Source organism: Abramis brama (genome assembly GCF_963993115.1).
Source record: "Abramis brama genome assembly, chromosome: 7".
In the NCBI taxonomy this organism is placed as follows: Eukaryota; Metazoa; Chordata; class Actinopteri; order Cypriniformes; family Leuciscidae; genus Abramis; species Abramis brama.
Genome location: NC_139969.1, coordinates 5,494,301 through 5,638,479, shown reverse-complemented (window position 1 = coordinate 5,638,479; position 144,179 = coordinate 5,494,301). Strand labels below are relative to the sequence as shown.

At 37.2% G+C, this 144,179-nt stretch overlaps 5 protein-coding genes across 8 annotated transcripts; 2 read left to right on the top strand and 3 right to left on the bottom strand.

Moving 5' to 3' along the window:
• Positions 1-11,142: 11,142 nt before the first annotated feature.
• LOC311087053 (uncharacterized protein) lies at positions 11,143-20,573 on the bottom strand. The gene is made up of 4 exons (XM_084120304.1): positions 20,441-20,573; positions 19,057-20,108; positions 17,684-17,873; positions 11,143-12,313 (listed from the first exon to the last, which is right to left on the bottom strand). The coding sequence occupies exons 2-4, from the start codon at positions 20,106-20,108 to the stop codon at positions 11,279-11,281; spliced, it is 2,277 nt and encodes a 758-aa protein (XP_083976430.1). The 5' UTR covers positions 20,441-20,573; the 3' UTR covers positions 11,143-11,278.
• Positions 12,610-15,013, bottom strand: xcr1b.2 (chemokine (C motif) receptor 1b, duplicate 2). The gene is made up of 2 exons (XM_084120362.1): positions 14,908-15,013; positions 12,610-14,751 (listed from the first exon to the last, which is right to left on the bottom strand). The coding sequence occupies exon 2, from the start codon at positions 14,749-14,751 to the stop codon at positions 13,660-13,662; it is 1,092 nt and encodes a 363-aa protein (XP_083976488.1). The 5' UTR covers positions 14,908-15,013; the 3' UTR covers positions 12,610-13,659.
• Positions 20,574-21,408: 835 nt separating the features above from the next.
• fyco1b (FYVE and coiled-coil domain autophagy adaptor 1b) lies at positions 21,409-48,389 on the top strand. Its single transcript, XM_084120359.1, has 18 exons — positions 21,409-21,672; positions 22,158-22,258; positions 23,967-24,073; positions 25,033-25,158; positions 30,213-30,319; positions 31,156-31,299; positions 33,372-33,465; positions 36,083-38,182; positions 38,258-38,350; positions 38,839-38,948; positions 39,062-39,229; positions 39,399-39,542; positions 40,198-40,391; positions 40,954-41,074; positions 41,417-41,518; positions 42,277-42,487; positions 43,752-43,861; positions 46,823-48,389. The coding sequence occupies exons 2-18, from the start codon at positions 22,207-22,209 to the stop codon at positions 46,899-46,901; spliced, it is 4,062 nt and encodes a 1,353-aa protein (XP_083976485.1). The 5' UTR covers positions 21,409-21,672; positions 22,158-22,206; the 3' UTR covers positions 46,902-48,389.
• Positions 48,390-81,570: 33,181 nt separating this feature from the next.
• On the top strand, positions 81,571-119,443 carry adcyap1r1a (adenylate cyclase activating polypeptide 1a (pituitary) receptor type I). 4 transcript variants are annotated; one of them, XM_084118743.1, is made up of 17 exons: positions 81,571-81,706; positions 81,928-82,137; positions 83,776-84,008; positions 86,257-86,360; positions 89,917-90,022; positions 99,623-99,730; positions 100,318-100,418; positions 101,134-101,231; positions 102,266-102,398; positions 106,959-107,112; positions 107,343-107,403; positions 109,036-109,105; positions 109,228-109,319; positions 110,317-110,400; positions 113,378-113,507; positions 114,525-114,566; positions 115,935-119,443. In XM_084118743.1, exons 4-17 carry the CDS (start codon positions 86,265-86,267, stop codon positions 116,136-116,138), a joined length of 1,479 nt encoding a protein of 492 aa, XP_083974869.1. In that variant the 5' UTR covers positions 81,571-81,706; positions 81,928-82,137; positions 83,776-84,008; positions 86,257-86,264; the 3' UTR covers positions 116,139-119,443. The 4 variants fall into 4 exon arrangements, with proteins under 4 accessions (XP_083974869.1, XP_083974868.1, XP_083974870.1 ...); XM_084118742.1 differs by having other exon boundaries at positions 115,922-119,443; XM_084118744.1 differs by lacking the exon at positions 110,317-110,400 and having other exon boundaries at positions 81,572-81,706; positions 115,922-119,443.
• Positions 119,444-119,577: 134 nt separating this feature from the next.
• ghrhra (growth hormone releasing hormone receptor a) lies at positions 119,578-139,355 on the bottom strand. Its single transcript, XM_084118746.1, has 13 exons — positions 139,221-139,355; positions 138,446-138,554; positions 134,625-134,732; positions 131,778-131,878; positions 131,167-131,264; positions 130,877-131,009; positions 129,298-129,451; positions 126,143-126,203; positions 125,844-125,913; positions 125,596-125,687; positions 123,889-124,018; positions 123,728-123,769; positions 119,578-122,755 (listed from the first exon to the last, which is right to left on the bottom strand). The coding sequence occupies exons 1-13, from the start codon at positions 139,263-139,265 to the stop codon at positions 122,600-122,602; spliced, it is 1,299 nt and encodes a 432-aa protein (XP_083974872.1). The 5' UTR covers positions 139,266-139,355; the 3' UTR covers positions 119,578-122,599.
• Between the last annotated feature and the right edge of the window lie 4,824 nt (positions 139,356-144,179).

The window sequence follows — 144,179 nt, the reverse complement described above, 5'->3', positions numbered from 1 at the left end:
AAAAACATCCAAAAACAGCATACACTCGATTTCCTCCATTGTCCTGTGTAAGTCACGGCAGTTCCCTGCGGCGTTGCTATGACGACCAGGTACTATTGTGGAGGTACTATCTGCAATGAAAAACGGAGCGAAAAGCGAGCCGAGCCGAGCTGAGTCGAGGCGAGGCGAGTCGAGTCGAGTCGAGCTGGTACTGGTAATGGAAAAGCGCCAATAGTGTAACAGCGCAGTGCACCAAAACTTGGACTAAACTAACCCTAACCCTAACCCTAACCCTTGGGATTATTTTAATAATATTTTACCATACTATTTCTCATCTTTCTCAGTTATTTTGCATTATTTCCAGATTCAATCATAGGCTCGTTCTTACGTAGTATAGAGGACATTCGCACATGCACACTCTTCAAAAACGACACTTTAAATCTCTTGACAAGCTAAAAGACTAAATTGCATTTGTATGTATTCTAAATAAAAGACACAGGTTGTACTGAATGTCATCTTGCTTATTTGGCTCAAGATAAGCATTTATTGAGTCCACATGTCATGCAAACAAGAACTGCTTCTAACTACAGGTCGAGAGCTGTCCTTCCGAACACACAACTTTGCAATGCTGTTTGCGAATGTTCGTTGGAACGATGGTTTCGGGAAACACTGACTCGTTGAACTATGCTGTTAACGATGGAACTTGCGACCATAGTTGGCTAACGATTCTTTTGGGAAATTCACCCCTGTTCGGTTGATGTCCCTGACAAACCTTCCATTTAGCAACTTGTTAGAAACCACCTTTATGTACAGACCCTTTCCAAAAAATTAGAATATCATGGAAAAGTTTATTTCCATAATTCCATTCAAAACGTTAAACTTTCATAGATTATAGATTCAGGGCCCACAACTTAAACGATTTCAAGTATTTAGTTGTTTATTTGTACATAATTTGGGCTTCCAGCTCATAAAACCCACGAAAACAGGATTTCAAAAAATTAGAATATTACATGAAATCACACAGTAATTACACAGTGATACCATGGTCATTGAACCAGGTTTTGGTTCTTTTGGCAGTGTGGGCAGGTGCAAATCCTGCTGGAAAATGAAGTCAGCATGAAGAGCTCTGAAAATGTCCTGGTAGACGGCTGCGTTGACTCTGGATTTAATAAAGCACAGTGGACCAAAGTCCTCTTTTCTGATGAGAGCAACTTTTGCATCTCATTTGGAAACCAAGGTCCCAGAGTCTGGAGGAAGAATGGAGAGGCACACAATCCAAGATGCTTGAAGTCCAGTGTGAAGTTTCCACAGTATGTGTTGGTTTGGGGAGCCATGTCATCGGCTGGTGTTGGTCCACTGTGCTGTCCACTCAACGCAGCCGTCTACCAGGACATTTCCAGAGCTCTTCATGCTGACTTCATTTTCCAGCAGGATTTGCACATGCCCACACTGCCAAAAGAACCAAAACCTGGTTCAGTGACCATGGTATCACTGTGTAATTACTGTGTGATTTCATTCTAATTTTTTGAAATCCTGTTTTCGTGGGTTTTATGAGCTGGAAGCCCAAATTATGTACAAATAAACAACTAAATACTTGAAATCGTTTAAGTTGTGGGCCCTGAATCTATAATCTATGGAAGTTTAACGTTTTGAATGAAATTATGGAAATAAATAAACTTTTCCATGATATTCTAAAGGGTCTGTAAATGCTATTAAAAAATCACCAGAGGGTATTACTGATGTATTTTATATTGTAGAATATTACCTGTGGAAATATCTTGAGCTTGTGTTCACCACAGACCTTATTTCAAGCATTTAACAAAAAAACAACAACAATTGACTTTGGTCAGTGGAACTAAAATGCTTACTGATTCCGGGTTTTGCCCTACAAAAATACGTCATCACTGCAGCACTCTATTACGAAGCGGAGGGCCCTTACGGAACAAAAATAAATGGGAATATAGGCTACTGCAAACTATAATGCGATATATTACATAATACATTTCCATATATGGGAAACTAGTGCTTATATTTTTTAATATACTGCAATATATGCATTGACCATGTATGGCTATATATTCATACATATAAAATATGTATAAATGAAGACAAAAATAACTTTACATGTAATATTCACAAAGTTTTATCCTTTATTGTATACATATATTGCACATACATGTTCCCAAATAAATGTGAATGTATGTTCACACATGTTTACACACACACACACACACACACACACACACACACACACACACACACATTCACGGGATGAGTTACAACAGATTTCTTGTTCCCAGCATGCTTTGCTTCTGACTGTTAAAGGAGAGCAAATGTTAAAATTAAGTGTTATTTAATGTGTTTTGCTCAATATTAATAGAGGGTGGTCTGTTAGTGTTTAATGTTCTATTATTTTGGAATTTTAAAGGTTTTCTGGTATGTCTGAGTTTTTGTGCTGAAGAGTAGAGTCTGTGGTTCGGTTGATGATTGGCCAAACACCATTAAGACTGTAATGTAAAGTAATGTCTGTGCACTCCTCAGCACAGTGATAGTCTCATGGCTGAATATTTTAGTAGGCTACATGCAGGTGTGCTTGTGCTTATAACTAGCTTGAATATATGAAACATTTATAGTGTAAATTATTATTTTTTTTAAAAAGAAACATATTACATTTTATATTTCTCTATAAATGTGTGTTTATGGTGCATGAGTAAATATATCTGCAATATATTACACATGCAGTACCATATCTGATCACATATACATCTATATATTATGAAGTGTATTACTGAATATAAAATTACAAACATTATGATATATTAGTAAATATTGTCACATATTTTTCAATATATGAAAGGCAATTCCTCATGTATTATTCAATATATTATAATATAATAACACAATAAATGATTCTGTATACTTTTAAATATACTGTTAAACCATTTCATATATTGATCATTCATATATATAATAGTATATATATAATACTATCAGACTCTGATGTTGAATGACAAAATAACCTTATAAAATTCATACACTATTCGGTTGAGTACATAGTGCATAAGTATAGTGTATAAATGCGTCATTTGGGACACTGAGTCATTTGATTTTAACTAACTTCCTTCAATTACAGTATAGGCCTCTGTGGGCTTTTTTCACCTGCTATATGTGTTCCAGGAGAAAATCGTAAGTCCAAACATTTCGAACAGTAAAAATGTGTGGTATATTTAATGTCCATAGCACAAATGGTGCAGGACGAGTTCTAAGTCCCGGAGCGTTAGGGGTTTGTTCAAATCCACCCTAAGTACGCCTCAGCAAGTGCTAATAAATTAGACGGTTCTGGTTATAATGAGGAAGAGATTAGTATAAAAATCCTTTAGAGAACAGATGTCTATCGGCTTCAATCAATGCCACACCTGGTTATTAAAATGCATCGTTTCATAAGCAAGACCTTTGAGTGAGCAGAGAATAATTCCTTTGATATTTAGAAGAGAAGAGTTTTGTTTTAGTAAGATGACTCTCTAATTCTCTGTTCTGGCAGTTAAATTAAAATCATGTAAATAAAGAGTTGTTGCTGTTACGCAGAACATCATAGGTGTAAAAAGAAAATCATGAAGAAATGAATATAGTAAACTTTAATCCTATATTCCATAGTTCTCCTCTCTGACCCGGTAGAGCTGTGCAGTGTGACTCATGTTTTTGGTTTGATCAAGGATGATTTGAACACTGTGTTTCACTCCAATCTGCTCTCAATTAACCCTGATGTCCTCCGAGGTTTGCCTGAGGCATATGCACCTCTTTCCCTCTCATTTACAAGAAGGACTCTCTATCTACACATTTATATTTGAAATCTATTTCTTATTGACTTTATTTGTTTTTAGAATTTTTATATTTAGTAAATATATAATAGTATAATAATATAATAATGTATTTTTTTGCATATGTATCTATATTTTTCTTATATATATATATATATATATATATATATATATGCAGAATATGAGAATAATATTTTTGTATATTATTTAGTAAATGTATAATAACTAATAATACATCTAATAATATAATAATGCATTTTTTTGCATATATCTAATATATATTGCATATTTTATATATATATATATATATATATATATATATATATATATATATATATATACCCTATATATGTATGAAGAGTTCAGATGCAAAAGCCTCTGTGCCATCTGAAAATTTCTTCTAGAATGATCATTTTTATCAAGCTCGTATATTTAAGTTCAGTAATTTCACTTAAATGGTAATTTTCATTGCCATTTAAGTGAAATTACTGAACTTAAATATACAAGCTTGATAAAAATGATCATTGAAGAAGAAAATTTCAGATGGCACTTAGAGGCTTTTGCATCTGAACTCTTCATATACATACTCCAGTGAACATCTCATCAAACTTCATAGTGGAACATGTTGTCACACTGTATGGGGTAAGTTGTCACAATGGGACCCTGCCATTAAATTTCATGCAGTAGTATAGGTCATGAAACATGAAGAAACATAAACACAGCAAAAATAGGCCATCAAACCCCTGTTTTGGCCAACAGATATTACAATGGATAAATTTGATAAAATTACCAATTTAATGTGATAGGGTCTAATATTGTGAAAAATAATATCAAGGAAGGAAGACAAAAATTTGCTGGTTATCTAAACTCCTGTCAGAAAACAAGGACATTAAAAGCCAGCAAAAGAAACGAAAAATCAAACCACATTAAATAAAGACAGGAGGAAAACAGGTAAGAAGAAGAAGGTCTAATGAGACTATTGAGCAGAAAACAACATCTGTTTGGCTCCTGGCTATAATCTGAGCACACATTTGCCAGAGAGGTACAGTATGGTAAAGGACCGCGTCTTTCAAGAAACTTGTAAACAGATGCAGTGAACAGGTTTGTCTTTTCTCAACTTTTCCGACGACGAGAAACTGTTTCCGTTCAAACTGAGAAGATTTCAAAGGTCTTTGAAGGAATTAACGTTATTTTGCACGCTATAGGTGAACAGCAGGTGCTTCTCCGTCTACCTGGAGCTCTGAAAACACAGAGCAACGTAAAATACGGTATAACTCATGCCATGTTATGAGCAAGACATCAGTCACATGGTCTCTTCTGAAACGTTGTCCATGTTTGGTGAAACAGCACGATCAAGGACATTTAGCGAGGCATGTCAGTGATATAAACAGACTGTCATTTTAACACTGCTGAAATGTCACAGCAGACGTGTTGTCAGACAGTGCTGGGCATGCACATATCATCGCATCATGGAGAGATACAAAAAATATACACTTGCGTTCAAAATTTGGGGGTCTGTGCATTTAAAAAAAAAAAAAAGTCTCATGCTCAGTCTGCTCACAAATTTATTTGGTCAAAAATACAGTGAAAACAGTAACATGATGACATTTAAAATGTTTTTTAATTAAATGTGTTTCCTAATTGAATATATGTTAAAATGCAATTTATTCCAGTGATTTAAAGGTGTATTTTCAGCATCATTACTCCAGTGTCACATGATCCTTTATAAATCATTATAATATGCTGATATGGAGAAACATTTACTATTATTATCAATGTTGAAAACAGTTGTGCTTCATATTTTTGTGGAAACTGTAGAGTTCTTTGAATTCTTTGATGAAGATAAAAAGTGTAAAAGAACAACATTTATTTTAAATCTTCAATATAAATGTCTTTACTGTCACTTTTGACCAATTTAATGTATCCTTGCTGAATAAAATTATTAAAATCTTTCAGCTGAACTTCGAAACAGTTTGTACAGAATATTATGGTTGAAGTTATGAGTGCCTGGTTTCACAGACAGGGTTTAGATTAAGCCAGGATTAAGCCTTAAGTAGATTTTATAAACGTGCCTTAGAAAAGAAAAAAACATGACTGGTGTGCATCTTGAGACAAAACAATGGCACTGATATACTTTAAGATATATCAGTGCAAGTTGCTTTCAGTTAAAACAGCTCAAACATGCATTTAGTCTGGGACTACAGGCCTTAAGCCTTGTCTGTGAAACCGGGCAATAATGTTCTGGCACAAAGACTTCATATGCATATTCAACTTGATTGAATTTGTGATAAATCACTCCAGAACCGAGCTAAGTCTGTGTCTTGTCTAGGGGAGCAATTGACTGGCGTCTGTTAGAGGATTGTGGTTTGGGAGTTTTATGGGATCAGGACAGAGACTGTGTGGGAATCTGAGTCGCACTGAATGAGATATATCAGGCTATTAGACAGATATCACACATCACGTTAGGTGTTATATTAAAGATACCTTGGAGTATATGTATCTGTGATATTCAGAACGCAGAGACGCATTCATATGAAATACTCTAATGAATAGCAAAGCAGAGAGCTGTCAATCATCCACTTGTCATCTGGGCTGGATGGTTTACTGGCAAATAATCTATACATTTATTCACTGTGAATTGAAATTATTCCAAGGGTCCGCAGCAGGGGGTCCACCAATTATTATTTTTTTCAGACTATTTTTCTTTTGTGAAAAAAAATAAAAAATGAAAACATACATTAAACAAAGATCAAATATTTAACTTTGACCAATTGTTATGTTAACAAGCTAAAGTTCTGCTAAATTATTAATGGCTTCTTTCACAATAAAATGTAAAGAACTTGCTCAAGTTCATCATCATGCATTTCAAAGCATGACTTCCTTTATTCTGTGGGACACAATGTCCAAGCTGCTCTTTTCTGATACAGTTAAAGTGAATACCATAGTAATATTTTAAGGCAAGATTTTCAGTGAATGTCTTTTGGCCTGTTTTTCATACAAACCCATATTTAGTGCACAAGTATTGGTAGCCTACTATTAATGGTGTTTTTTTATGTTGCTTTATGTCACTGGTGCTTTTCCTTTAATATTTCTGCTAAATTAATTATGAAAAAAAGAAGCGAGTCGTAATGGTATTGGACAAAATAACACTAATAAAAAGGGCATTTGAAGAATCATGTAATTCAAAGTGCCAATTGTCTCACTTGTTGACCTCTACTGCCACCTACTGGATACTAACATGAATGAACCATCCTGAACCTTAGTTTGCAACCCAGAGGGCTTACTAAAAACTTCTCATAAAGCTTTTTAATTTCTTTATCGTTTTTTCGTTTTTACTACACATCGGAAAATTATCCTTCTCAATATTATGCAATCACACTTGGTTTTTCATCTGCTTTTTTCTGTCTCTGTTCCTCATTCAGAAAATCTTTGACACATTACTGTCATATAAGCACTTCTCCAAACACAAACTCAAGCATGCACATATTACTGTAATAAAAAAAAAAAAAAAAAAAAAAAAACATATTACTGTAATACATGCAGGTCAATGACACTCTGTTCTATTTTTCAGATCTATTATCTTAAATTAAATAACACATTAGATTAATAAAGACAGCTACTTAAATACACATATGAAAAACATGTTTTCATCTGATAGTTTGGGGGGCTTAAAGGAAAAATGTGGTGTAACTATCCAGAAAAAAAAAGTTTGGTACAATAGGCTATTTTATGATAGCTTCTTTTAAAAATATGCAGTAAAGCCATTTTATTTGTGAATAACCAACATTCAGAAAGCCATTTTGTTACAGTAAAACCATAAAACAAGAAATTATATCACAAAGCAGACCATGTAGACCCTCGTGGCTGTGTGTCAAGTATATTTATAGATATTTTGACCGTTTTATGACATTTAAGGTTAATTCAAACTGTTAAATGTCCTGTATAAACCAAAATGAATACCATTTAGATTACATTTCTAAGAATTTGATCCATTCTTTTTAAAAATAGATTTATTAAGTTTTATTCATCTGTGACATTTAAGTAACACTTTCCAATATGATTTATAACATAAGTTAACTACATTAGTTAACATGAACTAACAATGAAAAATACTTCTAAGCATTTAATAATTTAATGTTAATTTCAAACATTTACTAATTACATTACTAATCCATTATTAAAATCTAAAATCTGTTAATATTATTTAATGGACTGTTTAATATTAACAGACAGTTGTATTTTAAGTCAAGTCAAGTCACCTTCATTTATATAGCGCTTTTAACAATATTGTTTCAAAGCAGCTTTACAGTGATAATAGGAAACAAGTCACAGAGATTGTTTAGGCTTTACAGAAGCTCTAGGATAAAGTTATTGTCCAGCTAAAGTTAGTTTTGATTGAGTCACTTCCATTGCAAAGATCATTAGTTATTAACTTAGGGGCCGCTTACAAGACACCGTTCTAACAGAAAACCCTTAACGTACTCCGGCTATGGCAAGCCGTTTGAACTTTTATTCATTTCCAAGATACTAATTCTTGATATCAACAATTAAATTTTTACTAGTTAAAATGATAGTTATTGATATCAGAAATTACATTTCCACTAGTAACAATGCTAATTCTTGATATCCACAATTACATTTTCACTATAGTTAAAATGCTAATTCTTGATATCAACAATTTAATTTCAACTAGTAAAAACTATAATTCTTGATATCTGTAATTGTATTTTCACTAGTGAAATGTCACCATAGGCTGCCATTCAAAATCCATTGCTGATATCAAGAATTGATTTCTTACTTTCCAATTTCACATATCAGAAATACAATTCTTATTAGTAAAAACCTTTATTTTTGATATCAATAATTCAATTGTCACTAGTTGAAATGTCTATTCTTGATATCAACAACTGAATTGCTACTAGTAACAATGTTCATTTTTGATATCAATAATGTGATTGTTACTAGTAAGAAAGCCATTTTAGATATCTGAAATAATATTGATATCAGAAATACATTTTCAGATATCAAAAATGAAAAAGTTTACTAGTAGCAATTCAATTGTTGATATCAAGAATAGACATTCGTAGGTCATCACATGTGGTCCGGATAACCGTATTGTAGGCTACCAATTGTTGAATTCAATTGTTGATATCAACATGTAAATTGTTGATATCAAAAATGTAATTGTTGATATCAAAAATGTAATTCTTGATATCAACAATTTAATTGTTGATATCTGTAATTGTATTTCAACAATTCATATCCTGGAAATGAATAAAAGTTAAAACGGCTTGCCATACTATGGCTGCTCATTCGCACATCAACAGTGCCTGGCGGCTCAAGAACGCAAACCTTGAAATAGATTTCAAGGTGCAAGCGTTGAAAATTCTTGAAAAAAAGTTATCTCTGTGTAAACTTCAAAAACGCGAACCTGTGAGAACACTGATGGCGTGCACATGCGTATTACGTATTTAGTCTATAGGTATGCACGTTTGAATATATGTGCGCAGGCGTGTAGTCTTTCTTTACAAATTGACCTCAACAAATTACTTGTCTGGCCTTAAAAATGTATAATGCAGAATTATTTATCGCTTCCGCATAGCCATGTGAACCGGAATTATTTTGACAATGTTTATCTTTGCAGAGTTAAAGAGAAGGGAAGGAGGCCTTCACAGGGGAGAGACTAGTTGACACTTCAGGACTGCGTTGACGTCGCGTCCAGGCGCAGGTCCTTCATCAGATCTGGATACGGCCTGGATCCTGCGGACTGCGGTAAACATCGGGATAAACAGAGAGACTAATATTAGCGTAGACGCCATTCTTCTTATGATGTAACGAGTACATCAGGATTTATGGGAAGTGTTCCCGGTTCCGGCTGACCTAAACTATGCAGCCTAACATTGAATTATAGAAGTCTATAATGTGTTATGTGTATGCTAGGTCAAAGAGATGTGTTTTTAGTCTAGATTTGAACTGACAGAGTGTGTCTGCTTCCCGGACAATGTTAGGAAGAATGTTCCAAAGTTTTGGTGCTAAATAGGAAAAGGATCTACCGCCAGCAGTCGATTTTGATATTCTAGGTATTATTAACTGGCCGGAATTTTGAGATTGCAATAGACGTGAAGGACTATTATGCGTTAAGAGCTCGCTCAAGAACTGCGGAGCTAAACCATTTAGTGCTTTGTAAGTAATCAGCAATATTTTAAAATGTATGCACTGTTTAATAGGGAGCCAATGCAGTGTTGACAGAACCGGGCTAATATGGTCATACTTCCTGGTTCTGGTAAGAACTCGAGCTGCTGCGTTTTGAACTAGCTGTAGTTTGTTTATTAAGCTTGCAGGGCAACCACCCAGTAGAGCATTACAATAATCTAACCTTGAGGTCATGAACGCATTAACTAATTGTTCCGCATTTGTCATTGAGAGCATATGACGTAATTTAGATAATATATTTAAGATGGAAAAATGCGGTTTTACAGATACTAGAAACATGACTTTCAAATGAAAGATTGGTATCAAAGAGCACACCCAGATTCCTAACCGACGACGAAGACTTGACAGAGCAACCTCTCTTGAGTAGGTACTTATCTTGAATAAGTAACTTAACGACCGCTAAAAAGGTACGTTCCATATGAATGTGTGTAGTATGAATGTAATCCGAACATACTACTTTCGCCATGTTGTCATTATCATGTGATCTACCAGCGTCAGTTACCTCGCTTCACTGTCATTCATAAATCCTCTCCTGTGGCCTCATGGGATAAAATTAATCTCTCCAGTAATAGGTCATCCGGGTACTTTTTGCCTACTCTTGAGTACTGTGAATTCAGACATACTTCTTTTGTCACATACTGTATTTCTAGCAGACTGAAATATATATATATATATATATATATATATTATATATATATATATATATATATATAAATTCATATATATATTATATATATATATATATATATATATATATATATATATATATATATATATATATATATATATATATATATATATAAATGGATTTAACCCATCAGCAGGATTTACAGCTTGCTGTCGTGGGGTTGAAGATTAAGTCTGACACTTTCTGCTTCCCCTAGTTTGTGTACATTATCACAGATGAAGTGGATTAGATGCAATATTTGTTAAATGCACACAAAATGTTTTCATGAAGCCACAGAAACACTTTTCATTCAGTACTTTATACTGCTTAATACAGTGCCTATGAGAATAAAGTTCAACATAAGTCTATAATATTTATAAGTGAGGTATATATATTTTTTTATCAGTTTTATTTTGATAAACATGACACAGTACAGCATTAAGATTACATAAAATGTGTTTTTACTGTTATACTGTTGATGGCATCGGCGCAGTCTCAAGTCGGACAAAATTTCGAAAAAGTCAGACCATGATGGGTCTGCACAGCGCCGCATGAAGTCAAACACACCTTATGATATCATGACACTTGACCCTTGATATGATCAGAGATGAAACTGCCCTGAGAAGCTGCTCTGATTGCTAAAGGTTTGAGTGCTGAACCTCTGTGAGAGCCGACGAAAGCTTCCGGCCCATGGCAGGTATCTCCTGAACTTCCTCCCTCCAAAGATGTGGACGAGCGGGTTCAGACAGCAGTGGGAATACGCTAGAATATGAGTGATACTGTAGATGTTCTCCCAAGCATTTTCCCACATCATCTGCCTGAATACAGCGACGCCTAAAGACCTCAAGGAGATGAGGAAGAGGAAGATGTTGTACGGCGCCCAGCAGATGAAGAATCCCACTGCGATGCTTAAGATGATACATAAAGCATGGTTTCTGTTTCTGATGCGGCTCTGATGGATGCTAAAACCCATCCGGGTGTAGCAGAACGCAATAACCAGGAATGGCAGCAGGAAAAAGAGAATAATCTGCGTGAAATATCCAAACAACTGAATAAAATCTGAGGTGTAAATGGGAATGCAGCAGAGTACGCCGTCAGGACTTTTGTCAGTATCAGAGAAGATCATTTCAGGCAGGCTGAAGCCCACCGAGATCAACCACACCACAGCAGACGAGGCGTGTGTGTACAGTCTGCTATTGCCGACAGATGAAGCGAACACCGGATGCACGACCGCCACATATCGATGGACAGTCATGATTGTGAGGAACATCATGTAACTGTAAAGGCCCAAGAAGATGCACCCGCTGAACAGCTTGCAGGCCAGTTTCCCAAAGATCCAGCCCCAGATGTGATTCGCGGTCCAGGGCACCAACGCGAAGGTGAAGATGAGGTCGGACGCTGTGAGATTAAGGAGCAAGCAGTCAGCAGAGCTGCTCAAAGCCACCTTCTTGAAGACCACCCAAAGCAAAAAGCTGTTTCCTGGCAGACTGATGCAGATGATGAGACTGTAGCAAATGGCGCTGATCATCGACAATGAAAAATTCTCTTCCTCTAATTTAATCAAAGGATAATCCACATATGAGTAGTTCATGTCATAATAATCGCTGAAATTGTTCAAAGTGTCTATATTCATTGTCTGTAAAAAATAAATAAACGTTTTACACGTTATGTATGTTTTACAAGAAAATACCACTTCAGTCTTTTCTACTAAATTCTGTTTAATTAATACAATATGTTACAATTTCTGAGTGAAAATTGTTTAAAAGACATTTTTTCATTATAGAATGACAGCAACACAGATTCAATAAAGTGAAAATATTATGTACAGAGAATCAGAGATCATATCAAAAACCATATAAAATGTTTACAATAAGTCTGGTCTGCCATTAATCTGATTATACTTATTTATTCTCTTATTTACTGTATGTCATGTTAATGCTGTGTTTTTTTTTTTTACATGAATCACAAAATTATACATTTAGAATATTTTTTTTACGTAATTCTTTTCCGTGCAATGACTATTAATAATGATCAAAAAGCACTATAAAGTGAACCTTTTACAGCTACTGTATATTCCAAATATTTTGAAGCCATGCAGAACAGAAAAAAGGATAAAATACAAAATTAGTACTTATACAAAACTATAGTTTGAGAAAACTGTAAAACAAGAAATACCTCGATTGTTGTGATGATTGTTCCTTCAAATATTTGGCTTGTCTGTCATACTGAAGAAAATATTTCATTTTGTGTGTTTCACCCTCCAGTCACATGAACATCCGGCCCACTCATTACCACCCAACTCATTAACATATATCCATCTTAAAGTAAATCCCTGAACACAGTAGGGATAACACAAATAATTTCCACCATCACTCTTTACAGTTCTAATACAGTGAAACAGTGCAAAAAGAAACATCCATACCGAGAGTTTTGCTCTTTCAAATATTATAAAATCTGAATTTAAAAAAAAAATGTAAAGAAACCTTTAAAATAAACATCCATACGAGTTTTGCTCTTTCAAATATTATAAAAAGATTATTTTATTAAAAAGTATATATATGTATGTGTGTGTGTGTGTGCGTGTATGTCTATATATTATATAAACACCGTTTGTTACATGTGATTAACTGTGATTAATCTATTTGACAGCACTAATTTAAAATGTCAAATTTGTAAAATATTTTTAAAATAAAAAATATATATTTTTTACACCTATGTAATTTTCCGGAAAAAAGCAAGATTTGTTTTAAATGAAACATAACTGAATGTACTAAAATGTTTCTCCAGGAATAAATAAATTCATATATAGGCTATATATTACAGTTTTCTTCATGATTATACTAAATTCAAAAATTTTGAATATTTTTTGAATATATCAATTTATATTTGTTACATCTATGAAGTCATTTTTAGGGGAAAAAGCAAGATTTGTTTTAAATGAAACTGAACGTACTAAAATGTTTCTCTGGGAATCTGCATTCTCTAATTTTCCAGTGTGTTGAGCTCTGTGGCGTTTGCTTTTCCGATGTCACAGTTTCCAGGAGCTCCTTCACGTGTGTACGGATGAATCCTGGAGTCGCTGGGATCCGTGGTTCCTCTGTGGAGCCCCGACTGCCTGAGTTCAGGAGAGCAGAACAAAAAGCTGGACAAGAGATTTCTGTACTTCCCTCTGAGAATATACAGCGCTGGGTTTACACAGCAGTGAGAAAACGCCATAATTCTGCAGACGACAAACGCAACATGCAGCTGGTAATGTTCGCAGGGATCAAATTCATAGATGGACATCAACACGATAACGATATGATACGGACCCCAGCATATAAAGAAAGCTATAACAATACACAGCACCAATATCACAGTCCGGTATTTCTGCTTGGTCGACGTTGACATGAGAGTTATAATGATTTTGGTATAACAGAAAACAATGAGGGCAAATGGTACGAGGAACAGCAGTACGAGTTGTGAATAATATCCCACATGATCATCATCCGTATGTGTGCTTTTACAAGTATAATTGACAGGGTCTTTTTCTGCCTTTGAGGCTAATGAATCTCTCAAGCAAGCAATCAAACTTATGATCCATGCACCAACACAGGCAACTTTTGAACATTTGAGCCTTCGACTCCGTGTTAGCCAAAAACTTCTCACCACCACGACAGCAAAACGGTCGAGGGTCATGGCCGTGAGAAGAATAAGACTTCCGTAGATTCCCACAAAATAGGCTCCAGTTATGATCTTGCAGGCGACATCACCAAAAATCCATTGATGAACAAACTCCACACACCAGAAAGGCAACGTAAGTGTGAACAGAAGATCGAAAAGTGCTAAACAGAACATGAAAAGGTTGGTGACCCTTTTCAAGCCTTCATAGCAAGTGAGTGCACACATGAGGAAGCCATTTCCAAGGATGCTTAGGCAGAAGATCGTGGCGTAGCAGACGGCTGTGGTCTTGTTATAGTCATCAACTTCGCACATTATGATTAACAGACCATCAGTCCAGTTATAGCCTGAATAAAAATCATCATAGCTGCTGGTTGAGTTGTTGCTGCTGCTGGTCGAGTTGTACGGTTCCATCTAGCAAGAATATAAATGAGCATTTCACAACACTGTGCAATTTTCCATTTCGATACATTTCAAATCAAACTATTATAGTCATGCACAATCAAAAAGCTCTGCAACTGTTTCTTGCATCTTCAGCATATCAAGAATGAAAGAACACAAAATGCCTACCTCAAGGTTTGTGTTTGCCCGGGTTGAATAACTTCTAAAGGAAAAATGTCTAAGTGACAACAGAGATCACACTTTTGTGTAGTCATTTCCTTTTGCTAATGCGTGCAGTTTCACAATGAATAAGTGTGTGGCTTGGCATTGAAGCACATCTTCTGGGAAGTGTAAAACACTCTTGATAGAGTGGTCTACAGATCCTAATACACTGTAAAAAAAAATCTTTTCAAAGTTGTGAATAAAACAACGATTATTGGAGTACGTTTTACTATTTTACTATTAAAGAAAATACTATTTCAGTTGTTAAAAATTTCACATTTAATTCATTGTGTGACATGCCATTTCTTTGTTTTTGTTTATTACTAGTAATTCCTGGGGGAAAATAGTTTTTACACCATTTTTCCCCCCATTTTATTTACACTGACATTTTTGCGAATTTAAGCGATTCCAGTTCCTTAATTCTTTTCCTTGAAGCATATAAATACTTGGGGGGGGGAAATGCAGTTGCATTGCCTCTTTTTACATTGAGATAATTTCAATAATATAATTTTTAAACAGTTCTTGCAAAAGGTAGGACTTTTAGTGACTTTTGCACAGTCTTTTAGTAAGCAGCATACGTGCTATCCAAAAACAAAATCAGTTTTTGTGTGTGTTTTTAGTAATTGTTGGTTCGGTGTGTTTGAGTGCTCATTGTTACAATTACACAGCAAAAGTTCAGTGACATTTTTATTTATGCATGGTAGAAAGCAAATACTGATATTGACATAATGATATGCAATAAATACAGGGCTGCCAACTTTTGAGTTTAGCTTGGAGTGATATTTTTTTTGTTTTGGTGGGGTATGCAAAACAAATATTGCATCACAATAAGTGTAATTGTGATTGTCAAAACATTTGGTAACTAAATAGACATTTAGTCTATTTAGACATTAGAGACTGGGCTATATCTTACCGTTTTATCAAGAAAAAAGCCAACTGAGGATCCCGTTTGAGCCCTAGAGCAGACCGGAGATTCCAGCGAACAGTATTTATATCGTTTTTACCTTTTGTACACAGCTACGTCCAAGTGATCTGAGGGCGCGGGCGCTTCCTAGTGTGTGCAGACTGGAGATCTCTCCATTTGTTGAAAGCCTTCCCGATGTTGACTCTCGTCTTATTCCGACGCCTGTGGCACTAGACAAAAGTTTTCTTTTCTTTGTCTTACGTGGAGTTTGCGTTGGGGTTTGGAATGAACTACAAGCCGGTCTCTTTGAATCCATCTTTTACTTTTGTCGAAAGTTGACTAAAGTTTTGTCGCTCGAGTTGTCTTCGCTGATACGGAGAATGGCGGCGAATACACAAACCTGCCAGACACATAGACAGTATATGAAGGCCAATGTGTGCTTCTTTTACCGATATATTTACCTTATAAGCACCTACAAATGATGGCCGTGAATAAAATATAATATTCAGAAGTAAACAGTGTAGCTGACTTAATGTTTAGCTGATAGAGTGTTTATGTCAGAATGTTTATTTTTAAACCACAACCCTCTAATGTCAGAATGTTTATTTTTAAACCACAACCCTCTAATGTCAGAATGTTTATTTTTAAACCAAAACCCTCTAATGTCAGAATGTTTATTTTTAAACCACAACCTTCTAAGTGCTTCTTTTACCTATATATTTACCGATATCTTTAGCATTTCTAATCCAAACAACGTCAAACTTGGCGCTGCACTTACTCGTGCCCGTAGCGAGACACCTGTTAAGTTTGAAATCCATCAGACTAAAGCCCAATTTATACTTCTGCGTCAAACTTACGCCGTAGCTACGTCGTAGGCTGTGTGTAGCGCGCGTACCCTTCGGCGTACCCTGACGTGCACCTCTCCAAAAATGTAACAACGCGTCAACTCTACGCGGACGCAAGCGCTGTGATTGGTCTGCTAGGACCGCTCCCTCGGGTTTCACATGCTCCCTCTGCGCGTGTGAACGCGGACAACGACGCAGAAGTATAAATGAAAACCAACGCGTTGCCTACAGCGTAGAGGCTCCGGCGTAGGTCCGACGCAGAAGTATAAATCAGCCTTAACGGTTCGAGAGATATGCGAATAACAGACACACACACACACAGACAGACATACTGACAGACAGACAGACGTTTCTGTAATTTATAGATAGATATTTATATAAATATTTGGTGGAAAATGCAATTACATTGTGTCTTTTACATTAAGATAATTTCGATAAAATAAACAGGACTAGAGCTAATTAAACATAACTTACATACACACTAATTTCACTAATAATGTTTAAAAATACCATTGACAAAATGCATATACTGTACTATACTGTACACATACTGTATCTTTAAGACATTGTCACTAGTGACTTATTACTTGTCGGTTTTGTTGGTATACAGGTGCCTATACATTATCTTTCCATTACCAGGGCTATTCTCTATCAGATAAGATACAAGAACATGCTTCAGGGCACGTTTACACGACAACGATGTACTAAAAATGGAAATGTTTTTCCTTTGCGTTTTTTTGCATACAGACGACAATGTTGTCAAAACAATCCAAGTTCACACGGGTTCACGAAAAACGTTTTATGCATGCCAGGCCAGTAGATGGCAATGTCACTTTGTAAAGAAACACTACGCGCCTATAGACTGAACACGTAATATGCACGTGCATGACATCACCGTTTTCACAAATTCACGTTTTATCATTTTCAAAAACGTACACTTAGAAATCCGTTTTTGAAAGTTTTCGTTTTTATTTTAACGTCCTTGTTAGCTTGCCCGCCTCCCACACCAGAGACTCTGGTTTGAATCCCGCTCAGAGTGAGTTGAGTCGGACTGGTAACACTTAGTCACATTGCTTTGCTGCTTTGTCACCCCCGAAGCAGCTGCATCTGCTTTTCGACCAGTGGCAAAAGCCCCCTCCAAGCAAAGTTTACAATCGTCATTTGTTTTTTCCTGGACATATAACCTAAACGTATACCAGGGGACCACACTGAATCAGCTAACCACATATGACTGCTACTGTCAAAGCTGTGGTGAACTGAACCATAGATCACATAACTGCTGAATGTATGAGAAACAGTGTTGTCAGGTCAAATTAATTTTTATTCTTTGTGACTGAACATTATACACAGAAAAAGCCCATGGACATTCTGCAGTGAAATATGCACATGCTTTCAAACGAAATTCACCTTATAAAGAACAGTATTAAACAATACACGACAATGTTAATCAAGTTAAGCATTATCTGCAGATGTATCAATTCATGAACTTAATTACAGAATAATTTGATTAAATGATTTATTTCATTATTATAATATAAATCTTATTGGGGAAATATTTCATTTTTCAAAGTCACTCGCAGAAAATACCCAAAGAAACCCGAGTATGAGGCCACAGCTAACATGCAAGCATTTTACATTACATTAATGTAGTTACAAAACAGAACTCATGCTATAATTGCATCATTATAAGATCATGTATAGGGTTAGGTTAGTTAGGGTAAAATATGTTACCCACTCTGTAAAAAAGTGGCAGAGGATGTGGTTGGGTGCAGTTTATTTATGGCTCATAAATGACATTTGTGACAGAAGTGCATGCAGGAAACTGTTTAATGCACAAGTTTTCAAAAACATGAATAAATCAGAACTCTACTGAAGGGGAAATGATAAAGATTCACTCAGTTTGAGTTTGCAGAAGTTGTAAAAGTCTAAAAATGCAGAAATTGCATACGTTGTGCAATTTCTTTTTTTTAAATTGCTTATTGTTGTTAGTAAAACTATTTAAAGTTAATAAATCGATTTAGGAAAATGTGAATTATGTGAAACACATGCATAATGACAAATGCAGTTATGATCACAGCTAACATGTTTACTATATACACTCCATATTAGTTCATCATTTGTTGCATCAAATGAATGTATAAAAGAAAGCAAACATATAATGCAAATTAATTTAACACAGTAAACATACTCTTGTAAAATTGCATCTGATTTAGAGTGCTTTTTTACATGCAATTTTAATCAGTTGTAACATTTTTAAAGGTTTGTTCAATTACAGTACAGACACTTTATATTGCATTAATTTTGTTGCTGAAAATCAGTTGTAAACTCATTGTTTTGGAGCTATTTTTAAGCATACATGGCTAATACATTGATATTTCTTCGCCATTGGAGTAAATAAGCCTGCTGTGTCGATTCTGAGACTCACTGTTCTTCTTACGGAAAGTCCATAACATTTTCTTCAAGTGGTTTCTGAATTTTATCCCCATAAAAACATAAAACACAGGATTCAGGCAGCAGTGTGAGAAAGCCACCATGCGAGAAATGTACATCCAATAGTCGACAGATTTGCTGACCTCACACTCATTAAAAGGAGAGATTCCCCATGAAATCAGAGAGTCCAGAAATATGGCCACGTTGTACGGCCCCCATCCCAAGAAAAAAAACACCACTATGAAGAGGATGAGCTGCACTGTCTTCTTACGAGTGTGAGATGTCGGTCGAAGCAGCCGTGTCAGGATCACAGTGTAGCAAAAAGCAATGATCACAAATGCGACAACAAAAAATAAATTTTGCAAGTAAACAGTTTGAAGCTTCCAGTTGATTTCACCGACGAAATCACAAAGCTGCACTGGCGTTGTTTCATGAGAGCTGTCCACAACGGAGTTGAACATGGCTTGTGGGATGGCAGCGCAAAAACTGGTGATCCAGATGACAATTGACGTGGCGTAGCAGTGCAGGCTCTTCCTACACATGACCACCGACATGGGGTGAACCACGGCCACGTATCGGTGGACAGTCAAAACTGTCAGGAAGATGATGCTGCTGTAATACCCAGTGTAGAACACGTAGTTAATTGCTTTGCAAGCAGGATCTCCGAGAGTCCAGCCATACATGTAGTAGTAGGCCCAGAACGGCAGGCCAAAGGTGAAAATCAGATCAGAGAGAGCCAGATTCAACAGGAATGTGTTGGTGAGGGATTTCAGATTTTCATACTTCACAAGGACGTACAGGACCAATGTGTTTCCCACACAGCTGAACAGAACAATGATGATAAAAAAGATTGGTGTGACGGTTCTTCCAAATTGGTCAACTTTTGTCTTGTTACAGATTTCGTCTCCTGGGATTCCATTGAAATCAGTATAATTGTAATCATAAAAATATGTTTCAGGCTGACTTTCATTTATCGATGGGGCTGCCATCTTGATGCAAGTAAAAAAGAAAAGAAAAAAAAGCGATATTTAGGTTAATACAAAAATAAGGTGATGATAGACCCTCTGAAAGGAGTAAAACATGGACCTGAAGAATAAAGAAATCTTTTGTTTTTCTTGTCTGTTTCACAACTGAAATTTGTGTAGATAAAGATAGGCCACTAATGTAAAATTTAAAAGGTTGAAATATAGTGTAACTGATCACAATAAGTCAAAAATGAATTAACCGTTTTGAGAAATAATTAATGATTGCATTGATAATTATTGCAAATGTTCATTAACATGCACTTCAGAAATATGGAGAGATGAGTTATATCACTTACCGTAATTCTACAGAGAAAACTTTAATGGAAACAGGCGAAGGCAGTCTGAGCGAGTGTAGTTAAGTAACCTAAAAACTATGAAACTTTCTAAATAGGCAGTATATTTGTTCCTATTAGAGTATCAGTAACGAGTTCAACCCACCCAATAAATGATGCTCAGATCCCCCATCCTCCACCTCAACAGGCCAATGCCCTATTTTCTGTTCCTTTTCATTTGCAAGATGGACTTGAATCAAGAAAGATGAATCAAAAGAAATCAAATTGAGTTGACCAATAGGCCTATATATTAAATATTATATATCAGATTATGTTGAACACAGACTTTGCTACGAATTAAATGACTTTTGCTACCATCTCTTTTTACGAAGCACCTGCTAATAGAGGACTGATAAAACTAACAGTTAATGGTTGGTTTTAATCTTTCAATCTGTGTTAAATGTATCTGGTCATACAGTAACACTCATATTGTAACATATTTGTTAACACCTGAGTTTGTTTGTGTTTATGATGATGCGTGATCATCATATAGTCTCAGCCTCAGACGTCACGCCCACGGAACGTTGGCTAAACGTCTGATGCATATGGTACACTTAACTGGAAACACTTCAGGAATGTCGAAGTCGTCATCTGATTGGTTGAATTTTATCGGATTTCCGGGGGGCGCGAGTGTCGCGTTTATTTTCGGTCAGCCGGGAAACAAAGCGCAGACGTGTGATTGCGGAAGAAAAACTGTTGTGTTTACATGAGTGACAATGACCATTTATCAAGATCAGCTAAACGCAGGATTCTCAAAAGTACACGTGCACGAACAGATCAATGACTTACTGCTTGTTTTCTTCTCCTTCTTTGATTTTCTATCCTGACTGACTTGTTGCACGCCGGTCTGTTGTTGTGGGGACATTTCCACGCCCGAAACGTGACGCTGAACGAAACGAACTGTAATTGGTTGTTTGACATGTCGGTCAAACGGCCTTATGGGCGGGCCTTGGCCAAAGAAAGCTGCTATGAATTCCAGACCTTCAGCCGTCAGTCTGAAGGTCTGGCTACGCGAGACTAATCATCATATGACTACTCGTTTTTTATCGTGCAACCAAACATAGTGCGCTGGACAAATGTGCGCCTCTGATTGGATCAACGCGCTGTCAGTCAATCTAAGGAGCCGTCCCCTGTAGTGGCAGCAGGGTTGTATCTACTGTAAACACTCAATGAGGAAGATCATCTTTCTGTTTTAAGTATGTCTTTATTTACGTCTATTTATCATTATTTACATCGGTTTATCGTATATACATATATTTATCCTGACGATGAACTGTGCTAGTAGAAAAATGACCAAAACGATATAAGTTAACGTTACGCTGTTCAGAAGTTGTAAAGTTCAGCAGGTGCGTTAGTCTCCTCAGTTTCATGTAAATATTAAAAATAATTTTAGTTTTTTAATCATGGTAATCATAATATATTATCTAAGGGTTTGTGAATTTATGGAAGTTCTCCACGTTTAAAAACAAATGTAAAACTGTCTTAATAAACCTGCATAACTCACGAATAGGCTACATTAATTATTCTATTGCTCTTCTTTTATGTTATGATATAAAGTAAAAGTATCATAACATTTATGTTTTTTATGACATCGTATACTATCATAAACAGTTTGAGATTTACTGTTTTATTGTTGTCTTTATTCTTTTAGTACAACCCTGTTTTTTCTTTGGTTTTACAGGCATAATGTTGACTTTATGAACCATCCACACTAACATATTCAGTCCACCATGAGTACAGTTGGAGAAAATCAGCTGCAGAGAATAATCAGAGATCTGCATGGTAAAATCTATGTCTCTGTCACTCCCTCACACCCTCAGTGTGATTTATTGCATGTGCTCACAGTCATGTGAACTGAGTGTCTTGACACTGTGATTGGACAAGAAATGATAAAGCTTATACACCACATTATTTCCCCACATACCCTGTATTCTCATATGTATTCAGCAAGCATGTTACCTGCATGTGCAGTGTTTAGATTATAATCTGTGAAATTTGGTTCATTGGTGTTTATTTATTAATATAATGTTTCTCATTGCTGTGAGGTGCAATTAATTGTTCAAGGTCTCACCATAATGGAAAGCCTAAAAATATCAAGAAAATATAATAAGTGGTAACTCATGGAAATCCTGATATGTGACCCTGGACCACAAAACCAGTCACATGGGTCAACTTTTTGAAACTGAGATTTATACATCATCTGAAAACTGAATAAATAAGCTTTTCATTGATGTATGGTTTGTTAGGATAGGACAATATGTGGCCGAGATACAACTATTTGAACATCTGGAATCTGAGGGTGCAAAAAAATCGAAACATTGAGAAAATCTCCTTTAAAGTTGGCCATTTATGTTCGCGATTGTGCTGCATTCACTCACAAAAATAAATGTTTTATATATTTACGGTCGGAAATTTACAAAATATCTTCATGGAACATGATCTTTACTTAATAGCCTAATGATTTTTAGCATAAAAGAAAAATCAATAATTTTGACCGATACAATGTACTGTTGGCTATTGCCACAAATATACCCGTGCGACATGTGACTGGTTTTGTGATCCGGGGTCACATATGTTACTGAAATTTGGAACTAGTTTTACTTAACTCAAACATCATGCAGTCTCTTATAAAATGGAACAAACAATCAGGGCTTGACATTAACTTTTTTGCTCACCAGCTACTGTGGCTATTGGTTTTTCAAAGTTATAGCCACTCAGCATTTTCACTGGCCACAATTTTGATGTCAATATCATGTGGAAAAACTGCAATATAGATATTTTTAATAGTATATCATATTATTGGGCAGCAGGTATATTAGGCTACTGTCACTTTAAGACTTGACACACTGATCCATTATATAGTTACACATGCGTTTGATACTGTTAACATGTTTAAGTTCACTTTAAACATAACTGACTTTGGTAAATACTCAACAAGACCGGCATTTTGACATTATTTTGTGTGTGTTTGACTGTTTAAGCGCAATAAGCAGCAAAAAAGAACTCGGTTTAGTACTGAGAGGCAGCTTTATGTGCACGCACTGTGGGTGTGAGCACAAAATCTGCTAGAATGAGTAAAATTATGTGCAAAATGCGCTTTCCCACGCCGAAGTTCAAGCGCTTAACATCAACAATATTCATTCGGAGAAAAATGAAACGAGTGAGTGAGGAGAGGCGGGTTTGAGTTTCACTCGCTCTCGGAGAGATGAGAGAGCGAGAAAGAGCAGCCGGTATCGTCTATCTATTCTGCGGATAATTAGTGTTGGAAGCATTTCAGATATTTCAGTATCGATGTGTATTGAAAAATCAATATTTTTGACAAAAATGTATGTATTATATAAAATGTTCAACCCGCCAAGGTGTCTAGTAGGAGTCTGAAATGCACCTGCATTTGGCGGTATTAATGTCAAAGTCTTGATAACAATATATATAACTTTAATTTTTTTGTTTATGTAACTTCATTTGAATGTAAATTGCACTTCACCTGCAGATGCAGTTTCTGAGTTGAGCAAAGAACATTGTGACACTGGAGAGCCCATCACCGATGACAGTTCCAGTCTTCACAAGTTCTGCTATAAACTGGAGTACCTACTGCAAGTATGGCACAGTTTTTAAAGTTGTTTTACATTTAATGCTTGAGAGATTTCTTTGTTCATCATGAAGTTAAAATTAGGGCCGCATGGAATCTGCACCTACAAAATTCAGCAGAAATTTCCACATCAAAATCCACACAAGTTCTACACATCTCTGTCGCATCTATGTTCATTGATTGGATTTAAATATTATCTACCAATAATATTGGAAGACCTTCAGCTCTGTATTTATTTTTTTACCATATTTAAATAAGGATCTGATAATTTCATCCATACTCCTTTTCTCCCTATTATGAGTCAGAGGAGACAATTAAATTGACTGATTGATTAATTTTATAGCATTATTTAAAAAAAATAATTAGTTAAATTAATAAAATTTGAATTCATGTTCAATTAATTCTCAATTATATACTGTTATAGTATTTAATGTTTTGAATTATTTTATTTTTTATATTTTTATTTTAGATAAAGTTAAAGTTTTAGTAATTTTCTTACGCGCTTTTGTCATTTTTATTATGTTTTTTTTATCCTTTCCCCCCCAGTTTTAGTAATTATAGTTTTCAGTTATTTGCCAAAGCAGCATTTCTCATTTTTTGTTTATGTTTTTAATGTAATATGTATATTTTATTTCAGCTTTATTTCACTTACTGAAAACAAATTTGAATCGTTACGGTTTTAGGTTTAGTTAAGATAATAATTTATATCCATTCCACAGATTTTCGCCCTCAATCAGTGCAGGAAGTGTGGAACAAGTTTGCAGATTCTGGTGGAACTAGTTTTAACTTGAGCAAAAGTGGAATGCCATGTAGAATGCCAGTTGTTGCACCTAAACAAGATTATTGTAGATCTTAACATGACGTTCTATGGTGACCTGAAAGATTGGTGATCTCCGCATTCATATTTAACCAAAAGTCGCGTTTAGAGTGATTGCTTTGAGATTAACCTGTTGACCGTTTTGTCCAGTTTGACCAGAAAGAGAGGACCACATTTCTGGGCAGCAGGAAAGACTACTGGGACTATTTCTGTGACTGCTTGGCCAAGATTAAAGGAGCTAATGACGGCATTCGCTTTGTCAAATCAATCCCTGAGGTAATCCACTGCACGAGCCCAAAGCTCTGCAGGAAAACACATCTCTTCAGCCAGTGCGTGTTTGGCTCCAGCACATTTTCTCATTTCTCTTTCACAGTTTCATGTCACTGTTTTTCTGATATTTTATATACATTTTTTTTTATATCCACCTCTCTGGAGGGTTTCAAGAAGGAAGCAGTGACACTCGGCCTCAGGTTGGTCATGTGCTCTTAGGTGTTCGACTAGCAGTAGAGGCTCTCGCAAAGATTATTGTTCTGTTCATTTACCAAAGAATTTTACATTATACACATAGGCAGGTGATTTTTAGTGCTGTTTGTTAAGGCATTCATAACTATTACTTTGGGTTAGAAAAAACCCCCACTAAGCTTAAGTATTAAACTTTGGCACACAACTCATCAACTCCTTAAATCATGCAGCTTGCTGTGGAGAGGTTAGCTATTACTTTTTAAGGGATCAGACTTAATTTTTGATCAGGACAAAATTTAGGTGGAAAAATCATTGATGGAGGGACCTGAGCCTTATCTTGGGACCAGAATATTATTAATATTTTGACCAATTTTGGATCTAAGCAGCAATTACCGTGGCTCCAGTATGCAACCACTAGTACACCCTAGAAACCACTTAGCAACATCCTAGCAATCTCCCACAACATACACTGACACTTACATACACAGTTGTATATGTATTGTATTCTCACACTCATTCCTGTACCATTTTTTCAGAGTAGGCTTTAGTGAGATGTTATCATTCTCTTTGTGTACTGTTCCCAAGAGAATCATTTTAAGACACTAACCTGTTTTACTCACAGTTTAAAATTGAATAGATTATTAGGACATTTTCCTTTTTTTTCCGCCTTTGAAGAACAACTTTCACTAATACATACAACAATTCCTTTGCCACTGAAATGCAGGTTTATGTGAGTCGTGAATCCAGAACAAATCCAGAAATCGAGCATCAGCTGTAACGTTTCCATCTGGTGTCCTTATGCTCTTTGGTCACCCACTGTAATCCTCCATCTGTTCTCCTGCCCATACTGTACCAGAGACAGACATTGTTTGGCATGTTAATACAATGGCATATTTCCATACTATTCATACAATAATTTCAGTTTGGAGTGTGTGTACTACACACATTTTCTGTATACATAGAATACCCAGAGGTCCTATTACTACATTTGCCAAATTGTGCAGAATACAACCAGAGCACACTGCACGGATAGTGTATCCCACTATGCAGTGCACTCAGCTTGACCTTTCATTTTTAGTGTGCCAGACCAGCAGGAAGCAATATTGAACATGATATCTTGACTATTTGACTGCCAAAAGTTTTGTTTTATTTGTTAATGCTAAAAAGGAATAAGAAATGCAAAATAATTAATTTTAATATGTGACCCTGGATCACAAAACACATGTTTTGTCGCACAAAACACCTGGTCACATGTCGCACGGGTATATTTGTGGCAATAGCCAACAGTACATTGTATGGGTCAAAATTATCGCTTTTTCTTTTATGCCAAAAATCATTAGGATTTTAAGTAAAGATCATGTTCCATGAAGATATTTTGTAAATTTCCTACCATAAATATATAAAACATTTATTTTTGTGAGTGAATGCAGCACAATCGCGAACATAAATGGAGATGTTTCGTTTGAGAGATTCGTTTGAGAGATTTGGAACAATGTTTCGTTTTTTTGCACCCTCAGATTCCAGATTTTCAAATAGTTGTATCTCGGCCAAATATTGTCATATCCTAACAAACCATACATCAATGGAAAGCAGTTATTCAGTTGATGTATGAATCTCAATTTCAAAAAAGTGACCCATGTGACCCAGGGTCACATATTATGCATTTTAAAGTGCCCCTATTATGTCATTTTAAAGGTTCCTAATTTTGTTTTGGAGATCACCTACAACTGGGTTACATGCATCAAATGTCAAAAAACACTCATCATTTTCTCATAATATACAGTGCACATCACCACATTTTTCATTGATTCTCAAACGACTCGTCGGATGAATCAGTCTCTCTAAATCCCTCCTTTACGTGAGCCTACTCTGCTCTGATTGGCCAGATGGCTAAGTTTTAAAATTTAAATGCAAAAGAAAAGGCATTAGAGTCGGCTGTTTTTGTCAATTTTAAGTTTTAATTTAAAATGTTTGCGATTTTAATATAAGTACATGGTTAAATATTTTACCACTTGCTTGTGCAAATTAATATATAAATCCAGAGGTGGACGAAGTACACAACTTCCTTACTTGAGTGAAAGTACAGATACTACTGGTCAAATATTACTCCGTTACAAGTAAAAGTTGTAAAGACCTATTTTTACTTAAGTAAAAGTACAGAAGTACTCATTTTTAAAAGTACTTAAGTATCAAAAGTAAAAAGTAAATGTCAATGCATTATTTTATTATTGTTGCATTGTTGTATGTAATACTTAAAGTACTGTATGCCTCTGAGTCTATGCCTGCCTTCCCTCATATCAATATCAAATTTATTTCTAGAACACAGTTCCAGTCGTGGGATTGAATGTGAGATTGAATAAGTGCACTCAATAACGTCCACAATGGTTTCAGACACCCAAATGGCTGTTCCCTCAAATTGCCCTATTTAAAGTTTTTTGGCTTTTAGTATGAATATGTTAGCCTTACTGTTATCTATAAGCTAGTGTGCTCCAAAAAAGTGACAAAATTCGCATTTAGAAAACCAAACCCAACGTTGAAAACGAAAATCAGGTTTATGTCAGAATCCAATGTCAGATTGACGTTGATCTCCAACGTTGGACAGACGTTGTATTGTGGTTGAAAATGAAAATCAGGTTGACGTCAGAAACCAACATCAGTCGGGTTCTGACGTCAACCCGACTTTTATTTTCAATCAATATCCAACGTCAATCTGACGTTGGGTTCTGATGTCAATCAAATGCAGGGTTCTGACGTCAACCCAACTTTCATTTTCAACCAAAATGCAACCCCTGCAACCAAAATCATCCACTGACTGACATCACTACTTTCTACTCAAGGACCTTGACAGAATTGTAGTGGAGTAAAAAGTACGATATTTGCCTTTCAAATGTAGTGAAGTTAAAGTAAAAAGTTTCCATAAAAAATAATACTCAAGTAAAGTACAGATACTCAAAAAGTGTACTTAAGTACAGTACTCAAGTAAATGTACTTTGTTACTGTCCACCTCTGTATAAATCTATATAGAAGTAGCCTAATGCATTGAATAATACATTGTTTAAATTGTTTAAAAGTGAATACGTCTATTATAGAGTATATGTGTACAAAGAGAATCGCAGTGCTGACAGCACTATTTTATTTTTTTAAATAAAAGTTGCTGATAACTTCTGGATTTGAAATAAAAATAGTTAGTATGTGTTTGTGGTACAGCCGTGGATCAGTTATGCAATGCAAACGCAGCATGTGAAAGCCCTATAGCGCGTGCTACTCCTGCACCGCACACGGAGTATGTGTGAAACGGGCGTTAACCTCTGCTTTCTCATCTTACACATCACACTCCACTGTTATGGTGGCCATTTCAGTAGATTTACTCTCAACATTGTTGTGGAAACACAATAAGCATGGAAACTAAAATATGGTATTATGGCAGATTTCTTATCTAGTGACGTGTAACCGCTACGCTGTGGGATTCGAATTCCTGACGACTCGTTTAGGCAGTTCAGAGTTGATTCTTTCCTTTGGGAGACAATATATAATTTGCAGAACTTTTACATTCACAAACAGCCATATTACACACTGCATGAAAGGGAATATTCAAAAAAACATAATAGGGGCACTTAAAAGTGGCCCTATTATGCCATATTAAAGGTTCTTAATTTTGCTTTGGAGGTCTCGTACAACAGGTTTACATGCATCTATGAATTTATTGTTATATTTAATTTTCTCATAATATACATTGCACATCACCTCATTTCTCAGACAATCTGAAATCTTCATTTGAAGACTCAACTCTAAACCCCTCCTTTCCGCAAGCCTACTCTGGTCTGATTGGTCAGACGTCCCAGTCTGTTGTGATTGGTGTACCACTTACAGCGGGTGTCGGAAAAGGAATGCCTGTTACCATATTTAAATTTCAACTCTGGATCATCCTTAGCACTTGTATACATAGTGATACGAACAGTAACGATGGCGTTTTTTTCATATCCTCATCCTTTGGAAGTGCATGCAAAGTGGATTTGCAGCGCTGAAAACAGCATCTTCTCGACATGTAGACAACACACACCAAACTCTACAGTGTTTGAGGGCGGGTCAAAGTAGACGTTGGCAGCGGGCAATGAAGACCTGTGTTGGGGATAATGCATTACAAGTAACACGAGTTACAAAATCATTACTTTTTTCAAGTAACTAACTAGTAAAGTAAAACATTACTAATAAATTTCATGCAGAATATCAGTTACTTTTTCAAATACGTAATGCAAGTTACTTTGTTTTCCCAATTATTGACAGACACCTCTTCTGTCCCCATGTTGAGAGAAATTGAGAGAACATGATGGATATTGTAGTTGTCTCCAACCCTGCTCATTGAGGGCTATCATTTTGTTTTTTAAGCAGATAATCTGTACACTGACCGTTGAACTAATATTGTTTCTTTTCAAAACTCAAATGTTTGTCAGGCGTTGTTACACTGTAAAAAAATATTTTTCTGAGTTAAATTAAATAAAGTTTATTGGAGTTTTTTTGATACGAAAATACAATTTCAGACTTTTTATTTAATAGTTTCACATTTAGTGCAATGTAATCTTTGTAATTATTTATTTTATTTCTGAGTGAAAATTGTTTCTACACCACATTTGTTTTTGGCGTAACTCTTTTGTGATGTTCATGTGTGTTGTGTTGTTTTTCAGCATGTCCCATTCCATTATCATAAGGATCTTTTGGTTTTTGAAGGTGTTGTGTTGTGGTCAGACCAAACTTGTGTAATCTATATATAGTTAACATGAACAGATTTCATTCTCAGGTCTCTGTGATTTTAAAACGTGTATCTTTTTTATCAAATGCAATGTCTATGTGTTTATTTTGTGTGAATTTAGCTGAAGACGTCATTGGGGAAAGGACGGGCTTTCATCCGCTACTGTCTGGTGCACCAAAGGCTGGCAGACACTCTTCAGCAATGTCTTATGAACTACAAAATCACATGGTAATGTGTTCACCAATAATTTGACCATCTTAATGGGAACTTCTGTGAATCTTGGGGTGTAAAACCCCAACATAACACAGACAAGTATTAAAAATATATATAAATCACAATACAAACATTTAAAAAAACATCAGGAACATGATAATTTAAATATGTTTACATTATAAAGTGCAAACAGAATGCAAAAAATTATATTAATAATTCTTGATAATATCAGTATTATGCCTGAGACTTGTTTTTGAAATATTATGAGATCAAACTTGTAAACAACCCTTTGTGTGCAAAGTTTAACCACACTCGACTCTCTAAAGTGTGGTGAAGAATTCACACGAACATAATGCGTATGTATGAAACCAGAAACTAGCTCTACTAACCAACTTTAAAAGGTTTAGGCTTCAGCAAATTAGTCTACAATAAATTACATGTAATATTTATTTTGCGTATAACACAACATGGTCATGTGAATAAAGAATGTTGATGCATTAGTGCATATATTAATGCATTAATAAAAAAATCAGTCATCACCATTATCACAGTTTTTGCAAAGCTGTTTTTTGGCATAACAGAAGTGCTGACGCTTTCACACATTAATTTCTCTTCCTCCACCCGCTTTCATTTCTCTTTTAAAACTTCTTGTCTTAAAGTAGCATACTTGCATGTAATGTCAGCGATTTTTATTGTAATACTGAACACAGGATATGATGCACAAAGGCCTGTGTTTGTGTTATAAAAGCAAAATTAAATTCACTGAAATGCAGTGTAACATCTCTTAGAAACAAACATTCTGAGAACTTCAGTTTTGTTTATGATTGGTCACTGATTTTTGTTTATTGCAGTGAGTGGTATTATGAACGCAGTCCCTTCCTGAAGTCCCATCTGAACATCGATATCATCAACCACCTGTATGAACTCAATGAGGTCCATTTTGATGTAGCATCCCGAGGTCATGATCTCGACTCTGACTGGCCTACCTTTGCTAGGTAATTCATAAAGTTTCAATCTATGTATATCACAATAGTAATGTACAAGTATTGACTTTAATTTAATCTATTGATTTTTCTATTAATTGAACAATCTGTTTTTAATAGCATCATTACAGTATGTAAGCATTTTATTAAAGAAAATTCGCTTTCACATACAAAAAAACAACAACATATAATCCAAATACTTTTTTTCAGTATTTGCATCTGAATTAGGCATCAGGAAAGTAGTACACAAAAGGGCATTGCCTACAATGACTTTGTAACTTTATCTAAGCTCTACATAAATGTGTACTTTTTTAACCTGTTAAGCTGCAACCCCACTTTTGAAAAATCCCCAGAAATGACATACCTAAACTGAAACAGATACAGTTCATGAACCCTTTGTACTAAAAGCACAAGTATGGTCTCATTTGAAAGCTGACACCTGGCAGTTTATTGTAAATGTAGAATTAATTATTGTCATAATGAAAAAAATTGTTATAAATAGCTTCAAAGTTTTGTAAAGTTATTAGAAATTAATTTTTATGAAACATCCTCATGAAAATAAAATTGAAGTTGACACTGGAGCAATCTAGAAATGCACTACAGCTAAAGCCACATGTCTAAACATTTTATGTTTAAAATCTGAAGATAATAAGTCCAAAACTCTGTATTTAGTTAAATGTTTTTCAAGACCATGTCAAATTACTTTATTTTGATTTGACTCTAAAATGCAACTGATGTTTCATGTCATCTTCTAAGCATATATCCAGTATATTGTCTCTATTGTTTTGTAGTGCAAACGAGCCCCATTCAGTCTCAGTCTCCCCCTGCACACATTCACACCTCTCCAGCCTGGTTATGGCTCTAAATATGCATTTCTTTTGTCTGCATTATAGTTACTAACGACTGGCTACTCACAGGCTATTCATAGGGTTTCAGTCCCTAATTTCTTTTCTCAAAGTTCACCTCACATTTTAAACTGTATCAAATGCATTTTTTGAATAAAGAAACATTTCAGTAAGCGTTCAAAAAATCATAAAAGTATAACTTCTAGGTGGCAGCCTGGCAGGTGCACCTAGGGCTAGCTAGCATGTTAGCTTAGCACACCATCAATACACGACAATTTATGAGATTAAAACCATGTTTGTGTTCCAAACTTACTTTATAACGCAAGTAGAGTATTTTAAATAATCTTCTGTGATCTAATTTGGCTTCAGATAAAAAAATCAGACAGAAAATATACTATTGGATAGTGTTCTGCACAATGATTCTATATAGATTAGCATTACATTATAAATATAATCTATTATTATGGAAATACCTGGCATGGCTTGAAAAACACAGGTAACTCAAATATCATAGCAAACATGTTTATTGTCTTCAAAACGTCTGTATCTGCATGTTACAGCGCGATCTCTTGTTAGCTTTGTGTGTATCAGTGACGCCGAATGTCACATGATTATGGCACTTCTTCATGTGTTCTATATATGGACTAATACTGTGCACAGGGCGGCGAGGGCGCCCTCAGGCTATTGGTATGAATTGAAAACACAGTAGTATCAGAGTATGCAAGCGCTCATAATGATTACATCGACGCATTTGGGTATAAATTCAATAAATATTATTCCTGTCTATAGAAATCTGATGTAAACCTATGAGAATATATCAATATTTCTCCAAATCTGCACATTTTTGAGCTAAAGCCCTGAAGGACGTTGTTTTGTGTATCGCTGTCATGACGACAGCACAGGAGTTTTTTATGAATGAAAGCGGCTGACACGCATAATTCATATCAAAGGTATCGACTCATTTTTTCATTTCATAACTCCTGACACAAATTAAGAAATAACTGTCGCTATAAGTTTCTCAGAATACAATAGTTGTCAAATACTGAAACTTGAGTATTATATATTTTTAATGATGTATAGTTTGTCAAGGTATAACATTAAATCTGATAGTAACTTTGAACTATATATAAAAAAAAACCGCTTCAGTGCGCCCGCGCACTGGCAACGGTTAACAGGTTGTAATTCAAATGAGCAATACAAATTGCATGCTTATTATGTTTTTTTTTTTTACACATACAGAAAGACTTTGGGATCAGCTCTCTCATCTGGCCATGTGTGGAAACCACCCAGTCGCTGCTCTAGTGTTAACAGTCTGGTCAGCAGTTACTCACAGGTTTGCTAACACATTAGAAACAGCATTAAAATGATCAGTTCTGTTCATATTCTCACAATCTTTGGATACATGTTGTCAGATGAATTCATTAATTTATTCATTTCATGTTGGGGAGCTGTTCTTTTAAAAGCAATCTGCTGTAATATTGAGTCCCCCCCCCCCCCCCAAAAAAAAACTAACAAAAACAAACAAACAAACAACCTCAAAACAAACAAACGAAAAAAAAAAACTTTTATTTTCATACAGTCAGGTCCATAAATATTGGGACATTGACACAATTCGAATCTTTTTGGCTCTATACACCACCACAATGGATTTAAAATGAAACGACCAAGATGTGCTTTAACTGCAGACTTTCAGCTTTAATTTGAGGGTATTTACATCCAAATCAGGTGAACGGTGTAGGAATTACAACAGTTTGTATATGTGCCACCCACTTTTTAAGGGACCAAAAGTAATGGGACAGATTAACAATCATAAATCAAACTTTTACTTTTTAATACTTGGTTGCAAATCCTTTGCAGTCAATTACAGCCTGAAGTCTGGAACGCATAGACATCACCAGTTGCTGGGTTTCATCCCTGGTGATGCTCTGCCAGGCCTCTACTGCAACTGTCTTCAGTTCCTGCTTGTTCTTGGGGCATTTTCCCTTCAGTTTTGTCTTCAGCAAGTGAAATGCATGCTCAATCGGATTCAGGTCAGGTGATTGACTTGGCCATTGCATAACATTCCACTTCCTTACCTTAAAAAACTCTTTGGTTGCTTTCACAGTATGCTTCGGGTCATTGTCCATCTGCACTGTGAAGCGCCGTCCAATGAGTTCTGAAGCATTTGGTCACAACATGCTTTTCTTCACAACATTTGGCCAGATCAAGAACACTCTCCAGGAGGTAGGTGTATGTGTGTCAAAGTCAAAAATCAAGAGAAGACTTCACCAGAGTGAATACAGAGGGTTCACCACAAGATGTAAACCACTGGTGAGCCTCAAAAACAGGAAGGCCAGATAAGAGTTTGCCAAACAACATCTAAAAAAGCCTTCACAGTTCTGGAACAACATCCTATGGACAGATGAGACAAAGATCAACTTGTACCAGAGTGATGGGAAGAGAAGAGTATGGAGAAGGAAAGGAACTGCTCATGATCCAAAGCATACCACCTCATCAGTGAAGTATGGTGGTGGTAGTGTCATGGCGTGGGCATGTATGGCTGCCAATGGAACTGGTTCTCTTGTATTTATTGATGATGTGACTGCTGACAAAAGCAGCAGGATGAATTCTGAATTGTTTCGGGCAATATTATCTGCTCATATTCAGCCAAATGCTTCAGAACTCATTGGACGGCGCTTCACAGTGCAGATGGACAATGACCCGAAGCATACTGCGAAAGCAACCAAAGAGTTTTTTAAGGTAAAGAAGTGGAATGTTATGCAATGGCCAAGTCAATCACCTGACCTGAATCCGACTGAGCATGCATTTCACTTGCTGAAGACAAAACTGAAGGGAAAATGCCCCAAGAACAAGCAGGAACTGAAGACAGTTGCAGTAGAGGCCTGGCAGAGCATCACCAGGGATGAAACCCAGCAACTGGTGATGTCTATGCGTTCCAGACTTCAGGCTGTAATTGACTGCAAAGGATTTGCAACCAAGTATTAAAAAGTAAAAGTTTGATTTATGATTGTTAATCTGTCCCATTACTTTTGGTCCCTTAAAAAGTGGGTGGCACATATACAAACTGTTGTAATTCCTACACCGTTCACCTGATTTGGATGTAAATACCCTCAAATTAAAGCTGAAAGTCTGCAGTTAAAGCACATCTTCGTTTCATTTCAAATCCATTGTGGTGGTGTATAGAGCCAAAAAGATTAGAATTGTGTTGATGTCCCAATATTTATGGACCTGACTGTATTTTCAATATATTTATTGGTAACTATTAGTTAATGAGCAAAACATTTGTTACAGCTGTTCATTGTTAGTTCATGCTGGCTCAGGTCTGTTAAATAATATTTACGGATATGACTTTTGTTTTTAATTATGTAATAGTAAATTTAGAAATTAACATCAACTAAGATTAGTCTACTAAATGTTTTAAATGTATTTTTAATTGATGTTATGTTAACTGATGTTGGTAACTAATTTTTACAAATGGAACTTTATTGTACATTTTTACCATTTTTTTATTTCAGTTTTGTAATTTTTGTAAGTTTTTCTACTTAATTTTTTAACAATAATAACATTGCATATGTAGTCACATCATAGGCATACATGACTACAATATGGAAAAGGGAGAGGTTTTTAAGTGTGTCTCTTAGTAATTCAATTAAAAAATTGAAAAGAGAGCTGGTACTTACTCTAAAAAGTACCTTTGCTATAATGCAATCAGCACTCAGTTCTTCAAGAACGTAATCTTATTATGTAAAACACATTACATGAATCATGCCACGATGAACGCTGTTCATCTTAAATTTGATGTCTATTTTTAATTTTGGATTCAATACCACAATACCAGTAATTTAGTGTCTTTCATTATCAACAATGGTCTAGTTTGAGTGGTTGCACTTTATTTTTCACTGTTGTCGTTAGTCACTGTTGATTTAATTAAAAATGTTCCCCTCATGCAGCAAGCTCAGGACTTTCTTCCAGGCCAAGAATTTGGCTCCAATCTGCTAGGTGATCTGGGTGAGTTGGGCGAGCTGTCTTGTAGCCCTTCTGAGGACCTGCGCATTGAGCTTGACCAATCAGAGTTGAAACAACAAGAGCTCCAGGAGAAGGTCCATCAGCTCACCAGTGAGGCAGCTGATCTGAAAGCCGTGCTCAGTGACCTACAGGAACAACTGTTGGCTAAAGGACCTAATCAAGAGAAAGAAGGAGAACAGTCCTTAGGGGAGGCTCTCCACACCACCACACAGGAGCTAGAGTCTCTACAGACATCAGAACGCAAGCTAGAAGCTAAGCTGAGCATTGCAGAGAACAGGAACATGGAGTTGCTGTCAAAGCTTGACGGAGCTCTGAGCGAAAAAGGACAGCAGGCCGCCAACTACTGCGACTCAGCCTGGAAGATCCAAGAGCTCCTGACCAAGCTAAAGGAGGCTGAAGAAGAGCGGATTGAGTCTAAACGAGAGAGCGAAGACCAGGCTAGACTAGCTGAACGACTTGCCCAGGATCTGACGCTTCAGAAAGAGAAAGTAGAGGAGATGGAAGGCAAACTGGACACATGTAGAGTCTCCGCCGACAAAGAACGAACAACTGCAAAGCAACAGGCTGATGAGCTGCAGGTGACCATTAACCACCTTCAGGGAGCTCTATCTCTGAAGGAGCGGGAAACTGGGAACCTCCAAACACAGCTTCAGGATGTGCAAAGGGCATTTGAGGCCCAGGAGAGTCAACTGGAGGAGCACAAGAAAAGGATGCAAGATGAGTTACAACATAAAAGTGTGCTTGAAGACAAACTAAATACAAAGATGAATGAGTTATCCACCAGTACCCAGAAGATTCGGCAACTGGAGAATCACAACCAGCGGTTGACTGCAGAGAGTCAGAGCTTTCAAGGGCAAGCCAAGAAACTGGAAGAGTACAAGACCCAGTGCACAAGTTTAATGGAGATCAATGCCAAGCTGATCCAGACTGTGAAAAGAAACGAGGACAGCAGCAAAGAGCTGGCACAAACCAAGACCGCTCTAGAGAGAGAACTGATCACTGCACAGGCCTTCGAGAGGCAACTGATAAGCAGACTGGAGTCAGCTGGACTGACTGTAGAGAACCAAAATCTGGAGAAGTGCATACTTAACGGCCAGGCGAACAATGAGGAAACCGAAATTGAACAACTTGGGGAGAAGAGTATATCAAGGCTGGAAAGATTAGATGACAGTGCTGCAGTCCCACAGGAGAACAAGATAACATCTTCTAGACAACTACTGGAGGCCATTGAATCCTCAAGAACTGAAAATGGAGAATCCACTTCCAGGTTGGCTCTGGCTGAGGCCCAACTTGAACTCAACATGAAGGAGGTTTCCAGACTTCAGGAGGAGGTCATGGAGCTCCGGGCACAGCTATTGGTAAGCTCAGAGGAGAGGATGAAGATCCAGGCTCTGCAAGAAGTGACAGAAGCCTCCAGAGAAGACCTCCGTGCTCAGACGGAGCAACTTAAGTCCCAGGTGGAAGAGCTAAACCGTAGGCATGTGGATGAACTGCTACGCTGCCATGAAAGAGAGGACGCTCTGGTAAAAGAGAGGGATATGGAGGCCAAGGTACGGTCAGAAATCCAAACGAACATTACTGCCATGAGGGAAGAGCTTCACTTGTTGAAAAAGCAGAACAGCACTCTTGTACTTGAGAACGAAGAGGCTCGTGAGGCCTTACATAGGGCCAACACTGAGACAGCAGAGCTCGGGGTTCACGTTTGCATGCTGAAGGGCCAGAATGAGGAGGCTCAGTTGCGATGGGAAGAATTTTCTACCAAACTGCAGGAGGTACAGATGGAGGCACAAGAGGAGGTGGAAACTCTAAGTGATTCGATGGAGGCCATGAGTAACGATAATGCAAGACTCCAAGAGCAGCTAAAGCAGACAGAGGGACTCCCAGAAGCCACGCAGAAGTTGCAGGAGAGACTTGAACAGGTGGAGGAAGAAGCCAAAAGCCTCCAAGAGATCCGGCAGAGGGAAGTGGACACACTGAGGTCTCAGTTGAGCGATGAGGCTGCGCACCATCAAAGTCAAATACAGGTAACTGAAGTAAACAATGCTTATGGGTTTTGGATTTGTTGTATTGAACAACTGTTTATAAATGTCTTTCTGAAGGGTCTGAACGAGGAACTGGATGCACTAAGGAAGAGGTTGGAAAACGAAGTTGAGAAAGTCTCAAGTCTTGAGTCCAAAGTGTTGGAGCTTGAGGTATTATAATCTTATTAGATGGCTGTTGAGGCCATTTCCCATTACTTGGCATTTCACTACATAGAGTAATTGACAAACCTGTGAATGAATCAAGTGAATCCTATATTAATGCACTGGATAGTTTGCTGTAGTCTTGGCTGTCCACACAGAACATACTTTTGCTTTCCACTGCGCTTAATTGAGCAAAGGCTTGAGCATTTAAAGCTGCAGATGACATAACTTCAGTGTGTGCTTATAATAAACGAAACATTATTATGCTTTGAAGTGGATGCTAATATAATTATAATTTAGTTATCTTTATAGTTATCATTATCATATCATATCATATAGTGTGAATGGGCCTTTAGGCTATCATAATGCTATTGAAATTATTTCATGTAAAGTATTCAGCATGTGACTGAATTATTACTCTGAATTATTTTGATCAGAAGACTTACATTTTGGAAAATAAACAGGTTTTTGCTTCCATGTGTGTTTTTGTTTGAAAGTCTGTCAACAATCAGATGATCGAAACGAAAAATGCCCTCGTTGATGATTCTGAAACAAAAATTAATCAGAAAGAGGAACAGATAAAAAACCTCCGACTGGACTTATCAAGGTAAGAGATTTCTGTACTGCTTTTCAGGTAGACCATACATTAAAAATTTAAGCACATAACACAAAAAAACAAAAAACAAGATTTGATAAAGGCCTGATCCTTGTTTTTGTCAGAGCTGAGAAGGAACTGACACTTGCTCAGCAGTCCTGTCATGAACTGGGTGTGAACTTAAGCAGAAGTGCAATGGAGAAGCAAGACATTGAACTGAAGATGTCTGCTGAGATCGATGACCTTTATCGTACCAAAAAGAACCTGGAAGAGAGACTTATTGAGCTCATAAGGTGACTTAGACAGTTAGCCTACCTACTAATGTTTTTTTCTGCTCACATTTATCTAACCCATCAGGAGATATGTTACCTACAACCCCAAAACTGCACTTAAAAATCCCTTTATTGTATCTGCTAAAATTGTTGCAAGCTGTTCTTCATAGAACTTTGGCACCCCCTGTAGGGAGAAAGATGCTTTATGGCAGAAGTCAGATGCACTGGAGTTTGAACAGAAACTGAGAGCTGAGGAACAGACAGACAGAGACGTCACATACTGCCTGAGCTGCCACAATAACTTCGGCTGGATGCTGCACAGACACAACTGCAGGTCAGGGGTGAAACTTTTAGAGGAAACAAGCATTTTGTTATCTGTTATAAAAGTCATGTCCTTGCATTCAAATCAGCTAGATGCAATGGAATAAAGATGCAATGGATTGTCTGCATGTTAAGTCATGACATAATGAATAGAAACTTCAAAATAACAGCATTTATTTGAAATATAATTTTTTTAAAGGGATACTCCACTTTAAAATGAAAATTCTGTCATCATATACTCACCCTCATGTTGTTTCAATTCTTTATGAATTTCTTTCTTCTGCTGAACAGAAAGTAAGATATTTAGAAGAATGTCAGTAACCAGACAGTTTCTGGTCTCATTGACTTCCATAGTAGGAAAAAAATATACTATGGAAGTCAATGAGACCAGAAACTGTCTGGTTGCTGATATTCTTCTAAATATCTTACTTTCTGTTCAGCAGAAGAAAGAAATTCATAAAGGACTGAAACAACATGAGGGTGAGTATATGATGACAGAATTTTCATTTTAAAGTGGGGTATCCCTTTAACATTATAAATATCTTCACTTTTGTCAATTTCGAGAAATTTAATGCATCCTTGCTAATAAAAGTATTAATTTTTATTATAAAATCATTCTGACCTTTTGAAAGGTGGTGTATGTTTGAGTTTTCTATATTTTTTGGCAGGCTATGTGGGCGCCCATTCTGTTACTACTGCTGCAATTATGCTGTGAGTGTCCAAGGCGGTGTTAAGGAGCGCTGTTGTAAGGACTGCTTCACTCAGCACAATCCTGGACAAGAGCGCCACCCAAAGGAAAATTTGGGTGGTCTTTTCCGCTCAATGTCAAGCCCAACCCGAACCAGCACACCTAGAGTCCCTGGTGAGATGTTATAGAGCTCAAAACTGACATTCTGATGTGACTTCATATTCCAAGTGTTCTGGGGGTATACAATAAGGTTTGGTAAAAAAAACAACCAAAATCCTGACCTTGGCCGTTGTTCTTCTGTGCACTGCTATGGTATGTGCGTGTTTGTAAGACTCTAATTAGTGCCGCAGTTCACTCTGACTCACCTAGAAAAAGCACACTAGTTCTAGAAATCAAGATAGTTAGGGTGAACTATCCCTTTAAAGCAGGGTTTCTCAAACTCGGTCCTGGAGGACCACTGTCCTGCACAGTTTAGCTCCAACCCTGATCAAACACACCTAGCTATGAGTTTCTAGTGATCCTGAAGACATTGATTAGCTTGCTCGGGTGTGTTTGATCATGGTTGGAGATAAACTGTGCAGGACAGTCGCCCTCCAGGACCGAGTTTGAGAAACCCTGCTTTAAAGGATGAATGAAAACCTATTCTAGTAGACCCCAAAAACAAAATCAAGACTTTATAAAAGGGCATAATGGGTCCCCTTTAATTCTGCGTGTAATGTGACTGTTGTCCTCACAGGGGCACTGAAGTCCCCTCGGCCAGATGACGCATTGTATGACATCATCACAGAAGAGGAGGTGAACTGTATCCATGACAGCGACTCATACTACACTGCACTGTCACCAGAGACACAACAGCTGTGAGACACACACACACACACACCTGTCTTGTTAGCACAGATTATCTGCACTAAACACAACACTCTGAATTTGTGCTGAAGTAACAAACAAAATTAAATTTGCTCCTGCTGAGCTGAACTCAGTTTCATTATTGGACTTATTTATCAGAGCAAATTTGACATGAACACATGGCGCCTGCCAGTGTATCTTAATGCACTGCTAAGTAAACTACATGATATTGAAACTTTCTGGCTTTGTTTTAATTTCATTTGTATCACTTGGTATGATATGTGCACTTTTTTATTCTGTGATTAAATAAGTGTATGACAGGAAATTAAATGTAAGTTCATATATGTTTTCAGAAGCAGAAGCAGCAGTGACATCGCCAGCACAGAAGATTCAGACGAGCTGATTGGCTCTGTTCAGGATGCCGAGATCTGCCTGCTGAAATCTGGAGAGATGACGTGAGTGAGACACACAATTCTTATGATGGATCCTGATTTTTTAAAATTAATTATTAAATTAATTTTAAAAAATCTAAATTATTGTTATTAATATTATTACACTTACAAAAAATAAATCTATTATTGCAATGTTTATTTATTCCCATGACCAGCGATGTTGATCACATTGTTTTCCCTTTAAATTCTTGACCTATTACTTAAATGGAAAAAGTAATTACTTCTTATGTATAGTTAGTAAGGTAGTTGTTAAGTTTAGGTATTGGGTTGGGTTAAGGGATGTAGTAGAATATGGTCATGCAGAATAAGGCATTAATATGTGCTTCATAAGTACTAATAAACTGCCAATATCCTACTTATATGCATGCTAATAAGCAACTAGATAATAAGGATCTTAATTGGATCCTAAAGTGTTTCCCAAATTAGTTTACTGAAATATAGAAAAAAAATGATGTATTATTTATAGTAAGTTGTAAAGTATTTATTGACCTGCCTTTAATTTATGCTGATTTTAAATAAATTAAAAATATATTATGCATTTTTAATTTATGTATATTCATTTTGCATATTATTATAGTAATACGAATCTAATAAAAAAACTCAAAAGGAAAACTTTCAGATGCATTACGTTAATGAGAATTTAATGGAGAAATGTGCATATTTGTCATGAAAATAAATAATGTCAAATTGAATCTAGTATTGCAATATTCATTAATTTCCTTGACCAGCAACGGTGACATCAGTGATGTTGTGTTTCACAGGCTGTCTGTGCCGTTCAGTGTAAAGGACGTGAATCAGTTTGGCGATATGTCCAGAGAACTCTTCATCAAGTCCAGCTGTTACAGTGTCATTCTCATAACCGCTGCACATCCGGGTGCTACGATCAGCTGGGTCTTCTCCTCTGAACCCAAGAGCATCGCCTTCAGCGTGGTGTACAGAGTGAACACGGATACGCCTCTAGAAGAGGCCAAGGTAATGTACTGATTAGAAATGTAGCTTGTTTATGTTTTAAAGGGGTGGTTGATTATGATTTCACTTTTTTAACTTTAGTTAGTGTGTAATGTTGCTGTTTGAGCTTAAACAACATCTGCAAAGTTACGAAGCTCAAAGTTCAAAGCAAAGGGAGATATTTGCTTTTAAAGAAATCGTTTTTTAAGGACTACAACAAACGGCTGGTAGAGACTACACGACATTCCACCCGGGTTAGTGACATCACTAACCCTAAAATTTACATAAACCCCGCCCCCAGGAACGCGATTTATAGATTATCATGACAGAATATGCTAATCAATGACTAGAAGATAACTACACATAAGCTAAATAAATTCATTAACTAACTATTCAGAAATGTCCTGTTGCATTCTACATGTTGTCACTTCTTCTTGAGTCTCTCCATCTTTGTCTGAATCCGGTTTGAACATAAACATTGACATTTTCAGTGCATGTCTGTGTGAGGTAAAGGACACAAGCTCTTGAAGCTCCGCCCCCTGTGCCGGGAGCAGCAGCTCATTTGCATTTAAAGGGACAGACACAAAACCGGTGCGTTTTTGCTCACCCTCAAAAAGTGACAACTTTAACATGCTATATAAAAATATCTGCGGGGTATTTTGATCTAAAACTTCACATACACACTCTGGGGACATCAAAGACTTATTTTACATCTTGTGAAAAGGGCATTATACCACCCCTTTAACTATGTATATTTATACCAATTAATGTCTTTTATAATATATATAGTCCCATGATAATGCTATGTGTGAACAAAGCTGTTACTTTTAACAGTTCCACTGCTCTAATATAAGATGTTGTCATGGAGTTTGAGCTAGTTCTGTAGAAGCTGATGCAATTACTCTACTGTACATCATTTACCATTTTAACAAACTAGTGTTATATACAAGTTTTCCAGCAGAACACATTAACAATAATCTCTGGACAGTAACAGCAGACTTTAACAGTATTTTCCCAGTGGTGTGTGAAGCAGTTGCAATAAATATATACGATGTCGAAAGCCGTTGCTTGCGTGAATAACAGATGTGGTACCTTAACTGGAGAAGTTAATTCAGCAATTTTAGAGCAAATTAAAATGAACATGGCTATATCTGTCAAACACACATTGCACTGAGTGTTGACAAAAAGAGACCACAGCACTTCTCTCCTGTGGCGATGACATCTGGACAGCTTTAGAAATCTTAGTGTAATAATGAATGGATCCTAAAACCTGGTTCTTCCTTTTCAGGTTCTGATCCCTCTGACGAGATGTAACTCTCATAAGGAAACAATTCAGGGTCAGTTGAAGGTCAGGAACACTGGAGAATACACCCTTATCTTCGACAACTCCTTCTCCAGGTTCGTACTGAGATCAGTTAATTTCTCTTCTGTCGTTCTCTCTTAGTGCGTTTTCACATCTGGCTTGTTTCGGAACCTGGTGCGTTTTCTCTCTTAGTTCGGTTTGTTTAGGCATACAGGGCAATCACGCTTGGATCTGCACCAAAACAATCGCTCCGAAATTGGCTGAACGAGGTGGTCTCGGCCTGGTTAAAAATGAAGTCTGGACCAACAAACCATGCGGTATCATAATTCATAACGGGAAATGTGTTATATCAAAAGCAGCAGTGTCTGACTCTGTGAGTGAGCATATTAGTTATCGCAGTTGAACACCAAAGAGTTAGCCTGGATGCCAGCCGAACTTAGCCCCGCCCACAACATTTGAGGTTGAGAAGTTCGGTCTGGACTTGATCCGTTGTGGAGCAACTATGCTCGAACCAGAGCTGTTCGGACCAATCAGTTTGTCAGGGCGGGCTTTATACGATGATGGACAGATGATCAACAGTAACGTAATCATCCACATCACCAAAGACCGCTTGGGTTGAATTCGTTTACAACAAAGATGACCACCGCTGGAGAATTGAGATGTGTAGATTCCGCCATCGTATCTGTTATAGAAGATATCGACAGCGCATTCATTTTAAAAGAGGAACAGAGAACTGCGATCAAGGCATTTGTCGATCGGAAAGATGAATGAAGAACATACGTCACTTACTCCGTTGCTCTGATTGGTTGTAGGTCTATCCAATTAAGTGCAGTGGCATTTTCTTTCCTGGTTCGGTTGAAACACGCCCCTTAATCACAGCTCAGTGGAGCAGTATCAGACTCATATTCTGACTAGAAACTGAGTATGACGACGTCAGGCTACCAAAGAGTGTCTCTTCATCTTAAAATGTTGTGTAATTGCTCTCCTCCATGCATTGCAAGAATGCTGTTCTGATGAATCCTTGATTCCCGCTCTAACTGCATTATAATTTATAAACTGATATTAATACATATATATACAAGAGTTGGACAATGAAAATTAAACACTGGCCAATATAGTGTTGGAGGTTTCATGCTTATATATGCATGGCCTGGTGGCCAATCTTCACTGATTTTACATTCCATCAGTAAGAGCCGAATGTGACTGTTGAATTTGCAGAGGATTAGCACAGCTATACATAAAATATGCAATCCACACAACATAATGGGAGACATATCAGAGCTCAAAAGAGGACAAAATGTTGGTGCGGTTCTCGCTACAGGAAGTCTTTTTGATGTATCGAGAGCCATGGTATCCAGGTTAATGTTGTCATACCACCACGCAAGATGAACCACATCAAACAGGAGTAACTGTCTACAAAAGAGGAAGCTGTCTGAAAGGGATGTTCAGGTGCTAACCTGGATTGTATCTGAAAAAACCCCCAGAAACCACAGCTGCAGCCTCACTGCAGAATAAAATGTGCACCTCGACTCTCCTGGCTGTTTCCACCAGAAATGTTCATCAGGAGCTCCACAGAGTTAATATTCATGGTTGGGCTGCTATAGCCAAACCCATGGTCACTCATGCCAATGCCAAATGTCGGTTTAAATGGGGCCAACACTGCAAATCTTGGGCTGTGGACAATGTGAAACATTCTCTGATGAGTCCACCTTCACAATCTTTCCCACATCCGTGAGAGTTATGGTGTGGAGAAGCTCCAAAGAGAGTCAACACCACTGTTGCATGCCTGCAGTGAAGCACAGGAGTGGATCAGTGATGGTTTGGGCTGCAGTATCATTCCCCACTGTGCTTTACGGACACGTCACTTCCAAGAACTACCGAACCATTCTGGAGGACCATGTGCACCTAATGGTTCAAGCATTGTAACCTGAAGAGGGCGCCGTGTATCAGCGTGATAATACACCAATACACACAGCAAGACTTGACAGAATGGATTGATGAATATGAAAGTGATGTTAAACATCTCTCTTGGCCTGCACAGTCACCAGATCTAAAATGTTTTGAACCACTGTGGGGTATTTTGGTAGTCTGGCTATCACCAGACCAAGCTCAATCTTTTAAGATCAACGGGCATAGTTAAAATGACTCTGTACGCAACTGGATAGTCCTTCAACCAATCAGACCAACGATCCAGGTGACGTACTTTGCAGCGAAAACTCCAGACAGGAAACGTGTCAACAAACGTGTTGGTTTGGAGCATTGATCCGCAGTTTGAAGAAGCAGCAATGGCACTGATCGATTTTTGCAGGTTGTGCAAAAAAACAACAACATGAAAGTGAGTGATATTCACACCCACTCGAGCGATTTGTTTGCTAAACTAAAGAAGCCATTGTGCATCGTCGAGAGGTTAAAAGGAATTGGATTGGATTAAACCCGACAATAGCGTGCCAGGTGGATAAGCCTGTTTGTGATTGGCCTCCGCAAATTTGTAACGGAAGCAGGATTGAAGAATGTACAGGTTTCCAGCCTGAGCTGCAGGGTGAAATCAATTCGCCGGCAGATCGGGCTGTTTATCCAGTCTAGTATTTTGGAGGAGCAAGTAAGAAAAAGTTTGCCTCCACCAGCATCTCATAGTGACCCGGCCACTGTTCTGAAAGAAGAATGGCTCAAAATCCCTCTGGCCACTGTGAAGGACTTGTATCTGTCATTCCCAAGACAAATTGATGCTGTATTGGCCCGCAAAAGGAGGCCCTACACCATACTTATAGATATATATCATTTATCAGTTAAAGTGGGAATGACGGCAGCATTTGACAATACATTTTAAGGGATGACGCAGAGGAACGTAAACAGGTGAATGCTGACCAATAAGAGGACAGTTTTACTCGCATGTGATTTGCATAAACACATTTTGATACTCATCGAAATATTGCCTTGTGAAAACGAACCAAACCAAGAAAAAAATGCAATATTGTAACAAATTAAGCCCCTGTTTCAGAACAAAGCAAACTATCTACAAGTCTGACGACATGTTTTGTTGTTCTTCCTGTTTGCAGGTTCGTCTCAAAGAAGGTCCTGTACAAACTGAGTATAGAGAAGCCAGAGGAAGCCAATGGAAGTGATTGTTCTTCATAAGAGAACAAATCACGCACACTATTCCGTCTGTGCCAGGTCAAGGGACTGCTTGTCGAGGATTATGTCTATTCATCAAGCCAAACATGGTGCATGATGCTGCTTTCACAATCACATGAAGGAAATACGAAAATAGACTTCACAAGGAAATGAAGCACATATAAGGATTTTATTTATCATTTTCCCCCTTAAATTCTTGTCCTATTAATAATGGAAAAATCTATTTTCTAAAAATCTAATTCAAAAACCACATCCCTCTTATGAATGCTTTTAACATACTTTTGGCTAACTTTAATAGCCAGAATGGCACAATATCTCTGACATAGTTATCAATAAATCTAAAGGGAATGGATGGCAAAAAAATCTGAAATGCAGTGAAATATAGAGAGCTGTGTGGTCAGTAGTAAAATAGATGAAGGTTGAAGGATAGGAGATGATGCACTACAGAAGACCTTTATTATTGTTTTGTAATTAAATTAGTGAATGTAGATATGCTGAAAATGCTTATACAACATCAGGTTTCTCACATACGCCTGTCTTGTTTCTTTAACATTCTGTGTTAACTCTTTACAACAAGTTTTCATTTATTAACAATAATTAAATGCATTAACTGACATGAACTAACAGTGATTTTTACAGCATTATTACCCTTTGTTAATGTCAGTTAATAACATTTTTAATGTTCATTTTAGTTCACAGTGCATTAACTAATGCTAAAAACTTTTGATTTTAAAAATGCATTTGTAAATGTTTAGATTAACATTAACTAAGAATAATAAATGCTGTAGAAGTACTGTTCATTGATAGTTCATGTTAACTAATGTAGTTAACTAATGTTAACTACTGAAGCCTTATTGTAAAGTTTTACCCATTCTTTTATACCATCTGTCTAATATCAATATAAGTCTAACACAGATGGTAAATATGGAGGAATTTGTGTCTATAGATTGGAAACTAATATATTTTCTTGTGAGATTAGTATATCTCACATTCTGGGCATCATGGGCTTTTTTTAAAGCTTTATAAGTCAACTAAGACTTCTATGCAGACATAAAATCTGTATTCTGAAAGGACGCGCACACTGTAATAAGAGGCAACTCCAGTTCCTGGCAGTCTTGTTTATTATCAACCAAAAAAATGCATTTCCATTCAGCTGACGCCAGGCAAAAATGTATAAGCAATACACTGACTGTTTTTTTATTTTATTTGCATAAATAAGATTTTTTGGCAGCCACACAGTGCAATAACTCAAGATGATGAATATTGTAAATGGCACTTTTTGTGATATCTAAATTTTAATAAGAAGCATTGATACTTTAATAAAAAGCATCAACACTGTTGCACTTTCTGAATGTGTTTTAGAGGCTGATGACGGTGCTTGATCAGAGGACTGTAAGCATATCAGAGTGACTAGCAGTCATTTTTTACTGTAAAGAGCTGTGATATAATAGTAGTGAAATTGAGCTTTTGAAATAAAACTACCTGATGGCATGACTCTCCTTTTTTTACCCCCCCCCCCCCCACCCCACCCCACCCCCAACTTTATATCTACAGGTATAAATGTTTTTTCCCCCTTAGGCCCACAATTGATATCTAATTGTTTAAATTGAGTTTGCGATATATAAGACATGCTGTCAATTTCCATAGAAATTACTATTGAAGCTTGTTCCTATGGAAGCTTGTTTCCGCCATGGAATAAAACAATTTAAAAGATAATTGCAACTTTTTATCTCATAATTCTGAAGTTTTTTCTCACAGTTGCGAGTTTACTTCTTGCAAGTCATACTTTTTTTCCCCTCATCATTGCATGATAAAAACTCGCAATTGCGAGAAATAGACTCGCAATTCTGACTTTTTTTTCTTACTTTATCTCACAATTCTGACTTTATAACCAATTGCTACTTTATATCACGCAATTCTGAGAAGAAAAGTAGAAATTGTTAGATGTAAACTTGCGCGAGAAAAAAAGTATGTTTCATTCCTTCCATATGTTTCCGCCATAGAATAAAAAAAAAAAAGTAATTGTGACTTAATTGTGTCAAACTTTTAATTAGTCACAATTTTTACACACGAGTTTAAATTTTGCAATTCTCGCATTTTTTTTTCTCATTTGCGTGATAAACTCGCAATTGCGAGTTATAAAGTCAGAATTGTGAGATATAAACTCTTTATAGAGTCTTTCTTTTTCATAAAAATTTGACTCGGAATTGCGAGTTTATAACAATTCTGAGAAGTATTGCGAGATAAATGCAAAAAAGTTGTAATTGTGAGTTATAAAGTCAGAACTACTAGTGTATATCTAGCAATTCTGACTTTGTGGCTCGCAATTGTGAATTTATATCATGCAATTCTGAAAAAAATAAAGTCAGAATTGTGAAATAAAAAATGATCGAGCTTCCATCAATTAGTCTTAATTAATTAATTCAGCTCTATTTCAATTTATTTTATTATATTTGCTTTAATTTAACTTAGCAATAACAAAACTGCGTATGACAGTGTATAATTTGTGTTGTATAGATCAAAACACATAAGCCTTTTTAAATAACGTGTAAATAATGCACTCTCATGGCATTGCCATCTGCTCCAGCAATATTTGTATGTTCTTCACTGTGATAAGCTCATTCTCTATGCATGTTTCCATAAGGATATTGATTATTCCCTGCCAGGGCTGCATCCAGTCTTGCTCAGATGCCGGTTGCCCGTGGTTACGGCAGAGCGCCGTTGATCTCACCGTGAAGTCCATCTGAACACAGCGTGTTTGTGGTGCAGAGTCCAGATCATTTCCCAAGGTTAATGAACCCATTGTAAATCAGATCACATCCTGTGACCAGCCTGCAATGATCAGAGATTTACACACATACAGGCAGAGAGAGAGAGAGAGAGAGAGGGAGAGCTGGAGGAGGGTGTGTAGAAAAATGTGAGTTGAATATCAATGTGCATCTCACACACACATACATACACAAAAGAAACTACATATTCAGGATTTGGGGAAACAGATGTGATCATTTAAGAGTCGACCTTTAAAAAACACATACTGTTTTTTTAACAAGTAATCTGAATTGAGAATAGATTTCTACCATACTTTTGCAGTATTTAGTAATATGTAACATTTATTCACGTGTGAATCAATGTTGAATTGTTACATTTTTACAAATCGATTCAGTGACAATCTCACATCATTGTTTTGATGTCTTTTCGTACAGATCTTCAGCTTTGATTTAATAAGTATTTTGTTAACCATTTTACAGTCAGTAAATTTAGCATTAAGCTTTATTTTGTTATTTTAACAAAAACTGACAGTAATAAATTCAAAGTTCTGTCATGGATCTCTAGGTATTGGTACTTATCTCAATCTGCTTGCAATCCCATTATTCTCTATAGGGCAAAGCTGATTGGTTCCTGCTGTATCAGTAGCCAATGCGCTCGCTGCTTAACCTTCAAATACTGGTCAGCATTGTCTATAGCAGTGCAGCGCGCTTTCAGAAACCCTCCACCTTCCCCAGCTCCACCTGTATAGATCTGCTACAGGTAATTCATGGATGCTTTTTTGTACAGCAGCAGAATGTCTTACTTGCTCACAGCAGTGTGTTGTGTATGTATTGGCAGTAGCAAGTCACGTGCTTCACACAAAGACCAACATGTTAACATCATCATATTCATTACCATGCCAAACACTCAGAGAGTTGTCATGACAGAACTACATTTCAGTGTTGAAGGTCGGAAGAAATTTAGATAGAATATTTAGATAGATAATTTAGATAAAATAGAATTTTGCATAGAATAGCAGTGTGCTCTGTACCCCAAAAGCAATTCACTTAACTTAATACTAATGATCACTATAGTGTGTATTCAACTTCACACTTGGAGTTCGGTTCGCTTGGTTCGTTTGGTCTGGTCTCCCAGACAGAACATCCAAAACGAGGCTGTGTGCTGGGCTAAATGCACTCTCTGTATGTGCGTAGCTACATATGATGGTATTTTGACCAGCTAAGAACTCGTGAAGAGCTTATAAAATGTGTAAAGGAGTCAAAACAGTGACAGGAATCCCTCCGTCACACACACAAGGAAGATCTGCTGCTAGGAGATCTTCAATGGGTAACATTGTGACTGTGACGAGAAAAAAAAGGAATGCTTGAGCATTCTGTCCTTTTTAGGGTCACATCTTGTGACATCATGTCCCGTTTTTTGGTTAGTTTACATGTCTTTGGTCCATGTTGTGTTCATATTTCTTTTGAACCGCACCAGAGTTCACTTGGAAGCGGATCAAGACCCATCTTTCAGCGGTCTCGGTCTTCTTGTTTGGTTCAGATGGCAGCGTTCACACTTAATGAACCGCACTAACAGAGCAATCGCACCAGGGTTCGTTTTAATCGAACAAAACATGCCAAGTTTGAACACACCCATAGTTTTGGGCACATTTTGCATCACAGGCAGTGCACTTTCAGTCCTATCCATCTGTGTTTCCTGGCTCGGAATCGAATACTAGCATACTGCACAATACACTACTGTATTTGCATACCTTTTTTTTTTTTATGGAATGCTATACATCGACAAATGTTTCAGTAGTACACTGAAAAAAAATTTTTTTTGCTGCTTGTTCAAATTGCTTAATTAAAATGACACAATTGCTATACATTTTGTCCTTAATTTGATTGTGTTCATTCTGCTTAAATTTATGTAAAATGTAAGTTTACTTACTCCGTTTGTGTTGGATTACATGAATGATTTGATTTGTTTAACTGAAACTGGGCGGTGCTTATAGTTCCCAGCATGCTTTGCATATGGCTGAATTAAGAGAGAATAAATGTTGAAATTAAGTGTTATTTTATGTTTGTTTGTTTGTTTTTTTGAGAAAATGAGAAAAGGGGGAGACTCAATAGTGTGTAATTGTGTTTAGTGTTCAATTATATTGGAATTATTATAACCGTTTAAATTACAGTGGGTCACCATTGTGGAGAAGAGTGGAGCATTTGCTAAGGCTGTGGACTGATTCTACAATATTTTACTGCTCTGGTAGAAGGAAGCATGTAAATCTTAGCATTTGATATGTTAATAAGTGCTATTGTTAACCAATAGCTAATTTATGAACTCAATCGTGTGACATTAGACAAATAAAGTCTTATTAATGAAAATATGTATTTGAATACTTGAAAACAATCATATTAGGGAGCCTTTTAATATTCACTTCGAGACTACCTAATTGGGTCATTTAAAATGACTTCATTCCATTATGTTTAAGTTACATGAACAAATTATGTTTGTTTAACTTAATTGATTCATGTGGAACCGATGTACACAATTAAATCATGTAAAACCAACACACTGCTTTTTTCAGTGTATACTATGTTGTCATATGATTCCACTGTGCTGCGTTAATTAGGCCCTGTGTGAGTGCTGGCCAGCTATCTTGAAAATAAATACAGCGCATTTTTTTTTTTTTTTAATTTTGAGTAATGTATCTTTTGACAGTCCAATCAAATAATGAGTCAAGAAAGATTTACGCCAGAAATAGAAGGCAGAGCACAGTGCATTATGGGATATAGTATTTTATGAAGTGTTATACTGCAGAAATCGTACTACTAGTTTTGTACTATGCTATTCCGAGTTAGCTATAATGTTTTTCCAGTCATATCCATCCTATATTCAGTGTAACAGTAACAGCCTCTTAAGAAAAAGGACACTGTTTTTGAGCCCTCGTTGGCTAACTGAAGTGTCCATTTCATATCAGGCTCTGTAAGGGTGCCATAAATCTTTGCTCGTTCTCCTCTCGTGTCCAGTACAGGGATGGGAAGAAAATGTGGCCAATGATCATGGCTCTGATATGTAATTAAAGGCCCACTGAGGTGCATTGAAACATGCAGCATTATCCATTTCTTGAAAAATTATTCATTTACAATTCCTTTTTCATGTCAAAACCGAAACGTTTTATTAGTCAGGGTGTGTTGCTGTATGTGGTGCTGAGCACTAGGTGGCAGCCTGACACATCATTACTGCTAATGCAACAAATCACACCATGAACGGCACTGATTTGATTTATTATATCAGATTTTTGAAAACTGCATTCATAAAAACTGTGAAATGTATGCGAAACATGACTTGACAGAGAATTAACGAATGTCTAAGCTGGCTGTAAGAAAACACCCTGAAAATATCCAGACGACAGAATTATTTTGGAATATGAATTTTTCTTATTATACTCTCGTGTAATTATATTTAACCAAACTACCCATCAGATTTATCCTCAGCTTTACGGTATGTATAGTGTTGCACTTGCAAGGTGGACTAAATGAAATGTCGTGTAAACAGCACTCATTTTCTTCAGAAAATATAGAATGTTGTTAAAGCTCCAGTGTCATGCATCATGATTTCCTTCATGCATAACAAACAGTGTTCTTAATAACCTCTACAACAGGACGGGTGATGAGCAATAGGCATAATTCATAAAATGTAAATACGGGCCATAGTGATGTGTGGCCTCTGGAATCTGTTTATGTTCCAGTGTGTGAATTTTATTAGCATAATGAACAACCACAGAGCGCTTTTATTCTCCTGAGCACTGTGAGTACACTTATTCAGATTCTCCCCTGCTAATGTGCCAGTGTTGCTAATCAATATCAAAGTGTATTTGTGTGTGTGATATCAAAGTGTGTGTGTGTGTGTGTGTGTGTGTGTGAGAGAGAGAGAGAGCGTGAGAGAGAGAGGTAGGCTAACAGATGCATTTGTGTCCTGTTTTTCCCAGTATTGCTTGGTGTCAAGCACAGTTTCATCAGAGCGGTTTCTTTAGTCCTCAGAGGCCTTTCATCACAAACTTCTGCCTGTCAGGTAGCATCCGAGACCTTGTTCCTCACAGCTCTCCTTGCGTAATTCTCTACTCTTCCATTTTTTAAGTTTCCTTCACTAATTATCTCATTCTTTACCAGTTGTGCATATCAATTAAGCAATTTTTTTTGTGGATAAAAAAAAAGAAAAAAAAGGGAGTAGCATTTACCATGCATACAAAACTCATCAGCAAGATGTCGCCAGGGTGTAGCTATGTGGTTGCTACGGTGATTTTTTTGCAGGTTGCTGAGGGTGTGTTTCTGGTCCACTGTGATATTCTCTAGATTTCTGCTGTTTTATTGAAAGTCAGATGAAAATAGTATGTATAATCTCTAAGAGAAGTAATAATACACATCTCAACCAGAGTATGGGAAATGGTAATAGTTATGCTTGCCTTAAGGCTAGTCCACACTTAAATCTAATCAGATCCCACAGAGACCGCAACAGAGACCACAAACATGGTGATAAAAATAATTGAACAGTTTTGTCCATATAGTGTGTGGTAGGGCTGCACGATATTGGGAAAAACTGACATTGCAATGTTTTGCATATTTGTGCATCTGAATAGAAAATAATAAACAAATTACAAGCATATAAATACAACAAAGATACAAATTAAATAAGCAGTGCTTTGTTTTTCAGGTAAATCTAACAGTGTTCAGGTACAGAAATGGAAAAATCAAATATTAGCATTAGTAAAACAACACTGTATTTACTGTATAAATGTAATCGGATCCAATATAATGAAACTCATCCGTTTCCTTTCTCTGTTTACAACACATAACCGACTGTGTTTATGAGGATACTCGCCGAGACAGGCTTTTTGACTTAATTTTGCGTGCACATGTCCGTTCAGGCTCAAGAGAAAAACTGAACTGGTGTTCACATGCTGTCTGTGTGGATCTGGTGCAGAAAACATTGCGTGAGTTCCAGTCTTCTTGCACTGTATACGCTAAACTGACAGGACTTAAAAGCACATGCAAATGATCAGTGACATTCACTCTATGGTTAAACTTTGCAAATAATTTGCATACACATGCGTTCTGATCCAGGGAGTCGCTGGACCGTTTGGATCAACTTGACATTGCACATCCTGGGATGTGACTATTGCGGATGCGCATATCGCGATATCAATGCTAAAACGTTATATCGTGCAGCCCTAGTCTGTGGAGTGCCGCGATGTGACCAAGACAGTACAGAGCAGATTCCATTCACAAACAACCAGAGTCTCGACTGTGAACATAGGAAATCTCGCAAAAACGTGACTGTAGAGTAAACAAACGTATGGCGAACAACAGACAAGAAGAAATGGTGCTTTTTACAGAAAATTTGCAGGGAAAAAAGGAAAAAGGTTTGGATTAAGTCCTGTTATTTCCATTTGACAGTCAGAGGGCGCGTGCGTTTGTCCTTGGTGCCCACCCCCCAACCCCCCAACCGCCAACCCAACCCCACCACCCAACAACAGGATTTCTGATCATAAATATTCAACATGTTGCATACACGATTTGAGATCGGTTTGGCCCCGAGCAGATTCAGTCTCTCTTAACACACCGCACACCACAGGAAAATCTGATAAGATCATCTGTAGAACCATCAGGATAATCAGGACTTTACCTAGGATTGTTGGAAGGGGAGAAATGGCCCCAAAATCGGCCGATTATCTTGTAGTGTGTGTTTGTCAAGTCAAGTCACCTGTATTTATATAGCGCTTTTTACCATACAGATTGTATCAAAGCAGCTTCACAGTGATAACATGAAAATAATACGACAAAGTTTGTTTCTAGAAGAAAATTGCGTCATCGTCCACCTTAAATAAGGCAGATCAATAATATTGTTGAATATTAAATGTCCCCAACTAAGCAAGCCAAAAGCCAAGGCAACAGTGGCAAGGAAGCAAAACTCCATCAGTGACAGAAGAATAAAACCTTGGGAGAAAACATGCTCAGTCTGGGCCAGTTCTCCTCTGGCCAACGAGTGAACATTTTTTTTTTTTTTTGTGATCATGTTTCCTGCCAGGACTTCCAGAGTTTGAAAAGGTGTCTCTGAGACATATTTCTGCTTGAATGATGGATCAATGGATAGACCTCATGAGGAGAACATGTCTTCACGTACACTCTGAGAACGCTTCCAGTGGAAAAGCACACTTAAATATCCCAAATGATTTGTTACGAGTCTTAGTTGAATGAGATAGAATATTTGATTGTCTCCTGTTAAAATGTTATTAGTTCATTAATTGAGTCATTTATTTATTGCACTTCTCTTTTTCCTTTTTTTTCATTCTCAGCTCATTTAGCTTTCCAATTGATAGCCTTTTTATCTCTTGTTTCCATGACAACGTGCTATAGCTCAACCTCTCAACAAAATGCCTAAATATGAGCAGTGTTTGAGAGACGGCCCTTTTAGTCCATTTGTGTTGCAGTAGAAGGCATGAACAGCATGATTAAGAAATATAAATATTGACTCAGAACACCCAACGACTTTAGATAGAGGCTACAAAGACAGTGCACTCATAAATATGTGTGCGTAGATTCCACATTCGCCCGCCATCTTGGAACAGTCAGCATGTCGTCACTCACAGTAAGAATAAATTATGTCAAAACATTGTGCAGCTTCTGGTTGTGAATCTGCCGAGATTTAAATTCCAGAAGAAATGTGACTCTTGAATGAACTTGCTCTCGGACCGGTGTTTTGACCGTTCCAATATGGCGGACGGCTTATGTAGGCTATAGCGGTTTCATGACAAATTGGGTCCTCCCTTGAAATTGGGTCTCCACAAAATGTCAGTTAATGATTATCCTAAGTATATACGAATTATATTAATTTAAAATATGCATAGCTTACTATGTAATGTGTGATAAAACAAATTAGTGCATAATAAAACCATTTTAACAGAATTTCTTACACTTGGTTAACTGTTAATTAATAAATAATAATAATAATGTCTATTAAGTGAATAATTGAACATCATTTGTTTTATTTATAACTGAAATATTTGGACATTTAACACTTAATTTAACACAATTACATTAAAGATGAATGGGTCTCATTCATGAAACATTCGTAAATATTCGAGTAAATATGTGAGTGATTTGCGCGTAAAGAGACCTTCCCGAAAACTCTTCTCCTGATTCACAAATACTTCGTAAACGTCAGATGTGATAGTGAAATGTGTGTGTGTGTTAATGAATTCCAATCAGTCGTAAATGGGACGCGCGTGCACGCTCATTCTCAATTACCATAAATCCCGCCCATTAAATCCGACTGACAACTATATATGGGCATCATATTATGACACCAAACGAAGGATTTCAACATGTCTTCTCAAAAGCGAATGAAAAAGAGAAATTTCTCAGATGCAGAAATTGAAGTTTTATTATCAGAAGTTCATTCAAAACGCCACATTTTATTTTCAAGCGTACATAGTGGCGTATTCCTAAAAAAAAGGAAGCTTGGCAGCATATTACAGATGCAGTTAATGGAGCTTCATCTGTTAATCGAACAGTCCCAGAAGTGAAAAGAAAATGGTTCGACATGAAGCTTGACTGCAACACTTGTGACTTGCGGACTTGTGTTCCGTTTGCAGATGCTATTACTGGCTCTCATAATAAAAGTAAAAATAAAAACCGTATGTAGCCTAATTACTATATATAATATTTTTTCAAAATGCTGTGTAAATACTGTATGTACCCGATTAAGGTGAATTAAAATGCAGCCTTATTAATGAGCAAAACGTTCGGATGTTAAACGCACTATTTACGCGTGGCTGGGAGCAGGTGTAGATTTCTTTCGTACCAACTAACATTTGGAAAATACGAACATTTTAATGAATCCGAAAATTTACGCCAGAACCACTTTACACACGATTTACACAAAAATTCGTTCTGCTCGTGTTTCATGAATGAGACCCGTGAGTAAATCCAGGTATAAGTGCAAATGCGTGTATAAACTAAGCTATCAGGCTAATCGGGTATCTGTATGCTATGCTAGAACATAAGCTAACTAATACAGACATAAATGGTAATTATAATGTAGTTGAAACAGCATTAATCATAACATGATTTTAGGAATTGTAATCAGGTGCTATTAAAGGAGAGTAGGCCTACCTATTAAAAGCAATTTGAACCAATGGGATCGCTTGGGGTCCTAATGGAGACCCGACTTCTAATGGAGAACCAATTTGTCACTACAGCGGCCCATAGAAACAGCTGCTAATGAGGCATATATGTATATCGATGGGTGCACTCATATTACTTATGAATGTAAAGGGCGGAATAAGGCGGAATAAGTCCCGCCTTCTAAATAAAAGAGCCAATCTCCAATTGTTGCCGCAGGTTGTTTTTTAAGTCCATGGATTTAAGTGACCAAATATGTAAATATGGCCACTGAATGAACAGACTTTACTTGCAAGGGACATTGGAACAACCTAGCAACAACATAGTAACACAGTAAAACTGCTCAGAACAGAACAACTGGCGTAACAAGCCTAGGAATTATGAATATATATATAAAACATCTCTTTGTTGTATTATTGCAATATAAGTATTGATTAGTATAATTTATTTGGTTGCACTTGAAGAGATTTAACACGTAAAATATACTATAACAGAGAGAGACCATGAGTCTTCATGGCCAAAGACAAAGCGATAAATTAGATTTGCTTGCATGCAGAGGTTGTGGCCCACTGCGTGTACTGCCATGTCGCAGGTTATTCTGACACATGGCCATGACAGTACGCATGATATCATGTGTCACTTCACAGATGAGATGTTCTCACAGGCCAGAAGGACTTGATTTAGGTGGAATTTTAATCAGGTCATGCGTAGGCTGGTGTACTTGCATGCGGATCCTTCAGACGGCCGTGATTACGACCATCACTGAGGGGTTTTTTTTCCAAGCGCAGAATAAATGGCTCTGTAATTACAATATATCGCTGCAGGCACTGGGACGGACATGCTCTCCAGCTCAGGTTTCCATGGATACTCCGTCTGTTCTGGAACCTTTATAATGCGAGTCATTGACTTCCATTAGACAGCCGAGCATCAGCCAACGAGAGCATGCTTTAACAGAGAGAATATACCTGTCTGCCTTCTTGTTACGTACACAACTGGGCATCCAAGTATACATCGCCACATAGTGCCAATCATGAAGCCAATCTTCATCAACAGCCTTCGTTGAACATCTAAATAGATTAAATTCTTTAAAGGAAGTAGAACACTTGATAAAAAAAGCACCACAGAGATCATTGCTTGATATACTGTGCAAAGTCTTTGGCACGTTAGCATATTTCACCCCCAAAAATAGTTTTAAGCCAGTTATTTACATATTTTGCTGTAGTTTGTCAGTAGGAAATGTCGGTTTACATTTCCAAACATTCCTTTTGCCATTAATTGTAATAATCCAGTGAGATTTTTGTGTGCACAAGGAGTCTGACAACAGCCGGTATGACGATCTGATCTCACCATCATCGAGACTGTCTGGGATTACATGAAGAAACAGAGATAGACTAAATCCAGAAGAACTGCGGCAACGTCTCCAATACACTTTGTGAAAATACTAACGTGCCTAAGACTTTTGCACAGTACTGGATCTCATGATCAACAGTAAACACCAGCCATATTATACAGCATCTTATTTTCTAAAACACACTCTTCTCAGCTAACAGGGAATGTTCTTAAAACTTCAGCTAATGTTCTCGCAAGGTTCTCTCAAAGTTATGAACAAACATTCTTCCGGTAATGATAACAGTGCAACAGTGCCCGTCCACTTTTTCAGCAGTGCACAGGCACTGCTTTAATGAAAAAGCTTTAAAGAAGGCTTTTTTGAAATCCCTGTTTCAAAAAATCTTCGTTAAAGCTTTATAAGCCATGAACCAAGACAATCACGAGCCACGAGGTGAATCATTGTATTACACACTTTGATTTGAAGCAAAAAATACAAGGGTTCAAGACTGTATACTTCACGGCTTTAGTGATAAAAAAAACTACAATCCCATGAAGCATTGCGAACAGCATAATCGAATTAAAAACCGAGAAATATAAAAACTATGCATTCAAAAATGTTGATTATATACTGAATATATAAACAAAATATTTTAAGTTTATTGCAAAATATGCATATATATTAAAAATATATTTAGATTATTAAAAAATATTTAGAGAGCGTAGGGTGACCGACTCGATTACATCATCCGCAGTGCTTCATGGGATTGGGCGGAGCTAAAGAGATCTTTTGGTGCTTGTTTCGACTCTCTGATTGGTGGAATCTTCTGTATAAGTTCATGGGTAGTGTAGTTTTCACAAAAAGACTTTTGCGAGAGAAAGTTTTTGTTTCCCTGAGAAACTTTGCGTTTGCATTAATTTAGCATGACATTACTAATGTCTGACTGCTATATTTCATAGGCTACATTTTGTATAGATTTTTTTTGTTTTGTTAAGAAACTTTTGCATTGAGTTTGGCTTCCTCATGTGTCCCATTTTTGTTGTGTCCCTTTGAGCCATGGGTTCTAACAGCAGTGAACACATACGTTGCAAAAATGTAATTATATAGTATGTTCCAGTGAATGAAAAATTTAAATATATTTAATTTGTTTTCCCTGTCTGTTGCAAGAGTTAACAGTCACATGACATTTACAGCTCAAATGACTGACTTGCATGTTTCTGGAACTGAATTCCCATGAAGCAAAGAGAGAAGCATCCAGCCAGTTCGCATAATTCTGAATGTGCCACCCAAGCAACTACCTTTGAGATGAATGAGAATTCTAACAAATAGTTATTTCCATGTATATTGGATTTACTTGAATTATGCTCACAAAAAGGTCATGTAATACCAATATGGCATATACTATATGAAATGCTGCATATTGCATACTGCTTCACATACTATTTTTAATGGTATTTTTTTTAAAATGTACCAGTATGTAGTGCTTCCATTCTGAACATTTTAATGAGTCTAACTTTGACATCTCGCCTCTGCACTCCTACGTTCAGTTAGTGGAACAGGTGCATCACTCCCCACCTGCTCTCAGTAGAGTTAAAATATCTAATTGAGAAATTACAGTAGACATTAACCCTGATAATTACTGGGATTTAAACCTTGCAGATGGGGCACACATTATAATCATTTAATTTGTCTGACATACTGACTTAAAAGGAAAGCCATTTTACTTTCTCTGAACACTGTCGCCAGTTTTAATAAGCTTTGATGCATCAGATATTGAATGCTGCTGTTTGATATTGCATGACTTTGTGTTAGATTGTCAAAACAGGCAAAGTGGCTGAACTTTCTCAAAGGGTTTCCTTCTCGATCTGTGCTGAAGACTTTAAAAGAAAAGATGTGGTTGGATCTCACAGTGCTGAGATTGAAACAAAAGTGGGTTAAATTGGTAAGTAGTCAATTTAAACTGATGCACAGAAGTCAGATTGTTTCAAAGCAGCCTCACAGTAATAAACAGGAAAATAACAGAATCAATGACGCAAACTTTATCAAATATAAGACAAATTCAAATTCTGCTGTTAAGACAATAGTGTCATTATTAAGATCAGTGTTGGTTCGGTTCAGTTCAATATCTGTCAAGTTCATCAATTATGAAGCTCAATTTAGATATAAGAAGCTCTACAGAAGACAACAGACTTCATTCAGCTCAAGTCAGTTCAGTGTTGATTCAATTCAGTTCAGTGACAATTACAAAATGAATCAATTCTCAAACAAATTCGATTCAGCTATAAAGCAGCTCGACAGAAGGCAATAGTATCGTCATCCACCTCAATTCAGTTCAAGTTTTGTTCTCATCCGATATTGTGAGTGCAGTCAAATCAATAATATTGCTGAATATTAAGGCAGTGTCCGAAATCGCCCCCTATACCCTTAAATTAAGAGGACAGCCATTTGTAGTGATGTCCGAAACCATAGTGGACATTATTGAGTGCACTCCTTCAATCCCATAATGCACCCCAATAACAAGTGTTCAAACAATATTCGCTCAACCAGAGGTTGTCTTGTTATTGGGAGATGAGAGGGTCCGTGGCTCTGCCATTGGAGAAAGCGTAACGGCTAACTTGGATCACGTGTGAGATCAGATTGCAGCCATGACGTCATATAATTTCGTTCAGAGTTGTGCGACAGGCAATCACTGTTTGTGGATAAGCATAGAAATGAATGAGAAGTGCCGTAAACTGAACCTGTCGCGCAATTGTACCTGACTTCTCTATTAAAACTGCATTTTTTTATTTTTTTGTGTGTAAACTTTAAAAATAGATCGATCCAAACCGAATGTTTAAGAGCAAACATGTTGAAGATTAGCTAATGGGCTGTTGATTCATTAAATGATAAGCCGTTTTCCCACAAAAGCAGTTTATTCAGTGTAGTGAATCCATTGAATTCCATATAAATAAAATAAAAGACCTCTGGTCTCCTTCCCTGCGCACCGCAGCGTTAGTGTTACGCTTTTTTCAGTTAAGGTTGCAGGCTTGCCTTCCAATGGCTTTGGCTCAAAGGCTAGAGAATTCCCATGATGCACTGTGAGAGTCGCATGCCAAATGAATACATCCATTCATTTTCCAAACCACTGGTCCAATGTGGCTACAGCGTAATATCATACAGGTATAAATTCCTTTTAACTTGATTATTAAATTGTTTAATTAAGGTTTATACATGCTAGTTTCCATGACAGAGTTCAAGATAAATCGTTTCATCAACCCTTCCTACACACTCAATGTCCGAATTCACTCACTCGTTTTCATTCACTCCCTCAAGTGGACTGTCTTAGTGGACTAATGTAGGGAATAGTGAATTTCGATTTCGGAATTGTAATTGTAATTGTGATGCTTTCTGTAGGACTTTTTATTGAAGAATAGATTGTCTGTAAAGCCACTGCTGGGATTCGTCTGGGAATCTAACAGGACCGAGAGTGTTCTCACGCAGACAGGTGTGTTTTGGATGAAGGGTCATTGAATCTCTCTTCACACTTTTCCGGAGTGAAGGGTCCTCACACAGATCTCACGCTCTCGGCAGGAGCACGACTCCCGCTGATCTCTGCCAGTCATCATTACTGTATGCCTGAATCTGACCGCTGAGGACAAAAGAGTTTATACAGCGGAACAAACGAACTCTAAGCAGAGAGAACACCGTGCCCTCTTTATCGTTGGTTTTCAGTGATATCTCAGTTTTTTGTTTGACATGTCACTCACAGCTCATGTTTTACAGCTGCAGAGCTCTTTTTGAACTTTCTCTTTTGGGTGCTTTCACGGTTACTGTTGCTTTGTTCTCATGGTTATTTTGGGTCATGTCTGTTGATGTGACGTGTGCAACATCTCCGAGAAGAAAGGTTCTATGCAAGGAACTGTGTTCTTATGCAATCATTTCACATAGAGAACTTTTTTGGCATATAGATGTTTTCTATGGTGGCAAGTTTGCACAGGCAAGAAACACATTCATTAAATGTAAAAATCTAGTTTGTTTCTCTCATGAGAAGATGGCATGTAATGTTTAGTTACAACCTTTATTTTTCTGTAAAATAGATATGATTCGTTTTAAAGTGTGTTGTATTGCTTCATGAACAATCAAGAAAAACCCACATTCAAATTATGAAGCAGAAAGTATTTTAAAAAGTAAAATGAATTATTTATTTATGTGTTCTGTCCACATATTATAATAAATAAATATTAAAAGACACATTCATATTAATATTAAATAAATATTAAAAGAGAAAATAAATACAATTTAAATAAGTAATTGTTAAAATAAAAGATATCAACAGAGCTAAGGCCTCATTAATTTATTTCTTTAATGTATTTGTATTCTTTATTTTATATGATTCATAAATAATTAAAATTTTATATTTTGACATTATAAATACTGTGTAACATGCAATTTGTAAAAACAATGCATGAGATGTTAACATGAAAAGTGTCAAAATATTATAAACCTTTATTTTTAAATTATTTCTTTATTAACTACAATATTCTGCTCGCATATTATAATTATAAAAGTAATTCTAAAATTAAATATTTAAAACATGAACATGTGTGAGGTATGTGTGTGTAAGTGAGTGTGTATTTGTGTGTGTATATATATATATATATATTTTTTATTTTTTATTATTTATTTATTTAAATTTCTTTATGCACATAATAGCAAACTACATATGTGTATTAGTTTTATCATAGTGGATCATGAAGTCATGAACTGTCTGTGCTGGAGGGGTTCGTCTGATCTGCATGAAGCTCTTTGGGTTTTTATCTGATGAATAGAGGATCTGGTCATAGTTACCATGGAAATTGTAACCATGAGACCTTTGTGATCTGTTGCTGAGACACAGAGGGCAGGTACAACTTATTTTGGTCAAGTGATGGCCGAAGAACAGTGAAGTGTTGACAGCTGGATGTGAAAACCCACATGAATCCATATTTTGCCTGTAGATTACGACTTCTTGTTCCTTCCTCGCCTGCACAAACAGATGGTTTTTATCTGAAATGACAAATATCTGAGTTTGATTGGCTGACAGAATGAGGCTGGGATGCGTGTGTGTTTGTAATTACTGTGATGTTTCTAACTACAAACACACATGATCCTAGATGCAGGAAATGATCTTGCTGTTTGAAAAAGGGTACAGTTATAGCATTTACTTTATTCAAAGAATAGTGTCCATATTGTACTTCTCCTGTGCCATATACTTCAAGCCTTCTGAAGTCAGACAATAGTGAACAGAGACATCAGGTTATTTAAGTTATTTAAAAATGGACATGAAACGTGAGAACCAGTGGCATCTGACCTCACAGTTACATCTGTCTCTGGAATGCAGTGAATTTGGAACAACAATGATGAATTTACTGTCTTAAATTGGGACTCAAGATTCAGGAGCTGACCGGGCCAAAATAACAAACAAAACTTTACTTTCCTAATCTCTAAACAAAAATAAATCAAACATTAAAGGGCCCCTATTATGGATTTTTGAAAATGACCTTTCATGTAGTGTGTAACAGCTCTAAGCGAATGAAAACATCCTGCAAAGTTTTAAATCTGAAAGTGCACCGTATATAAAGTTATTGTCTTTCAAAAGTAAGAGTCGACTCTGAGTCAATTAAATGAATCGTTTTTCAAACGAGTCATAAGCCGTTTCGTTGTGACGTCAGACGAAACATTAGCATATTGCCCTCCCACTTATTGCGTGCGCAGACAGCAGGGAAAACTTGAACCTCAAACCAGCAGCTGATTCCTGTGGATACTGGAGAGCATCATGTCGAGAAGAAGCTGTGCTCTACAATGTGAAGGTAAAGCCAGTTTTTTTCACTGCTCAAGGACGAGCATGTGAAGAATCAGTGGTTAAAATTCATCTTTACCATGATATCACAGCAGTATAATCCTAAACTTTTGCTGTGTTCCCTTCATTTCACTGAAGACTGCTTCTCAAATCTCAGAGTTCAATGCAGGATTCACAAAACGCTTGCTCTTGAAAGATGGTGTTCAAAATACTTAGTTTTGAGTTTTATATTGTGTAGGTCTCCTGCTAACTGGCTAACTCACGTTATCACTATCTTACTGAAATACTTCTGCTAATCAGTTGTGGGCCACGATTACCTATAACTGTGTCTATTAATGCAGATTATCTGTCTTTCTCACTACTTTGAGGAAAGATTTGTTTTACCAACGTTTATGTTACATCAGATCATTCACTCTAGAGCTCGGCTAATGTATGCACTGTTATTGATACAGTTTCCACGTGTTCACCGCAATATATTAGAAAAATACTCTGTAAATAAATTAGTACAAGTAAAATAATCGGTTTGTTGATGGACATGCACTTTGGTAATGCTGATGGTGAGGAATTACAGTTGCAACATCTCATAATATACCTCAAACTGAGTAGTGTATCACTGAGAAACACTGAGTCCGCTCGAGTCGTCCTTGCGATGGAGGTTCGGGTTGAATAACAGTTAACAGTTATGGTAAAATCAACGTTCATTACAGTGTACAGGACAAGTAGAGCTGACGTTGTTATGGCAATGGGCGGTTTTGTTTTCAACACGCTGTACACGGTAGGCCAATCACAACAGACTGAGCTGTCTGGCCAATCAGAGCAGAGTATATCGCGGAAAGGAGGGATTTAGAGAGATTGATTCATTTGATGAGTCGTTTGAGAGTCATGGAAAATGTGATGATGTGCAAATGTATATTATGAGGAAATTGAGTTTTTTTTTACCTTTGATGCATGTAAACATGTTGTAGGAGACTCCACAACAACATTAGGAAACTTTGAAATGGCATAATAGGGGCACTTTAACTCCCTAACCAAAACAGAGATCAAACTGTTTACGAAAAGTTGATTAAAGTTTCCCACTTCCTCAATTCATACTATATTTACAAATCTATTTACAAAGCCAAACAAAATTGAAAGGGCAATCCAAAACCAGTATCAGAAAACAGGCAAAGGGGTCAAAAGCCCTATTCACGCGGGATTAGTATTATCTGGGGACCTCGTGTGATTTAGAAATTACTCCCCCCCACATCTGAATTTCGTATGGCGCATTCGCACGGGATAAGCGAAGCCTGTGACTTTACATGAATTTACTGACTTATCTCACGGATATGATGTCAATAGGCTATTGCTTGGAAATGTCTTGTCGTTATTATAGGTCTAGCTGTATGATATATCATAAACAGAAGAATGTTCCTATCGCATGCTGTTATACATGTCATTCATCTCCATCTAATCATGGTTTCAGCTTTCTCTTTCTGCAAATTGTATAGTTGTATGGTGTATAGCGATATGACACTCAAACGCAGCCTCCATTTGTCGCGAAAGATGGATAAAAAAGCGCACAGGAAACAAAAACCTTGAAAAAATTATAAACGACCCCGCCAAATCACAGAGATGCCGATTCGCACGGGACTAATATTATCACAGGACCTCGGTGTTCGTCGAAATATGGTAGGTCATTTGCGGGGGAATTTTTACTTTACAAATTACAGACATGGCCGATTCGCACGGGATTAAGATCACAGACAACCTCCGCAATCATTACAAATGACTAGAGGTCACCAGTAATACTTATCCCGTGTGAATAGGGCTAAATACACCAACACAGTTCCTCAGATGCAAGCAATTTTCACTTAAAACAAACAAGCAATAATAATTTCACAGTCTCTAATGCTCTACACACATTCAAACTCTCTTAACACACACAAACTCTGCAGTATACTCTCTCTCTGCTCAGAACACATGACTCCAGAGGAAGTTAAGATGTGCTTTTTAAAGTTCTGTGCACCAATCTGGCCATAGCATCAATCAGCCCAGGAACCAATCAGACGACATTCCTAGACAGACTTGGGATGCGTCCGAAATCACATACTCTCTTAAATGCGTGCTTTTTTAATATAATTACTTATTGACCACTAAAAAAGTATGTTCTGTATAATATGCATGTGTGGAGTATGAATGTAATCCGGATGAACTGCATGTACTTTGTTGTCATTATCATGTGACTACCAGCTTCAGTCACTGCCATTCATAAATCCTCTCCTGTGGCCTCATGGGATAGTAAAGTGTCCATCATATCACACTTCAGAATCTCTCCAGAAGTAGTAGGTCTTCTGGGTACATTTTGCCTACTTTTTTTATGAGTACAGTGAATTCGGACATACTACTTTTGTCACTTTTGTTTTTTGCCTACTGTATAGTAGGGAAGTATACAATTTCGGATGTAGCCTTACACTCACAAAACAACATAAATATAACAAAACAAACCATAGGGTAACAATCACTGATATAACAAGTGTAATGCACATGAAAACATGAAATCAGTGATATTGTTGTATTATTTCAGTTGCATGGATCCAGTTTGCAGTCCTCCAGGGAAATGTGGGATTAAACGGAAGGAGACCTGAGGTGGCAGTCGGGTCATATTCTGGAAGGAGCTTGTCATGGTATTGTACAGTTACATAAATAATGCATAATAACTCAGAAGACAATCTGTGCAAGGGCTACATGCTTTTTTGCTGCTGACAGACTGTAGACAGACTATTTCCAACATTATCTGAATAGTGACAAGCTGGTTTACTCAACAAAGCAGTCTTTCTGATTTCATTGTGCGTTGCATCGTCAATGTATTTTCCAATTGAGCAATGTTCTCTCTCTCTCTCTCTCTCTCTCTCTCTCTCTCTCTCTCTCATGCTAAGAATCCTCAGGAAATGACAGGGTACACGCAGAACACCCACTTGACTCCAAACTGTTCCCGGCAACACTGTACATCACACTGTTTTTTTTTGGACAGTGTTTCTCACAATCATAACCATAAAACGGATGCGCTTATCATGTGACTTGTGCGTTTGAGTGCAGCGTAACCATGACAACCTCAAGACATGCTGCATGGTTTAATCCATGCTTTTATCAATTCCGATATTAGGTGGTGAACGTGAAATATCTGAGGAAAAATGTGAGAATAATAATAATAATAATAATAATTTGTTACATTTATATAGCGCTTTTCTGGGTCCTCAAAGCGCTTCACATATGGACGGAGGAATCTCCTCAACCACCACCAATGTGCAGCATCGCCCTGGATGATGCGACGGCAGCCATATGGTCCCAGAACGCCCACCACACACCAGCATACTGGTGGAGAGGAGACAGTGATGGAGACAATCAGTATATGGGGATTATTAGGAGGCCATGATGATGGACAGGGGCCAATGGGCAAATTTGGCCAGGATGCCGGGGTTACACCCCTACTCTTTTTCGATGGTATTTTTAATGACCACAGAGAGTCAGGACCTCGGTTTAACGTGTCATCTGAAGGAAACATCTGGACGATAAGCATGATTGTGAAATGAAGCAGAGTTCTTAAACTCCCTTTAAACTTTCCCCCCATTTACAACAGGAAAGCCACAGCAAAATAACACTATTGTTGAAAAGTCTGGGGTCCATAAGATATTTTTTTAAAGACATTAATACTTCTATTCAGCAAGGATGCATTCAATTGAACAATAATAATGACATATATAATGTTGCAAAATATTTCTATTTTTTCATAAAATCATAAAAATATGAAGCAGCGCAACTGTTTTCTGCATTGATAATAATCAGAAATATTTCTCGAGCAGCATATCATCATTTTAGAATGATTTCTGAAGGATCATGTGACACTGAAGACTGGAGTAATGATGATGAAAATTCAGCTTTTCATCACTGGAATAAATTATATTTTAAAATATATTAATATAGAAAACAGTTAGATTAAATTGTAATATTATTTCACAATAATAATGCTGATCGTAGAAATGCAGAAGAGATTTCTTTCAAAAATATAAAACAAAAAAATCCTTTTGAATGGTATATATCAGGATGATACTGCACCAGTCCTCCTCTTCATTGTTTTGCATGTGTGTGTGTGATCACGTCACACTCTGCAAGCGATAAACACAGCATTCATTTAGAACTATTAACTTTTCATTGGCTATTAACCATAGTGAAATCCTCCAAGAGGTTAATAATGTGGAATCTCATATTTGTTGTGAGAATGGATTCAATTACTACCATATGAATTCAGGCCTTTGATGAACATGAACCCAAAGCCACAAGTGACTAAAACTTGGATCCAGACGGTAAAGCTGGAAATCTGACCATTTCTGAGGAACTCTGCCAGACCACATTTGTCATGGGAGACAACCAGCAGCGGCTTGATTTTTTGTGCTATTTTGTAAATAGTTGTTCACATGAGAACAACTAATGACATGTCTGATGTTTTTGAGGTCCAGTATTAAAGGGACCATGCATTTTCCAAAAAAATTGTTTTACATCAAAAGACAATGTGTGACTATTGCTGTATGGAATTGTATGGTAAAGTCCATATTTAGTCTCTCATAGAGTCTCCTAATCATCTCAGCTGGATGCCAAATACTCTTCCCACACAAAACATCTTGCTTCACCCACTTTTTTTTTTTTTTTTTTTTTTTGACAGGAGTATTTTCTTCTTGAAAGACTGGACATAATGTTCCAAAGGAAAAATAAAACTGCATTTGCAATCCATTTGACTGAAGTAATGGGACATTTCCGAGTGAAACAAGATAAATCAAGGAGGCACAAATGTAGAGCTGGACCAGGATTTCCGTTGTCCGGTAATTACCGGACATTGGCCGGAAAAAAAGAAAGAATGTCCGACAAAATTAAATCTCTCCGGTCAAATTGTCTGATTAAAATTGCCTTATAATCCCGCCCCCCTAACACAATCTGAATTTGAGAATAAGCCTAAAATGTATAAAGCAAAAATACACCGACCTTTGGCTATGTTAAAAAAGGAACAGGCTCTACCGTTTGAAAGTTATTAAACATTATTACATGGCTTGGTTGAATTCCAATGTGGAATGCGGTCTGTTATTTCTTGATATCAGACGCTGCGAAGCACTAACGGCGCCAGGATTTTGATTGTAGGTGGGCCTCCAGAAAACTGGATGGGCCAGTTAAAATAAGCCAAAAAATAAAAAAATAAAATAAAAACGGGTTCCCCTTCATCTCCGTTTCAGCGCTTTTCTGGGCACTGAGGACAGTGACTCAGTAGCCTACCTGAATTTAATGCGTAAAAAAAAAAAAAAAAAAAAAAAAAAAAACTTAAACAGGATTTTTTTTTTGTTGCTTTTTTAATACAATTACAATTTCATTCAATTTATTGTTTAATACAATTATAGGCCTATTATTTTTAGTTTATTAACAGCAACAACAGCTGTAAAGATGAAGTTGACGATCGCCATCTCCTTATGAATGAGAAATGCACATCATGGATTACATAATCAGAGAGTAGCCTATTTCTTTTCGTTTTAAATTGTTAAAAATACATTTCAAGCTTTCTTAAGATATATTTCATGTCTGTGAGGCCTACGCTGAGTTTCGTTAAATTAGGATGAGATGCGCTCCCATTCACGAGCAATGCAAGTGACCGCGCGGGCGCCTGCATGATTAGGCCAATCGTCTGCTATATTTGCTGCTTATTTATTAAATACAGGCAATTGGTTGATAAAAAAATTATTAAAATTAAGATACAATTTATACAAAACGAAATTCACTTCAAAAAAGTCTTTCTACAAAACCAAACTTAATTAAGTGGTCAAAATCATGTCTGACCCACTCCATGTCTCTCAATATTGCGCATCCTGGTTCACTTTTCATAATCAACATAAATTAAAAAATAACATTATAATATTTTAACAAATATTAAACTAAATGAGCTTATTTAATGGCTACAACACGTATAGTAGACCTAGACTCTCTATTTGTACAAATTGCTGCACATTCTTTTTATTCAGAATTTTGCACACATAAGTTGAAAGGCATTTGTTTGTGCATGCATAGCAAAACATATCTGCAACATTTATCAAGTTCACTGATAATTATGCGCGCATTTATTAATTATTATCTTAATGAATAATGAAACAAGGACGAACCATATAGATTGCGTTGTTTGTTTAGAATGAAATGGATCGCAAATAGATCCGAATGAAGAAACGTACAAAACCATAGTAGAAAATGGGTCTCGAGTGTTCCTGCAGAGAGGGGGTTCTCGCTGCAGAATCGGATCAAGACGAAGCAGCGAAGTCGCCTAACAAGGTTACGCGGCTTATGCGCATTGCAGGTTTTGGAGAGACACTGGGAAGTTCGCTTGAGTAAAAACAATAGGCTTCAGATATTCTATGTGGGGAAGGGGGATTGGTTTGTTAAACTATGAATGTGAAACCATAGTAAAAACGTCCAATCGGACGTTCATGTTTTTTTCCGTTTTTTTATTTGAAAGTTAGGCTAATAAACATGTTGCATTCGGCCTGATTATGTCATTTTTTAAGTTACATAGCCTTCCTCCAGTTTTCCTCAACTTGACTAATTAAGAGGCGATATTTGACCGGCATATCATCAAAATGTCCGGAAAACGAAACCTCGCCGGTCACTTTGACCGGCACCATTTTTTTCTAGCGGAAACTCTGAGCTGGACTTATTCATAAAGACATGATTGTATGGTGAAAAATGTCGATAGTTTGAGAGGGAGGGGTTGAAAAATAAGAGGAATTGGTGACAATCAGCCAAACATACTCACATTAGACCCAATTGACTTTCAACACTAAAACATTTTTCAAAATATCTTCTTTTGTGTTCCACAGAGGAAAGACAGTCAGACACCTTCGATTGGAATGACATGAGGGTGAGTAAATGACAGAAATTATCCTTTTAAGTGTCAGATTATTATTTTATTATACCTATGAACCTCATTGTGCATTGTGCATCTACTTATATATATATATATATATATATATATATATATATATATATATATATATATATATATATATATATAAAAGTTTGTTGTTCTTTGGAGTCACTTTCATACTTGTAATCACTCAGAAAAGCTGTTGAAAAGTTGAATGCACTACCTTTATTTGCACTCATTGGAGATGAGTCTCGATTTCTGCTGTGATGTTCAGATGGTCAGGTCAGAGTTTGGCGTAAACACCATAAAAACATGGATCCACCCTGTCTTGTATCAGCGGTTCAGGCTGCTGCTGGTGTAATGGTGTGAGGGATATTTTCTTGGCACATTTAGTACCAATTGAGCATCGATTAAACACCACAGCCTACCGGAGTATTGTGGCTGACCATGTCCACAGTGTACCATCTTCTGATGGCTACTTCCAGCAGAATAACACGCCATGTCACAAAGCCTAAATCCTCTGAAACTGGTTTCTTGAACATGACAATAAGTTCACTAAACTCAAACGCCCCCCACAGTCTCCAGATCTCAGTCCAATACAGCTCATTTAGGATGTGGTGGAACGGGAGAATCGCATCATGGATGAGCAGCCGATGAATCTGCAGTAACTGTGTGATGCTCTCATGTCTATATGACCAGAATCTCTGAGGAATGTTTCCAGCACCTTGTTGAATCTCTGCCACGAAGTATAGGACTTAGACTAGCAAGATGTTACCTAATAAAGTTAGTATATATATGTCAAAGTGTCAGCACACCCTGCTGACACTTTGTCGTGAAGCGATTTGTTCTTTGAAGCACAGAAAAGAGTGAAAACACAATGACACGCGTCAATCAAATGCCTATGTATGTCACTCGTTTTAGGCATGCTGTAATTATATGAGAAAAGCTTTTCACAAAGTTATTCTTTCACACACGAGTCGGCTTGCGCTGGCAGACGACTGCAGAACAAGTCTGTCAAAGACAAATGGAACAAAATTAAACTTTTGCTGTGAAATTGCTGTGAGCCTGAATTGCAAAAAGATTTCTTAGCCTGGACTTGAGGGAAGCTTTGCCCTGACGTGTGTCATCCGCTCCAAACCCTATAAAGAGAGCGACCTCGCCGTCTACATAGGCAGCTGCCTTCTGAAGCAGTGTTCTCAGTGCACTGTACTAAAATGTCATTTATAGTCAGCAACTTGTGCAGCAAGGTACTCTTTATAAGTTAAGTCTGATGTTGGCATTTCGCTAAGACCAAATTAATAGACTAGCCTACATAACACAAATATTGAGTGAAATTAGAACTATTTGTATTTATTCCATTAAGACTAATATTTAGTCGCTTTACAAAACATGTTTATATTTGTCAATATGCACACATACTTTTAACAGCCTTTTGACTTCTCGGCATTAAAGAAGAAATTTGCATTAGCTAATTTTCTTTAATTCTTTCCTTTTTCAGATCAACTACTGTCAGGACAGAGCAACAACTTTGAAGAGAACTTTGCTGGGTTAGTTCAAATTTGTTAAACTATATGTTTATAGAGTTAGATCCCTGAACATACATCTGGTTTAATGGCACAGAAACTGAACACAAGAACACATGCTATTCTGTATAACCGCACACTTGCCGTTTCTTTGGATTTGCATCCAGTACGTTTCTGACTTAAGTAACCACATATTTAGTAAAAACAGTATCTTGACTCTGAACAGAGATCTGGTACAATGTTTTCAATGTTAGCGTTCAAGTTAATTCATTTAAAAGCTAAGTCACGCCACTGTTCAATAAGATTTTTTGTTTCTGATAAAAGTCTAAGACTAACTTATTTAATAAAAAATACAGTAAAAACTGTAATATTATAGGAAACAGTTTTCTATGTGAATAGATTTTAAAATGTAATTTATTCCTGTCATGCAAAGCTGAATTTTCAGCATCATTACTCCAGTCTTCAGTGTCACATGATCCTTCAGAAATCATTCTAATATGCTGATTTGCTGCTCAAGAAAAAAAAAAATCTGATTATTTTCAATGCGAAAACAGCTGTGCTGCTTAAATTTTGGTGAAAACCGTGATGCATTTTTTTCAGGATTCTTCAAATAGAAAGTTTAAAAGAACAGAATTTATTTGAAATATCATTTTTTTTGTAAAATTATTGCTGAATAAAATTGATTCCTTCAACAAAAAAAAGAAATACTCACCCAAAACTTTTGCACAGTAGTGTCCCTCAACCATGTGTATTTAACTTTCAACTCTTAAAGATAAAGCTGTATTGTGTTTTTACATTGGCAAACTTTATTGCAGTGAAGGTTTTGCGCCTGGCATCATCTCACGCGTGTGAGCGCCAGTGCTCTCCTCCTCTTAATGAGAGTGGATGCTGATGGCCGTTATGGAGTGCTTCCGTTCTCCTCCCCGCAGTGCGCTCTTCACAGGGGGCCGCAGGAGTTCAGCGCTCAACCCTTCAAGCATCTATCGGCTCTGCGTCACCACCAAATCACCATGGCGATAGCGGGCGCTGAGGGCCCTGAATGAGGCACCAGCTCTGTTTGAGACGTCTGCTGGGCCGCGAGGATGGGGATCATTTGCGCAGTGGAACAACACAGGGAAAGTAGACATAAAAACCCCCTTCAATTTAAAATTCCTTCTAAATAATTAGAACGCTGTTTTTGATGCTTTATAAAGTGCTCTGATGTTGAAGGACATCTGATTCTGGCGAGCTCTTCAATTATGAGAAGTCTCTCCTGCTGATATATTGCTGGAAATTGAGTGTTTTGTATTTTTTTCCTCCTTTTTACCATGGAAACTTCTGGCAGCTATTGATTTTGAGCTGTCTTTGGAGCACAGTGTGATATAAAAATAACACTTTCCACAATTATGCCATATTATATAGCCTACTGTATATAACACAGCACTCTTCTTCTCTGCGTGAATGTGTGCATATGTTGACCTTTAGAATCTCTGCAGATATTCTTCAGTTTTTGTGAGTTAGTGTTCTCCCCGTCACCTCATTTCAGACAGTATAAATGATGGTGAACAGATCCCTGTAGGACAGTGGGTTGGAGGGGTGAAAGCCCCTGCAGTGAGCTCTGAATGCACTGTCATCTCCGGCGCTGTGTATCATTGCACACGCGGTCAGCGGTCAGCGGTCATGCGGCCGGGGTGAAAGCATTTGGCTTTTGTTATTCTGCTGATTACTAGAGAAAAACCTGGTGTCTGGTTTAAATACTTACAGGGAGATCTGACAGACATAACTGAAGAAAAAACTAAAAACTTTTGGAAATTTAATGGAATAGTTCCCAAAAAAAAATGTCATTATTTACTCATCCTCGTGCCGTTCCAAATCCAAATGCTCTTTTTTTCCGGGTATTTTCATTTTCAATGAACTATAATCTGTTACCACTCCTTTAAGCTGTTAACAGACTGCCAAACTTGAGATGTTTCCCAGAGGAATATTTTATTGCTCAAAGGTTTCTCTTTTAATTTCAGGAGATTTACTGGATATGTTAAAGGGTTAGTTCATCCAAAAATGAAAATTCTGTCATTGAGTGCGTTTACATGCATGTTCTTAACCCGATTATTAATAAGCTGACACTGCACATGATCATGTAAACGTGTTCACCCGATTTCAAAGCACTCGCATCACTTCATAAAATTGAGGTTAAACCACAATGGAGTCACATGGATTACTTTAATGATGTCTTTACTACCTTTCTGGGGCTTGAAAGTGGTAGTTGCGTAGCTGTCAATGGAGGGACAGAAAGCTCTCAGATATTATTAAAAAGATCTTCATTTGTGTTTGGAAGACGAAAGTCTTACGGGTTTGGAACGACATGAGGGTGAGAAATTAATGACAGAATTTTCATTTTGGGTTGAACTCACCCTTTAACGTGGTCTCAGATGTTTCTCCTAAAATGTGTTTGGTTGAATAAAAATAGACACAAATTGATATAGAGTAATATAATAGTAAGATTATAGATCTATAAAATGTGTATAGCAGCTCAGATAATTTGTTTAGATCCATGTTGAGATATTTTTATTGCTGACTTTTCTTACAATCTAGAGTAATGTTTTTCAACTGGTTTTGTTTCAGGATGTGACCTGTTTTTTGTTTTGTTTTTAACCACAAAAACTTCTAGACACATCTGAAATAACAGTCCGGAAACTACAACAAAGGTCTATGTTTGCTTTCTATTGAGTCTAATAAACTAAACAGCTGTCTAGAAGGAACAATTTAGATACCTAAGATTTAATTTGTGATTTTTCTTTCCTGCAGGTCTCTTATGCTCAACAGGGGTGCGTTATTTTCTATTGAAAACAATAGAATACTAATCATCGGAATCCATGAAGGCGATTTTAAAAAGATGGGTTATTAGCAACTTCTTGAAACTGGCTAATGTGGGAGCATTTCTAACAGCAAGAGGAAGTGCTTTCCATAACCTGGGTGCAGCGACAGAGAAAGCTCTCTCCCCCATAGATTTTAATCTACACGGAGGCTGCTGAAGAGTAAGAGAATCAGCAGAACGAAGGGAACGAGAAGGCATGTACAGTCACATTTATTTATATAGCTCTTTTTACAATACTTGCTTGTTTCAAAGCAGCTTTACAGAGATAAACAGGAAAATAATGCAACAAAGTTTGTTTTAAGAAGAAAATAGTGGCACAGTCCAGCTTAAGTAACTTCAGTGATGTTTCATTTTTGTTGTAAAAAACCGTGATGCCATCGTCCAGCTCAGTTCTTGTATAATAGTGTCAATGCATGCAGATCAACATTATTGTTGAATATTAAATTACATGTTAAATTTAATGTCCCTGACTAAGCAAGCTAAAAGCCAATGGCAACAAAGGCGAAAAAGGCAACAGTGGCAAGGAACCAAAACTCCATCAGGTGACAGAATGGAGAAAAAAAACCTTGGGAGAAACCAGGCTCAGTCGGGGGGCCAGTTCTCCTCTGGCCAATGAACAAACAGTGTATGATTATGATTCAGGCAGCATTATAGGTCTGAAGTCAGATTGGATTGGAACAAGCAGAATATTATCCAGTTCCATCTGGTTGAAGATCGGAGTCATCACGCCGGTATGGAGACGAGTTTGTTGAGGATCAGTGCCGATGGCTGTCGTGTCAATGAGGCCTTCACAGTGGAGAGTCTAGTTGACACGTTGCATTGTGGTCGTGTCTAGGCGCAGGTCCACCATCTGGTTTGGATCCGGCCTGGATCCGGCTGACTACATCATGCGTTGTGGTCGTGTCTAAGTTCAGGTCCACCATCTGATCTGGATACGGCCCGGATCCGGCTGACTACATCATGCGTTGTGGTTGTGTCTAGGCGCAGGTCCACCATCTGGTCTGGAAACGGCCCGGATCCAGCTGACTACATCATGCGTTATGGTCGTGTCTAAGCGCAGGTCCACCATCTGATCTGGATACGGCCCGGATCTGGCTGACTACATCATGCGTTGTGGTCGTGTCTAGGCGCAGGTCCACCATCTGATCTGGATACGGCCCGGATCCGGCTGACTACATCATGCGTTGTGGTTGTGTCTAGGCGCAGGTCCTCCATCTGGTCTGGATATGGCCCGGATCCAGCTGATTACAGTAAACCTCGGAATAAGAAGAAAGACTAACATTAACGTAGATGCCATTCTTCTTATGATGTAACGAGTACATCTGGTGTTATAGGAAGTGTTCCTGGTCCCGGCTGACCTAATTTATGCAGCCTAATAATCATTTAACTGATTTGAATAATAGGAATGCATAATTTTCTATGTGTATGCCAGGTTAAAGAGATGTGTTTTTAGTCTAGATTTAAACTGACAGAGTGTGTCTGCTTCCCAGACAATGTTAGGAAGACTGTTCCAGAGTATTGGTGCTAAATAGGAAAAGGATCTACCGCCAGCAGTCGATTTTGATATTCTAGGTATTATCAGCTGGCCAGGATTTTGAGATCGCAGTAGACGTGAAGGACTATAATGCGTTAAAGGCACACTGTGTAGAAATTGTGTTTTTGTCAAACAGCGACCCCTAGAGTCGCTGTGGAATACTTGCACTGTCGTAAATACCCCTCCACCCCCCACCTCCCACCCTGTACACCGGTACCTGCGTCGGGCATGGAACAGGCACAGATAGACTCCGAAGACATGATTATTGCAATTTATCATAATAGTTTGCAAATTGTGCTCGTTTACACTAGTTACAACCTCTACGTTTGGCTTATTTATGTCCTGATAATTATGTGAGATATTGAAAACTGTTCTCATGATAATCGCAAGAATCAACGTCAACAGCGTCATCTGATATCCCTCAGGACTACATGATAAATACACCTCACAACACCTGAGTTCAGCTGGCAAACTAGTTCGTGAGGCAAGCTAGACAATAAAACATAACGCAAAAAACACGTAAGAGAAACGAGTGTTTGTTAGCAAGTCTGTTAACAGCTCTGATAATCGAAAGCTAGCTAGACATATGTGGAAATTATTGGACTGGTCTAATTATCAGCAATGGATGAATGAACAGCATGTAGAAAAATGACATAGCCTACTACAAGCAAGCGCAACAACATACAACATAGAATGCAAACAAGTTTACAAATAAGAGGTTTATTTACTGGCCACTTCATGCGTTTTCTTAGATCGGATAGCTATCTGATTTATCAAAACGATTACATTTACACCTGGTCACATAAATGTGTTTTTGCAAAACGGATATAAATCCGATCTTCAATTCCCCCGCTATATGTAGATTTAATGGAGTGCACGTCACCGAAAGCAACAGATATGAGCTGCATTTTATTGATCATCAGCTAAAATTTCAAAATCAAAGACCACAATAAGAGAGAAGCGGCAACAGCCCTGGTAAGATCATTTCATTTCTTTACTTTTAATGATGATGTTTGTGTGTTAAGCGTCTGCGACTTACTTTCACTTTGATTTGCGATAGTTTGCACGTTGTCTTGATGAATTTGCTCAGTTGCTCATCTGCGGTGATGCGTGTTCCAGTGGCGTCGTCATATCTGGCTATAACATATAGCCTATAACACGCTCTCATGCATTTAAATTTTTATTTTTTTTTGCATTTTTGGGAGGAGTACAATTTACATCTGTGGTTTCAACAACCAGATGCATTTACACTTGTCCAGTTTCGTCTGGAATGCTGCTCAGACCTCCTCCTGAAGTGGTTTGAGCGATCGGATTCAAATCCGTCTCGAATGCGTTTCGGAGGGCATTTACACCTGGTCTTTTCACAATCAGATAGCTATCCAATCTGAGAAAACGCATGAAGTGGCCAGGTGTAAACAGCCCCCATGACAAAAACATACGCACGAAAGCCGAAAACAAACGCTGGTTGGCCTCTCACGTCCAAATTTGAGGAAGTGGTGGGGGAAGTGACGTATGCCGTAAAGCAGTCGAATTTTGTAGTTCTTTTTGTGCTCGGGTTACTGCCCGAACCCCGAAGTTACGTAGTGCCAGTAAAAGCGATACAGACCCCGTCAGGCTATGGCAGACGTGTCATTCAACCTATTGTAAGTCGATGTACCATCATAAGGGTCTTGGAAATATATTATGAAGGTTGAAAAGCTGCATAGTGTTCCTTTAAGAGCTCGCTCAAGTACTGGGGAGCTAAACCATTTAGTGCTTTGTAAGTAATCAGCAATATTTTAAAATTTATACGATGTTTAACAGGGAGCCAATGCAGTGCTGACAGAACCGGGCTAATATGCACTTCCTGGTTCTGGTAAGAACTCGAGTTTATTAATTATAAACTAAGTCACAACTTAAAATTAGTCACTTAGTCACAGATACAGTATAATAAGGGGCTATTCCATGCATACTGTAGCTCTGTATGTTAGTGTAAGAGTTTTAAAAGTGATACGCGACTGAAAAGGAAGCCAATGCAAATTATAATAAAGCATGCCTGTGATGTGCTGATGTGATGGTGTGTAAGAATACGTGCAGCTGAATTCTGAATATACTGCAGCCAGGTAAATCAACTAATAGTGCATTACAATAATCAATCCTGGAAGTAACAAATGCGTGATTAAGCCTCAGCATCAGGCAGAGTGAGATAAGGCCTAATTCTAGCAATGTTTCTGATGATGGAAAGCAGATTTAATATGTGAGTCTAATGTCAGATTAGTGTCAAAAATCACACCAAGGTTATATCTTGAGTAGATTGCAATACGACACTATCATCCATAATCAAGTTAAAACTGTTCCCTTTAGAATAGCTGCTGGTTTGCCAATGAGTAGAACCTCTGTCTTGGAACAATTCAATTTTAAAAAATTATGGTGCATCCACATTTTTATGTCCTGCACACTCTCCGAGAGATTTGCAGAAGTGACAGTAATTTCCGATTGCCAGGAGCTAATGTAAATATGGGTATCATCACCATAAAAGCGGTAACCCTAAGCCATATTATTTCCCAATGATTTGCCCCAAAGGAAGCATATAAATGCTAAACAATATAGGGCCCAAGACAGATCCCTAAAGAACACCATAGCCAATTCCAGTTTCAGATTTGTTGTTTCCCAAAGACAACAAACTGGGAACGATCAGTAAGGGTAAGGTATAGATTTCAACCATTTCCACAGTACCAGTGATTTAACAGGATAGAATGGCACACTGTGTCAAATGCTGCACTCAGATCTAACGAGACCAAGATGGTAGAGGCTCCAGAGTCGGCTTGAGACAAGCAAGTAATTTATAACTCAAACCAAGGCTGTCTCTATCTGTGTCCCTTTCTAAATCCAGACTGAAAAGGTTCGAAAGGCTTGTTGCATAACAAGTGGGATGGAGTTGTCACAATGACATGTTCCAACCTTAGCAAGAAAGGGTAGATAGACCTGTAATTTGATAGGTCAGACTTATCACATCCAGACTTTGTAATAGCGGCAACCAAATGTTCAAAATGAGGGGATGACAGACACCTCTTAAGAACAGATGTTGGGATTAGGTCGAGAGTACATGTAGATGTATTTATTGCCATCACTAATTTCAAAATACAATCAATAGTGACTATTTTAAAGCTACAGAATGCGGTTTCAGGGAAAACTCAGTGGATATATCAGAAATTGCAGACCAAGGGACCGAACTGATAGACTTATGAATGCTCTCAATTTTTTCCAGAAAGAAACTAAGAAACGTGTTACACTCCTGCATATAGGAACAAATTGATGGCTTAATTGGTGTAAGAATAGTGTTCTATAAGCGACGATTCTATAATAAGCGACGAGAATACTTTTTGTGTGCAACCCCCCCAACCCCCAAAAAATAACTACTTAATTCAACCATCTCTTCTCTTCCATGTCATTCTCCTAAGCTGTTGACGTAGTGTAACAGTGCAGCGCTTCTGGGTTGTACGTCAGAACGTAGGCACACTATTGGCCAACGCTGGTCATGTGTGTGATGCGTGTGATGCTGGCCAATAGTGAGCCTACGTTCTGACGTACAACCCAGAAGTGCTGCGCTGTTACACTACGTGAACTCACTCACAGGCCCACACAGAAGAAAATGAGTAGTTGAATAAAGTCGTTATTTATTTATTTATTTTTTTCGCACAAAAAGTATTCTCGTCGCTTGATAAACTTAAGGTCGAGTCACTGTAGTCACTTGGACTATTTTAACAATGTCTTTACTAACTTTTCTGGGATGGCAGATATCAATTACCTAGCAGCCTATGGAGGAGTGAGCCAGCTCTCAGATTTCATCAAAAATATCTTAATCTGTGTTCCGAAGATGAACGAAAGTCTTACGGGGTTGGAACAACATGAGGGTGAGTAATTACTGACAGAATTTTGGCAACATTACTAACGATGGATGAGTAGTACTTTGTTCTTGCCGCTTTAAGTGCTTCAGTGTATATTTATAACATTGCAAATGTCTTTATGCCACTGTTGATCAGTTGAATGCATCATCACTGAATAAAGTATTAATTTCTTAATAAAAAATGAAAAAAATACCTCAAACTTTTCAATGCTGAATGTTTTTTTCCAGAGTGAGAGACAACAGCACAGCTAGACAGAACTTAAAGAAGACAACACTCTCTCATGACTGATCAGAGACGGTGAAGCCCGGCCGGACCGCTGTGATCTGCTCCGCTTCTCTCCACATGATGGATTCCTGCTTGTCCAGATCGTACAGCTTCTTTATTCTTGGCCTCAATGGTGGAACAAATTCCAGCTCATACATCAACCATTTCCAAAAGTAACCTCAACTCTTCTATAACTAGACCTCACAGAAACACACACCAGAAAACATGCACTGCTAACGTATTATGTACAGTAGACCAGTGTTTTGGTATAAAAGCATACAAACAGACTATTCTAGTTACATTTACAGTGTTCTTACACTGAACTGTGCAAACTAATTTTAACTTGTCACAAGACAGTATAAAATGATTTTTACTTCCACTGAGGCATCAATCATCTGTGTTGAATGACGGTTCACTGGTTGTGTGTAATGGCGAGTGATGGTACTGTATGGGATCTTCAATGATGATTAATGATAGTGATGAATAATGGTGTGTGAGTTTGAATTATGTTTTGTGATGGTTAGTTTTGATAAGTGTTTACTGATTGTTGAATAATGTTAGTGCTGGTTATAGATGGTTCAGTGATGGGGAATGATGGTGTGTGATGATTTATCAATATCAGTGATTTTCAGTGTTCAATGGCAAATAATGATGAATAATGGTTGGACTGATCAATGGAGAGCAAACCACAATTAGAAACTTGCAAAACAGCCTATAAAAAGATGAAATTTTGGTGCAAAATTGATGAATGATTGTTTAATAATACAAGTGAAGTTCAGTGTTGGAGAGGAATATCAGTGATGATAAGCAATTGTAGGATTGTTCACTTCTTCTTAATGGATAATGGTCTTCAATGAAACTGCATTGAATGTGCATTAAGCTGATTGGTCAAAAACTGTGAAGCGGTCACTGTTGGTGATTAATAATTAATAATGATGAGTGATTGTTTATTAATTTAAGTGATGTTAAGTGTTGGAGAGTGATGATGAAGGCTGGTTGGATCGATCACTAATGGATTATAAGCATGACTAGAAATTGACAAAACACATGGAAGAAAAGAAACTGCATAATGCCAATTAGTGTAAAAATTGTGAAGTGATCAGTGTTAATGAATGATGGTGAGTGATGGTTCATTTATATAAATGATGTTCAGTGTTTGAGAACAATATCAGTGATGATGAATAATAATTGTTTAATTAATGGGATATATAAACAACAGTTATAAACCCACAAAACAAAGAAATACAAGAAAATACATTCATCATGCATCATGCAGGTTAGTGAATAATTGTGAAGCGTTCACTCTTGGTGAATGATGGTTCGAATAATGATGAATAAAAGTGAGTGATGGCTTATTTATATAAATGATGTTCAATATTGGAAAGCAATATTAGTGATGATGAATAATGGTATGAATGATCACAATCACTAAAAACCTTGATTCACTGTTGGTGAATGAGGGTAGGCCTAAATAATGGTGAGTGATGGTTTATTTATAAAAATGATGTTCAGTGTTGGAGAGCGATATTAGCAATGATAAACAATAATTGTTCACTAGTTAGTGGATTATAATGATGTTCAGTCTTGGAGAGCAATCTTAGAGATTTTGACTAGTCAGTGGTAGGATTATTCACTAGTTAATGGATGCCACAATTAGAAATGCACAAAACAAAGACAAGAAAATGCATTGAATGCATAATGTTAATTATTGAAAAATTGTGATGTGTTGACTGTTGGTGAATGATGGTTCAGTGATGATGGATAATAGTGTGTGATGGTTTAATAATGTGAGTGATGCTGGTGTTTCTCAGTGCAGGTGACTGTCAGCAGTGAGGGAATCACCGAGCACACACACACACACACACACACACGCGAGCTCTCTTCAGTCTCACGATCCTCTAGTGCTCTACAGACCTTCATTACTTCAGTCTGTCGATGTGAGACGCGGATGACAAAGTTGCAATCGCAGGTGCACGAAGCGAACCGTCCATTTGCAGCCGTTATACAGAAGAAGGAGGATTACATCGCGTGCCATTCTGTGATGGTGAGTTTGCGCTTCTTCGCGTTTCTTCAGTCATTGATCGCTGTCTAATGCTTCTGCGATACATTGAGTGTGGGCGACCTCCGTTCACAATAATACACGATTATCAACGACATATTTCTCATTCGGTTCACGCGTTTTCTATAGACGGATTGATCATGAATAAACGATAAGTGAATATTCAGGGACCGCAGAGATTATTAGGCTTTGCTTTGTTTGATATATGTTCAGTTATGTAATTTAAAGATGATTTCTGTAATGCACCGATTCATCAACATCATCACTTTAAAATGATGCATTTCAGTGTATCCAAAACATGATTGACGCAAATCGTTGCATTTTTTTTTTTATAAACTAATGGGTGAATCTCACGAGCTTGTCCAGAACATTTTACAATTCACATCGCAATTAAAATATAAAATAAAAACGTTTTTTTTTTATTCCAACTGTGACCTTATTTTAATGACAATTCATCACATTTTAATTGACTGTAATGCAGAACATATTTATATATTATTTAAACAGTAAATTGTTGATACATTGAGGCTCTATTTGTTGTGCTACCTTTAACATAGCCTACTGATCTAAATAAAAAAACTATGCAGACAGGATGATTTCATTACTCTATTACAGTAATGAGAATCTAATGAGAACCACCATTAAGAATAATGAGAATTACATTCAAACTCAGAAGTAAAACCTAACTGACAACAAAGGGAGTAAAAATGTATTATAGTGTAATGAAAATAATTCAAATATCTTAAAGTGTGATATACAGTATATTCAATAGCATTATGCATTTTTTTCTTTTGGGGTGAAATATGATCTAAACAGCAATACACTGATATGCACCTCATGAACCAAACTCATGTGCGTCAAATGTTGCCAGTGTCGTTTAAAGCAAAGCGCCAGTGTAAAGCCAATAATCAAACAATTCTGATGGATTCTCTCATGCATCATCAGTAAATCAATCCAGATTTCTGCAGTGAATATGAAGGCACGCAGTGAGTCACAGCACACGTTAATGCTGCCTTCACATCCATGCAAAACACTGTATACTCCCTTTCAAACGATTGCCTCAGAACGAATCAAATTTTCAAAAAGTGCATGTATTGACCTCTATTTTATCCAGCATCCTTACACACATTTGACCTTGTAAAGGTTTGACATTATGAACCATATGAAGAACATATGAAGCACTCTGTGTTGGTCTGGTGCTGAAAATGTGATGCTTTTCTCTTTGTGTTACAGTGTTTTTGTGTAGTGGAAAAGATGCCTCACCATTAATAGGCTACAGCAATACAGTAGATCACAATAGCATTAGCGTTATAAAAATATACAAGAACATACAATGTTAAATGACCGTCGTTGTTATCGCCAGATGCTGTTTTGCCTTTGCTTCAAGACACAGAGCCCATTCAAAACAGAGCCGTGTTCAGCCCTGTGCTTCTCATTATGATGGTTATCAGAGCCTCAGTGTGTTTTGCATCCATATATATTAAAAAAACCCTTCTGTTTGATTGACACTCTGTCTTTCTCTCCTTGAAGTGCCTGTTTGCGTCCCATAGGGTTACAAAAATAGCATATAAAGACTGAATTTGCAAGGAAAAGATGTAAATTTCCTACAAAAGGAGAGCTCAGTGAATGTAAAGCATTCACATTCAACCAGAACAAACCTTCAGAGGTTCGGTGTGAAATCAGATTATTTTGCTCTTAAATCACTGGTGTCATAGAATTCTTGTTCTTCTGATCATGCAAGAAAGGAGTTCTTCGGCCGCATGTAATTGAATCTGTGGTCGTTCTGTGTGTTTTATTCGCTGTGATTCATCCATTTATTCATTTTTTGAGGGAACTAATAAAGATGAGTAAGACAGCGGGGGCTCGGAGACCGCTCACTATCCTCGCACAGGTCTCGTCTTAAGGGTTTTTATACCTCCTTAGATTCGCTGTGGATCAGTAAATCTGGTCGACACACATTTCCCGTAAACCCCTCCCTCCCCATCGTTCCTGCGCACTTCAGCGATCAGAGATTTGATTATTTGAGATGGGGTTATAATAAAGAATGTAGGGGCGATTCATTGATGGGCTGGTTGTGTTGGGTAGTGATGGTTAGGTCCAGACTGAACATCAGCTACTCTGGTGCAGTGTGTTATGATGTAGCCAGTAGTACTGAAGCAGCTCTCTCTCTCTCTCTCTCTCTCTCTCTCTCTCTCTCTCTCTGTATTTTAAAACAATGTACCTTCTCTTTTAGGCTTTATAATGCTGTGCTTGAGATCTCTGGGAACAATCGTGAGCAGAATGCATAGACACGCGGCAAGAGCGTCCTTCCTCGTCCTCTTCCTCATCATCAGCTTGGTAAGAGCAGAGATGATCATGTAATTATGTGTTCTTTGGGCCTGTATTCTCATGGATTCACATGATTATATTTTTACAAATGTGACGATCAGTGAAGTTTGAAATGGCAAGAATCACTATGGTTTCTCATTGGAAGTTAATGTTTTGAACAAACCCCTAACCCTTATTATTAAACATCGGAAATTATGATTTTGCCTGGTACACCTATTTAGAGACCAGAATATCATAGAGACTTAACGCAACCATCCAGAAAACCACAGACACCAGCTTCCAATAGAGAGCAACAGTCGGGTTCCAGAGGTAAAAACTTTCCATAGGGAAATTGATTTTTAACAATAAATCATAAGCTTTTATAGACAGCCTTACTGTGACCTACAAGGTTCTTAATCAATAGTATTTGCTTTTGTTGAAGCCTTTGCCACATTGTTTTAAAATAATTCATGTTTAACAGCAGAATTCATGGTAAAAAATAAATAAATAAATAATTACCCATGATGCTCTACAGAAAATTCAACCAATCAGAGGGTTGAAACAAGCAAGACACACCAAAGTCTCTTTAGCTCTGCCCACTGCCAAGCACTGCAAATTATGTAATTGCGTTGATCTACCTACACTCAAAAAACTTAAATATTCAAATATATATGCATATTTGTGCAGTAAATTTATATGAGTAGTTTTATACTTCTCCATCGTTTTTAATTACGCTGTTCTCAATGCTTCATGGGATTGTAGTTATTTGTAGACTGTAGTACACAGTCTTGTACCTATGCATTTTTGTCTGATTTTCAAATACTTTTTTGCTTCAAATCAAAGTTTGTAATGTTATGATTCACATCGTGGCTGATTGGCTTAGTTCATGGCTTATAAAGCTTTAACAAATACTTTTTTTGAACATCATCACTGAACAAAGTTGGTGGGAACTAATGCACTCTATGTCCTAGCAACCACTCAGAACCAGTGTTATAAATTTTAGTATTTTTATATACTATTATAGTTTTTATTTTATTTGAATAACCCTGGCAACCACATTAAAACCAACCACAGGACACCTTATAAACAGCACTGTGAAATGATGAACTGGCAAAACACACATGCATTGATTAAAAAAAGAAAAAAAGGTAGAAAAGCACATTCTGTGGTTTTGAAGATATCTACTGTACAGTTCTGTGAAATATCTTCTGTTAGTTCTCTGTAATTTCCATACAGTGAGGTAACAAGAGCATCTGATCTTTAATCTGTCATCTATAATGGTCTTTTTCAATCAAAATAAAGATAAAAAGATGTTTGAATGGTGGAAAATCACCTGTTTTTTTACTGTAAATGATAAGCTTTCATGACGGCGCAGCACGGCAACGTCACATGAGCATAACCGCCATATGAGACAAAGCAGTATATCGCCCACAACTACATGAAGCGTTAAGTATTTTAGATAAATAAACTTTTTGTATATGGTCCCCCTCCCCAACCATTAGTTTTGTCTTCCTTTGGAACATTCAAGGCTTAGCTGGAGGGGTCAGACCTCAAAATATCCAATCTATAAAGATCCTGTCTGCTGTCATCCAACAAAAATAAAATCTTCCCAGAAACACAAATAATTCAATGAGTGATGGATCCATTTTTGTTGCAGCTGACCACACTGAGCCATCTGGATTCTGTGAATCTACTGCATTTAATGACTCAAACATGAGATTTTACTCAGCATGTCATTCATTTTACTCAGTATATCAATATAATTTGCAGGTATCCTTGTAAATAGCCATTTATGTTTTAAATGAATGTAAATAGTTGAGAAAGAAAGCGCATGTGTATCAGTATATTAGATCCATAAGGTCTTAAAGTGACGGCAGCCTAATATATCTGCTTTGTAACTTTAATAAGAATATATATATATATTTAATTTACACAGTAAAGACTATGCAGTTATAATAGATCCACTGGAGCCGAGTGTAGTGAGAACCCAAGTGCAGTTTTTATTGATCCAAAACATGAACAAATACAAATAAACCAAGACTTGGTTCGACCTGAAAAGACAAGGGAACAATGAAACTAAATATCAAACAAGGGAACCAATGACATAACATGGAACAAGGAGGCACATAACAGGATCACATGAGGGCAAGGAAGTCACATGACAAGAACCTGGAACAAAACTTCAAAAATAAAGGATATGAAACAAAACTCAAAACTAGACATGACAGCAGTGTGTTTTTGTGCATTTATTTACATTATACAATTCATGTAGTATGTCGTTTTTATGTCTAGTGTTGAAGTTTTTCAGGTAGGTCTATTTCATTTGTGTATTTGTTCTATAATTGGTGATGAGAATTATGAAAATTGTTATATAAAAACCTTATTTAAATAATAACTAAATTGGGATATATTGACGTTATTGTGAAATAAAATTACTCATATCGTAATTATGATTTTCGTCATATCGCCCACCCCTATAGCTACACATTACAGTCGAAATGTTAGGATTTTCACAGAATGACGTTTGAGTAACCACAAGATTACAAGTTACTCAGAGCATGTATTTTCCCTCAGTTGCAGTCGGAGGTAACCATGGCAACAGTTGGCTGCTCAAGTGCCTTCCATTAGGATCAATGGACAGTACATCCGTTTATTTGGAACTTTATTATATAAATTATAAATTAGCAAAATGTGCAATATTCTTGTATGGAAGTAACTCTTTTATAGTGTGTTTTTCATTGCATGTCTATAGTGTGTGTACTGTACCTTTTAGTCCTTATTTATTGTGTGTATAGCCTTAATAGCTCTATTTATTAATTATTTATTTATTTTACTGCTGACTCTAAGAGCTTTGCTCAAAAAGTCCCATGCACTCGTACTGGATGTGCTTGTACAACCAGCAAATAAACTTCAAACTCAAACTCATTTAAATTGACCCCCATCAATTATAAAATGCTGTATAATTCACATCCAACCACAGACAAATCATTGTTTTTATATGCATACTACAAGAGTTTGGCAACAGAAATGTGTCCAAGAAACCTCAGCTGCACACATTGCTTTACAATTTAGAGCAATCATATTTATGCTTTCTGATCAACAGGTATCATGTCACAAACATCATTGGTACTCCATGTCTTCTTGTTGGTTACAAATATATATTTGGTTAGATGTGGATTGGACAGTGATATCAAACCAAGTTATACCAGCTTAAACTGGCTTTTGAAATGTAGCAGCTGGTTTGGGGTGCTGGTTCTTGGTGGTCTAGGACAACCTCTAACCAGCTTGATCCACCTATAACCATTTATACCAGCTAGAAACCACGTAAAATGACCTGTTTTAGCTGGATTTTTACAGAGATGGACATTCAATCCAACCCAGTATCAAACCATGTATGGCAGAGACAGAAATAACACAACGTCTATAAAAGATAAAGTATGTGAACGTTAAAAAAAAAAAGAAAAAAGATTTACCCCCAATTAGTTGTCTTTTTTTTTTTTGGCATGAATTCATCCTCTCCACTGCTGCTGTTTGTTGGTATTGCTCTTGTGTGGTTTTGGTTTATTTTTAATCTTTGTTGTTCCAGATGTGGCCCATACATTCTGAGATCCCCAACTGTGTCATCAAGCGCGAGGAGGAGAGATGCTTGGAGCGAATCGCTCTACATGACCGCAAAGATGACGAAAACTTTGGTAAGAGACATGATGCAATGCGTTTGACTTGACCTTCCAATTATAGTGAAAGATGAACAGGAAACAGTATCAGTGTTATTGTTCTCTTTCTAGACAAATTGTTATCGGACTGTGTAAAAAACAGAACCATCTCTTTTGCGCATGTCGAACTCACAATGAGCCATGGATCAGTTAGCTGATAGTGAGAGGATTTTAAGTGAGCAAAGGATTTGACTGATGTGGCAAAAAATAAGTAAAAAAAAATCGCCGCTGGGGTCGCTAACCTCTTACAATAACAAAGGCGTAGGTTGATGACGCATAAGCGGAATTATGGAACTTGCCGTCATGCCGAAGGATCTAATAATGTTTATGGATGAGTGAATACACTGATGTTTTTAACATGACTGTGGTGTGAAGCAGGTCGCGATTGCTAATGAGAGACAGATATCAGCGTCAAACGCGAGTCCCGCGGATATAAAGGAATAAGGTCATTTCATTCTACCAAACTACCCGCAAGTGCAGAATTACTACTCACACAGGTCAGTTTATAACGAATGAAACTTGTGAGGTAACGCAGCGCTATTTTACTACACTATCACACTAAACTGCATTTGTGTGTGTTGAAAGTTATAATGTTATTCTATGTGTTAGTTTGTTGGCTGTATGAGACTTGCAATGAGCTAAATCAACATTAGAATAACATACTGATCATATTCTAACATTTCATCATGTTGAGCTATATAACATTGATTAGTTTTATGTACATTTGCTCACCTCTACATTTGCTCATTTGCTACATTTGCAGTTGTCCAAGTCTGTCGCCATGGTTACTATAGCAGTACGAGCGGAAACCAGGGATAACGTGCATATTACGTCATTGACAGGCACAAGTGAACAGGGACGAGACATTATTTAAAATTGGAATTTCTCTGAAATTAAAAATCTTTGGGAATTTTTGGGATATTGTAAGTACACAACTGCAGGAAATACATCACACTGTGCAAGTGATTTTATTACAAAAATCTTACATATTGTAGCTTTAATAGCTGATTACAGTTAAAAATGTTATGTATCATTTTATTAAAACTTGCTAACCTCTTTGGTACACAACCGTTCAAATGTTTGAGGTCAGTACTGTTCTTGAAATAAGTCTTATTTGGTTAAACGTACAGAAAAAAACAGTAATATTGTAAAAGCTTCTCTAATGGATTGTTTAAGGGCCTGTAATATGCCAGGCGGGGATGTCAGGGACCATGCAGGAGAACTTTTTTTTTAACCGATTCATTGAATTGAGTAATTTGATCCATGGAAATGATTCGGAACAGATGCAGTGCAGCATATCAAGTCGCATGTATTCCATTCTGTTCTTCATAGCTCTTTCTTGCTATCAGCCCTTCTTTAAAATGAATTAGTCATGATTCTCCATCTCTTCCTCACTGAGTTACCTAGAACTTTCATATATTGGGTTCATTTTGCTCACCATGCACTTAATGTGTCATCCGTCCCCATAGAGGTATTCAGGTGTTGTGGTAAACAGGAAGCAGGGCTGTGACACCCGTCAGCAATTACACAGAAGATAAGTTATTTCTGTGAGAGCTGGAGGACTCATACAGCGAGATGTGGATAAATGGGCCGAGGGGGGAAGAGGAAGATGGAGAGAAAGCACTTTGACTCTGACTCATATGTTTACAGCCTCAAGGACACTCCAGATATTTCGGACTGTTTGGAGCAGAAAATAACAGATTATAAGGTGTGAAACAGCTTGAGTTGCTAGAAAGACTGAACAGTGAAAGTTTGCATGTGGAATTTCAGCGTAAAAACCTGCATGTTATTCAATAACCACACAATGCAACTTAACCAGATGCGCAGTGCTGTTCCATTTGCATTTAATGTATATTGTCATTGTTATTCTTTTCAGAGCAAACTCAACTCAACAGACATCAGCAGTAAATAGAGTTTATTTCCTTTTAGACTGGTTTTAAGCTGTTTGTTTCCGCAGCGAGTGGATGTGTTGGTTTGGGATGGTCCTCTTTAGACTTTTTCAGATGTACAAAAATGAGGTGAAATCTGTGTTTTAAATGTACACTACAATTCAAAAGTTTGGACTTAGTTTAAGAAATGAATATTTTTGTTCTCCAGGGATGCATTAAATATCAAAGCTGACAGTAAAGACATTTATAATACGACAAAATATTTCTGTTTCAAATAATTGCTGTTCTTTTGAACTTTATATTCATTAAAGAATCCTGAAAAAAAAAAGTATCAGCACAACAGTTTTCAACATTGATAATAATCAGAAATGTTTGTAATGATGCTGAAAAATCAGCTTTGCATCACAGGAATACATTACATTTGAAAGTATATTCAAATAGAAAACAGTTATTTTGAATTGTACTGTTTTCACTGTATTTTTATTATTATTATTAAATAAATGCAGCCTTGGTGAGCATAAGAGAGTTGTTTAAAAAACAAAAAACAAAAAAAAAAACCTTTTGAATGGCAGTGTATATTAACCTGAATGTTAAGTAATATAAAAGGTTTAGGAACACTTTATTTAAAGCCTTTTTATATAATGTATTATGAATGTATTGTATGCCTTGTAATGCACCTTATATTGCATTGTATGATCTCATGAATAATTGTAACCACAGTTATAATACATTATAATTCTTATCTATAAATTGAAAACACCTTTAGACCGTATAATTCATTAAAACACATGACAAACAATCAATTTCAGGTGCAACAAGGGATCTGCAAATATTATAATGTATTTTTACTTTGGTAACAATTATTTATGGTAAGATATAGTGCATTTAAGTAAAGTGTTACCAAAGTTTTCCACAACAGTCTTAAATTGAAAATGCACTGTGAAGTGCAAAATAAACTAGCAACTTTAACAAATTTGATGTACAAGGAGGTAAAATGTTTGGCTTCGTGTGTTGAGGCACATCTCCCTCACATTTCACTTCAAACCCATTAAACTCTTGGCAAATTTTAGCCGTCCAATCAGCATCCTCTGGGGGCGGTTAAGCTAATTAGATGACAATAGTACCCTCAGCCGCAACGGAGAGCAACATGCTTACCAGCTGAGAATTAGGCGTTAGTTTCAAGATATGTGAAAACCATTAAAACTGCAGTAATTGAAGACCTTGTTATATTGAAAGCTCTTACTGGGGAAGAATAATGTTGTAGCTGCAAAATACTCATGCTCACTTATCACTGACTGACATGGTTTTAGTGAACTCAAGGTAAATCTGAGCACAAAAACCTGCAATTTACCAATTTACCAAAACCTTTAAATGCATTTGATCAATTGACATGGCCTAAAAAACTTCTGTTGTGAAATATTTAGTTTGAAATGTGTGCTTATGTAATCCATCTTTAGAGTAAATGCTCCTTGGTTTGATATTTTGTGCATATACTGCAGTGACATTTTTACACGTGAGTGACTTTAGTATCCGCATACTTTCAGGGGCCACGTCTCGGAGTATTTTGGAGGAATGACCTCTGTGTGCAGCCTGTTTACATCTGCTTCATTGATCCTCATCCTCTCCTGTTCCTTAAAGCACAGCAGGCTCATCGCTGCGCAGGCAGAAAATCATTCAGCCGGAAATAAAACAGCCACGTTTGCAGGAGGGGGGAGAGAAGGAGATTGACAGATGCAGACAGAAAAATCAAGTGTGTGTGAGAGAGAAAATGAGACAGAGAGAGAAAACAAAAGAGATAGTGAGCGAGAGTGATACTAGTGTCATTTGGACTATTAGCGTAAGCAAGACAGCACAGCTACAAATAATCATCATTATTGGTCCAATTTTTCTGAAGAGATTTGATCACTTTATATGATGAACAGATTTAATTTAGGCTTTTATTCACATATAAACATTCATCAACTCAGTTGTGATAAATTGATGCTCAAGCATGTTTGCTTGACGTACAAGAACCAATGAGGTTCATTCTCGTGTTACGCAGCACGTTTGAGCTTCCTCAAGAACCAATGAGGTTCATTCTTGTGTTACGCAGCACGTTTGAGCTTCTGCAAGAACCAATGAGATTCATTCTCGTGTTACGCAGCACGTTTGAGCTTCTGCAAGAACCAATGAGGTTCATTCTCGTGTTACGCATCACGTTTGAGCTTCCTCAAGAACCAATGAGGTTCATTCTCGTGTTACGTAGCACGTTTGAGCTTCAGCAAGAACCAATGAGATTCATTCTCGTGTTACGCAGCACGTTTGAGCTTCAGCAAGAACCAATGAGATTCATTCTCGTGTTACGCAGCATGTTTGAGCTTCTGCAAGAACCAATGAGATTCATTCTCGTGTTACGCTGCACGTTTGAGCTTCCTCAAGAACCAATGAGGTTTATTCTCGTGTTACGCAGCACGTTTGAGCTTCAGCAAGAACCAATGAGATTCATTCTCGTGTTATGCAGCACGTTTGAGCTTCTGCAAGAACCAATGAGATTCATTCTCGTGTTACGCAGCACGTTTGAGCTTCTGCAAGAACCAATGAGATTCATTCTCGTGTTACGCAGCACGTTTGAGCTTCTGCAAGAACCAATGAGATTCATTCTCGTGTTACGCAGCACGTTTGAGCTTCTGCAAGAACCAATGAGGTTCATTCTCGTGTTACGCAGCACGTTTGAGCTTCAGCAAGAACCAATGAGGTTCATTCTTGTGTTACGCAGCACGTTTGAGCTTCCTCAAGAACCAATGAGGTTCATTCTCACGTTACGCAGCACGTTTGAGCTTCCTCAAGAACCAATGAGGTTCATTCTCGTGTTACGCAGCACGTTTGAGCTTCAGCAAGAACCAATGAGATTCATTCTCGTGTTACGCAGCACGTTTGAGTTTCTGCAAGAACCAATGAGATTCATTCTCGTGTTACGCAGCACGTTTGAGCTTCAGCAAGAACCAATGAGGTTCATGCTCGTGTTACGCAGCACGTTTGAGCTTCAGCAAGAACCAATGAGGTTCATGCTCGTGTTACGCAGCACGTTTGAGCTTCAGCAAGAACCAATGAGGTTCATGCTCGTGTTACGCAGCACGTTTGAGCTTCTGCAAGAACCAATGAGGTTCATTCTCGTGTTACACAGCACGTTTGAGCTTCACGTTTGTTCTCGTGCTTCAAGCAGGTTCGGTTGAGCTTCTGTTTATGTTTGCTGATCAATGTTTATTGTGAGTCAAAGCCTAAATTAAATCTGTTCATCATATAAAACGATTGAGTCTCTTCAGATGGCCTCTCAATTCATATGGATTAGTATTACGATATCTTTATGAAACTTTTGAAGCGTCAAAGTTATAGTTGCGTAGCTTTCAATAGAGGGACAGAAATCTCTCAGATTTTATTAAAAAGATCTTCATTTGTGTTCTAAAGATGAACGAAAGTCTTACGGGTTTGGAACGACATGAGTTTGAGTAAATGATAACAAAATTTTCATTTTTGGGTGAACTAACCCTTTAAGCCTAGTCCCAAACTAAAATGCATGTTTGAGCTGTTTCTATTGAAAGCAACTTGCACCGATACATCTTTAAATATATAAGTGCCATTGTTTTATCTCAAGATGCACACACGTAATTTTTCTAAGGCACGTTTATAAAGCTATTTAAATGTCCTAATTGAACTAAGGCCTAATCCTAGTTTAATCAAAGCCCTCTCTGTGAAACCAGGCCTAAAATAGTTCCTCAATGATACTAACACTGCTACCAAAAGATCAGACATTTTACACAGAATCGGGATTAAAAAAAAAAATCTTCAAAAGATCTTAATATAATGTCAAATTTGAAAGATGATAAATGGGAACACTTTTGAATTAAATGTATGCAAAATATGCTCATGTGACAGTGTTATTCTGGTATTATTTATTAGTTTTATTATACTATTGTAGTATTTATTAATATTTTGAATTATGCTTTATTTTTATATTTTCAGGTGTAATAGTGTTCGTTTTTATTTCTTTAAAATATGTTCTATGTAGCCTAAGTGTATTTTTATGTCAGTTTTAGTTTGAGCGATTTTAATACTTCAACTTATGTATTTTAGTCAGTTGTAAAGGCATCTTTCCATTTTTCACTTAAAAGAAAAAAAAGTGTATTTTATTTCATTTTATTTCAGCTTTATTTCAATTACTGAAAGTGATTTTTTTTTCGTCATTGCACACTGAATACTTCTTTGCATGCTTTTTTTTTTCAAAAATAGTAAATGTATTAGTATACTAACAGCTTATTCTATATTTGTGCTTTGTTTAATCCTTTTTGAAATGTTCCTTAGCATGAATGACGCTCTAATGACGTTTATGCTAAAACAGCAGTATGCCCTTTGGGCTCATGACTCATCAATGACGTCACACTTTAATTAGTCTTCAAGTCCAATCGGCAAAATCTCACCAATAAACTGATTACGATCTTAGTAATGACCTTTATAGCAGTGAGTCATTCTCTGATATGAGCAGATGTGTTCATCTAAAGCTGTTCGCTTTAGAGAGATTTCAGTAGAAATGATTCAGAGAGTCAATATTCTGTGTCAATATGAACACTTTTATCTGTGTCTGGTTAGTTCACTATTCTTCCGTCTCTCTCTTGCTCTCTCCCGCTGGTTTAGCGAGCTCTCGTTTGGCCTTTCACGTAATTGGCTTTATGTCCAGATTGGTTGGAGATCTGTGCGAAAGAACATGCGCCGCCTGACAGACAAAACCTAGTGCTTTCCACTTTCACTTCGCATATTAACTCTCATATAGAAACAACAGACAGGCTGTGTGTGTGTGTGTGTGTGCGGAGAAACTGAACGTCGCTCTAGAGACCCTAATCAAACTTTATGTACAACTTTTAGTTAATCAGGCTCTTGGGTCTTGGCCAAAGTAACTATGACTTCATTCCATCCTCTGAACAACAGTGTGATTCATTGTTCTTTTCTCATGTGAGTTAGCAAAACATTTAACCACATGTTCATGAATTATAATTATGTTAATATAAGTTTTCACTGATCAGTTTTGAGAAATGAGCTGTAGAGAAATGTTATTTTTCCATGGAGAGTTCCCAGAAGAAAATTATTTCTTAAATGTTGCTTCAGTTATGATTCAAATGAAACAAATATTAGAGATTTATTATATTAATCCGGATTGTATTTTTATGTGTGTGTGTGTGTGTGTGTGTGTGTGTGTGTGTGTGTGTGTGTGTGTGTGTGTGTGTGTGTGTGTGTCTGGCTTAGGTAAAACCTACATTTTGGCAATATCTGAAATCCTTGTCCCCATTTTCTGGTCCCCATGAGGAAAGCAGCTTATAAATCATATAGGCTAAGTGATGTTTTTTGAAAATGTAAAAATGCAGAATGTCTACTGTGATGGATAAGTTTAGGGTTAGGAGATGGAATATACAGTTTGTACAGTATAAAAACCATTATGTCTATGGAAAGTCCCCATAAAACAAGGAACCCCAGCGTGTGTGTGTTTGTTTATTTGTTATTTTTTTTAATTGTTTTTATTTATTTTGTATTTATAGTATTAATAGAATTATATTAGATATTACATTATATAGAATTATAACATATTCATTCATTCATTCATTCATTTATTTAATTTAGTTCGTATTTGTAGTCTTCATTTTGAGACTCAGTATTTATTTATTTATATTTAGTATTTATAGTGTTCAGATCTCTTCTGGAACTCTGGAGATGTTTGTTTTCATTTCTACTGTTGGAAATCAGTTGAAATAATGTTTCAATCTTGAATTTTTCTTTCAGTACAATCGAATGAAACGGTTTGCAATAGAATAAATGAATGTGTCATAAATGCTTCTGTTAATGAACAGAAATAGACACATTCAAATCAAAATCTTCTGACATTTCATTTCAAAAGCTGTTGTTGATGTTCTGACAGCATCAAGAATCTCCACGTTCTTTCCTTCATCTTTTGCATCCTCTCTTTGCCACTAGATTGAGTGGGAAGCATTTCTGTAATTAATTCTAGAATCATTTCTGTAATGAGCTGAGGGAAACGAGGAGTCAAATGCAGTTCTGAATGTGATGGATTCTGATCCATATCACATATTGATCATGTTCACGTCCTCGGGCAGGCGCTGAGTCACAGGAGCCCGTGCTGATGCCCCCTGCTGGTTACATTCACATTCACCTTGGCTTCCCTTCAAGAGCTAATCTTAGAAAGGCCTCGGTATAATTGAGAATTAAACGGAGACATATGTTATAATGTCAGGAGTCCAGATGTAATTCGGCATTAGGGGTTTCAGGAAGACTTGTTTTTTGATGAATGAAACCTTACTGTAAACTCGCCTATCTATCGAAGGTATGGTTTCATTTGTTAACATTAGTTAACTAGTTAACATAACCTAGCAGTGAACATTACTTCAAGCATTTATTAATCTTAAATTTACTGTATTTGTAAACATTGTGAACTAACAGGAATTTTCTTAAATGCTTTAAAATATATATCGCTCATTGTTACTTCATGTTAGCTAATGCATTAACTAATGTTTACAAATGAAACCTTACCGTAAAGTGTTACCAATACTTTAGTTTACAGTAAGGTTTCTACAGATTTTATTAGTTTTAGTTGATGTTCATTTTAACATTTAATACATTTACTAATAAATAACTGTATTTGTTAACATAAGTTAATGCACTGTGAACTAACATGAACAAACAATGAACGACTGTATTTGTATTAACTACCATTGACAAAGATTATTAAATGTTGTAAAACATATATTGCTCACTATTAGCTCATGTTAGTTAATACATTAAAGCTACATTCCTTAACTGTTGGCGCTCTCGCGGTTAATAAACAGAATTGCATGCATATTGCGGAAGAACATTTTAGCCGGAGCTACTTCTCTCTGTTTATGTCTATGACGAGTCACGCAGGTATTGGGCTACTCCGCAGCAGAACGACCCGAACCAGTCTAAAATAGTCCGATTATAAACACTTGTTATAGGTGGACCGTAGCGATTCAGGATAAGGCAAAAACACGGTTTGGAAAATGGATTCATGATGTACTCGCTCATTTTATAATTTTTGTCCCTGAGTTCAATATTTGCAACCCCGTTTTTCCCGAGCATGTTATTGGCCAAGACTTTCCGTCCCTGGAACGAGCTTCTCATCTATTACAATCCTCTATAATAAACAGTAGATGGCATCATAAAGCCTGTTTTTTTCACAGATGATTGCTTTTAAAATCTATTATTTGGGGTTTAAACTATTTTGCAAAAATAGAAGAAAAAAAATATCAGGTAGCCTACAGTATCTTTTACGAATATTAACAAATGAGACCTTATTGTAAAGTGTTTCCTATATAGCAATTTGCTTTTGAATTATTCTTATAATAATATAACATGCTATTTACTTGGGACTCTAGGGTAGTTCAGATAATAGCATGGTTCATGTTGAAAACAATATTATATATGGTACAATAATAAATCATTTGCAAACATTGTAATGAGATTTATGCACGCTGTAAACTGTTTTATTTTTATTTGAGTGTTTTTTATTTAATGCCATACTTTTTTCAAAGAGGCCTTTAAATCTCTGGTAAAAGCAGTCCCTACACATCAAAAACAACTAGCTCCTGTCAGATGTGAGATATACTAATGTGAAAATTGTTGTTGTTCTTAGAGTGTCCATGGGAGTGGGACAATCTGACCTGCTGGCAGCCGGCCGATGTCGGTCAGGTCGTGGAGGTCAACTGTCCCGAGCTCTTTGATTTCATGAGTCCAGAGGAGGGTGAGAGACATTCATAGTAATGTATTTAAAAACCCTATACTTACAAGTACAAAGTATTGAATAAATACTGCAAAAAGATGAATAAATACTGCTCATTATGGGACCTTATTGTAAAGTGTTGCCAACATATTTTGGTATACCTAATATATGCAATTTATTCCTGTGATGCAAAGATGAATTTTCAGCATTATTACTCCAGTCTTTAGTGTCACATGATCCTTCAGAAATAATATATTTTGAGAAGAATAAATAGTATAGTAAAAACGAGTTAAATATATAAACATAAACAAGAGTTAAACTATAAAACTGTATTTTGTATCATGTCAAAAATTGGAATGTTTTTGCCCTTATTTATGGTGCAAAACAGCAACACTGGCATAACAGACTGAAACAGTGAACTTTAGGCTATATGTGAGATCATGAGTCAGTCAGTATAAATGTATGTGGTGATTGATGTATGTACGCTTTTGTTCTTGCAGTTCTGCTGACAGCAGAAAATTTCAGCAGTTGCTTACAGGTTTTTCTTTTTAAAGTGAGAAACACATTTGATTTATGGTTGTTCTGGTTGTTGCCATACTGCTTTTCAGGGCTTGGCAAGATCAGCAGAAACTGTACAGAGTTCGGTTGGTCTGAACCGTTTCCACACTATGTTGATGCCTGTATGATAGGTTACAACGGAACCAACTCTGTGAGTATTTCATCTGACATCTTAATGATAGAAACCATTTGGATCATGATGGTCATAACCACCATAGGTATTTAGGGTTATAAGAGACCCCCATTATTTAAAGGTGCAGTAAGCTATTTCTGAGAAACGCTGTTGAAAGCCTGAAAACAGACGCCGAGGTTGTGTTGTTTCTGCTCCATACGTGAGTAACATTGGTTTTACTGTTTCACAGAACCAAGATATGCTGTTGTTGTAATGTTAGCAATAGTAACAGGACAGTTTTGAGTGCTATTGTTTGTTTGGAGCTAATGTGTTGCTAGCGACTAACAACCTACTTTTGCTTGTATACACTCTTGTGTACTGTATGTTCATGTTTTGTTCTTCCTTATCATTCGTTCGCTTTTGTTTGTTTTTCATGAAGCATTATTTTACTTAGTTTCAGCTAGAAAGAAACATCCACTCTTGCATTGTGTGTTCATGCATTTGGGGGGCGGAGCAATGAATATCAACAGTGTTTCTCAGAAATTGCTCACTGTACCTTTAAATTAGACCAATTCTTAAAGTAGTGGTAATTTTGTATTTGCATAGTATTTTACTTTATTCATCTAATTTGTGGTAAGTATTTACTCTAGGACAGTGCATGCTCTGTATTTAACTCAAAGAAATGGAAGAAAACAAAAACCTTTGCAAAATGGCTGCTAACCCAAAGTAATTTTGTTTTTCTCTTCCCTTCAAGGACATGTACTACGCATCTGTGAAGGCTCTCTATACGGTGGGCTACAGCACGTCTCTAGTGTCTCTGACCACAGCTATGGTCATTCTGTGCCGGTTCAGGTCAGTTTTAAAGCAGTGTCATCACACAACAATGACCTTTGCATAATATCATGTTTCTCTTGAGAACGTAATTTTGTGCTGGTCACTTGAGGAAGATTCAATGCAAAATTATCCAACCTGCTTGCAAAGGGCTCTTAGGGGGAATCTCTCGAAAACTGTCAAGAACATGTCATATTTGTCAAGAATTGTGACATTATGTTCAACAATTAAGCACATTTTAACCTCTGGTCATATATACTGTATGTATAAATAAAAGGAAATAAATGGATAAGAAATAATATGAATTAATCGTTTGTCGATTCCTCCTTAAATTAATCGCAATTAACCAAATACTTAACGTGAAATTAAGCATATATTATTATATTAAGTATGTATCTTGTTTAACACGTTTATTTAGCCATCATTTGCTATATCCAGCAATGTAAACTATCAGATTGAACGCATAAAGGATTTTGAATTAATCGATCTAATAAATCGATCCGAATAAATCGGTAACAGTATTTCTAAAAAATGTATTTATTGGTCAAACTCTAAGTAAATGATGAATGTTAAAACATGGAGTTACCATGATATCTTATAAATACAGGTAGCATATTCTTTATGCAAAATATAATTTCTTTTTTTTCTCTCTCTCTCTCTTTTCTATTTGGTGTGTATTATCACCCAGATTTTTTATTTTTTTTGTAAGATTGTCCCTATAACTTTTAAAAATATCGTTTTCCAATTACAATGAAAAAGGATTTTACAGCCTGGTTCAATTGAAGAAGCTTTTCGAGATACAAGTACTTTGTTTTCTTTGGTTTTTTTTTTTAAATCCTTCTATGTAGTGGTGCTATAAAGTACCCTAAAACCAAATAGAGTGATCTGAAGAACATACGTATAATGTAAATTATGAAAAAATGCCAAGGGCTTCAAAGAACTATTGATGAGTGTTTACACAGTCATTGATGCAGACCCTCAGCTTCCCACCCAAACACATTAGAATTTCAATCTCATATAATGGTGTAATCCTTCCTTTGAACGTCTGTCAACAGGAAGCTTCACTGCACCAGGAACTTCATCCACATGAACCTGTTTGTGTCCTTCATGCTGAGAGCCATCTCTGTGTTTATTAAAGATGGGGTTTTGTACGCAGAGGAGGACAGTGACCACTGCTTTGTTCACACTGTGAGTAATGCACATCTGCCATTTTGTTTTTAATGCTAATGAATACAATGACAAATCTGATTAAAATGTTCACTAATACACAATGAAGCCATTTTATTTGACATAAAGTTGAGAGCGCATCACCAGCTAAATATTACTAATTTCTTTTTGCACTTACGGTTTTCGACACCAAACCAAATGGCAACATGTTTCGGGCAACATCGGGCCGTTTTTGAGCGACGGCCAACTTGCACCGTTGGCTCTAGTCGGACGCTGCCGGGTTTTTTGGTGTCGTCGGTGAGAGAGAGAGAACTCTGATTGGCTGTTCAGTTTAGCAAGCAAGTCAGTGCACAAGAATAAGAGAAAAAGTGATGAAAGCAAGCAAAGAAGTCATGACGGCACAGACAGAAGGCTGTTCTAATTTTACGTCATCTTACCTGAGCATTTCACTGCGTGAATATTTTAATATTAATATTAATTAAAATTAGAACGTGATCAGCATGATTTATATTCAAAATGGTAAGCAAGTGCTGCTTTGTTTATGGTTTGTGTACCTGCAGTCTTAGTTTCATTTTCCTTTTTGGGGAATATAGACTATATATATATATATCTGCTTAAATAGACAGTTACCTTCTTTACACGCAGGCGCAGAATGCGCATGATAGCTGACAGTTGCCTGTAGTTCTTTCGGTGTGTTCAAGCACAGATTGTTTTTCCCCCGATGCAAGGTGACAACACAGTCGGCATTCATCAGCGCTAGTTCTTTGGTGTCAGTTTTGTGTGTCCATACTGTAAGAATTGAGAAATTAGAAAATGCCGGACAGTCTGGTTGAAGAGCGACCAGACCCTGAGAGGACAAAGGACCTCTCTGGAAATTAACATTTGAACTCCCCCTTGTGCACTATCGAGACGAATGTCTCACCTCCGAGTCATCCTAATCTACATCTCTTTCCCTTATCCCCCCTCTCCTTCTCCCCCATGCGAAGATCACCAAAAACTCACACAAGAATATATGGTTTAATGTGAATGATTAACATCGAGTATTATACATATTTAGTATCATTTGAAATGTCTCATTGCGACTGGTACAAATGTCTCATTTCCAAATAAATAAAACAAAAGGTAATAAGGTTTTTAAGAGTTTAGGGATAACTGGCACACAAAGGAAGGTGGTCCCTAGACAAATGATCTCCTACCATACTAATCAAAAAATACTTTGCCTCAAGAAAAGGACAGTAACACCAGACCTTCCGCGCTGGTCGGATGCCGGTTTTGGGCCGATCGAGGGCGAGCTTACATTACCTTCAGGCCGTGTGTCCACCAAAGTATTTTTAGCCAGCTGAAAACGCTAGGCGCTCTGCTGAAAACGGCTAGCTGTCGGCGATTGAGAGCATTTCGGCAGCGTTGCGTTTTTTTCAGTTGAGACCCTTTGCTTGTTATGATACGGAATATCCGCGAAAGTTTTACTAGTATCTCATTTCACACATTTTTTGTTTCTGTGTTGATTCTATATTAAAATGTCGATACAATGTAATGTATTTTCTCTGGCTCTTGTTTTAAATGATTTTTATGCTATGATTAACATTATACTTGTTGTTGTCATCTGTTGATGTTGTACAAGCAGAATGTGGCGGTTGGTCTGTGTGGTATTAGTCCCACCCCTCCTCCACTGTGATTGGATGGTTGGGTAAAAAGTGACAGTGATGAGTTTTACCCAAAGTTGAACATTCTTCAACTCTCAGCGACCTGTAAAAAACACCGAACACTCAGCGCTTCAGCGTGAAAAAGACGCGCAGCGCCTCGTTACGCTCATGGCGTTTTAAAAACGCGGCGCTCCCATTGAAAACAATTGAAAAAATATGCCAGCCGGGTGAAAAAACCCTTTGGTGGACACACGCCCTAAGACATACTGCTGCAAAAAAAAAGAATATATGAAATTACCTGTAGCAGATCTATACAGGTGGAGCTGGGGAAGGTGGAGGGTTTCAGAGGAAAGCGCGCTGCACTGAACCATTTATTAGTGAACCATTTAATGTCCATAGCTCAATAGTTAGCTTGAAAAATAACTCTAGCGAAGAGCATTTTGCTAAATATATTACATATTCATTATATTATTGTTTAACCTTTTGACTTCATTAATTAATGTTTAAAAAAAAATTAAACCAAGTTTTCATGAAAACAAGTTCTTTTACAGCCACCATTTAAATGTTTATATTTCGACAATGAATTGTAGTAGAAATATAATTATATAAAAACTGCTTTATGTACAATTTAATTGTTTATATACAACTCATTATTTATTTGAGTGCTGATTATTAAATAAATTTGATGAAGTAATTGATTATTAAATAAATGTTCTTTCCGGTTCAATTTTTCAGCTAAATAAAAATAAAAATTTGCTTTCACAGTGAATCGCCCACAAACGGATACGTATGAATATGAGACTGAACTGTTGGTCTTGGATTCCATTTGCATGTGAAACCCACAGACTAATAATAACTCGATCCGTTTATGTTCAAGCCCACGTTCTGCAGCAACATGTTTTGTTTCCCCCATCTGTGCCTGACAAACAGCTGTAATTATCATGAAGCCGAGTTCAGCGAGCTCTGGAAATATTCCATTATTTCCATATTAGCATATGAATAGCTTATCAAAACGTGCACGCTCTCATTATACACCTGAACGAGGGCTTTGAGCTCTTTCCCCCAGCCAATCAGAGGCCGTGGTAATGACATCACTTAGCTTTGAATTGGTTCAGAGGGTAACTGATGAACATAAAGACTTCAGAGTGTTCTGACACATAGCAGGCTATATATTGTGAATGGAAATGCACAGGGTACATGTCATCTTTCAGACGAAAGGATGCATCACTGATCCAGATGCTTATAGCTGGTTTAAGCTGGTCATTACGCTTGTTTGATGCGTTGCCTGGTTAGAGCACTTTAAACCAGCAACACATCAGCTACTAAAAACCAGCTTGACCGATTTAAGCTTATTTAACCTTTGATACTGATCATCTAATCAACTAATCCCTAATTCATACTAATCAAATAGCCAGTTTCAGTTTTTTTGCAATCAAATAATTTCACGATGTCCTACTTTTTGTTGTTGTTGTTGTTGAACATCCTCTTTTACTCTAAAATATGTCGGAATAGGAATTAAGGTGAACTTTGGACATTTCCTACAGTAGTGGTCAAAATATTGAAATTTCACTTATTTATTATTTTCTAGAAATTAAAAAAGGGGACAATATAGATTTTTGTATGTTTTTGTTTTATAATTGTTGTGGGTTACATTCAATTCATCATTTTTATGATGTTTGCGACTGCGAGTCAAACTGACCCTAACTGGTTTTAATACAATTCCCCCAAAATCACACTATAAAAAATAGTAAATTGCAAATAGCAAACAGATCAGAATTATACAGTATTAAACTTACGACTTCACAAAACCATTACAAAAATGAATCAAATAAATATGTGTGCATTTGATAAATAAAAAAAACTGTATATAAAAAATCTTTTTTAATATTTTAATTTCACAAATTGTGAATATACTGTATACAATTCTTTTCCAATGTTATTTTAATGTTTGTGCTTTTGGAAAATAATCTTTACTGTCCCAATTAATGCATATTATTTTGCAATTTAGGGTGATTTTAGCACAAAGTATGTGTTTTCTAGCCTGACTACGTCAGTGTAATAGCTTTCCGTTTTCCTCCGGCCTGAAAACAGCCGGCCAATCAACGAACAGAGGGCGGGCTGAGAGCCGTGACGTAGACGTTGATTGTACCGTGGATGCGTAGATTTACTTCACATAATCTGCAAAAGTCATGTTCACAGCCATGTTCACTCAGGTATTTCGCCCGATGGTTTTGTTTTCGCATCATACATGTGTTTACAGTGGAAGTTAGATGCGGCTGAGCATGTGCATAACACACACCATAACCAAACGTTATGTGATTGGCTTACGGGTAAACAATGATTTTAAACTTCAGACAAGAAAGAAAACGCTTTTCAATTATGCCATGCCAGACTCTGTCTACGAAGCAAAGCGAAGTAGCAGAGTTTGGTATTACCAGGCTATGTGTTTTCTGCTAATGTAATTGTTGCCAGTGTAATTTTTCAGTTTTTTTTTTTTTTTTCATATTGTGGTGTCTTTTCTGCCAAATATCAGACCTTATCTGACAATAAAGTATTATCGGATTGTATCGTATCGTTAAGACGTGTTTGTGGGAATTGTGTTGTGAGGACGGGAACATTTAAAATTCTGTACAATAGATTCGCATGGCCTGTTATATAGTACAGCATTACTTTAATTTAACATGAATAGTAAGTATGTGACTACCTTGAAACCATCTGTTTTGATCATTGATGATAGTATTGCTCTGCTCTAGTCCAGGTTTAGTTCTTCTTCATGGCTAAAATAGCGGCATGCAAGCAAGTTATTATTTACAGGGTGTTTTGAATGTGCTATACATTTCCAGGTACAAGACACTGAAAACTGCGACTATAATGAGGTCGTCTGATGGATACTAACAGGGATCCGCTGGCTTTTCTAAATGTGTTTCTCTGTGTTCAGGTGGGGTGTAAGGCAGTGATGGTGTTCTTCCATTACTGTGTGATGTCAAACTACTTCTGGCTCTTCATCGAAGGTCTCTATCTCTTCACACTGCTGGTGGAAACCTTCTTCCCTGAGAGACGCTACTTCTACTGGTACACCATCATCGGCTGGGGTATGTCACAGCGATGCATCATACCAAAGCGGATTGTTACGGGATTGATTATGTGTCACACTTATAGATATGGAAGGAAATGGAGTGCAGCGTATGTGTTAACTGGCCACTGGCTCTTTATGATGTGATTTGTTGTGCTGGCATATGTAATACATTAATATTGAAGGTCTAAATGCATTAGAGAACAGCTTTGAGGTCTGACAAATGTCCTCTTCCTCTCACACTTTCAGGAACGCCCACCATTTGTGTGACCATATGGGCTGTTCTGCGTCTTCATTTTGATGATTCTGGGTACGTGTAATGCCGCATAAACAAAAAGTGATATACTGTAATTGTTGCTTTGATACCTACGCAGATGCTGGCACTGAACTACACTATTAGCATTCAGTGTCACTAGTCACAAGAATGAGTCTATGTTTGGAAAGGAATACAAATGAAAAAATAAGTAAAAATAGTAATACAAGTGTAATGATAATTGCACAGTATATACTGTATACTGCATACTATTTAAAGCAAATGTATGCAGTATGGGACAATAAATGTTTTAAATGAGATTCTACTACTTTGTTACATAACCTCACTATGTCGCATGTTTAATTTGCCATCTCATGCATATGGTTTAATCCAGGTTTGTGTAAAACAAATATTTTTTTTAGTCAGTAATGAGTTGAACATGATCAACATGTAAAGGTGCAACTCATTTTACTTCAGTAATGTGATATAATAATGCACAATTTGACATTTATTAACCCTAAAAGGGCTGTATCATATCTGATATGCAAATATTTTAAATTATCATGAAGAAACAAAAAAAACCTTTTGTATTTTTATTTATATTTCACAAGTGGACTGAAGCAACTTAGTTTTACTTGATTATCAAGACATAATTATCTTTAAAATCCGGTTAAGCTACATCAGGCTATGATAAGCTACATCAGGCTTTTGAGGAACGTTTATTTGTTCATCTCTCAATCATCATTGTATTGCATTGCATTGCATTATATGATAAATCTACAGAGCTTTGATAATAAAAAATGACTGATATGTATATGCATTTTGTGTAAGTATCTGCTATACTGTTATGAAGATCTCATTAATTTACATTACAGGCTACCAGAATTTCATCTGTTTGGCCATATAAATATCAGTATCTGCACCAAAATAAAATTGAGGTGTTTTTCCTCCTCGAGTATGAGCTCCATATTCTCACTATACGAGTCATAAAAGCCTGGTGTATAAAATATGATACTCAACAAAGAACACTGAAACTAAAAATTAGGGCTGTCAAAAGATTAATCGCGATTAATCGCATCCAAAATAAAAGTTTGTGTTTAAATAATATATGTGAGTGAACTGTGTATAATTAAATTTGTATCTAGAAATACACACACATGCATGTATATATTTAAGAAAAATGTGTTATTTATATATAAAAAAAATATATTTATATATAATATAAATTATATATAAATATATACAGTATATGTATGCAAATATTTCTTAAATATATACATGCATGTGTGTGTATTTATATATACAAAATAATTATACACCGTACACACACATATATTATTTAAACACAAACTTTTATTTTGGATGCGATTAATCGCGATTAATCTTTTGACAGCCCTACTAAAAATACATTTTGTCTAAATGTTCAATAAACTGGAATAAAATGTTCTAACTATAATGTCAGGCTGTACAAGGATAAGAAAATTAAAATAAATAGGGTTCAATTTTGATTCGAGCACATTGTGTTGTGTGACAGTTTTCCAGGCAGTGTGCGCTGTCGAATATTGTGCGTTTAGGCAAATGTAGCCGGGCATCTGTCACATACTGCAAGCTATTCTCTTTCAAAAGCTGTTAAATCATGTGACCGAACGGACCAATAGCCAGTTTCTTAAATCAATTGTATTTCTGCAGTTGCTGGGACACGAATGATAATACTGCCCTCTGGTGGGTGATCAAGGGACCTGTTGTGGCATCAATCATGGTAAGCCAAGAAATTTGAATAAGAAAAAAAAAGAAGCTAAATCATGGATAAATAAAACATATATATTTATTTATGAATGTATGTGAATGGGAGCTATAAAAAACGCATGCATTTGCTTCCAGATTAATTTTGTCCTCTTCATTGGAATCATCATAATCCTGGTGCAGAAGCTGCAGTCTCCAGACATTGGCGGGAACGAGTCCAGCATCTACCTGTGAGTAGCTTGCCTCAGTCACCATGGAAACAGTGTACTGATGGTGTGTTGTGTCTGATTGGTGGCTGAAATGAGATTGAAAGTCTTAATAGTTTTATACAAAAAAAAAACTATACTTAATAGCGCCTTATACAATACAGATTGTTTCAAAGCAGCTTTATAGTGATAAACAGGAAAATAACGATTTAATGATGTATAGCAGCTCTAAAAAGACAATAGCAAACAGTCATTATTCAGTTGAAATCATTTCAGTGTTGATGGTATAATCGGTAGCATTCATTTTGCATGCATACAGAATTCCTTTTGGAATTGGGTGTAATAATAGAATGTGTGAATAATGTTTCACAGTGTCACAAATCTCCATAGGCCGTTTATTTTTTGATTGTTGTTAGAACGGTTGTAGTTTATGTTCAGTAATTTAGTCGTGTGCCGATTCCAGGAGAGAATCCAGGAGGAATCATTGTTGTGTTGATCGAGGTGATGTGCGGCAGTGAAAAATAAAATACAATGACTGTTTTTGTTTTCTGGATAAGCCATATTGTGTATGAGGACTTATGTCTTAACAGTCACATAAATGCATTTGGCAGACACTTTAGTCCAAAGCGATTTACATTGCATTAAAGGTATGCTTTTCATCAGTTCTTGTTTTCCCTGGGAATCGAACCCATTCATTTGGAGTTGCTATAGCACCATGCTCTACTGTTTGAGCTACAGGAAGGAAACCCTGAAGTCTATTGAGAGTGACTTTATGTTTGGGGTCTTAATAGTCTAGTGCACAAGAAGGACCATATTTATAGTGCTTTTGCGTTATGTTTAAAGCTTTCGAAGCCCTATTTATTGTAATTGCTTGGAAAACAGTATTGTGCTTGAGCTATGAAATGTCCTTGAGGTCTCTCAGTGTTGAGGTCTGTTGTGTGCGGTCGGTTTTATGAGTGTGTGTGTGTGCGTGCGTGTGTGTTCTGTCCTAAAGAATGTTTGTTGTCTTTGTCGTGTTTAGCAGCTGTGCACAGAAATGCTTCAGTGAGCCCACACAGGCCGCCCAGCATTCGTGCTGGATGTCAGAGCTTTCTACCATCACGCTGTAAGTGTGTGTGTTTGTTTGTGTGAATGTGTGTGTGTGTGTGTGAGAGTCTGTGTTGGCCAACAAATGTGCATTTTTGTTTTTAAGCTGTGAATATTCCCCGCTGATAGTTTTTGTGTTATTTTCTGTACATTTGCATGTTTGGCAGATGCTTTTATTGCATTGCATTCCTGTTTGTATACATATATTTCTATCAGTTGCATTCACCTGGGAATCGAATCCATGCTCATGCTGTTGCTAGTGCCATGCTTTACTGTTTGAGCTACAGGACTTTTACCTGCTGAAAAATGCGCATCTGTGTTTTGGAGCTGGTGGTTCAGGCTGGTCCAGTCTAGTTTATACAAGGTGAACTATACCAGAACTGTTCAAATCAGCCAAGTAGTTATGGTTATTGACCCTTGATAAATACCGTATTTAACTACATACCATCTTACGGTGGTCCAGATGGTTTTTGGAACATGGCAGATCTCTTATTGCTGATCCAAAATGGTCTCCCAGCTCAGCCAGTGCAGTACAGCTCAAACCATGATCCCAAACACAGCTGCCAAAACTTCTTGGAGCATTTTTAGCCTAGATATAAATGTTTGCTGAGCATTTTTTCCGCTCCAAGCTAGTTATCAGATGAGAACTAAATCCATTATTAATGCATAGTTGAGTTATCAGTTGTTTTATTGCAATATCAGCTTTATCTCAGATGTGTAGTTATTTTCTAAGGGGAAAAAATGAAATAATTGTTGACATGCATATGAGTGTCACCATTATGTTCAGTTTAGCTTTAATTTTTTTTTTCATGGACTTTTAGGCTGCTTTCATACTGGGCTCGTTTGCTGCGGTCCGAGCAATATTAATTTGGTGCTATTATGCACAGCTGAGTGAGCAACACAGGTTTACTGTGTGTGTGACACATAAGGTGGTTTTCTGCTGCTTGCAAACGAACTCTTTTGAGGAGACCGTGGATTTCCATTAATTTGTTGTCCTGATTCCACACGCTATGCGCGAATACACTGCAGGCTCACTCTCGCTCGTATCCAAGGTAAATCATCAACACTATCATCCCTTACATGCGTTTTATTTAACTAAATACATAATAATCAGCTAAAACGCATGCGCAGGTTACTTTTCTTCCTGAACAAGTGCGCACCCGAGTCCGTGTTGCTTTCACATTCACGCGTGAACCGGTCGGGACGGTCCGGTTCGAATGCAACCGAACTCAGACCACCTCCTCCAGGTAGTCTCGGGTTCGGTACCCCAGTGCGCACCTGGGTCCACATGACAGCGTTCTCATTAGCGATGCCGTGCCCCGTTCCGAACTAAACTGCCAGTGTGAAAGCACCCTTAGTTTGTTTCTCTTCTGTCACCTGTTTCCTTTGTTCTGGTTTCCCGCCACTAATCACTTGTCACTGACATTCATTTGACGAGCACACCTGTCTGTATTCAGTTCATTATCTCTGTGTATTTAAAGGAATCATTCACCCAAAAATGAAACTTTTTTAATCTGTCATTATTTACTCATCCTCAAGTTGTTTCAAACCTGTATGAAATTCTTTCGTCTGCTGAACACAAAAGATGATAGCTTGAAGAATGTTGGTAACCAGAAAGTTGATGGACCCCATTGACTTACATAATAGAAAAAAAATACTATGGAAGTCAATGGAGTCCATCAACTGTTAGGTTTCAAACATTCTTCAAAATATCTTCTTTCGTGTTCAGAAGAAAAAAGAAATTCATACAGGTTTGAAACAACATGAGAGTGAGTAAATGATGACAGAATTAAAACATTTAAGTGAACTATGCCTTTAAGTTCCTCTTTAGTTCACATTCATGGTCCGGTATTGTTCGGGTGTTTGTTCTTGCATCTGTGGATTACCTGAGTTTTCTTTGTTTTAAATTAAAAACATTTCTATTTGAATCTTCTTCATCGTCTTTGGACTGAAATGTGACAATGAGTACATCTAAAATATATACTGTATAAGTATACTTATTATTATTATACTGCTCTTCTGATGATAAACGTTTCAGTTCATATTATCCATGAAGCCTATCATATTTGATCAATTCTAAGGCCTCTAAATTATTAACATGATCACATGTGTTCTGTAGTCTGATGTCCGCCTTCAGGTCTTGGTTCACATGTCTTTTTGCTTTTAAATGTTTATTGATTTTATAAAGTAAACAAAAATATATTTTATATTGTTATTAATATTTCAAGATGAACACTTACTTGACTGAAGTAATCTCATGCTATATATTACTGATATATTATATTGATATTTCTATATTATATATTTATAATATAGAAATTTCATGCTAAGATGTGATTATCAAATATGATACAACAGGCTTTTGAGGAACGTTTACAGTATACGTTCATCTCTCAGTCATTATTGTATTGCATTGAATTATATGTCTTCCCCTCCACAATAAAAGCTCATAAAAGTAAGCATTTAAATATCATCACACTAAGACATATTACTGGGAAGGAGCGACAACTGATATTTATATGCATTTTATGCTATACTGTTAAAGATCTCATTGGTTTACATTACAAGATATCATAATTGTTTTCTTCCTCCTTGAGAATGAGATCTATATTCTCACTATATATCATATTGTCTAAAGGTTCAATAAACCATTCCATTAAATATATATATATATTTCAGACTATAATTTCATATGTCAGGCTTTACAGGACTTTGGTATTTTGTAAAGACATTGTTGAGATCACAGTCTATTCTAGAGAAGACACATGTGAGATTATTGGGGTCGTTTGCTCGGGAAAAACATCTGAGAAGGAGGTCTCTATTTACTGACTAGGAGAAACTATAGATCTATCAAAGAGACCATCTTTCCTATGGAGCAGGATTGTTGTGGATGGCTCTGATCTCCAGTGTATTACAGTAACTGTGTGTTGACATGGTGAGAGATTCAATCATCCGTCTGAAGCGCTGTGTGTGTGTGTGTGTGTGTGTGTTGACAGGCGGCTGGCACGGTCCACCCTGCTCCTCATCCCTCTGTTTGGAATCCATTACACTGTGTTTGCCTTCTCCCCAGAGGATTTCAGCAAGCGGGAGCGCCTGGTCTTTGAGCTGGGCCTGGGATCCTTCCAGGTACTGAGCATCTGCTTTTACAGCAGCAACTTTAGCTTGTATTTTAGAAACACCTCCGTGGAAACTATTTCTCTGTTTCAAACCCTATGAGCTTCATTATAGCTGCGATCCCATTGATATTAGGCATCGATATTACATGCTGCCATTTATTTGATCGGAAACTAAGCTTTTGTGGTTTAAAAATCAAGAATCAAGGGAAAGCATATATTATTCAGTAAACGTATCCAGTTCTGTCCTAAATATATAACCAATATTGTGAGTATGATGTCTTTATTTGAAACCAACATGCTTATGTTAGGGTTTGCGGAGTGTAGCATGCGTGAGAGATATTTTTCTTATGCCTATGTAGAGAGTTTCAATTCACTTCATTTTTATTTGTGTCGTTTCATTTTTAGTATGCTGCCTTAGAAGGTAGTCACCTATGTAGACAACGAGGCAGCTCACTAGGTTTTGGAGCTTTATTGAATAAATAGACTAATTTTTTTTGTGTACACAAACAGTTTGAGGTCAGTAAGATTTTTAAATGTTTTTAAAAGAAGCATCTTGTGCTCACAAAGGCTGTGGATCAAAAATACAGTAAAAACAGTAACTTTGTGAAATATTATTACAATTTAAAATAACTGTTTTCTGTTTGAATATATGTTAATATGTATGTTGAATATATGTGTTTGATATATGTATTCCTGTGATGCAAAGCTGAATTTTCAGCATCATTACTCCAGTCTTCAGTGTCACATGATCCTTCAGAAATCATTCTAATATGCTGATTTGCTGCTCTTATTATTATCAATGTTGAAAACAGTTGTGCTGCTTAATATTTATTTTTTGTGGAAACCGTGATACATTGTTTTTTCCAGGATTCTTTAGATGAATAGAAAGTTCATAAGAACAGCTTTATTTGAAATCTTTTGTTACTTTACATGTGTCTTTACTGACACTATTAAACAATTGAATGCATCTTTAATTAATTTTAATGCACTTTTAATGCAATTTAGTAATAATATTAACTCAATACAGGGTTTTGTGGTGGCCGTGCTGTACTGCTTTCTGAATGGAGAGGTAAGAGTATTTCATTTGAAATTTTCAAATGCATGCAAACAGTTTTTGGTTAGAAAACAATACATTTCCACTATAAATGTTCCAATATTACTACATAAACAATTATTTTTAGTTACTGCCATATCCTAACCAGGCATGATGCGATAGTGACAAGCGATCAATTTCATCCATGTTACACACAAAAAGACATTTAGGGCCCTATTTTAACGATCTGAAACGCAAGTATCAAACGCGAAACGCAAGTAACTTTTTGGGTAGATCTCGGGCGCTGTTGCTATTATACCGGCGGGATAAATGACTCTTGCGCCCGACGCAAATCTAAAATGGGTTGATCTGAAGTAGCTACATTATTCATAGGTGTGATTTGGGCGTAACGTGAAATAAACCAATCAGAGCGTCATCTCACATTCCCTTTAAGAGCAGGCATGCTTGTTCCATGGCGGATTGCTATTATAATGGCGGATTTGCCAGATGCGCGCCAGCAGCGGTTCACAGCCGAGGAGACCGATGTTCTCGTCAGGGCCGTAAAACACAGAGAAGTGACATTGGGGATGGAGAAACCCACCCAAATTAGCTTCAGTTAAACAGGCGTATAATAATTTGGGTAAATGTGTAAGCTAGATTTATGCATATTTTTTCACATCTTCATGGACACAACAATGATTTCCCTCGTGTGTTAATATTTTTCCTTGTAATTATGTATGGTTTGCAAAAATGTCAACTGCTGCGTCTGTGCGTAGATGAGAGAGGCAAAGTGTATGCGCGTTGTGCACACGCTACATTATGGCCAAGCATGCGCCCTTAAAATAGCATCTGAATGCGCCACTGAAAACGCGCCACGAACTTTAGACTAGGTTTTTCCTTGTCTGTGGTGGAATTGTTTTCTGAAACTGCAAAATAGCATCAGGGAACGTTTGCGCCGGAACACGCCTCCTCTTTGTGCTGAACCGCCCCTGGGAGCCACGTTCATTCCCTAATTTACCGACGTGCGTCTGTGGAGGGAAAAGTCCGCCGTGCGTCGGGTGCAAAATAGGAATGATGCATGCGTTGGTGTACAAAGTCAATTGCGCTGGGTGCAAGATAGGGCCCTTACTCAGTTGATGTTTTTTTTCATTTGTTGCATTGCTGTAGGTAGCCCCGCACATAGTGAAATCTCATTGGTCCGAACATAAAACATCAAATAACTTCTGATTGGCTATGATTTCACCTTCTGCGAGGATAGTAAAATTGATGCTTGAAACGTGTCACGTCACATCTGGCTAGGACATTGTGCAAAGCATGAGGGAGAGAGTGTGGACTGGTGGAGAACGCGTGCACCCTTACAGCTGAGTACATTAAAAAATGACCTTTTCAAGTTTCTCCCTAAAGGTGCAGTCGGAGATAAAGAGGAAATGGAGGAGTTGGACGGTGAACAGGTACTTTGCTGTGGACCTGAAGCAGCAGCGTCATCCTTCGCTAGCGAGCAGTGGGGTGAACGGGGGCACGCAGCTGTCCATCCTCAGCAAGAGCAGCTCACAGATACGCATGTCCAGCCCACTGGCCGAGACGGTCAACCTCAACCTGCCCACCTGAGCGCCTGATTGGCCCACGTCCCTAAAGCCCCGCCCTCAACTCACCCTCTTCACCTGCAGTAGGGCCGGCCATTCACAATGAGAGAAGAACTATTAATTATTCATCAATTCTCTGGATAAGTATTTAAAGATTCCAAACAAGATCCTGAACGCATCACCCATAATCGGTTAGAAATGATTCGTCCAGGGATATATTTAAAGTGCCAAAACTGTTTTGAGCTAATGCTAACAAAAGTTACAGTTCAGGTTAGAAAGCTTTTTGACCATAACGCAACTTTTTGAAGGCTTTCTAATTAATCTAATAAGAAAACAACAATATGAGCATAAAAGAATGTTATTTCATCACAAGAGTTGTACGTTCTTTCTCAGTCAATAATAATGCAGAGCAGGGGGGCTGTACGCTGCACCGCTGCCCTAAACGCCAAAATGAGATCGCAGCAGAAATTCGAGTGAATTTTCATATCGCATTATGAGCCATAGAGAATGTGAATCGTTTGTGGTTAGAATGTAGTCAGAGAAACGTTCATACATTCATTTTTGTCAAACCAATAGCACATTGCTTTCTAGTTATGATGAACATTAGTTAGTGTCTAATCGGAGACAGAGAGACGGGTTACAATTCAGTGTTACGATAAGATCAAGGAAAAAATAATAACATAAAGTGCCAAAACGTGACTATTTCAGTATTGTTTTATCAGCAAGCTACTGTGTTTATCATAATTACACTTAAAAGAAAATGTACAGACTTCGTGTTGCTCGTTCAAATGCTGTGTATTTGATTCAGTGTTCTCCACAGAGAGATTGTAAAACATATTTTTTTACAATCAGCCGTAAGTACAGAGTATGTCAATAATATAAAGACTTATGAATGACTCATGACGTTAGATTATCTGTAAATGTTGTTTCGATTTAGCTTTTAGACAGTGTATTCTTCTTGTCATGCGAATGGTTTATAACTACACAGAGCCAATTTAAACAAACCAAGGATTGTCAACAAAAAAAAACAAAAAAAAAAAAAACATTTACCGGAGCGAGGAAGCTATTCCCACAATTCCCTCTGATTTATTCTGAAGTGCCTGATGGTCACAAAAATAGCTTTGATGGATCTATTCTAAACAACCAGTGCCGTGCGGTATTGATTTAATTATTAGTCAATTAGTAGTGTAGATTAACAGATTCAGTGTTGCTTTTACAATCTTTCATTTATACCGAGTAGAAATATATTCATTTATATGTGGTATTAGAATGCATATATAGTCATATCTAAAGCTTTGAGATGTGCAAATCAATGCCATTACGTTACTATCAGGTGCATTATACATGCTTTTTAGGGCTGACAGGAGACATCTGAATGAAATGTGATAGTGTTAAATGGGTATTTCACCCAAAATTGTAGATTCTGTCATCATGTACTGACCTTCATGTCATTCCAAAATCTGACTTTTTGAATGTTTATCCTCTTAGAATGAAAATATACAATTACGTCAAGCTCCAAAAGGCCAACAAAGCGCCGTTTTACTACCAGAAACGGCGCAGAAGTCATATGAAATATTTTTTATGGTATGGTAAAAGTATGTCATACAGATTTGAAATGGCATGAGGATGAGTAAATGATGACAGATTTTAATTAGTTTTGGATTGAACCCTTTTAAAGCTTGAGAGACAGTTAACCCCAACTCTTTACAAGTACAATCTCTGATGTCAATCTATGAAGCCAAACAAATTTACTGCATCACCACTGACTGACAATCATAATTAGTTATCCCTCACATTTTACATGTTTGATCACGAGAACAACGTGCATCTGTGTATAAAGTGGCAACAGCCTCTGCTAACGGTGTTGTTTATTTCCAGTACAGTATTTTTCTCTGCTGTGAAGTTCTAGAGTGTAAATCCTCTGTGTATGTTAAAGACGCACATGTGCCAGTAAATGATGGATGTACCAGCACTCTCTCTTTACATTAGCCAACACTTGCAGTCAACATAAAGTACTAATGAAGTATGTAAAACTTCTGTGATTATGAACGTGCCAATTTTGAAGTGCAATATGCTTTTGTTGCAGCTCAGTTGTCGGTGTGTCATATTGGAGACAGAGTTGAAATTATTGAAATGTACAGTAAAAGTAATGGTCGTGTAGATTGCACAAATCTTTCTTTTTAAACAATGTGGAAAATGTATGTTTTTCCCCCTTAGTAGTTATTTTAAAGTTGAAGTGTGTAATTTGTAATCTGTTCTAGAATCACCATACAAAAGTGCAAAAATAATGACAGGTTTCATACACTCTCCCCATCTTTCATTGGCCGAATAAAAATAGCCCCACCCTGGTTGAGGCAACAATTGCAGTTCCTTTAAAAGTAATATTTTTTTATGTAAAGTATATGTTTTATTCTTAATAGAGACAACTATAAGTAATTTGTAGCTGGCTTCTGCTTGCAAATTGTAAACACTAAGGCTCTTTGGTGCTATAAAAAAACATGTTTGTTTTCAGCATCACACGCAGCAACATTAGCTCAACCAATGGCATGAGTTTGGGGCGGGGCTGTATCTGTTTGCCGACCAATGGCAGATGAGGGGAGTCTTTAAATAAAATATTCCATGAGTGCTCACCGGTGATGAAAACTCTTTGACCTTTCTCATTTTTGTCTTATCGTCATTTTTCAGTCTGTAAATAATAATGATCTTGAACAAGCTCTCAGTGATAGTTAACTTGTCTGTTGAAATAAATTGTGAAATCCATTAACAGAGCGTCAGATGTTGCTTGGATCATGTGACCTTACGACATAGAGCTTCATATGTGTTTGGGTAATGGGAGGGCCGAGCTCCCTCTGTGTCTCTTTCTTAATATATCTGCATGAAAATGAAAAAAAAAGAGAGAGAGAGAATTTTGCTGCTTTCTATGTTCTTGACACCAGCCGTCATTCTGAGTGTGAGCGCTCAGAAGGTAACGACCATGTCTCAAAGCTGTTACAGACGTGTTTTCTTGTGCTTGTAATACATCTATCTGCCAGTAGATGACGCTTTTATTTCATAGAATAATTGAGCGCTGTATTTTTGAGGAACGAGGATTGTCTGTCGTGTAGGTCTGAAGTTTCATTGTGTCTTTGAGATGTCTTCATGTTGTGGACTAACTCATTTCAGTCTGAATGTAACACCCGGACAACAACTGTATTGTACATTCAGCTGCTCTGTAAAGCTGCCTGCTGTTTCTTCTGCTTTGATGTAGAGATGATGTCTATGTTTGACCTGTGAACATTTTTGTACGTGTCTGAATTCCATTCTTGACATACAACTCTTGAATTTATGGAATTTGTGTAGTTTTTTTTAATGTATGTATACATGTGTCGTCTTTGAATGTGTGTGAGAGAGATACAGTATAAATATGGTTGGCTGTTAACTGCACTGTGCAAAATGGGAAAACTCCCCTGATTTTTTTTTTTTTAAAGGTGCCGTAAGCGATTTTAGAAACACTAGGGGTGTTTCTCAATATGCGTTCTTCAGCGATCTTGCGTCCTTGTGTTCTCGTTTTACGTCATCATTAACCGTCGAAGTTCAGACCCAATTCTCAAGAACGCAAGTACAGAGGACGCATGAAAGAACCCGGATGTGTTCTTGATACCGAGGATGCATCGAATGCAGACTTGAGCTAGTACTCGCCTGGTGTCCCAGAAGTCATTGCGGCCGGTTCCGAGTTCGTTCTTCCAAGGAAGCTTGGCAAGACCGGTCTCCACGAGAACACAAGTCCGTTCTCTGCGTTCTTGGAATTGAGAAACAGCCTGTGTGTCTGCGTTGATCTGACCGAGCGGCACAACACACTTGTAGCCAATCAGCAACAGGGGCCGTGTCCACTCATGTTGGGGAAGAGAGTAAGTGAGCCAATCAGCAACAGGGGGCATGTCCACTCGCGTTGGGGGAGGAGAGTAAGTGAGCCAATCAGCAACAGGGGGCGTGTCCACTCGTGTTGGGGGAGGAGAGTAGGTGAGCCAGTCAGCAACGGTGTGTGTCCACTCGTGTTGGGGGAGGAGAGTACGTGAGCCAATCAGCAACAGGAGGCGTGTCCACTCGTGTTGGGGGAGGAGAGTGAGTGAGCCAATCAGCAGTAGGGGGCGTGTCCACTCATGATGGGGGAGGCGAAAGAGTGAGCAAGAGGGAGATTTGAAGAAAGACTGTTGAAAGAGAGATGGCTGGGTAAACTGGTCCACACTCCAACACAGTAGGTGGCGATAATGCACCTTAACATTGGTGCCACCCACCATAAAACCGAAGAAGAGAGAGATAGCTGAGAGGCATTACAAAAGAGAAAAGGTCAGAGGAATATAACTAGAAAAAGGAGGGTTATGATCAGGCAAGAGCTTCAGGACCAGCGTTAATATTAGAAAATCTTTCCAGCGCTGGAGAGACCGAAGCAAGAAAGCCTGAAAACAGACGCCGAGGTTGTGTTGTTTCTGTTCCATACGTGAGTAACATTGGTTTTACTATGTTTTACAGAAGCAAGAAATGCTGTTGTTGTAATTTTAGCTATAGTAAACAGGACAATTCTGAGTATCATTGTTTGTCTGGAGCTGGTGTGCTGTTGGCGACTAACAACCAACTCTTGCTTATATATAGTCTTGTGTACTGATTATTTTGCTTTGCTTCAGCTATTATAAGGAGACATCCACTCTTGCATTGTGTGTTCGTGGATTTTGGGGGCGGAGCAATGAAGGGAGGGGTGTGTTCGTTCGAGGTGATTTCAAATATCCACAGTGTTTCTCAGGAATCGCTTACTGCACCTTTAAATTTGACAAAAAGACAAATGTGTAGGGAAGGTCTACACCTCCATGCAAAAGTATTTTTTTATTAGAAATTAAAAAAAATCAAGTAAAATAGTAAAAGTAGTAACAGTAAAATAAGCTATGCTACAGCCTGCATAGTCAAATTAACTGGATACATTTAAATATTTTCATAAATATATTAAATATTAAAATAGTCAGCTTTAATTTGATCTAATACATATTTCATACAAAACCAAAACATTTAAGAACTGTGTCAGTCTGGAAAAACATAAAAATAAACTGTCAGCATATCTAAAAGGGGTACAAAGTTAAAATAAATTAATTACAGTACAATACATATTTTTAAAGCTGTAAACATTGTTCTCAGTGTAACATTGCAACATAACTTTTGACATTTCTGAAGATTCCCTTTTTTTAAAGTCTAAGTGCTCCAGTTAATATTGTACGCTATTCGTATTCAGCTGTAATGTCTGCAGACGTACAATACCATTTAAAAGTATGGGGTCAGTAAGGTAAGATTTTCTTTAAAAGAAATTAATAGGCTATTTTTATTCAGCGAGGATGCATTAAATTGATCAAAATTGACAGTAAAGAAGACATTTATAATGTTACAAAAGATTTATTTTTAAATGCTGTTCTTTCTTTCTACGAAAAAAATGTATCACAGTTTCCACAAAAATATGAAGCGGCAGAACTGTTTTCAACAATGATAATAATAAGAAATGTTTCTTGAGCAGCAAATCAGCATATTAGAATGATTTCTGAAGGATCATGTGACCCTGAAGACTGGAGTAATGATGCTGAAAATACAGCTTTGCATCACAGTATTAAATTATTTGAAAATATATTCAAATAGAACACAAATTGTAATAATATTTCACAATATTTCCAATATTTGTATTTAATAAGGACAGCATTGGTGAGCAGAAGAGACTTCTTTAAAAGAAAAGTAAAAAAATAAATAAATTACTGACCCCAATCTTTGCAACAGAAGTGTACACTTAAACATCAAACTGACAATATTATATCCCACAGTACCATTTAAATACATCGATATGATGATAAGCACTATTATTATCAGTTTCTGTCAATGAACAAAGTGTTCATTTCAAAACAATTCTTAAGTTAAAAACAGCTATAAGTAAGCATTGGCATGTAAGAAAAACCTGTATCCTTAGAGTCATGGCACATCCTGCCATCAGCAATAATAAATAGCTTATTAATAACTGTCTGTAAAAATGAAATGCCTCCAAACTGATAAATATGAATTGTGTTATTATCAGTTTAGCTAGTTACCATCTAGCTCATCTAACTTGGAATGAGGATGTAAATAAAAATTCTTAACATTTTAGAATCATTCTCATTTGCATACCAAAATCAAATACTGATACAATCAGATTTTTCAAATGTTAATCAGCCATTTGCCAAAAAAGCCACCCTCAGGAACAGGCCACTTTCATTATCAACTGGTCCTCAATCAAATCAAGCCTCCACACACTTGCTGTGTCACAAACTCTAACATCAGGTTGTAGTTTTACAAATCCACAACTCTGGTGTTTTCAACATGACCTTGACGAGTGCTGTACGGGTACCTGTTTCCTCTCATGTGACCGTCTTCCACTCTCCAGAGCTGAGCCGGAAGCTCTTGAAGTCTTTAGCATGTTGTTCCGCCTGCAACCTCTAGGTGTGGTCACACAGACGTAATGTAGCTGTTGCAGGTGTCAGTCTGTGGATGAGCAGTCTCATGCATCATGATCTGAGTAACAGTGACCCGACGCTTTTTACTGGGGCTCAGATGAGTCTGGGTCTGCCACGTCCATAACCTGCGCTTCAACTCTGCCTGTACCTGAAGGAGGAGAGAAAGCATTGCTCACACTTAATGCCCCTCTAGTCTGCAGTCGTCTACCCTGGAAATCCAGAGTTCTCGCGAAAGTTGAATTTGCTCAGCGAGTTACTCTGGCATCGAGTAATGATGCTCATTAAATATGCCATTGTATCCGAGCTGCACCAATCACGTCGGGTTATCTGATATAGGCGGGCCAGAGGTGAGCTAAACAGAAGACGACAGCGCTGTGACGTCGAAGTCATTAGTAAACATTGCAAGATGGCTATGGATGAACACCAGTTGTTTGAAATGGCTTTGGCCGCTACAATGAACGAGTTAGACTTGGTTTTTTATCTAAAAGAGGAACAGAAGACGGCGCTCGAATCCTTCCTTTGCAAGAAGGCCGTTTTTGCTGTTTTGCCGACCGGATACGGCAAGAGTCTAATCTACCTGTTAGCTCCACTGGTAGCTAAGCGATAACTTGTTGTGATTGGTCGTAGTGTTATCCAATTGTGTGCAGTGAGATTTTCAAATGCATGCTTGGTGCCGCCCCTCGAGCTGGCCGATTTTCATTAGTCGACGCCAGACCATTAATCTTTCAGATTTAAGTCTGGATTTCCAGGCTAGTAGTAGTCAACACTTATTGCCGAAATCTGGGCAATCAAATATCGGACTAGATTTCATGGAGGACGTGAGTTAATACCACGTCAATGTTTTTCTCACACAACTTCAGTAAAAATTCCAGGGCAAAATACCTACATTTTTTCTGTAAATATTGTATATCTGCCAATATTGTATTATAGCCCAGAAAGCACACATAGCCTACGTCTCCAAGATGTCTTATAAAGAGCACTTTGTCTGGAAAGCATCTGCTAAACATCTTTAAAAAGTAAATTTAAACATCTTAAAGACATTTTCTAAATGTTGATGTTTCTAAAAATTGATATTTTTATCAATATCATGTTGAAGTTTTCCATTATGGGGAATACTTACTTCTCCATTGAGAAAACAATAAAGAAGTGCCACCACAAAGCCCTGGGGGAAGGGAGAGAAAAAAAGACTTTCAGGAATAAAATCTGACATTTCCGCATTATTGAATCTGTAAAATAATACTTAGCAGATCATCTCTTCATAAAATATGAATTCATCTGTACCTGGAAGGAGCCCAGGCCGAGTTCGATGTAGAACCGGATAATTTCACCCGTGTTTTCCGGCAGAAAGGCAAACACAGTGTAATGCATCCCAAACAGAGGAATCAGAAACAAGGTGGACTTGGCCAGTCTCCTGTGTGATGATCAAAGAAAAATATCAATCAAAGTCAATATTAATGCCATCACACAAACAATTCAGAGCACATCTACTAGATGTACAGTATTATGCGTGTAACATCTTTAGCATACTGCTAATTTATTTCATTTAAGAACAGTACACATTACAGTATAAACTACATATTTTGTAACATGCATTAAAGCAAAGTTTTATTTAATTTAAAGAGGCCATATTATGCCCTTTTTACAAGTCTTGATTTTGTTTTTGGGCTCTGTAGAATAGGTTTTAATTTATTATTTTCCCATATTTGACATTGTTGCAGCACCTCTCTTCTCAGTCTGTCAGTAATGCTCAGTTTAGTTCCTGTCTCTATGAAGCCCCTCCTTCTGAAAAGCGCAGTGTGCTTTGATTGGCCGGCGGGACCAGTGTGTTGTGATTGGTCAATTGCTTCGAGTGTGTTTGGGAAGTGTCCTTACCATTACCGTGAGTTTCAACACACTACTAATGCAACTGAACCAGGCCTTATCCCTTTATTTTTATATAGAGAATAACCAAAAGTTAGTGTGTTCATAAATGCTGAGGTTGCAAGGTCAAACCCAGTGCCAGTATGAAGTTAAATCGCACATAATCAAATTTGAAAGACGGATCTGAACTTTCAGAAACTAATAAGCCTCAGGATAATGGGCTAAATGCAATTTCTCTTCGTCTTTGCATACACATCGCATTATCAGGAGGTACAGGTATTGAGACACAACAGGGCCTAAAATAGAAACTCACCTTTGCATGAACCGTCAAGCGAAATATTATTCATGCATGAAGCACGACCTGGCAGCGTGTAAAGCCGTATTCTAATGAACAGACATTTTGCAGATATGCGTTTCACTCGCATTAACACGTGCCATCTGTTTGATTCTAAACTGGTTTCATCTGGAACAGCATACATAATATGTTTACCTTTTAGGATTCCCATCATGGTATTATTTTATGGATTTAGTTTTAATATATTTTTTAATTTTGATTCAATTTTATGAATTAAACAGCTTGTAAACATACTTTAATTCTAGAAAAATTTGAAACAACACATTAAACATGACAGTATTATGCAATCATGTAAGTCGTTTCTCCTTTTAAGCAACCTTTTTGGCATAAAGTATTCTTTAAAACTGAGTCAAGAACCTATAGCACACATACTCTATATAGAATAAGATCCCTCTATATGGGATTCTCTATATCCCATTTAATGTGCATTTTAGGCAAACAATTTTTTTTCAAGAAAATGTCAAAATATAGTTTTTATTTGACTTGCATAACTCCAGCAAATTCTGTAGTGAAATATTCTCTGCAGTTTAACAAAAATATGATTACAAATATGATTACACTCAATATTTTTTTTTTTATGAAAGACAAGAAAACTGGCTGGTAAGTAATTCTGAGTGATATATTGTTATACGCTGCAAGACTCTTTAATTAAATAAACAACTATTTGGTTTGACAAAAGCAAATATTTTAAAGAAAAAAATACTTTTTTGTTTTCAATTCACCCACCATTAACAGGTCTGGCAAAACTTCTTGCACATTATTATTTGACTCACATGAAGTGGCCCGTGTCATTGCCACCAACTCCAGGACTTTTCAATTTCTGAACCAAGATTCGAATCACATTTAGGAAGATGATGATATTAGCCTGTCAGACAGAGAAAGAGCTACAATAACAGTAGAACAGGTATATTTTCATATACAGTGTGTATATATATATATATATATGTTTGAATGAATGTTATAAAATTTGAATAAATGTTGTCAATCTCAAAATCTGACATACAACAACATCATAACTCACAAACAGTGATGCTGTGATCGGTCCTTTAATGATCCACCAGATGTTCATATTATCTGTGTCATCCCAACATCTGCAAACATGAGAAAACTATTTATTGTAACAACATTAAACTGTATTTGCAACCCAACTGGACTTTTCCAAAAAAAAAAAAAAAGTTATACTTTTTGATTAAATATTACAAAGACAAACATTTCTCCAATAAATAATTCACAATCTGACCAGGAAAGTGCATTAAGAAAGTAAATAGGGTCATTTTTGTTTAGTTTCATGATAATTTTAAAGTTGAAGATGTGACATACCCTCTGTTATCAAAGAATTGTCTGGTCAACACCCACACAATCAGCACAACTGATGGGACGCCTACAGAAAAACAAAAAAACAAAAACAGACAATGCATACTTTCTCCAAATTCACAGAAAAGCAACCTGCAGGTTTTTAACATATAATTTGTTTCAGAACAGATTTAACAGATCTTTATAATGTGACACACAGTGTTGGGGAGAACGCAAGTTATGTAATCAGATTACTTTTTCAAGTATCTAGTATTTAATTGATACTGCACTCACACAAAAACAGATTCAGTATTCCTCAAAATAATTCAATGATCCTATTCAATTATACTAATATGCAAAAATGACTTTAGATAAACATCACATTTCTTTATTGCTGAAGTAGGAGTGTCGAACTTTTCCTGTGTCCTATTGTTCTTTAATAGCAGCACAGCAGAAAGGTTTGTTTGAGTGGCGTCCTCTACTGTACAGCCGTGAATCTGCATTTCCTTCAGCCTGAGGCTTATTCATTTCACTTTTGGTGCAAAAGGGTAGTCTGGCTATCACTAGACCAAGCATAATCTTTTAAGATTGAACATTAGTCTGGGGAGTCTGCTCTGTATTTTCTACTGCACAAGAGGCGTGATCAACGGGCATAGTTAAAATGACTCTGTACGCAATTGGATAGTCCTTCAACCAATCAGAGTCAGACCAATGATCCAGGTGACGTACTTTGCAGCGAAAACTCCAGGCAGGAAACGTGTCAACAAACGTGTTGGTTTAGAGCATTGATCAGCGGTTTGAAGAAGCAGCAATGGCATCGAGCGATTTTTGCAGGTTGTTTGCTAAACTAAAGAAGCCATTGAGCATCGTCGAGAGGTTAAAAGGAATTGGATTGGATTAAACCCGCCAATATCGCGCCAGGTGGATAAGCCAGTTTGTGATTGGTCCCTGCGAATTTGTAACGGAAGCAGGATTGAAGAATGTACAGGTTTCCAGCCTGAGCTGCAGGGCGAAATCACATCGCCGGTAGATCGGGCTGGGCTAGCGAAAGGGCCTTTACATTTGCAAAAAAAAAAGGAAAAAAATTTAAATTAAAAAACAAACAAGCAAGCCCAGCCCAGGTAAGAAAAAGTAACACAAAATTAATGTAACGCATTACTTTCCATAAAAAGTAACTAACATTAATTAGTTATTTTTTAGGGAGTAAAGCCGGGTTCCTGAGAACAATTTTATGAATCCTAAAAGATTCCTATAGGATTCCCAAAATCTTAAGTCTTTAATCGTTAGTTTGACATGTTTACCGACAGCCGCTTAAAGGAACACTCCGCCTATTCACTCATAAGGTGAATATAGCTTATTCACCTTCTTTCCTACATTTAGATAGGTGGGCAAATGCATTTTTGTCTCAGTGTATGCATTGTTTTAGTTTGACTGGGTCGGCTCTAGCTTAGCTTAGCATAATGAATGGAATCCTTTGTTGCCAGCTAGCATGTCCTGAGTAAAAGTGATAAAAAAAAAAAAAAAACCACCTAATTACTTCTTGTGGCCTGCGTATTCACAACGAGTACAAATAGCGATGCAGATTAACACTAGGTGATTTCCTATGCAGATATTGACTTGGGACTATATTAGGGGGAAGCACAGGCGAAGCACTTCTACTTGGGCACAGAGATATCTCGCCCAAGTAGCAGTGCTTTGCCTGTGCTTCCCCCTAATATAGTCCTTAATATATAAGTCAATATCTGCCTAGGAAATCGCCTAGTGTTAATCTGCATCGCTATTTGTACTCGTTGTGAATACGCAGGCCACAAGAAGTTATTAGGTGGGTTTTTTTTTTTTTTTATATCACTTTTACTCAGGACATGCTAGCTGGCAACAAAGGATTCCATTCATTATGCTAAGCTAAGCTAGCGCCGACCCTGTCAAACTAAAACAATGCATGCACTGAGACAAAAATGCATTTGCCCACCTATCTAAATGTAGGAAAGAAGGTGAATAAGCCCTATTTCAAAAAACGGTGGAGTGTTCCTTTAATGACCATTGTGATCAAATTTTGCCTCCGACAAACTAATCATCAAATAAAAAATAAATTTGTCAAAATTAACACTAGAATTAACGCATTTATATCCCGCATTTAAATGCAGCTCACGTCACTGAACGTGTCACGGATTGAAAAACGTCGGACATTCTTCTTGCGTGCGTCTGTTTTTACTGTGTCTTGACTGCCGTACAGTCTGACCTTAAAGGGGTGGTATAATGCCCTTTTCACAAGATGTAAAATAAGTCTCTGATGTTCTCAGAGTGTGTATGTGAAGTTTTAGCTCAAAATACCCCACAGATATTTTTATATAGCATGTTAAAATTGTCACTTTTTGAGGGTGAGCAAAAACACACCGTTTTTGTGTCTGTCCCTTTAAATGCAAATGAGCTGCTACCCCCGGCACAGGGGGCGGAGCTTCAACAGCTTCTGTCCTTTTACCTCACACAGACACGCACTGAAAATTTCTAAAACGCTTTGCCTTTTATGTTCAAACCGAAGTCAGAAAGATGGAGACTCAAGAAGAAGTGACAACATGTAGACACCATTTCTGAATGGTTAGTTGATGAATGTATGTAGCTTATGTGTAGTTATCTTCTAGTCATTGATTAGCATATTCTGTCTTGATAATCTATAAATCGCATTCCTGGGGGGCGGGGCTTATGTAAATTTTAGGGTTAGTGATGTCACTAACCCGGGAGGAATGTCCTGTAGTCTCTACCAGCCGTTTGTTGTAGTCCTTAAAAAGCAATTTCTTTAAAAGAAAATATCTCCCTTTGCTTTGAACTTTGAGCTTCGTTACTTTGCAGATGTTGTTTATGCTCAAACAGCAACATTACACACTAACTAAAGTTAGAAAAGTGAAATCATATTCAACCACCCCTTTAATGACAACTGAGAGTGTGACATGGCTTACAGCTGGGATCATGTTCATACAATATGACATTACAAATTGTACAGTGGGAACCCGGGTTAACACAATATTATTAAGCATTACTTTTAAAAGTAACTTTCCCCAACACTGGTGACACAAACTGCTCATTTGTATACTCCTCTAGTTCCTCTAGTACTCAAATCCTGGCAGACTGCCGGAGATCTGATTACACACAGCCTTTCTGAAAGCCATTTTTCAGGATGTACCAACCCCATCCTATCAGAATGTACCACCAGAAGTACTTCCTCTGCGAGACGAAGGTGAGGGCGAGGAGCGTCTGCAGGTACATGCCCTCCACCAGCAGCCAGAAGTAATTACTGAGGATGCAGAACTGGAAGAAGGCTACGGCAGTCTTACACGCTATCTGTGAACAACAGCACACACAGGTACAGAATGAGAGCACAACCATGCACTGGAACACATCAACCTCATTTAAACATGAAAAGGTTTGCTTTCATAGCAGTGTTAAATACAATTAAAAAACTAATAACTGTTTTTGGTAATTGAAATAAAGCTCAAATAAAATATTATTAATAAAAATGTAACTTAAATAAACATAACTCAGTCATTTTAACCTGGATAGGACTTTCTTTTTCTTGAAAATGCTAGTTCATGTTATTGCAGTTGACTAAAGCCCCGTTCACATCAAGAACGATAACTATAAAGGAAACCATAACAATAACTACATTAGCGTCCACACCAATGAACGATAATGCTCTGTTTATTCTAAGCATACTGCAGTTTTGTCGTCCGCCACTTTAAATACTTGAACTCTTTACAGTGGAATGGATTCTGATTGGCTGTCAACCTTTATCGTTCATCAGCTGGGGGAAAAAAAAACGCTCTGAAAGTGATTCCAATAATATCTTTTCTCTGTGTCGTTATAGTTGTAGTGTGATCTCTGCTATTCATTTATATTTAGAGCTATATTTTTATCATTATCGTTATAGTTATCAACCTGCGGCCTTAAAAGTTTGCTGACTTTGCTTGCTAACAACTTCTCAAACATTTTTTGATAATTTTGATACTTGTGGTGTTCCCAGGCAAAAATTACCAGCCTAAAAAAATTGCTTATAAATCTTGCCAATATTTTTTATCAACTTGTTTTCTTTCAGTTAGCTCAGGTTTTGTATATCTATTTGGAACTGATTGATCGTAGGCCTCATTGATCTGAGCTTATGCACCTCAGTTTTTTTTGAGCTGAATAAGCTTGAGTGAACTTTTTTCATTTAATAGTATACAAATAATTATAAAATAAAACCATTTTATATAAGTGAAGTACCTCTTATAATCGAATTAAAGGACTCAAATTCAAATGTCTATCCTACAGAGCAAGATCAGGAACAACTTTTCCCTTTCATTTCCAATAGGCATTGAAAAATATATCTTCCGTACAAAGTTCTAATTTAACCAACCAGCTTCCAAGACATTTGATGGAAAAAGACACAAGACTGGGTCAGCTACTTAATGTTTTTTATGAGGCAATAAGCTACACATCCCTTGAATAACAGAAACAATGATGTGCAATAAAAAACTATATGTAATTGATTAAAAAATTAACTATATAAATGAAGTTTACTGCAAAATAATCAAATATCATACAATTAGTAGTTTAAGAGTTCAGGGATTCAAGGGATTCACATCTTGCCATGATTGGTATTTCTCTTCTGGATAATAATTTAATCCTTCAAATTAAAATTACACATTAATGCATTTAGCAGATGCTTTTATGCAAAGTGACTTTTTGAGAGGAAAGTGAACCTGTGTGTACAGAGACATTCTCACTCACCGTGGACATTAAACAGTGGTCCTGAGTTTCATCTGAGAACAGAACGGTGTCTTTGATGAAGACTGCACTAGCCCGCAGGATGAAGGAAACAAACAGATTGATGTGTATGTAGTTTCTGGTACAGTGAAACTTCCTGTAATGAACAGAGCATGGTGGGTACTTATAAACATAATTGAATGTTATTCTGAAGATTGCATGCTGAATATTTACAGATATTTTCATTCACCCTGATTCCATTTTGTGTATCACAATTGCTTTTGGATATCATAAAGATAATATATAAGTGTTACCTGAAGCATGTGAATATGGTAACGGCTGTAATGAGTGATATAAGTGATGTTGCGTATCCTGCAGTGTACAGCTGTTTCAAAGTCGATAAGTAAGTTGTCTGAAAAATAAAGGCCAAGTCTAAGAGAGAAGTATTTTACATCAATAGACAAACTGCATCAAGTCAAACTGTTCCACCATATTTATATTTCATTATGTGTCAGCAACTAATACCTTAGATTTTGAATAAAACTGTCTAAAGGAAAGCCCTTCCAAATCTTAAAGGCCAAAAATGACTATGTATATTCTGTGCAATTATTATTATTATTATTATTATTATTATTATTATTATTATTTTCAGCATGAAGAGGTCGATGACCTGCTTAGTTTTAAAATAATCCTAAAATAAGAACAAGAAACAAAAGAACAGAAAGCACGTCAAAGCCTTATCTATGGTCAAAGCATTGGGCAAAAACAAAACACAGCGACCACTGGTGGTCATCATGGGAAGTTCAAGTACACACACTACATGCACTGGAAGTCATTCATCAGACTGAGTCAGTCCACACAGCTAATGTTTTCAGAATTATGGTCATTGCTGTCAATCATGCATGTATTATGGAAATATATTCACCGCAGTCCCTGACTCTGAATCATCTTCAAATACACAGGCCTCGTCATACGGAGGATATGGGTCACTCCAGCCATGAGCCGTGCAGTTCCTGTATATAAAACCTGCCGAACAGACAGCAAAGAATTATGGTTTAAAGATAACAACACAGCACCATTTGTCTCTGACGGGCTTTGTAAAATTTCACTGAACCTTATTGCTCGAGAAACCCAGTTAAAGGGCCTTTGTCTTGATCACAATAAATAGTCATTAAAATCTCTCATACGCATGAGTGCCAAATAAGTCTCAAGTTTGTGAGTTGTTACAGACTCCTGCTGATCAGCTCTCATTTCAGAGAGCAGTAAGCACAATTCCCATTTCATAACACTTCCAAAAATACCGACAGAAGCCTGGAGAATGCTTAGGGGAAAACATGATCACTAGAACTGGGATAAAACCTGATGCTGGTGGCTTTCCTGAGGCAGAACAGGTGTTTTTCAGCCCCCATATGTGCATCACGGCTTCACCTGCTTTACCCTGAGCATCTGAACAGCACTGTGAGTCTGACCAACAACTACTTTCAAATTATAAGGTGTGGAATAAAGCTGAAAATGAATAAGAACATGGAATCACACAGACACATGTTGTTTTTTAATGTTTTATGGGGAGTTTCCATAGACATATTGATATACTGTACAAACAGTATTCTATCCCCTAACTCTAAACCTTCCCCACAAGGGCAAGGGTTTCGGATATTGACTTCTATGTAGAGGCATTTTGTCCCAATAATGTAGGGTTTGCCAGGACCACACACACAAACACACACACATACACACACACACACTAAGTTTTTGCCACACCTGCTAAAGACAGATTATTTAAGAAAATGTACCGGCCATAAATATTTTTTACCAGCCATGAAACATAGATTAATCCTTATTAAAGTTACAAAAGTTATTCAGTCAAGAGCAATGAGTGGTTGTTTAACATTAAAATCAAACAGCAGCAGGAATATTAGACTGTTGTCACTTCAAGAGCTAATGCACGGATCAAATATACTATTACACATGTGTCTGTTCAAGCACAAGAAGATGTGAAAGAGAGCTCGATTCAGTATTCGCCCGCTGTCTGAGACGCAAATTTCTGGGTGCGAAGCAGATGTTTAGAGCGTGAGTAGCAAATTGAGTTCCCTTTCGTGTCTTCTTGAGCTTGAATATTAAAAATGGCAAGGCTTAAACTTTCATGACAATGCAACACTACCCTATCAACTGTCCAGAGCGTTCATGTTCTTACAATTTTTCGTTGTTAGAATATATATATAGTATATGTATACGTGTGTGTGTGTGCGTGTGTGTGTGTGTGAGTGTGAGTGTGTGTGTGTGTGTGTGTGTTAATATGGCAGACACCATATTTCAAAATGAGGATAGAAGGCATAGATATAGTACAGATGTACACACACACCATTTGAAATATGGAGTATGTGTGTGTGTGTGTGTGGCTGTGTGCTTGCATGTGTGTACATCTGTACTACATCTATTCCTTCCTCATTTTGAAATATGGCATCTGCCCTGATTAAGATCTGTTGGTAAGTGTCCACTGTCATCTGAACATCCTGATCTGTAAGCACTCCTAGAGGATTTAAAACATTTATAAAACCAGACTAGATTTAATCCTACATTTACGGATTTAGGGGAAAAGTAATCACACAGATGTGATATATACCACCTGATGTTTAATATTTAGTGGCAGTAACAGACGTCACATTTCCTTGTTGAAGAGAATTTTGATGACGTTCATATTTGTAAAAAAAAACAAACATCCCCTACATGTTTTTTATGAAAACACTGACAAGCAGCAAAGGAAACGCTGACAAGAGTTAAAGATTAATCTTATATAAGGACTATAGGTAAAATTGGGCTGGGTAAAATGATCGACTTTCACATTCATCGCAATCCTCATTTGATGACAAGATCGATCTTGTTTCCTTCATAGCTTTTCATTGCTGCCACACTGTTGCAGCTGAATCTATCCCGCACTGGCAAAGTGTTATATTTTACCAGAGTCTGCAGTCCGAATTAAATTATGATTAAGATTATGTTCTATGTAAACAGTTTTATTTTGTTATGCCTTTCACACAGAATGAAAACGAAAAGAACTGAGCCATGTTAAAATTTTGGCTATTTATAAAGCACTTTCTTTTTTTCGGACATGCGCCAAGAAAAAATAAAATAACCTCATTTTAATTTAGTAGAGCACTAAATATCTGCCCAACATCTCTGTCATCTTTTATTTCCACATTTATACATCTTTTTTTATTTCTGTCATCTTATATATCCAGTTATGGCCAACGAAAATTATTCATGTAGTCCTAATGCAAATGGATTAAGTAAATTTCCATTTTAGGAATTTAAATTGATTGCATGCCATGAAATTAAGCTGAAAAAATGTTCATGAATTATGCTGCATTAAAAATTACATAACTAAATTTAGCCAGCTGTAAAAATCCATTCTTGAGTCTATATGCACAGGTCATCGCCGTTCAAGCTGAATCCCAGTATCTCAAGGGCTCTGTGACTTTCTGTCTGCATATTCAACATTTCACAGAATCATAGCCCTGTAACTTTAAAGACTACTGACCTGTATAATATTACAACCCCTAACTAGAACTGTGACAGCTTTCAGCTATGGTTATTGCACCAGCCTTCAGAAAAAAAATCATCTGCTGCTGTTTGACAAACATTTCAAACGAAATAAGCCTGAAGCTCACACCAGCTGATGTTAAAGAATGACAGCAATGACAAAGAGCCCAAGAAATTATAGATGGATGGATCAATGGATGGATCAATGGATGGATGGATAGATAGATCTGACCTTGAGTGTTAGATATATGCTGGAAGACCTCCGAACAGGACACATTAATGAGTTGTCCAGAATTGGCTGTATGCCAGCAGCGGATCCCATCCCAATCCGTCCCACAACCTGAGACACACAGAGGAACTGTTTTCAAAAGCTGTTGACAATACAGTATATGTTAAATTAATTCTCTCTTCCTTTCCTTGACCAATATTTCCATTGTCAGACGTTTCCAAACTGTATGATTGACACAAAATGATTCAAGTGAGCTAGTGATTGATCCATCTACATTAACAGAGCAGCACCAGCTTGCCCAGTCAGCCCATATTATCTTATAGACAGGGTTCAGGGTTAATTTATATCCAAGTCTAACAACAGCCTTTTATCATGCTAACATGTGCAGGCCAGTGATTGCATTGGATGAACTCATATTGACTGCTCATCCATCTGCATGTAAATCATTTTTTTTCTGTTTCCTGCCTAAAGGCATATATGGACCGTGAGTAAATGCAACTTTTTGACAACTATTAGTGTCCTTAATATGATGTCACTGAATATTCATTAGCTTTCCAGTTTTCAAAGGTCAGTAAGCTTCTGTTCACTAGTCAATATCTGCATGCATTCATGCCATACAAATTCCAGTCTATTAAAACGATGAAAAGGAACAGTCAAATAGAGGAATAAAGAATGTGGAAGGCTGTAGTATAACAGTGTCTCAAGACTTCTGTTGCAAAGTGACCTAGATGTCTATGGCTATTCATAGCAACATTAATTTTTTATACTCAGTTTGGGGGTATCTTTGAGGGGAAAAAACACAAGGTAAAATACATCAAGGGCATGGCTTCCTTGCAAATTAACTCATGAATATGGTTTGTGCAATTGCAAGTCTTTGGAATTGCAAGTCTTTGGACAGATTTCAGACACTTGGCAGATATACATGGTGGCATGGATACTATCTGGAAGATGCTTTCTCAATTTAATGAAGCCAATTTTTTTAGACAATTAAGTGTACAAAGCTGCCATTTTGGGACATTGTGCACTATTCACACTGTAGTGGGGAGTCAGAGTCCCTATGCAGCATGAGGTCTTCCCAAACTGACCGTTCTTCCATTCCTCATTCAGTCAGTGGAAGCCCCAGTCCTCCAATGACCGGGAATCGGAGAAGGAAGAACAGGTCCGCCTCATTTTCCGCCCACTGAGAGGTGGCCAAGCCAATTGCAGCTTCTCCTGGGGCACCGAAGACCACTGCAGCTCTCTATTAGGATGCGGAGTGCATTGCAGCTTCCCAGGTGGCAGCCGTCTATTTATCACCTTGCCCTCGCAAGCGCAGGTCCGGTGGTCCCAAGTCTGATGGTCCTGGAGTACCTGACTCCACTGGTCCCAACTCCGGTGGTCCTAAGTCTGATGGTCTTGGAGGACCCGACTCCAGTGCTCCCAAGTCCGATGGTACTGGAGGACCTGACTCTGGTGGTCCCAAGTCCAATGGTACTGGAGGACCTGACTCGGGTGGTCCCAAGTCCGATGGTCCTGGAGTACTTGGCTCTAGTGGTTCCAAGTCCGATGGTCCTGGAGGAACTGACTCAGTTGGTACCAAGTCCAATGGTACTGGAGGACCTGACTCCGGTGGTCCCAAGTCCAATGGTCCTGGAGTACCTGACTCTGGTGGTCCCAAGTCCAATGGTCCTGGAGGAACTGACTCAGTTGGTACCAAGTCCAATGGTACTGGAGGACCTGACTCCGGTGGTCCCAAGTCCAATGGTCCTGGAGTACCTGACTCCAGTGGTTCCAAGTCCGGTGGTCCCAAGTCTGATGGTCCTGGAGTACCTGACTCCACTGGTCCCAACTCCGGTGGTCCTAAGTCTGATGGTCTTGGAGGACCCGACTCCAGTGGTCCCAAGTCGGATGGTCCTGGAGGACCTGACTCCGGTGGTCCCTGAGCTCCCTGTCATGGAGGTCATCCTTGAGCAGCCCGCTCTTCCTGTCTGTCCCGTCATGGCCTGTACACTGCCACCATTATGTGTGTCTGGGCTGCATACACCTCCCTGTTGGCTACCTCTGCTCCAGTTTCGCCTGAGCCAACTGATCTATCACTCACGGCCATGGAGGCCATTCCTGAGACACCCGTTTTCCCTGTCAGTCCTGCCGTGGCCAAGAGGTTAGTCTTCACCTTTTACGCCATGGTTGTCCTGTGTGCCTGGGCAGCGCACACCTCTCGGCTTCCTCCATTCCTGTTTGCCACCCAGAGTCCACAGAGTCCCCTCGAGAGTCCTGCTCTGTCTTGCTTGTTAGATGAGTTCTTGATGCTTGATTATGGGTTTTCTGTTTTGTTTTTTGTTTTTTTTAGATCAGTGTACCATTGTCAACAAAGGCAAAGTGCATCCCTCCTGGGTTATGTTATGGCCTCATACAATCTTCTAAAGGTCTTATGGCTCATCAGGCTGGAAAACCCTGTTTGTAAGCTTCATTTTTTAAGAAAATACTGCATTTCGCCTTAAAGACATTGACAGCTTTGTCTCTGCATGTTCCTGCTGAGGGGAAGACATGTCCTTTTAAAGTCTGCAGGTCAAAGTCGGTCAGACAGACAGTCTGTGAGTATGGATCAGCAATTTAAAAATGCTGCAGACTGAATACGAGAGCTTGTCGTATGACAATAGCCCCAGCACACTTATTTGAAGTTTCTTTCCCCAGCAAATATTGATATACAAGTTTAATTGTGATTCATTAATTTGCAAATGATGTAATTAATTTGATTAAATTGTAATCATTCCAATTACTGATTATTATTACTATTATTATCTTAAATCAATCCTGAGGTGAAGCTTTTCTGTTTTGCTGAATTTTGTTTGAATTCTAACATGGCATAGCAAATGTTCTGTTAACCTGCATGGAGTCCTAATTTGACTTGCATTGGTAGGTAACAATATTGTTGCATTTTACCTTGTTTGATTAAAACTCAAATAAAGCATATATGAACATGTGCTGCAGAAAACATCAAAAATACCATTTCACACAATCTCCTTTACAACTCACACATTGTCAAATTGTAAGGACACAGATCTCCGGAGGTTTAAGCTGCCACGTAACATAATTATCATATGTCCTGTGGGTTGAACCAATCTGTCCGCATTAATCTCATTCAAAAAAGTTCTATTCATAGAACTTGCGTCTTCGGAAGGAACGTAATCAGAACTCCAATCGAAACTCATTTCAAATAATTAATAACTCTGCAAGTCACTTCAGAGATTATGCTTGACTGGTCTAAAGAGCTTTAGGGGGGGGCTTTCTTTCGGGAGATTTCCCACAGTGCTTAGCTGTTTTCCGACTGTCTGTATATTATTTAACAATTAAAGTCCTATTAAAAAAGGACTTCAGTAGTAATCCGCTAAAATGACACTACAGAATTGCTCTGTCTTCAAAAACCACAGATCTAATGTGGGTAAATTCTGTAGTTCAACCGTTTCCTTCCTTTCCCTCACTATATTCAATTAAAGTAACATGGTTACATTTCTGCATGGTAATTTCATCTTTAGTTAACCGGGCCAAGCTAAGCATGAACACATCAGCTGCTGACACACACTGTACAAACTGTATATTCTATTCCCTTACACTAACCCTATCCCTAAACCTACCCATCACAGAAAACTTTCTGCAATTTCACATTTTCAAAAAAACATCACTTTTTTGATTTATAAGCCGTTTTCCTCATGGGGACCAAAAAATGTCCCCATAATGTAGGGTTTACCAGGCCACACATCTCACACACACACACATTGTGCATTTTTTTTATCAATATGATAAATATATCACTATATTGTAAAGTAATGTTTAATCAGTACAACCTTTTTGTTGGGACTGGTTCTTCATTTCTCTCTTCCTATTTTTGTTGCAGATCTCTTGGTCTTGGATAAGCTGGGAGATAATAGCACAATCTGGATGGATAGCATGCACCTAATGAGAAAAAAAGGCACATTAACCATAGTCTACATATATACAGTAGATTATAAGATGTTTGCAGTAGTAGGTGGCATTGACTCATAGCTTTTAAAGTAATGCAAAAATGTAAAATTATTTCAAAGAAGTCATGCTTCCCATCTTGCCCAAATTCACACTTGTTTACATTTCCCCCCGAAAAAAATAAGACCCTAGACAAAAAAAAAAAAAAATGTTTTTGTTCACACTTGTTTACATTTTCCCCCGAAGAAAAAATAAGAACCTTGACAAAAAAAAAAAAAGAGAAAAAAAAAAGTGTTTTTATTATAATTTGAAGTCAATGCAAAAGTAGTGTATTGCGATAAAAATTAAACAGTTGGTACATTTTTCCTACTTTGAATATATAGTGGAAAAGAAAGCATACGTTTTTTTCACTTTTCAGAATTCTAGATTTCATGTTATGATGGCAATTCAAATATGTAGCGTTTTTACTACGGATGTCTTTGTAAACCATATTTCCATAAATGTATTCTGACAGATGCGCATAACTCAGCAATTGTTTGCAGAAATCTGAGCAAGACATAAAAAACGAATAGGCAAGTTCAGTACATTCTGAAAGGAGTGTATTAAAAGTATTTTTCTATAACGGTCATATGGAGAAAATGTATAACATTAAATACTTACAGCTCTCCAAAAAGTCGCGAATAAGCACAGATGTAGAACCGTCATATTAAAGTCACTGTGTGATGACCCAAGAAACACGAAATATCCCTGTAACTCCTCCAACAGAGTGATCTACTCAATTCCGACTGGACAGACTGAACTCACACTCACAGTCGCTCTCTCTCTTCCACTGAAGCGCGTCCTCATCATGGCTCGTGGAGCGCGCACTGGCGGATTGACTTTAAAATGTAACCTAATTTCACAGCTGAATATATAAGCAGCTGTTTGTGAAATGCATCTGGAGAAATGCTGATCTTTTCAGAGATGTGTGGGATTTTGTAGAGGTAAGCTATCCTTGTAGACAAACAAATGCTTGATGCATCAATCTTTAATATGAGAAAACATCTATTTTTAGTTTGTCAAACAGGGGCATATGATTCAGGGGAGAGAAAATGTAGTCTGACAAAATGTGAATAATTGACAACAACATTGGTAAAAAAGACAGTAAGCCATTTAGGGATTTTGCAGGGAAGACCAGGATTGGTTTGGCACAGGGGTTGGTCGGCACAGTTTTCATTCATTGTTGAATATCTCTGGTGGAACAGGCAGTAAGATTACACAATAGGTGCAAACGAAAGCTAAGGTTCATAAACAGATGTAGGATTATGTAGGAAATAATCCAAGATATTTGAAACTAACAAAGACATTTGCTTTCCTTTTTTCCACCACAAGGGCCATTTGGAGTTCCCAAAGACAGTGATCTCAAAGACATAGTGATCCAGGCCTGTAAGCCAAGATGTTTGTACTTTGAGGGTCTATGAATTGTCACACCTTTAGTGTGGTGGGGGAAGTTGTAATTATCTGATTGGTCAGTTTGAATGTCTCACAATTGGGTTTTAGTCACATGGTCTGGGAAAGGATAAAACAAGATTGTGATGCTCTGCTCTTTGGTGCTCTGGCTCTCTGATTCTCTGGGTCCCTTTCTTGGGGCTCTCTACCTTTACCTCCTCTTTTCTCTCCCTCTCTCTCTCTCTCTCTCTCTCTCGCTCTCTATTTTTACATGCTGGGTAAGATTAATGGTATAAGTTATCATCATCTCATACATCTATTTTGTAACTATTTTAAGTGTAACCATAACCATATTTTGTCATTAAACCTTTTCAATTACAACTAATGTGCTAAATAGCTTTGATTTGGTATTGACTATGAAGTGTTACCTACTGCAATACAATATTGTCACTCAGTCTCTATAGCAACGCTCTCCCATATTAAACTATTGTAACTGCTCTTATTTCTGTCGTTGGTATAAGTGGCAGTGGGTGGAATAGACAAGAAATGTGCAGTTTTCTACCATCTTGCTAATAACATTTCTTTAGTCACTCGGCAGTCTTGCAGCTTGAACCACTGCAGGAATTCCACTCTTACACAGACATAGAAATGTCAAAAAATGGTTACAAAACAACTAAAATTATGTTGTACTAAAATTACATTTGTTATTATCCCTATAACAAATGCTTGGCAATTGGGATTTCTTACAGTAAATACAGAGAGAAAGCATAACAATACACTGTTTAACACACCAAAATAATAACATTTAACCCACATTTGTAATTACTTTTGTGGTTAAGTATTTTTATTTTATTGTGATAAAGTATTTTTTTGTGATTTAGTATTAACATTCCTTGCTCTCTTTTAGAAAAAAAAAATGCTATGGTAGACTCCTCCAATTGCCTTTTATTACATCATCCAAATACTTTTTTTAAATAAATTATTTCTCTATCTTTTACATTGAGGAGGTTGATTTTTGTATCTTTTACATTGAGGAGGTTGAAAAATTGGCATCACATTGATAGGTTTCATTATCCAGATTATTAGATCCACTATCCAGTTTATGCAACCTGTCACAGATGGTTTTACTCCACTCTGATCAATCTGACAGAATGTGGCAATTCTTAAGAACACTTAATTCCCCTTCCATTGCTATGTTTGAGACACTCTTGAAATAAGATGAGAAAGCTCAAACCTAAACAACATATAATTTGTAACATCATCCATCCATCCAGACTGTAAAGGGTTGCAGGAAGGCTGATGGCCAAGTGGTTAAGGTGTTGGACTTAAGATCCAATGGACAAATGTCCTCGTGGGTTCAAACCCCACTCCTGGTAGACACTTTAGGCTGTTCAAAACTAGAGTTTGTGAAAGGTTATTCTCAGACATGATTTAATCCAGATTGTGAATAAAAGTGGCTTGTCAAAGGAACACCAAATGTTTTTACTCCACTCCAAAAAGCCACTTTACTTTGTCTGGATCGGTCAACTAATGTGGTAACTAGGAAGTTAAGGACACTTTATGATTAATTGTTTTCCTTTCCATTTTTCTGTGTTTGAAAGACAACCATATCAGATACTGTTTGAGACCAGGGTGGCCAAAGGGTTAAGGCGTAAATGGAAAAAAAGGCCACATGGGTTCGAATCTCCTGCTAGATGTTTACTGTGCTCAAAACTGGGATTGTACATATGGTTTAGACTTGATTTAATCCATATTCTGAAAAACAGTAGTGTTTAATGCATATGTAATGTTGTAGGAACATCACACAGTTTAATTCCACTCCAAAAAGCCACTTTGACCAGATCAATCCAATCAGATATGGAGATCTCAGATCACTTTATAGTTAATTGTTTTCCCTTCCATTGATCTATGTTTGAACACTATTTGTACACCAGGATGGCCGAGTGGTTAAGGCGTTGGACTTAAGATCCAATGGACAAATGTCCTCGTGGGTTCAAACCCCACTCCTGGTAATAGCTTTAATAAAAAAGCTCTTCAAAACTATTGTTTGTGAAAGGTTATTCTCAGACATGATTCAATCCAGATTGTGAATAAAAGTGGCTTGTCAAAGGAACACCAAATGCTTTTACTCCACTCCAAAAAGCCACTTTGTCTGGATCGGTCAGCTAATGTGGTGATCCTAGTTAAGGACACTTTATGATTAATGGTTTTCCTTTCCGTTTTTCTGTGTTTGAAAGACAACCATATTAGATGCTGATTGAGAGGGTGGCTGAGTGGTTAAGGCGTAAATGGACAAAAGGCCACATGGGTTCGAATCCCTCTCCTGCTAGATGTTTACTGGGGTTGTACATGTGGTTCAGACTTGATTTAATCCATATTCTGAAAAACAGTAGTGTTTAATGCATATGTAATAATGTAGGAACATCACACAGTTTAATCCACTCCAAAAAGCTGCTTTGACCAGACCAATCAGATCAGATATGGAGATCTCAGATCCTAGTTAAAAACACTTTATAGTTAATTATTTTCCCTTCCATTGATCTATGTTTGAACACTTTTTGTACACCAGGATGGCCGAGTGGTTAAGGCGTTGGACTTAAGATCCAATGGACAAATGTCCTGGTAGTAGCTTTAATAGAAAAACTAGAGTTTGTGAAAGGTTATTCTCAGACATGATTCAATCCAGATTGTGAATAAAAGTGGCTTGTCAAAGGAGCACCAAATGTTTTTACTCCACTCCAAAAAGCCACTTTACTTTGTCTGGATCGGTCAACTAATGTGGTAACTAGGAAGTTAAGGACGCTTTATGATTAATTGTTTTCCTTTCCATTTTTCTGTGTTTGAAAGACAACCATATCAGATACTGTTTGAGACCAGGGTGGCCAAAGGGTTAAGGCGTAAATGGAAAAAAGGCCACATGGGTTCGAATCCCACTCCTGCTAGATGTTTACTGTGCTCAAAACTGGGATTGTACATGTGGTTTAGACTTGATTTAATTCATATTCTGAAAAACAGTAGTGTTTAATGCATATGTAATGGTGTAGGAACATCACACAGTTTAATTCCACTCCAAAAAGCCACTTTGACCAGATCAATCCATTGATCTATGTTTGAACACTCTTTGTATACCAGGATGGCCGAGTGGTTAAGGCGTTGGCCTTAAGATCCAATGGACAAATGTCCTCGTGGGTTCAAACCCCACTTCTGGTAATAGCTTTAATAGAAAAGCTCTTCAAAACTTGAGTTTGTGAAAGGTTATTCTCAGACATGATTCAATCCAGATTGTGAATAAAAGTGGCTAGTCAAAGGAACACCAAATGCTTTTATTCCACTCCAAAAAGCCACTTTACTTTGTCTGGATCGGTCAGCTAATGTGGTGATCCTAGTTAAGGACACTTTATGATTAATTGTTTTCCTTTCCGTTTTTCTGTGTTTGAAAGACAACCATATTATGGCGCTTTTCCATTACCAGTACCAGCTCAACTCGACTCGACTCGACTCGACTCGACTCGCCTCGGCTCGGCTCGCTTTTCGCTCCGTTTTCCATTAGATGCTGTTTGAGAGGGTGGCCGAGTGGTTAAGGCGTAAATGGACAAAAGGCCACATGGGTTCGAATGCCACTCCTGCTAGATGTTTACTGTGCTCAAAACTGGGGTTGTGCATACGGTTTAGACTTGATTTAATCCGTATTCTGAAAAACAGTAGTGTTTAATGCATATGTAATGTTGTAGGAACATCACACAGTTTTATTCCATTTCAAAAAGCCGCTTTGACCAGATCAATCCAGATAAAAAGACCAGGATGGCCGAGTGGTTAAGGCGTTGGACTTAAGATCCAATGGACAAATGTCCTCGTGGGTTCGAACCCCACTCCTGGTAGAAGCTTTAGTAGAAAAGCTCTCTAAACTGAGAGATTAGGTGACAATAACAACAATCTTGGAGTGCTGCATACTCAAAGATGAGAGATTCTTGAAAATCAACAACCAAACAGATGATATAAAAATGTTCCTATACTTGTGATTAAAAGAAATTTCACTAGACTCCTTATGAGAGATTTAAAACTGCTATGCATTTCTAATTATTAAAACTAAAATTTTGTGTAAGTTTATTCCTGGCAAACCGTATCAGTAACATGATGCTATCTTATATTTTATAATTGATTATTGATATAATTGTCTATTGATGCTAACAG

Bases quoted from the DNA above. Each gene is read 5' to 3' on its own strand.
- xcr1b.2 (XM_084120362.1), bottom strand. From the start codon at position 14,751: ATGGAACCGTACAACTCGACCAGCAGCAGCAACAACTCAACCAGCAGC.
- LOC311087053 (XM_084120304.1), bottom strand. From the start codon at position 20,108: ATGGCAGCCCCATCGATAAATGAAAGTCAGCCTGAAACATATTTTTAT. The intron at 17,874-19,056 runs GTATTAGCCATG...GTATACGTTTAG, and splicing joins AATGGCGAAGAAATATCAAT to GTTATATGTCCAGGAAAAAA. The intron at 12,314-17,683 runs GCAAGCTAACAA...TATTTTTTACAG, and splicing joins GTCTCTGGTGTGGGAGGCGG to ACAATGAATATAGACACTTT.
- fyco1b (XM_084120359.1), top strand. From the start codon at position 22,207: ATGAGTACAGTTGGAGAAAATCAGCTGCAGAGAATAATCAGAGATCTG. The intron at 22,259-23,966 runs GTAAAATCTATG...CTTCACCTGCAG, and splicing joins AATAATCAGAGATCTGCATG to ATGCAGTTTCTGAGTTGAGC. The intron at 39,543-40,197 runs GTCAGGGGTGAA...ATTTTTTGGCAG, and splicing joins CTGCACAGACACAACTGCAG to GCTATGTGGGCGCCCATTCT.
- adcyap1r1a (XM_084118742.1), top strand. From the start codon at position 86,265: ATGCTGTGCTTGAGATCTCTGGGAACAATCGTGAGCAGAATGCATAGA. The intron at 109,106-109,227 runs GTAAGCCAAGAA...ATTTGCTTCCAG, and splicing joins CTGTTGTGGCATCAATCATG to ATTAATTTTGTCCTCTTCAT. The intron at 109,320-110,316 runs GTGAGTAGCTTG...TGTCGTGTTTAG, and splicing joins AACGAGTCCAGCATCTACCT to CAGCTGTGCACAGAAATGCT.
- ghrhra (XM_084118746.1), bottom strand. From the start codon at position 139,265: ATGACGGTTCTACATCTGTGCTTATTCGCGACTTTTTGGAGAGCT. The intron at 126,204-129,297 runs GTTGGTACATCC...GTTTTTCTGTAG, and splicing joins GTACATTCTGATAGGATGGG to GCGTCCCATCAGTTGTGCTG. The intron at 125,914-126,142 runs GTATGTCACATC...TCATGTTTGCAG, and splicing joins CAATTCTTTGATAACAGAGG to ATGTTGGGATGACACAGATA.